Source organism: Amborella trichopoda, chromosome 1, assembly GCF_054954075.1.
Source record: "Amborella trichopoda isolate Santa Cruz 75 chromosome 1, AtrichopodaSantaCruz75HAP2 v2.0, whole genome shotgun sequence".
NCBI lineage: Eukaryota > Viridiplantae > Streptophyta > Magnoliopsida > Amborellales > Amborellaceae > Amborella > Amborella trichopoda.
The window spans coordinates 941880-1086058 of NC_142336.1; the positions used below are offsets into that span (position 1 = coordinate 941880).

Genomic DNA, 144179 nt, shown 5'->3' on the forward strand with positions numbered 1-144179 from the left:
TGACCCATCTTTTCCCAGCCTTAGACTATTGGTTGTGGCTGGGGCCTGGCTGCATCGTTCCCCCCAGTTGAAAGGAACTTGACTCTAGCAAGTTGTCTTCAATATAGAGGTAGTATGAATCTGGATCCACCTTTGAACTCTTGATCGGAAATCTAAGTGTTATCAAAGTATGGTCTCCCCTTCCACATGACTAGATATTGGCAATACAAACCTTCTCGAGTTTGAAAGCTTTAAGCCTTCAAAACTTGCTCAATTTCGTCTTCCTTTTTTTCGATAATTGCTTCATCATATCAACAACTAGTTCTTCTTGGGCTTATAGAGGGTCTTCGTGAAACTCAAATAAATCAACAATATTAAATATCAAGGAGATATTCAATGTTTTTGGTATTTCTACCTCATATGCATTAATCTCATATTTCTTCCAAATTCGTCAATGGCCACCTTCTTGGACTTGTACTTTCGCAAGTACACCATTACCAAGTTACGCTCTTTGAAAATCTTCTTTCTTTGATGCTCATTTGAAGCTTCTCGATACTTTGCATTACTTTCTTCAGTTTTCTTTTTGATTTGAGCTTGGAAGTCTCGAAAATGCTCAACAAATGCATTGGTGTCATCACTTACCTTGCCTTGCCCTGGTAATGGCACTAGGTCAAGCACATGATTAGGTGTCCTCCCCTTAATAATTTCAAATGGTGATTTTCGTGTAGACCAATTTACCGAATTGTTGTAGGCAAATTCAAGATGGGGTAAAGCTCGGTCCCACTGAGATATGTTATCACCAACAATACTCTTCACGAAGTTGCCAAGACTCTTATTCACTACTTTAGTTTGCCTATCTGTTTAACGATGATAGGTGTTAGAAAATTGATGCTTGGTTCCTGGGCGCTTCCATAAAGTGCGGCAAAAATGACTCAAGAACTTTATATCTCAATCATATGTAATGGACTAGGGGACACCATGTAGCTTCACGATGTCTTTGACGAAGATATTGGCTATGTTTGTAGCATCGATACTTTCCTACGAGGAATAAAATGTTCCATTTTGGAAAATCAATCAACAACAACAAAAATAGTGTTTGTTCGCGGGAGCTCGACTACAAAGTCTATGGACATATCAACCCATGGGGCATTTGAAATAGGGAGGGAGTACAAAAAATCGTATTTTATGTGTGGCCATTTGATACTTGGCCAATTTGACATCGGGCCACAAATTTGTGAACGTCCCTTCACATGTGCGTCCCTTCGCGTGTGTGGCTAAAATTTTTTTTCTTTGACCATAGCCATGGTTTTTTCAAAGTGTCCACCTAAGTGTCTGCCGTCAAAATTCCATAATTATCTGCAACTTTAAGGAGCACTCAAATATACATAACAATATACCTTTAAATAAATAACCATCATGCATGAGATACTCACCCATGGGGTCCCACCCATGAACATGTCTTTCTAGGACCTTGCTGAAAATTTGGTGATCCATATATTGTTTTATTATTATTTCAAACCGCAACACTTCCATGGACAAAGTTCCAAGCAAAGACACCTTCTTAAAGCATCAACTACCTTGTTTTAGGTTCTGGCCTTGTGCTTTAATAAGAAGGTATGTTATATTTTATTAGAGAGGCCATCCACTGGGAATTCAAGTACTGAAGTGCTTCGTGATTCGAGTATAGAATAAGCTCCCTATGGATCAAGTAATGTCTCCAATAACGCAAGGCTTGCACCATTCTCAAGATCATCATCATCATCATAGCCTTTTCCCATTTAATTGGGATTGGCCATACGAATCCTGGTCCGTCATTTTTCTCTATTAAAGGCCATACTCTCAGTCAGGCTATAAGTCCCCATATCTTTCCGAACTACATCCAACCACGTCCTTTTGGGCCTACCTCTTTCCCTTTTATGTCCTTCCACTTAAACTAACTCACACCTCCTAACAGGTGCTGTATTTGGTCAGTGCCACACATAGCCAACCTACCTCAGTTTAATCTCTTTCATCTTATCGCCTATTGGTGCCACAAATAAATTCTCTCAAATAGATTCATTTCGAATTCTATCCCTTCTTGTTTTGCCACTCATCCATCTCAACATCCTCATCTCTGCTACACTCATTCTATGGGTATATTGTTTTTTGTCCTCCCAACATTCAGCCCCATAGAGCAAAGCTGGTCTCACAGCTGTCCTATAGAGCTTGCCCTTCAGCTTCATTGGCATGCGGAATTGCACATCTCCATTTGGCCTATTCAGCTTTAATTCTATGTGCGACATCTTCTTCAATCGCTCCATTTTCCTGGATTATCGACCTAAGATATCGAAAGTGCAGTCTTTTTTGTACTTCCTGCTCGCCAATCTTAGCTACTGCCTCGTCTCTACTCCTATTATTAGTAAACTTGTATTCTATATACTTTGCCTTAGTCCGGCTAATTTTAAAACCCTTGGATTCTAGAGCATCCCTCCAAAGTTCTAACTTTGTGTTGATGTCGTTTCGGGTCTCATCGATCAAAACTATGTCATCTGCGAACAACATGCACCACGGTACCTCATCCTGTAGGTGGCTAGTTAAGTCGTCCATAACTAAGACAGAGGTACGGGCTCAATGTTGGCCCTTGATGTAGATCTATTGTCATTGAAAATTCACTCGTCTTTCCACTAGTTGCGCCATTCTCAAGAACATAGACCAAATATTTCTTACGTGCTTCATTCAACTTCTCACTAAAGAAAGCCATTGGTCGCCCCTCTTGACTAAGAATTGCCCCATGCCAATATTTAATGGATCGGTTTCAACTTCAAACACCTTAGAGGAATCTGGTAATGCGATTATTGGTGATTGCATCACCTTTTGTTTAATTAGAGTGAAGCTCTTCTTACCGGCAGGATTCCATGCGAACTTCCTAGCCTTCATACAATCGGTCACTGATGCTATTCGAGTGCAGAAATTTCTGATAAAGTGGCGATAAAAGGTTGCTAGGCCATGAAAATAATGCACCTCAATGAGTGACTTTGACATTGGCCACTTAGCTATAGCCTTCACTTTTTCTTGGTCCACCTTGATTCCCCTTGAATGAAACAACATATTTAAGCAAGATAACATTGTCCGTTATAAATGGAGCATATTTTTAAATTCACAAAAAGTGATTTCGTCACAAAAAACTTGTTCCAAGTAGTAAGATGATCATGTGGGCTAGCACTAAAAACCAATATATCATTAAATCAACCGCAACAAATTTACCAATAGAGGGACGAAGTACCTCAGCCATTAGGCCCATGAAGGTGCACGGTGCATTAGAAAGCCTGAATGGCATTACCAACCACTCATGTAGTCCATTCCAACTTTCGAATGCAGTCTTCCATTCATTCCCAGGACAAATTTGGATTTGATCATAACCACTCCTTAAATCGATCTTTGAGAAAACCTTGGCCTCATGAATCATATCTAATATATCATCCAACCTAGGTATGGGAAATCGTTACTTGATTGTAAATTTGTTAATTGCCCTCGATTATCTATGCATGTCCTCCATGAGCCATCCTTTTGGGAGTTAGTAATGCAAGGACGGTACATGGTGACATACTTTCTCAAATCAAATCCCTTTTAAGCAAATCAGCAATCTGTGTATGTAACTCCTCATGTTCAATGAGGCTCATTCTGTAATGGGCCAAATTTCGTATGCTAGACCTGGGCACCAAATCAATGTGATATTGACTAATTCTCATTTGCAGATGGCCATTAGGCAATTCTTCTAGCATCAAGTGTTTTTACTTCTCAAGTAGAGGTTCTAGAGACTTAGAAATTGAAGTAGGTGGAGAATTTTCTTTTGCAAGAAACATATAAATCACATCCATAGCCTTGCTAGCCCCTTTTATTTTTGCACATTAAGTAACTTTGGACTTGCCTCTTTTTGGATTTAGGTATAGGAAGTTGCCTCATAGGGTGGGGTGTAATGTTAATGCCATCCTTGACAAAGGAATAAGTGTTTGGTATGGTTTTATGCACGATATCCCGATCCTATATCCATGGCCTACCAAGTAAGATGTGGCATGCATCCATGGGTGCTGCATCACACTATGCTTCATATTTGAAATTAGTTCCAATGGAAAAAAAGAAGAAAAAAGACTAAACATCCAGGTAGAATTGATACCTCACCTCTTTTCTTGAACTATTGAAATTGATATGGCCATGTGTGCTTGTGCTCCTTCAGTTTTAGTTTATCCACCTTTCCTTGGACAATATTTTCACTTCTCCCACCATCAAATAGTATTGTGCATAACCTGATACTTAACGTGCAAGTGGTCCAAAAAATATTGTCGCAACCACTTCTCTTCATCAAATGGTCTTGGAATTGATAATATGGTTCGTTGGACGACTAATGTTTAACCCCCTTCGTCTCCATAGAAATCCTCCTTAACACTTGTGACAAGATCAACCACTTGATAGGATTGGCTTGGACCAATATCATCCGCTCTCTCATAGGCGTGTTCATCACCAACTTCTACTCCATAATTTTCTTCTACCAAAATTGACTTTGATACCAGGTTGATGTGAAGAGCAATTATATGTCTTTGGATGAGTTGTTGGTGCCTGAATTACACAATTTGAGTATCTTCGTGGGGTGTTTTAAATGCTGCTACCCCTCTCCCAACACCACCTCTCCCCCCCCGACCCCCGCTTGTTTCCCTTGTGCCCCATGGGTGGTTTTCTAAAGGTTATAGCTTGCTGCCCTGATGTCGAAGTAGAGCCTCTTGTAACTGAACCCTTCCTCCCATGGCCTAGATTAAGGGCCAATGTGTAAGCATCAGGCATCTTATAGACATCCTTGAAAGCCAATTCGTTATTGATGTCTTGATTTAGCTCATTCAAGTAGTGACTTATCTTTTGATCTTCAAACTCCTGTAAACTTGCCCTAGATGTCAAAGTATAAAGGGGAATAATTTCATGCAACGGTTATATAGTAATATAATGAAACCCTTAAAAAACCATGTTAGTGCCATTTGTTTGATCCCAATTTTTAAATGTACACCCTTTTCATTCCATTGAACAATCGTAAAAAAAAATAAAAATTGAAAATACACCCTAGAAAGTGTTACTTTAGCCCAATCAACATAAGCCGTCCATTTTGTTAAGTTGCTTAAGATTTTTCTCTTTTCAAAATTTTTAGATAACTTTGTTATCATTAGATGAACAATGTTGAAAAAGAAAAAAAGTTGGTTTTGGGTTAGCAAAGGCCTAGATCTTTAAATTCATAAAATGGATTGTCTAGATTCAATGTTGGAGGGGACTCATTTTAACCATATCTGTGGTGCAAATTGAATTTTATTTTTTTGAAAATTTACTATTGGGATGAAGAGAGGGTATGTGCAATTTTTTGGGTGATACAAATGCTACAAGCATGATTTTCTAGAAGTATGGTTGCATTATATTACTATACATCCGTTGCATGAAATCATTCCCCAAGTATAAAATTCCTTAGTATATTCACTGACCAACTTTTTCTCGTGCTCGAGATTTTTACACCTTTGATACAAGGTGCAGACATAGTTCACTGGTAAAACTTTTAGTGTTGCTTTGTCTTTATCTTCTCCTGTGAACTATTGTAAATTGCCTTGTTGAAGACAATCTTGCTATAAATCATCCCACCAAGCTAAAACATGGCCAGGAATTTTGTTACCACTAATTTCACCTTTTAGTGATCAGCTATATGTCTATATTCAAATACTTTATTGACTTTACCCTGCCAAGCAAGAAAAATCATCCGCATGAAGTCGCCCATGGAACTCTAGAATATTTATTTTAGTTTCAGGTTCTCTTTCCCTTTCCAACAATTGAAGAATTCAATCTTTGAATTCATCATTAATCGTGGCTACCTGGGGTTGTTTAGAAATGAGATACATACATCTTTCACCATTGTTGCTTTGAACTCCAATACCGGTCGCCAGATTCCTTCCATACCGAAGTTGATCGACTTCTTGCGTGAGTTTATCTACTCTCTCTGCTAGGGCTTGAATTACTTGAGTCAACAAGCTCAATTCTTCTTGACGTGCCTCTTTTGAAGCCATCGTACCGGCTCTGATACCACTTAATTCACAAAGACTCTAATAGATGACAAGCGTTCAAGGGGAAAAAAAGAGCTGAGAAGGAAGGAAAGTCATGAAACCAAAAAGGAATCCATCTCCCTAATTATATTAACTCAAATTTCTCCAAGAAATAATAACCTTCCCTTCAATAGCAAGTATTTAAGTAACTTAGAAACCCCAGAAAGCTCCTACAAAATCCTGGCCACCGGTTAGTAACTGAAAAATAAATGACTAAACTTGCCCTTAGTAAAATCGGAAATAACAATTGAAATAAAGAAAAATAAAAACCCAAATAACTTCCCCTAATTACATTACTCCCCCCTCTTGCCCTCCATGGTCCTGCAACCCGTCTTTTCCCAGCCATGAACTATTGGTTGTGGCTGGGACATGGTTGCCTCAAGTTATTTTGAGGCCTAAAGCAAATGAAAGGTATGAATAGAGAGTGGCTTCAATACCAGCGAGAGCTTTAATGGGGAAGATCAACTTCCTTTCTTTATTGCCATGATTTTTTCTGGGGGGGTAGGAGAGAGAGAGAGAGAGAGAGAGAGAGAGAGAGAGGGAGAGAAAGAGTTGTGGTTGGAGGGTTCGAGAGAGGAGGGTGGGTCTGATCTACTGAAAAGTCCCAGGTCCACGCCATTGCCCTAATCTAAACCTTGATTTGATCACCTTTTTCATCCAAAATAGTTGCAGCTAGATCGTGATTATAAAAATTCGTGGTCATATTTGTTGATCATCATGAAATTAAGTCGCTGTTTTATATCAACCAAATCAGCAACGGTTTTGACTGATTGGACCTCATTCTCTTGATGAAATTGCTGCAAATGATTTATATTATGAGTGGTCAATGGTTGTGGATCATATTGATCTTGTTTTGAGCAAAATTGATCGATTATTTGCATGAGATCATTGCCTGTATGCTCTTGTTTATTGAAAGCATTTATACTAATTTTCCTTCCTATGAAAGGTTATATCATATTTTCCTCAACCTTGTACTAGTCATATTTCCCTTCTTATTGTATAAGAAAAGGATATTTATCATATTTAACTCCTTCAGGAAAAAGAAAGTTTGTTTAAGGTGTCGTAATACAAAGAATGATGCATCTCAAGAGCAAGGCACACTTAGCTTATACTATAAAAGTAAGACACATCTCAATAGTAAGGCGCAACTAGTCTTATACCACAAAAGTAAAGTGCACTCAAGAGTAAGACACACCTCAAAATTCACTAGAAAAGATTGTTACGAAGCTGGAAGGTATAGATCTACTCAAAGCGCACCGTTTTTTGAACATTAAATTTCATAATTAGGAGTGGAAATGGATTTTCAGGTCATCATAGGAATTTTTGACACTAGATCTACATCTCCATTAGAGCGCACAAGGGTGCACCTTTTACTTTAGTATTCCAAGTAACATCCTAACTTCGCTAAATTAGCTCCACCCATTTAAATTCCAGTGTATTATCAAGGAAAATAACATGACTAAGAACATTATCTTTAGGCTCTGCTTCTGCAAACATGCAATTGTTGCTGCTGCTGTGTTATCTCTTGATCAGTATTGATACCTTTGTTTGCCATCATACTCACTCCTGATTTGTCTTCCTTACATTTTTATCCATCCACCATTACAACAGTCATGCTAAACATCTCAGAAAGATTAGTATCCATACAAAGATCCTTTTTTGGTTTATCCATGTGAAACCACCAAAAACTATGAAAATTGTGTTCAATAGAACGGAATCAGAGCCTTCCTATCCTATCATTATTTGCCTTCGTAGCTATCACAGTAGGGGCACGCGTTTCAATACTAGTGGTGTGGCTTGTTAGGTGACAGCCAGAATGGGTTTGCAGTGGCATCGTTGGATGCCACATTTTACCCTCATTTTGGTGACACCACCTGTTTGTGAGTGGAAAATTAGAAAATGCCAGTTTTCACAAAAAAGCAAAATGGTGCTTTTTGATGCAACTCAATGCGAAAATTAAAATAAACACATGCCGCTGCAAAAAAGTGGTCAATCTTTCCCTTGTATTTCATCCGAGGTTTTTGTGTCTCCATGGACCTCCTAACAATGCTTTATGATCACCAAGAAAACCCTACTGACACTTACTGAACCATGATTATCGTTTTTGTTGCCATTCAAATTAACCTTAATGCAATCAATAATCCAATTGGAAACAAATTTGATCTCTGGGTTGACTAGCAAAACAATCAAGCTATGAGACTGGTTAATAGTTAGCAAGTTGGGAAATATCAATATATTGACTCACCATAAAATTAGAGATAAATTGATTTTATTTTTAAAAATTGGGTAAAAAATACAGTTCGGGAAAAATACTTTATGTAAAAATGTCGCCAACATATCGGAGCAGGCTCAAAAAATTAGAGTGAAAAACATGGACAGGTTTAAAAATTTTAAAATTCTAAAAAAGAAAAAATAAGCCAAAGCCATCAATAAGTAGTCCATCCATAAAAACTTTACTAAACTAATATAATTAAGTTTCTCATCCCATCATTCTAAATTAAATGCAAAATTCACTAAAATGATTCAAATTAAACATAAGGCATGATAGAGTCATCAAAATTAACAGAAAAGTTAGGAGTTTGGGAAGGTGTAAGCCCCAAGTCATGTAGCCATGCATTATCATCATTAACACAATCATCATATTTGTGGAGGTGACCTCATTTTCTGTCTCTTTGAAAACCGCTTCTAACAATGACCCAAACTGTTCAATATTAGTTGCATTCCAATCACGCTTTTTATGTTTACGAGATATAGCAATCATCTTCGAGTTCACTCTTATGTAAACCAAGTCGGTTAATATAGTTGGTGTCAATTTATTCCGTTTTGTTGGTTTGTGTCGCCTCAAAAGCACTTCAATTTCTTTTGCACGCTGATGAACTAAATGGTTGACTTAAAATCCGAATGGAAACCATTCGAACCAGTGGAATGCTTTCTCCACATACTTCCCACCAAACTCCTACATAATGAGACATTTTTTGGCCACATATTTAAGATACAATTAAAAGTGAAATAAAATTTGTTATCTTAAAATAATGAAAAACTAATAATATAAGAAGACATAAAAAACTAATAATACAAGAAGATATTTACGAGTATGAGTCGAGCTGTTGATCCCACGTATGGTACTTCAACAACTCTGAAAAGGATTCATTTTTGTATTCGTTCTGGATCATTGTACCTAAAATCAAGGTAATGCCAGCCTTTAAAGACCCACCACACATTAAAGATGGATTAAGAAATGCGACAACAGTATGGATGGGGGGATTATATTTTCCTTGCGCCTCTTTTCAAAATTCTTCAACAATTCAAGATACCTAGATTCATTGCCATTACAATTCCTCTTTAGTGCTTCCTTTGCCCTTTATATTGCTTCATATAAATATCCCATGGTTGACCCCTCACTATAAACCAAACAAAGCACCTTGATAATAGGCTCTATTGTCGTGATTGTAGCTATTGCATCATTCCAAAATTTGGAGCTTTGAATTATTTTGTGATTTTTTTTCCCATTTTTTGCTCTTGCTATAACTTATAGCTCTCAGAGGATGCAACCATCATTCTCAAACCCTCTGCTATTTGCAATGTAGCTTGAACCGTCAAAAAGTTAGTGGCAAATCTAGTCTTACCATACCTTTTCAATTCCCGTCCATTTGTGTGTTTTCTCATTAAATCTAAAATAATGATATGCCGATACAAAAAATCCACTATAAACTTAGTACCTTAATACATATTTTACCCAAGTGACATCTTTATCAATATCTTCTAGAAGCAAATCTAACCCATGGGCAGCACACAGTGTTTCATGAATATGAGGGAATTTCGATTCTGTTAGATCACCAACAAGTACATAATTTGATCTATTGTCAGTAACAAGTGCAATTTTTTATGGCCCTAACTCCTCAAGGACTTTAAGAAGAATATTTTCGAGAAGTAATCTAGTTTTTCTACGCTCAGATACCTCAAATGCATTTATAAAAATTGCTCCTTTGGACAAGAAGCAACAACACTGAAGAATGATCAAATTTTTATATTCGACCAGAGATCTGCCATCAAAGTACATCTTGATTGAACCCATGACTACTTTATTGAAGCTATATATGCATTAACTTCTGTCCTAAGTTCTTGTATCAATTTAGTGCGAAGAGATAAGTAACTTGGCAATGTGTAACCAACATCAAAATTGATACATGCATTTCTCATATTAACAAATGATTGTGCATTGATAACATTAAATGCAATATTATTCATGAAAAATGCACAAGCAACTTATTTGTCAACAAAGTCTTTATCTTTTTTATTTAATAATGATGGTAAAGAACTTTGTTGCAAACGAGAATCGGTAGTAGCAATAGGTTTTGCTAGCAATTTCGTTGGTCTATTTAAGAACAATTATTTTCGCATCATTACCTATAGAGAAAAGATTGTGAAGATGGTCCCATACCTGTTTAGCGGTTGACATGAAAATTAGACTGGCTACATTGTCACATGTTCCACCAGCCAAGACATGATCAACTTCTTTTTGGTTATCTCTTCCTTTCCTTCAGGAAGAAGAAGGAGGAGGAGGGGGCTAAGGAAAGAAGGAGGGGGCCAAGGAAAGGAAGATTCGGACTTGTTTGTTTGTATCATTGACAGTTCGGGAAAGTAGCTTGCTTACCAAGCCAACCATTGGAGAAGCTAGTCGTTAGAAGGCCCCCCCCTCCACCCGCAACTCCTTGTTAGCCAAACCCTGCTTCCACCAGAACTTCCCACTACTATTAACTTTCATTCATCGACATCGGTTCTGTTGCTTTGCAGGTCTACGCTGGAAAGAATCGTTGGTCTGGCTATTTGGTCGAGTCGGCCCGTTCTCTCTTGTTGAAGTTGGGAATTTCTTCTTGTATAGGCTGCTTGCAGAAATAGTTGACCGACCACATATTGCCATTAACTAGATCAATAAAATTGTTAGCAAATTTTATTGCTACTACCATTTCTCGTTTGTAGCAAAGTTCTTTACCATAATTGTTGAACAAGAAAGATAAAGACTTTGTTTACAAAGAAGTTACCTGTACATCTATCATAAATAATATTGCATTTAATGTTATTAATGCACAATCATTTGTTAATATGATAAATGCATGTATCAGTTTTGGCGTTGGTTATACATTACCAAGTTACTCATCTCTTCACACTAAATTGGTACAAGAACTTAGGACAGAAGTTGATGCATATGTAGCTTCAATAAAGGAGTCTTGGGTTCATTCAAGATGCACTTTGATGTCAGATCTTTGCTGGAATATGGAAAATTGATCATTCTTCAATATTGCTTCTTGTCCAAAGGGATCAGTTTTTATAAATGCATTTGAGGTTATTGAAAAAACTAGATTATTTCTTAAAACGCTGCTTCTTAATAGTCATTGAGAAGTTAGGGCTACTAAATATTGCACAACTTATGGCTGACAATGGATCAAATTATGTACTCGCTGGTGATGGAAGAGAATCGTAATTCCCTCATATTTATAAAACACGGTGTGCTGCCCATGGGTTCAATTTTCTTCTAGAAGACATTGATAAGGATGTCACTTGGGTAAAAGATGTCATTAAGGATGCTAAGTTGATAGTGGATTTTTTGTATCCGCATATCATTGTTTTAGATTTAATGAGAAAACACACAAATGGAAGGGAATTGGAAATATATGGTAATACTAGATTTTCCACTAACTTTTTGATGGTTCATTCTATATTGCAAATAGAAGAGGGTTTGAGATTGGTGGTTGCATCCTCTGAGTGGAGAGCTATGAGTTATAATAAGAGTAAAGATAAGAAAAAGATCTCAAAAATAATTCAAAGCTTCAAATTTTGGAATGATGCGATAATACAATCACTACATTAGAGCCTCTTGTCAAGGTGCTTCGTTTTGTTTATAGTAAGGGATCAACCATGGGATGTTTATATGAAGCAATACAAAAGGCAAGGGAAGTACTAAAGATGAATTGTAATGGCTATGAATCTAGATATCTTGAACTGTTGAAGAATTTTGAAAAGAGGAGAAATAAAAATATAATTCATGTTGTCGCATTTCTTAATCCATCGTTAATGTGTAGTGGGTTTGTTAAACTTGATAATCTTGAAGTGAAGGCTGACATCACCTTGATTTCAAATGCAATGATCCAGAACGAATACAAAAATGTATTCTTTTCAGAGTTGTTGAAGTACCATACACTAGATCTAAATGTATGTAATGGTATTGCAATGGGATTATTGTCAATAGCTCTGCTCATCCTCGTAAGTATCTTCTTGTATTATTCGTTTTTGTATCTTCTTGTATTATTAGCTTTTTCATTAATCATTATTTTAAAAAAATAAATTTTATTTCACTTTTAATTGTATCTTAAATATGTGGGTAAAAAATGCCTCACTATGTAAGAGTTTAGTAGGAAGTATGTGGAAAAAGCATTATGTCGGTTCAAATGGTTCCTATTCGGATTTTTAGCCAACCATGTTTCTCATCAACATGCGAAAATTGGAGTTCTTTTGAGGCGACACAAACCAAAAAAATGAATAAATTGACACCGACTATGTTAAACGACTTGGTTTACATAAGTGTGAACTCGAAGATAATAACTGCATCTCGTGAATGTAATGCAATTAATCTTGTACAACTTGGTTCATTGTTAGAAGAGGGTTTCAAAGAGACAAAATGATGACACCTCCACAGATGATGTTGATAGTGATGATGAATGGCTACATGACTTGAGGCTTACACCTTTCCAAACTCCCAACTTTTCTATTAATTCTGATGACTCTACCATACCTTATGTTTAATTTTGAATCATTTTAGTGGATTTTGTATTTAATTTTGAATGATGGGATGAGAGACTTAATTATATTAGTTTAGTAAAGTTGTTATGGATGGATTATTTATTGATGGCTTTACCTTATTTTTTAGAATTTTTAAACTTATACGTTATTTTCACTCCAGTTTTTTGGTCTCATCCCATAAAATATTTTTGTCGATTCGTATTTTTATCTGATTTTTTCATCTGGCTTTTTAAAATAAAACCGATTTATCTCCGATTTTATGGTTAGTCGATATGTTGATATTCCCCAACTTGCTAACTATAGCCCCATCAAATAATGCTGCTTTTTGTTACTGGATTCATGTTTGTTGTATTATCGCAATTGGTTATGATCTTGAAGTGATTAAGAATGTTCCAAGGACATATAGTTGCAACACACCTTTTGGAAAGAAATTTGTCTCTCATTCTCCACCCTCTACTTAACGTGACTCTCATTGTCAGCGCCAAATGTGTGAAAGCCCTTCTAATACATGTTTCCATATCACATTATATGGTTCTATCCTGCCGTGTATTTTGCTCCACCAAATATTTTCTATTCCTCTCCTATTTTATGATTTCTCAATCTACCTTTGGAATTTATACATCCTTGAATTCCCAGTCTCACTTTTCTTCTTGGAGATGCCTCTATCTATATAATAGAGGGTTTTTTCCCGAAAGCATCCCTTCTGCCTGAAGGAAATACCCATTTATTCTCATGCTTAATCTAGCCAACATTTTCTAAATATTCAAACATACGAGATGTGTGAGCTTGATGCTTGCTCTGCGATGAAGTTATGCACCGTTAGAGCAACAAATCTTTCCAAATAGGATTCTATTGATGCTAGGGCTGGCAATGGACTTGGACTCGACCCCGGACTCGCCGAGTATACTTGACATGTGTCCGGGTATGGGTGAAACATTGGAACCGTGGGTAGGGTCCGGGTCCTTCTTAATGGACCCAATGATTTTCGGGTACGGGTCCGTGTACTAGTGGACCCGCCCCATACCCGACCCGAGACCCGAACTTTCCCACCTCTTTAAAAGGCTACCCTTCATTTTATAACAAACTCCCTAACATTACCGTTCTAAATCTTTGGATGTCGGACTAAGTTTTTTAAAAGAGCCTACTAGTCAAGAAACAATCAAAAGGAATCTTTTTAAGCAGGGGAAGGGGGTACGCTGGCAGGCCTGTACAAAAAGTGAGCTCCAACCAATGGCTATCGGATCCACATGCGCAGCTGTGATTAGGCTAAGGCATTGCCTACGTGCAAAAGTGACCTTTTCCAAGAAGCATAAAGAGAGAGAAGCTGTTGTCTACTAAGATTAGTCCCACATCGATGGGAATAGAAAGAAATAAGTAAGTTGAGTTCTATAAAAGCAGAGGTATTGGGGTGCTTCAAGCAAAGACGCAGCCTATTTCCAAACTTTTTTATTGGCTAATGTCGGGGATGGGTCCGGGTCTCGGTTCCAAAGGTGTACATAGGGTACAGGTACGGGTATATTAAATTTAGACCTGTTGGGTCCGGGTCCGGGTCTCGGTTCGGGTATATGTAGTCTATCTCGGGTCCGGGTTCAATTGGACCCATCCCGTTGCCACCCCTTTTTGATGCCACTATGTCCTCTCAATCTCTGACGAGGTCCTGACATAGGATTAACAAAGAACACCATATATACTGAACGCTTCCCCACATGCTTTCATCTGCACTACCCCTTCGTGAAAAGGAAACCAACACAGTAAGAGCGGCCCTCCGGTCCCCCACTTCACCTTAAAAGAGTCTGAAGACTAGAAGCACACTGCTTAAGATAGAGAGTGAGAAACAGAAAACCACCCTTGCAGTTTAGTTTCACAACTTCTCAAACAAAAAGGTTGATACTCAGCATTTCTGCATATGTTAATTAACCCTAAGATAGATCCTTCTATGCTCTAGACGGTCCTTAAACCCTTGTACTCTATGAAGAAAATCAGCACCTTTGAAGGGCGAGAGAGATCAACAATCAGTAACCTCTCCTTGAAACTCCATATTATTCAGTGTCCTATGGTTTCCCAATTTACATAAACCATTTCCTAATGCTTTACATAAAGATCATCCCTACACTCATGATCCCTTTAAACCCAGACTGCTTATCTGTATTTGTCATTTTAAGTTTAATTTCACACGAAATAATGGATGTGATACATATTTTCCAAATATTTCTCTTCAATGTTTCTTGTTTATTGAGATCTTAATACCGAATGCTGCATGAAGGTCTCTCCACCTAGAACCAGAGATTATTTGTAGCATCTATGGGGTGCTATAAATGCACCACGTGCGCTAAGCTCTCTGCACTCTCATGTTATCTTCATTCCTAGCTGATGGGGTATTGCCTGTTCCTTTAACTTTCCAACTATTGCACGCAGGTGCTAACTGAAATATAGATAACAACTGTTTCTTTCTGTCTACCAACATAGCAACATTGTATCCCATATAACCTTTACATTCTTGGCCTTAGTAGACTAGATTCAGCTGGTCTGTCAAACCTAGTCTGTCAATTGCACATTCACAAAGTGAAGCTTCTGCAGATTTACAAGAGAAACATATGCTATCCATTTATAACAACGCTCTCCCTCCATTGCATCAGGTTTGGGTTTTGAGGTGCATTTTCTGTTAAACTGTAACCAATACCCATGGTTTGAAGGAGAAAATTACTCTTCTTTTCGATGTACTCTACTTGAGTCTACATTCATGTTCAATCTCATAAAGTTACCCAGTAGAGCGTTTTGGGTTGCAACTTTAGGTATTTATGAACGTAAAGTCAATTTCATAATTTGGTGCAAGGAGATTGGATACCCATACTTGTATTTTTCAACCAAATAATTTAGATATTAAACTTTCAAGCTTCAATTCTACAATTAAATTTGAACCACACTCTAAATTAAGGAAAAATGATTAATCTATACTTCACAGGATTGTTTAATCGTTTTTCAAAGTGCTTTCTATTATGCCATGGGAATAAAAGCAGTACAAGGGTTTTGTAACCTGTTACTTGGGCATCTGCAGATGAGCCTTAAAACCATCTTTACCAGCTTCCTTTAAATAGATGGATCATATATTTGAGACCTTCTTTACATTAGCTGGATTTTCACTGATACATCATTTAAAAGCACTTCCTATTGTTATGTTTGTAAAGTTGTGATTACCAGAATTGAAAAATTGTAGCATGTATTTAAATCAATTCAACCTCTTATTAACACTTTTTCTTTGTTGGATAAGGTGTTCTTTTTTTTCTTAAATCCGTTATTAATCTCATCTTTGAACCTCTCATGCGATTGTAATGGACATCCAGGTAGTCAACCATGTCTTTTGCCACGTCCTCAGGAGCTCTCCCAACTACCACAGATTCAATAGCTGAGGCTTTAGAAGCCAAGGACCCATCGGAGTCCATCTCCATCCTTTATCGCATCATTGCGAACCCTTCTTCCTCCCCGGAAGCTCTCCGTGTTAAAGAGCAAACCATCTCTAACCTCTCTGACCTTCTTCGACAAGAGAAAAGAGCCGAAGAGCTTCGAAGCCTTCTCACTCAGCTGAGGCCCTTCTTCTCTGTAATCCCCAAAGCAAAAACTGCAAAAATAGTGAGAGGTATCTTAGATGCAGTTTCTAAAATACCCGACACCTCTGAGCTTCAAATCTCTCTTTGCAGAGAGATGGTGGAATGGACTCGAGCCGAGAAGAGGACCTTTCTTAGACAGAGAGTTGAGACAAGGCTTGCTGCACTGTTAATGGAAAGCAAGGAGTACTCAGAAGCTCTAACACTTATCTCTTCACTTGTTAAGGAGGTTAGAAGGTTAGACGATAAGCTTCTTCTGGTTGATATAGACCTCTTGGAGAGCAACCTCCATTTCTCATTGAGGAATTTGCCCAAGGCAAAGGCTGCATTGACAGCTGCCAGAACAGCGGCTAATGCCATATATGTGCCTCCGGCTCAGCAGGGCACAATAGATTTGCAGAGTGGGATTCTTCATGCTGAGGAGAAGGATTACAAGACTGCTTACAGTTACTTCTTTGAGGCTTTTGAGGCGTTCAATGCTTTGGAGGATCCAAGGGCAGTGTTCAGCCTCAAATATATGTTGCTCTGTAAGATCATGGTGAACCAGGTATGTGTATCACAGAACCGAACTTCTGAAGCTCAAACCAAAACTTTGAACCAATCGAGAACACCGTAAATGACTTGAAACCAATATTTTGATCCATTTGTTACAAGAATCCTGAAACCGTGATTGATTTTAATTATACTAACCCTCTACGGTGCTTGGGCCATTGTTTGTATTATTATGAAGGAATGACTTCCAATTAATAATGGACCAAATAAATTTATTCATTTTTTGGGTTTAGTTTTGCTCACTTCGTACAAAGTAGTGTCACTGCTGTATTGTCCACTGCCTAAGAGAGGATCAAATTTTGGCGAAATTGAAAACCATGCTCAGATCCTTATGACTGACACATGGATTGAGTTTTCTGTACACTTGGTTACCTTTAGCTAATTACGATGTAGTTATATCTATGTGTTGTTATGCTCTTTAGTTTTCCAACAGTGAGTTACATGAGAATGAAGGGTTGATGTGAACAATCCTCCACTCAATTTTTGCTTTGCGGAAAAACCCTTTATTCCAATGTTTTAAAAAACGGTCCGCCTGGCGCCTAGGTGCGCGCCTGAGCGGCCTGGACGAAAAATCCGCCTGCCTAGACCCAGGCGGCCCTACACGGGCGGATATACCTGGGCGGGCTAGGCGTTTTTCGTTTTTTTTAAATTATGGGGCGTCGGCCTAGGCGTGGGGCACCAGGCACGCCGCCTAGCGTTTTTTGAAACCTTGCTTTATTCTAGTGGCTAATGGCATGTGCCTTGCATGATGCTTATCTAGAGATTAGATGAAAATAAACTAAATAATATTTAAATAATATTTTTTATTGCATTTTAAGTCATTCAATTTTTTTGCCTGCTTAATTTTCTTTCTGGCCTTTTCAAGTTTTTGTTTTTTTGTTGAGTTTCCTTTAATTGTTATAAGCTAAATACTATCATAGAAACTTCTGTTTTGTTAGTTCCCAACTTTGGGAGGCATAATTAGCATATAGAGGCATGAAAAGCACCCACTAGATGAACTATTTAATATCTCACCCATTTCTTTTGATTTAATTTCAAGAAGCCCATGAAAAGACCCATATTCAGAGTTAAAATAGCTGATATTTTATGATAAAGGGCTAAAATGTTAGTTGATATTTTTGTTGTGGGTTAATAAATTTCTTGTCTATTTTTTTTCTCCTTATTCTTTTCCATAAAATCTTTTTCTTTTTTAAAATCAAGCTTATATAAAACATGAAAGATATTTTTTTAGGAGATGTGGGAATTATTTAATTTTATTTTTTGGCAACTTAATCGTTGGATTTATATAACACAGCAATGAGGTTTTTAAGTAAAGAGATTTTTGGGTTGATAGTTTATAGAGGGGGAGATCTTAAAAAATTGGGGGGGCAAGCGATTAGCGAGAAAATTGTCACACTCCTACCTTTTTTTTTGGATATGTTAATGGTGGGAATTTAGGGTGGGATATTATGCTGAGGCATCCACCCCCAACCACCGAGCTCCAACCCCGTTCCCGACACATTCCTACTTATTTTCCATTGCATATAGATATGCATATTTCTGTGTGCACGCATGAGAGAGAGAGGTAGTATGTCCTTGATTTGACTGATCTTTATACGCATGTGTCCCAGGCCGATGATGTTGCTGGAATAATCTCTTCCAAGGCGGGCCTTCTATATGTGGGTGTTGAACTAGATGCCATGAAAGCGGTGGCAGATGCCCACTCGAAGCGCTCTCTCAAGAATTTCGAGACTGCTCTCAGCAACTACAAAGCTCAGCTAGAGGAAGACCCAATAGTGCACAGGCATCTTTCTTCACTTTATGATACTCTCCTTGAACAAAACCTTTGCAGACTTATTGAGCCTTTTTCAAGGGTTGAGATCCACCATATAGCCCAACTCATAGGCTTACCTGTGGACCATGTGGAAAGGAAGCTTTCTCAAATGATTTTGGACAAGAAATTCGCAGGGACTTTGGACCAAGGTGTAGGGTGCCTCATAATATTCGACGATCCGAAGCCTGATGCTATATATCCAGCCACTCTGGAGACCATTTCTAATATCAGCAAGGTGGTTGATAGTCTTTACCTGAGATCTGCTCGGATTATGGCGTAAGTTGAGTAGTTTTCTGGGCCTTGTTACAGGCTAAAAACTTTCTTAAATATTGTGGTTTCTGAGATTTTGGACGGTCAAATTACTTTCAACTAATGCGTATTTTTCTCCAAGCTATAATGGTGCTGGAAATTGGTTTTTGGAGAGAGAGTAGAATGCTGCTGGAAATTGGATGTTGGAGAGAGAGAGAGACATGGATCATTTCCACTAATCTATCCTCGATTGAGGTGAGGTGGAAAGTCTTGCTACTACATGTATATGGTAAATGAATATACCTTATGAACTGAGAAAAGCTATGCACATGCATGGATGTTGCATCATTTTTGAGAAAATGAGGTGTGAGATTTTACGTCGTTGAAATGCTGGGTCTGAATCCTTATTCAAATCGCATTTCAATTTTCTGATTGTAACCGCCTAAATGCTCTAGATTTGGTTTTGGTGTTGATAAATACCAGTGATTTAAAAAATGCTAGGTCGGCATTGAATTATTCAATCCGATTCGGGAATCGGTCATCCCGTTCCAGTTTTATGTATATATAGGAAAATGGCCGAGTCTAGAAAATTCCATGTATATATGGGAAAACAGCCGAGTCTATAAGGTTTTATGTATATATAGGAAAATGGGCGAGTCTAGAAGGGAGCTGGTGGTTCCTTACAGTGGTTTTTATTGGTTCATTGTTTTTTCACGTGTTCTTTCGTGGGTTCACAGTTTTCTTTTTTTATATAGTGGAACGGCAATCCAAATCACCGATTCATCAATCCAGACCAGTTTTTGGAGTGCCTGATCTGGGTCGCCACTTTGCTTTTTAAATTGCTGATAAATGCTCAATTTGGTCATTTCCACCTTGGCAAATTGTCGGCAAGCATATAACATGAACATGCATGTTCATAATTTTTGGCATTTGGTGACACACCCCCAAGGATGCGACTCTGTTGAGAAATTTTTAAATACTTTGTTAATTTTCTTTGTTGAAATGACATTATAAACACACTTAATCTTATTAAATCTCGCCTTCACCCTGTCATGTGGATATATCATGTTAAAAATGCCAATTTTGGGTTCAGCACTTCGAAACTTATTAGTGTTAGAGGTTGGCACATGAAACCTTATCTTTGTAACGTGTCATGAATTTACACCATTAGATTACAGTAATTTAATTTCATAGAATAGTTCTTAACAATTTCATGGCCAACTGTATGCACTCTAATCTCCTTGACTATTTTAGGTCAGGGTTTTGGATTTATGCTCTAAATTTTCCTGTTAATCCCTGTGGTGTAGCTTCAATTGTAGACCTATTTCATGCCCATTGTCTCTTTCTTCGTATGATACAGTTTATGTTTTTTTTTTTTTTGAGTGTTTTTTTATAAAACAATGAAATTTTTATTTATGTGATCAAATTTATGAAAATTAGGACTAAGAATATTATTATGCTTAAACTCGTATGAAATGAACGCTGAGTTTATATGTCATGTATTTATAGGTTAGTTGCTAAGTTGAGGTTAAATTTTGAGATACTAAAAATGCTCCAAGATTAAATAGGCAATATGTTCTTGTGGGAGCAGACAATCTTTTTGGCTTCTATTATGGTCCTCTTTGGCAAGCAAAGATATTGGAAGACGCACAAAATTAGGGTAAAAAGAATAAGAAAGTACAAGTTGGAAGAAAGGGATTGTATATATTTAGACTGTGAGCTTTAGCACATAATTTTCACCCATACTTTATCAGAATGTAATATTTAGGGAGGAGTGTCACTTAGCCATATAAAGTAAAAGAATTTTTTGAACTTGAAGCCTTTAACACTCTAATTTCACATCTAACCGTTAAGAATGATTAGAGCTTTTATGTACTAGAGATAATTAGCCATATTGTTTACTTCCCCCAAAAACATATAAAAAAAAAAAAAAATGGTCGTTCTACCCGTACACTTGCTCTCTAAATATCATAAACCATGTGAAATGCCATCATTTCAATTGTTCGTGAAATTTGTATTTATTTACAAAAATACAATACATACAATATTTATTTACAAAAATATAATACATACAACTTTGTAAAATAACAAATGACTAGAAGTATTCACAATAGTTAGACCCCGTGTGGGGTACCTAACAAATCTATTCAGGAATGAATTATCTAAAAATGAAAGACAGTTTTTTTGGTATTAATAATTTTACATCATCTTCATCTGAACTTTATCTCAGCTATTTGGGATTGACAATTTTGCATGTTCTCTTAAAATTCAAGTGCAAAATCAATACCTTGAATGGCAGAGGACCAAGCAATTTTTTTTTAACTCCTAATTGGTTTGGTGGGAAATAAATAAGACCAATGGTTTTGTCCAAAAAGGCCCAAGATTTCTATCAAATTGCACTTGAGGACATGGTCTATCATATGGTCTCAAGAAATATTTTGCAAGAAGACTACCAAAGATGGCTGAGAAAAAAACCCAGTGAATCATCTCAAAACTCATTTATCAAAATAAATAAATATATGAATACCTCTTTTCTTTCGGATCTTTGATTCTGTTTTAAGTAGAATGGGAAATGTTTCAATGCTTATATAGCTTATTACTGTCAACAAATTGCTTAGAAACTAGCATTGACATGTACATATGCTGCATGGACATGGGTCAGACAACACTACATTTTAAACACCCATACATTAAATCTCACAATGAAACTCCTTAATGTTACTTAAAGTCCTAAGTTCCCTTACTTCATATATATATATATATATAGGTGTGTAAAAGCTAATTTTAAGATTGACATTTCTGACCTCATATATATGTCAAATGCTGACACATATTTGTGTCTATGTAATATAGACTTGCAATATACCCTTAATCAAAACTTTCATTGAACACCAAAGATACATATTTGTTGATCACCTAGAACTTAAAGAGATTCTTATAAACCTTTGGAACTAGTCGACAGGTTAACGACACTCGAGTACCACTTCTATGAATGCTACCCTTCTCAGTTCTTTGGTTCCCTTCCTCCAACTCTGAGCTCAAGGGCATCATTTGTTCCTTGTAGCTGAGAATGTCACCAATATTCACCACCTAATATCCAAATTTAAAAAAGGAAGAAATTATTAAAAGAAAGTAAAATAAATCCACAATATCTCTTAGGCACCTAATTAAGAAATTTTGTGAGAAAAAAAGACTAACTTTAATTTGTAAGGTGTGATGCTGCAGCATTGAACTCCCTAGATTTTGAAACTAAAAATAAACAAATTCAATGTATGAAGCTTGCAATTTTGGGGACCTCTAGGACCACTCTAGACTTCTGATGTGAAGATTTTGAAATGATATTTGATTCACCTTGTGAACAAGTAAAGTAAATAAATCCTAAAACCCTAGATTTGAATTTTGAACATCCATCAAATGGATACTCTAGATATCATGGAGTGTGAACTAATTTGGGGTATTTTTTGAGCTCCAAATCAAATATTCTTTTTTTTTTTGGGGAAAAAAATTTATAATCTAGATGCGAAGAATGAATTGAGAATTTTGGGGTGAAAGAGTGGATTGGTGATCCCACAGGAACCCTAAATCTTTTTCTGGAATGAATGAATAACTACTCCCAAATGGTTCCCTCATGGCGAGAAACAACAGAATAGAAGATTTTCAAGGGAGAAAATGGACTTGCCTCATCACTTCTCTGTATATCTGAGTCATCAATTCCATGCAAATATTCTGAAAAATTAGAGAACCAAACCGTTAAGTTACCCTACTCTATTGCTAGGAAAACGAATCCGGGGAAGTCGGAAGGCTCCCTACTCTTAAGTTGTGTCAGACAGACTAGACCGTGTCTGTCAAAAAATTAAGATAATGAGACCGGCCAAAACTCGGCCATTGGCAGTTCCCATGTGCATGTTTCTGAACTCAGCACCCGACCAAGCCCAGGTGACTCAGGCAACTACAAGTGGACTTGCGAGTCACCCGAGGGTTCAAGCACTTATCTACTGTGATAACTACACTACTATATTCAGCTAAAGAAAGGATAACTTATTTACCAGAAAGAACAAAAAGCTTTTAGCTTTAATCCCAAATAAATCATTGAATAACTTCATAAAAGTAAAGCCGTACCGGAGTATGCACTGTCCTTGAAAATTAACAAGCTGCAAGGCATCAAGGCAACAGAGAGAGTGCAGTGTTTATCTATTTGATCTGGCACATGGGTTACACACTCAGTCAACTTCAACGGAGGAGTGAAATTCATCACAGCTGGAGACCCAAGAGACAGAATCGCAACAATTGGAAAATAAGCAGGGCCATCTTGGTGTGGCTGAGAAAGAAGAAAACTTGAGTATAGAATTAATATACATGCTGACTAAAAAATCATATAATTAAGCAGTGTGCTTTTGGTTAAGTAATTGGAGAGCATAGAATAACCAATCAAGAGGAAAATGTTCATAACAAAGAGTGGAAAACTTTAGAGACCATGATTCCTTGGTTAGATAGGTACTCCTTGATAAGAACATGATTGATTGGTGAAGGAAACAATCCTGTCCAGTTGCATATTCTTCTTGTGATTTCTACAAGCCAAGGAGGCACTGCACCAGTGATAACACATCAAGACTAACACAGCTACATGACATACAAATGCACATAAATACATCTGCATCATCTTGGATTTTCATTTCAGTGTGCTTTAGGTTCGTAGAGAATATGCACACATAGATGTGCAAGCATGTGTAACAGTGTGATAGGCAAATGTAAATAATACATGTAAATAAGCATAAATATAAATGATGTAAGCATATTACGTATAATATATCTTGTAAGCTAATTTACATATTCCAATAAACAGAAAAAAGAAGAAGAAGAAGACGTGAACCTTATGTTCAAATAGATACATATAGATGCACACAAATAGAGCATACACGCCCATGTTTTCTACATGTTTATATGAAAAATATTCTTATGTACACAGGCATACTTCCAAATGTGTTTCTTATACACCCCTGACTGATTAAGCAAAAATTACATGTGGATCTTCTCTCCAAAAAGGAAAAAATATGGAACTTCATCCATATTGTCTAAGCAAACTAGACCATCTATGTTAACTCTAGCATTAATGTGGTGTCTATCAGGAATAAAAACATTGTTCTTTCCAAGTAACAATTACCTCATATACCTGATATCTATTTAATGCATCAGGCAGATGCCTAAAGGAAGAAACAAAAAATGAAAACGAGACCACAGCATATGATATGAAGCTTAAACCGAACCTGTTGAAACAAAGTTCTACTACTAACTACCGCGGGTAGGCCAACAAAGGGTTTACACACTTATAGAAGGACATAATTTTCCATAGAGATTACATCCATAGACATTAGTCTGAACACAATTTTATGGGAGCATATAAGCAAGCAAATCCCAGAGGAATAAATTTCAGGTGTTTGGCATGGGTCAAGTAAAAGAGATATTACTTGACCTTCACACTTCTCTGAACAACTTGGCTTATCAAACTAAGGTAGTGGAGAACAAGATCAGTACTTCTGAAATCAGATAAAACATAACTATGCTAGACTTGAAAAAAAAAAGGACCCGGGGAGGGGGAGGTGTTGGGGGGTTAAGGAATCATGTCAAAAGGAAATGACTCCATATTTAAGCTCAAGGGAATAAGATAAGTTCGAAAGTCGGCACTTCAAGCTATGGAATAGATTTTCATGCTACCCTAACGTCTGTCAACACGAAAATTACGTATTTCGACAAAAAGTCCACAAGGTGCTATTTGTCAGATTGTTTAAGTTTGACATGGTTACCTACACTTCCTTGGGCATTTATCAAATGGAAAATTATAGAAACCCCTTGAGCCAACTTTTAAGGCATAGACTACCCCCAACACTTTTTATACCACATTACTAACTTCAAAATTATTTATTTTAGCACACACTTCAAAGTGACAAAAAAAAAATTTTAAGATGAAAATGTCCCCTATCCTCCTCTATTGTTGGTACACCTCTCAATCGACTGGAAAAAAAAATTAAGCCAGCCTGGGACACTAGGTGTAGGATTGACTTTAATAGGGGCGAAAAGCCAATCCAATGCACTATTGCCGGACTGGCTTCATTCTTTAAAATGAAGCTGGCTTGACAAAATATGTATTAGACCGATTTCAACAGGACAATAAGTTTCGACAAGCTTCATTTTAAATTCACAAGCTGGGGTAGGTGCTAAAAACCTAGGTTTAAAGCAAAATTTTCATTTATTACTTTCCTTGAAGGGGATAGATGCAAAACTAAAAAAGAAGTATAAATGAGACCATATACCTTTGGTACAAGGTGGTCACAATTTATCTTGACCATTGGATGTAATATTGAGTGGCTGCAATTATTTTTATTGACCATGCTCAAAATTCAAATGAAAATTTTTCGAATTTTATGATACGTCCAAGCTATCAGATTTCACAGTAGATAGTTGTAAGTAATTGTAACCTTCATGTATGAAAGGTAAATGGTCCCATTGTATACAATCCCAAAATAAAAAGTGTTCAGGTTAGCGATGTGATTAAATATGCATTGGGACATGCCTAAAAATTTAGGTCTAGGACATGGTTTGAGGTATTTATATATTGGGATTGTCTACAAAGGAATTTATTGTTATACATGGATGTCATTATTGTTCCTTAAATTTAAAGAATGGGCAGGTGTATGAGTGATAATGAATAGACATAAAGTTTCAAAAGAAAAATTCTCGGACTTTGTGACTCACCTTAAGTTATCCAATTTAACATTTAATGAGTAAGAATAATTGTTAATTCTATATAAAAAAGATAAGTGGTCTTTTTGTAAATTCCCTATATGTTTTGAAAAGATTACAAAAAAACCTTAAGAGTACACTTTCTATGCAACTTACCCCAACCTTATTTTTTCTCTCACTTTTTTCCCGAAAACAAACTTTCTATATAAATACCTTTTAAGGGAAAAAGTTTGACGGAGAGGCCCTTCCCATTCACAAATCATTTTGGACAGATCTGACTTGACTTTTGGACCCCAATTGCACATTGTCGGAGCGTCGGACAGACCTTTGCAACTGTCCTTTTCAATTGCAGGACCGCACTTTACACAATGCCAGAGCCCTATTGTCGGATTGCACTTTACACAGTACCGAAGTTTTACTGTCGGACTGCATTTTACACAGTACCTGAACCTTACTGCCAAACCCCACTTAACACAGTACCTAAGCCTTACTCTCGAACAAAATTTTACACATGTCAAAGTGCTACTATCATACCGTATTTACACATTGTCGGAGCCCCCTATTTTGGTGGGATAGAAGAGAGACATGGGTAGAGTAAAAGTAAAGGAGGGCAGTTTAGGTATGTTTTTTTTTATTTGGTTTGGGGGTTTTGCATTTTGGAAAAAAAGTGAGGAAAAAAGTTAAGTTGAAGGTAAGTTGCATAGAAAACATAGTTTGGGATTTTTTTTAAACTTTTCCCATATTTTGCCATTATCAAATGACTTCGGTACTAAGTTAGTGCTATTAACTGACAAATTGTAAGTACTTTGTCAATCAAATGACTTTGATATTTTTCTTGAAAAACACTTGTGTGCCGAAAATAATGTGACCTATCCATATTCGTATGGAGATGCCCACAAATCTATCTTGATGAAACTTTTAACCACGTAGAGGGGCACTTTGGTCATCCCTTTCATGACTGAAACCTTCCCGCCACTCTTCGCTTCTTATGTACTCTCTCTCTTTATGAACTCTCTCTCTCTCTCTCTTAATTCTAGGGTTTGTTTCCTTCTCTCTCTCCCTTCTAAGTCTAGGATCTCTCTCCTACTTCCACGGTTTAATTTTATATTTTATCTTCCAATGCTAGGGTTTTATCTGGCCTCTCTCTATTGTCTCGCTTCCCACTGGAGTTTTCCTCAAATTCGATTGCAGGGTTTCTCTCTCTTTCTTGTAGGGTTTCTCTCTTACTCTTTTCCTTTGTGAATTATTTGCATCGAATTCTAGGGTTTCGTTGTGTTTTGGATTGCATTATCTGGTATCAATGGCGGCGGGGGGCTGGGAAGGAAGAGAAGGTCTTATTGAGCTGGAAGCAGGGGAAGGGGAATCACGCGGATCAAGTGATGTGATTTTTCAGAGAATTGGAGCTTCTGTTCCATTTGCTAAAGGTGATTGGAGCTTCGATCCTGAAAGTCCACCAGCTCAAGTCCTTGCTATTTCAGATCGATTTGGAGTACTTTTTGCTGCTCATTCTCAAGGTGAGAACTAATTCTTAGCCACTGGTTAACTTTATCAGTTGCTTACAAAATTTTCGACATCTTTAAAAAATTTAAAATCGGGGCGCCTAATTAGGAACTGAAATAAAAGCAAATCGGGATTGCTTGTTGTGCGTTTGCGTAGTCCCAAATTGGGGCTTTATTTTATTCTTCGCTGTCCCACCCTTCATTTTTATTCTCTTGTTAAAATCTTCCATTTGTGATTCAGAATATTAAAATGTTAGCATTTTTGTGTTGCTTTTTTTGTTTTTGCAATGTCCAAGTTGGGTTAGTTTCATTCTCTCTCTTTTGAGATGGAAAATATTTACTGCTTTATATTCACCTGCAAATGTCGTGAAATTACATGTAAGAGGCCTTTGAAAATCGTTTAGGACAATTGTTATGCTTTTGCAATATTTCAATCCATATAAGGAAAGCACTTTTTTTATAAAACCTTTTTATCAGTTCCTTTGTTTAATTGTGTGGATTCGATGATGTATAGGGTTTTGTGTTGTGAAGACAAAAGAGATCATAAAATTGGCTGAGGACCTCAAGGAAGAAAGGAGTGTTTCATCTGCTAAAGAGCTGAGCATCATGGTTGTTCCACTTGCCGGTGTTTACCTATTTGCTCTGTCTACAGATTCTCAGACTCTTGCTGCGTCTGTAGCTGGTCAAGTTTACCTGTATTCTGTAACTTCACTTCTTAACAAGGTAGCAATGCATTATTACTTTATTGGATTTTTTTTCCTTAAAATTAACTGAAGTTATTATCTTCTTTAATAAGGTAGCAATGCATTATTACTTTATTGGATTTTTTTTCCTTAAAATTAACTGAAGTTATTATCTTCTGTAATAAGGAAGCAATGCACTATTACTTTATTGGATTTTTTTTCCTTAAAATTAACTGAAGTTATTATAGTATTTATGCTTTTTTTTCCCCCTTGTTTATTCATTTGGTTTCTTTGCTTAAGTCTTAGATAATTGGATGTTAGGTGAGCCTCTAGTTTCTGTTTTAGTGATGTAGCACTGTGCTGTTACTCTTACAAGATGCCAGCTATAAGTTATCGGCTACAGTTTTTTTAGCAATATGTGTGATATTGGGAAAGGACCCTGTCTCCCCCCTGAATTACCCCAAAAAAAAAAAAAAAAAAGTGCGATAGATACCTTCCAGCTATGGTGCTTTCAGTAATTGACTGATCGTAATCAGTAATATCTTTGCAAATCTTTTGGGGACTATCCTGGAATCAAAGATTGGCATGTGGGTAAAGGAAAAAAAATTACGAGTGATTTCTCAAGCAGGTTTCCGACAACATCATTCTACAATAGATCAACTCATCATCTTGAAATATCTCATTGATCAAGCTAAAAACCAAATCAAGAAAACTTTCATATGTTTTGTGGACTTCTCTAAAGCACACGACTCTATCAATAAAAAAAATCTATGGCAAAGACTACCAAATATCGGGGTCCCAATGCCTTAAATGTCAGCAATCCAAATGCTCTTCTTAGAGGTATGTATCCGACTCAAAGATGATAATTCTCATAACAATGTGATGTTTCATAGCTCTGTTGGTGATAAGCGAGGTTGCCCTCTTCCCCCCCCCCCCCCCCCCCCCAACTATTTGGTATTTTCATAGATGAATTAGAGAGATGAATAAGACTCCTCCCAGTCATTCTATTCTATTAGGCCAATCTCCTGTTCATCTCTTGCTCTTTGTAGGTGATGTGACTGTGATTTCCAAGTCATGTCAAGGTCTGCAGCAATGCTTCACATTTTGAATGAATTTTGCCAGTATTATGGAATGAGTATTAATTTCCAAAATACTGAAATTATGATTTGTGGTACATAAATACTGACTTGGCGTTTCAGATAGGAACTGAGCAGGTTGAGATTGTTTCATCATATAAGTGTTTGGGTTTAGAATGCTCCAATAATTATAAATGGGATAAATGCATTTCACAAAGAGTCACAAGAGGTATGAAAGCCTTATTTGCATTGAGAAGCAAATGCAAAAAGGAAGCCACCTTATGTTGGGATGTTCGGAGACAATTTTTCCGCAATATTGTACAACCAACTGTCCTTTATGGTTGTGCAGTTTGGGGCCCTCGATTAGAAGACAAATATTGGAAGAAAATAGAAGAAGCTCGAAAACAATTGTTGTCGGAAGAGTTCAAGATAAAACAACAGACCCAATATGATATTATGCTCCTAGAAGCTGAGTTGATGTCCTTGGAATTTGAGGCAATTTGTCAGTTTGTTACTTTTGCCCAACACCTCACAACTTCTGCGATTGATAAAATTTCAAAAGAAGTTCTCCATGCTACTCAAAATAAGGGTTATACTAGGGAAAGCTTTGGTTAAAGAAATGGAACATTGATGAGCAAATCTTCTATTGGGACCCCTAAGCAAATTCGGAAAATTGTTTGGAAAAAAGCAACCCAAAGGATTTGGGAGGGAGTAGAAGGAAAGAAACCGTTTTATTTTAATAGTATCATAGGAGGAATTTCAGTAAAAACAACTTATTTGAGTGATCCTATCCCTCTTTGTCTACAGATTCAGATCAGTAGGGCGAGAATGGGATCTCATTACTTTCGTATTGAAACAGGAAGATGGCTTCAAATTCCTAAAGAGGAATGCACTTGTCAGCTTTGTGCCAAAGATGCTATTTAGGACAAGCATCATATTTTTCTGCAGTGTGCCACTACAACAACAACCCAGGAAAAGTGGAACATCAATGTTCATAATTTGATTGATTTGTTCCTTATACCATCTAGGACTCTTGGTCACTTTATTGGGGAAAATTTTCAAACTCCTGCCATGTACACTTCTGTCCAATTGATCCTGAGGGTCTTATATGGACGTAATAAAAGTTTAGTTTCAGTTTCAGTTTCATTATAATGTGGGTCACACGTGCATTTTTTTCATGAATGACATGCCAATTATCAACAGAAAAGTTACCTTTTTAACTTTAACACAGGAGTGCAATTGTGGAGCCTTGAATCTCTTTGACTTATTCTTTAGGCTTCTTTGGCTTGAACTAATTAAGAGAATTTTCTCTATAAAAGGTGGTTTTCTTGGGACATATCAGATATGTTATGGAATACTTATCTAATTATTTTTTTGTTTGACTTGAATTGTTAGGGGCAAAAATTTCCCACAAGGTAATCTACGAACATATGCATGCGTAGCATGATGGTTTTTCTGCCGTTTGAAGAATAGTAAATCTCATTTTGGACTGTCGAATAGAGGCATCTTGGCTGATTTGATGCTTGATTTGATTATTGACATTCACATTATTGGATAGAGAAATATTAGTTTAATTCAGTATTCCATCCTCTGGAGTGGTAAAGGTCATCATTATTTAGAGAATTTTGTGGATTATTCTGCAAACACTTCTCCGACAATTTTTGGAAGTTCATGCGGTACTTTTTCATTAGGTACTTGAAGGATATGTTTGACAAAACCGGATTTGTGTATTCAAATATTTAGAAATCTAAATAAAGGCATTGCCTTGCTTTTTGTATATTTGGCTTTTATATTATTATGATATGTCTTTTTATGTGCACGTTGGCCTTCTTAATTGTATTTCAAATTTTTTATAGATTTGAAATGTTTTGACTTTATGGCTGACAAAATTATAATTATTGATTTTTTATATTTGGCACACATTTGAGGATGGGTTTGCTTCACCGTTTGTTTTAATAACAGATTAACAGATGGAAAAGAGTGATGTTTCAATAGCTATGAGAGTAGGAAGTCTTGTGGAGCAAGCATAAGGAGACATTCGGCAGGGAAAGCCATTACCAAAGCTTCATTATCTCCCCTTGAAACTGGAGAAAAGCTTCTTCCACATTCTCTCAGAGATTCCACTGATTATTGCCATGAGTTTTTCAAATATGGCCAAAAATATGCCTTTGAATCCAAAGGAAAACAGCCCATCTCTCCTCTTCTCACCAGAAAACCAGAGTCCCCTGTCCAAGTCCAAAGCCGTATTGTCAATTCATGCTCCAATGAGTGGAAGAAAAAGAAGCTACCCATCAAGATTGAGATTACATCGTCTGGTGAAATAAACTCTATTTTCTCCATTCCCAAGCCATCTCTATCTACCAAACCCAAGCCTTCTCTATACCCTAAACCCAAGCCTTCTCTCTCCACCAAACCCAAATTCTATGTGAAATTAAACCCCATGTTGATTAAAATCCCATCATTGAAAGTTTCAAGGACTTCAGCGAATAGACTCAGTGAGAAATAAGAAAGTTAAGAGCAGTGAGACTAAGACAATTAAGAGCAAAGGCTCATCGACTGTTGAAGACAAGAAAAAACCCAAAGTAGTGACTCCCCTTTCACCTTCTACCAATGGAATCATGAGAGAGAAGCAGCAACTTAAACCAGTGACCCAACCTCACCTTCCAAGCCTGTTGGTGATGGAGTTATTTCAGTGAAGGTAAAACCGAAACCTGCAAACTCTTTATCTTCTCCTTCCTCTTGCAATCGAGTTATTTCAGAAAAGCAAAAACCCAAAACCTGTAAGCTCTTTATCTTCACGATCCTCAAGTAATGGAGTTACAGGTCTTCGTAATGGAATTATTAAGTAGAAGAAAAAACCCAAATTTGTAAACTCTTTATCTTTGCCAACCTCTTGCAGTGGAGTTCTAGGTCCTCTTAATGGAGTGATTATGGAAAAGAGAAAATCCATGCCTCTAACCTCTTTGCGTTCTTCAGCTAATGGCATTGGAGGCTTGAGAGTAACATGAAAACTTCTCCTTTGATAAAACCTCAATTGAGAAAAGCAAAACCACCGTTGCCAAAGATCCCACTACTCAAACAGTGGAAGAAGTCTCCAAAATTAGCAGGAACTGCCAAATTAGCGGTTTGCTTGACAAGAAGAAGAAGAGGCCACTGATAATCGCAGTGAAGAGCTTCGTCACAGACAACAGTGTGAGAGAGATATTAGGGTTTAGAGGGTCTCCGTCGAGGGACAGAGAGAGGGTCTCTGATTAGATAGAGAAAAAGGGTTTTAGTTGAATGATAGGAAAAGGGCTGTTGGACGGGAGAGGGAGAGTGAAAAAAGATGGTTATGAGTGGATGAGAGAGGGAGAGAGACGAAATAATTTTAACTCTAGAATTGAAACCCGCAAAATTCAATTACAACTTGAATTTTTGGGGATTTAGATATAGGGAGGTTATCTGAATATAAGAAGATATAGTTTGGTCATCTGAAACAGGGCATTTAACGTGTATAATTCTAATTATAATTGATGCTATATTATCCTGAAATATTAGGATATTCGGGTGTTGTCAAACCGAACCTGAACTATCATCTTTTGTTCTAATTGATGTTTCATAACTTATAACCAGAATGCTATATTTCTTTTGTCATTTATTTCTACTTTTTTTTTTTTTTTGGTTTTTCTTGCACATGCTTCTTTCTTGTTTGTTCTTTTGTTTGATTTGCTGATTTGGAGGAGGAAAAACCATTCTTTTCATGGTCACTGGGTGAATCTAGCCATGTGAAGGACTTCAAATGGAAAAAAAACAAAGACAGCGAATTTATTGTTCTTTCAAGCAATGGTTCGCTGTCCCTTGGAGCTGTGAATGGTCCTATCAAGGACAAGAAGGATGACGTTGATGCAGGTCTGTTTTGATACCAAACTTTGATTTCCATAATTTTGTCCATGCTAGAAACTCTATTGGTTTGGATTTTCTAGTTGTGTAAACTGCTTGGAACTTTTGTTTTTTACTTTTGGCTGTTGTGATTTTCAAAAAGTAAATATTTGATTGAAAATTTAGATTCTTAACTTGCTTATAATGTAAGTGTCCTTTTTGCACCTGGCCGACTTTATATTTCTTTGGGTTTTCCTTTCTGCACATGCGCAAATTTTTTTTTTTGCCCATTTTTATGCTATTTTCTTTGACATGTCATGGGGTAGCATCTGCAATTTTCCATCTCTTATTTCCTAATAGTTGGGTTGGTGTATTTGTTGTACAGTGGATTGGAGCGTGCATGGAAATTTCATTGTTCTAGCAAGAAAGAGTACATTATGCATTGTATCAGTGGAGTTTGAGGAGAAGTTCCATACATCACTCCCTTTTCAATCATGGAATGATGATGAAGACAGTACCATGACAGGTCCACATTTTAACAATTTTTGTCTCTCTCCCTCCCTGAATGCTTTCATTTTATCATGCCTATCTTGTGATCTACCTAAATTCTTTTATGTGAATTTACAAGGGTTTCGTTTTCTTGTATAATTGGCCATATCATTAATTATCTAATTTCTTATTTCTTTTTTTTTAAACATGCTCATTTGTTTTAAGGAGAAGACATTTCTTTGTTGTGCTAGCATTTCCGTTGTATTTCTATAATTTTTTTCTTCAGTTATGCTAGAAAGAATATTCTATTATGGAAATTCAATTTCAATATACATGGTAATTACTTGGTAAATAACGCTTGTGGCATTAGATTGGATTGGAGGTTGTTGCTTGGACTTCGGCTTGCAAGGAGTAGCTAGTCAGAGCTTCGCATTAATATATTCATGCAACTTCAGTTGTCCATGAGAATGTTCTTATGTTGCCTACCTGCTACTGAATATGACTTTGTTATGTTAAATTTGAAATGTTGGAATCATATTTGAAGTAAAAGTGATTTGAATTTACAAAGCAATCTTATTATTCTTGCGATGTTTCTTTAACTTGTGATTGACAATAGTAATCATTACATTAAGAAGAGATGCACCATTGGCTCTTGAACCTCCTGGAACCGCAACAAAAAAACCAGCCTTTCCCATGTTGATGCAATTGTAGATCTCATTGAAACCCAGGGTTCATGGCATATGGTCCTAAGGTTTCTTAACTGCCTTCTGGCTACTATTAGAGTTTCCTATAAGTTAACATTTATATAGATATACTATAGTGTATCATTGACAAGGGTGCCTTTGAAATGCTAAGCCTCCATATACCGATTAGTACATGCTATAAAAGGACCTCTCTTTTTTTTTTCCATTGAGTAACATGCATGTGTATCCATTTGATCTTCGAAGGAGAGCCTTTGTACTACTAGACAAAATTTGCTTTGGTCAAATGCCCCTTTGAGGTTAAGTCCATCGCCCAATTAAGCTATTATCACAAAAGAACCTGAGCTTAGTGAACCATTCCATGTCGGCCAAGGGTTACCTATAAAATTCTTGTTAATTTTACTTGTTGCCGAGTTCATAATTTCTCACGAGTCATAGTTTATTCCTGAACAAATCAAACTAAAAAAGTTATTATGTATGACCAAAAGGCCTCTACGAAAAGTGGAAATGTGGAATCTGTCAGTCTTTGGGGCTTTATTGTGCACATGTGTATGCACATGCGTGTGTATTACTCGCATTCTGTCTCTGTCTCTGTCACTCTCTATCCTTTGGTGAGTGAAAATTTTATTAATAAATCTGAAAAATATAAGATGGGGAAAAGAGGGTAGAGCCCATAATCAAGAAAAATTGAAAATTTACTTATGGGAGTGGGAATGCTCTCACCTCAATTTTTTGGATTCACTCCCATATATGCTAACATATTTTTTGGAATCAGATAAAAATTAACCTAATTCATGGCAACCAGTGATTTAGAAAGCGTGAGGTGCCAACTAGCTGGGCGCTTTATGATTGAGGTGCTCCAAGGACAGTGTGGTAGGTTTGATTTTCTTTTTCTTCTTTTGGGCTGTTTTTTTTTTTTGGGGGGGGTAGGGTGGGTTGGTTTGATACTTTCGTGTGCTTGAAGCTCGAATTATTAGAAATACAGATGATTGAAACTTGAATTATCAGAATCTGAATATTGATATTTGATAATTAGAAAGTTGAACTTGAAATAACATAATAAGTACTTCAGTCGTAGAACAATCCATAGGACTTATGGATTGAATATTGACATGCCTTACGGAAAAGACATGTCCCCTGAGACTTTATTTATTTTGACAAGGTTAAGTGCCTTTAAAATCTCAAGCAACAAAACAAGAAAGCTTAAGTTAGATTGCAAACTAAGAATCATTGTCAAGGTCTATAACCTCATCACGAACATCAGCACTATCTCGAATATCACTATCCTCTGCATCTGTTGCCTAGCAGTCATCATCAATCACTTCCCTCCTTGACATATTATTCTTTCTCTGCCTCCTTTGAGTTAGTCTCCTCTCTTATCCTCAAGTTCTTCCGTGAAGTTCTAGTGACCTACACAAGGCTTGATGAGAACAACCCCACAAACTTTGGCTTTGGCACAATCCCTCTTTAGAGAACACGTGATCATCTCCAACATCAAAAAGCCGCTCTCTAAAATATCCATATATCTGATAACAGTGGAGTTCATATGAAAGCATTCCTTGAACATTGAATCAAACATACACTATGTCTTCCAGTCTCTTTTGCTCCAATTTGTCTCTTGTTTGTATGGACCTCTTGAATAATGCATAATTGCATGATTTAGAAAAAAATAATGCAAGTTAGGGCTGTCCTAATATGGGATAGGAGTAGGATATAAGAAATTTCCAAGTCTAAACTACCATTTTGGTGTGGAAAATATAAATTTTTTTTTTGAAAATTCTTTAAGATTGAAAAAATGAAAAACCTTGAGAAATTATTCAAGTCTACTTTTCTTTGGATTTAATTCACAATGAAATATCAAGAGAGGTTGCAAGAGGAGATTTTTATGCGTTTTAAAGCTCGTTGTTCATCCAAAACATCGAGAATCAGTGATTGGGTAACAATGATTAGTCATCTATGGTTAAATTTACACATATTTGTATACTTCATACAAAGTTACATGCATTTTAATATTTTATAAGCATTATATGTAAGGAGTTTGACATGCATTATTTTGTCGTATACGCATATATGTAAGGTAGGGGCACCTCAAAATGAAGTGCCTTAGGTGTCCACATTGTGGCCTCCCTTGCCGTCTAGGTGCCGCTTAGCTTATTTTAAAACCATCATTGTCATCACCATCATCATTATAGCCTTTCCCAACTATTTGAGGTCGGCTACGTGAATCCTAGTCTGCCATTCTGCTTTATCAAGGGCCATACCATCAGTGAGGCCATATGTCTCTATATCCTTTCTCATTACTTCCAATCGTGTCCTTTGAATTTCCACTTGAACCAACTCATATCTCCTAACAGGTACTGTATTGGGATTGTGCAGCACATGGCCAACCCACTTAACTCTACTTTCTCTTATCTTATCGCCTAATGGAGCCACACCTAAGTTATCTTGAATACATTTATTTCGAATTCTATCCTTTCTTGTCTTGCCACTCATCCATCTCAACATCCTCATCTCCGCTACACTTATCTTATATGTATGTTGTTTCTTGTTCGCCGAACATTCTGACCTATAATGCAAAGCTGGTCTCACAGCTGTCCTATAGAACTTCCCCTTGAGTTTCATTGGTATGTGGCAATCACATAAAACTCCGATTGTACATCTCCACTTCGCCCACCTACCTCTAATTTTATATGCTAGATTTTCCTCAATCTCTCTATTTTCCTGGATTATTGACTTAAGATAATCGAAAGTGCATTGTTTTGGGTATTTCTTGGCCTTTCAATCTTAACTACTTTCTCGTCTCTACTTCTATAATTACCAAATTTACATTATATATACTCTTAGTCTAGCTAATTTAAAAACCTTTAGATTCTAAAACATCCCTCCAAAGTTTTTGTGTTGACGTTGTTTCGGATCTCATCGATCAAATCTATGTTTTTTGGGAACAACATACACCACGGTATATCATCTTGTAGGTGCCTAGTTAAGTTGTTCATAACTAAGATAAATGTATGGTAAAACCATCATTGTCTATTCCATTGATTATTTGGATCTTTGAAATAGCTAAATACTTTTACTGGTCATGCCCACAATACTTTGAGATCTTTTCCATAGCAACCTCCATTACCTTGTGAGTAGGATCCATTGGTTGTTTCGTCCATCTAACCAACACAGCACCTTAAAAAGGATCAAATGTTGGAGGGATTAAATGACCCCATTCTAAAATTGGAGTTGCAAAATATCAGAGAAGCCCTCTCCTTTTGCATGCTTGCATACTTGCTCTTTGTCCATTGTTTAGAGACAAAATTTGGCCTTGAGCTTGTCTTATGAGCCAAGATAGACTGAGAGGTCAAATATGTATTAGCAAACCTCGTTAGATGTGGCCTACCGACTCTTTTTCCACGAACTTCCTGATCATGGTTAGGACTTGTATGTGGTTGTATATGGAATGGTAACATATTTTGCTTCATTAATTACAAAGTCCACAATAATGAACTTATCACCTCAAGCATGAGGTCAATGCGATGCACCTCATAGGGCGTCTTGAAAGTATGCGGGCTCTTCTCCATTAGTAGTTTCATGTGGAAGACGACATATTGGCTGCTGTTGTATTTGTACCGCCTTGAATGACATATTGTTCCCGACCCCCTCTATCCGTAAAACGTGCTTGGCATTGTGTGTTACTTCAGTGCATTAATGGACTTCAACAATGTTGTCCTCACTAGACGCTCATTATAAAGTTGAGGTTACTTGTTCCCCTCCTATCAGTCCATGAATCGTTCATTGTTGTGCCCCATACTTCCTTATGCATTGTGAGCTCTACCTCATCTAAAGCAACAACTCCTTGAGCTCATAAGGTGTAAGTGCTTTCAATTCATGCCGAAATTGCTCATTGATTCCAAAGCAGTGTGAAAGTTCTTCAAGCTTGCGGCATTGAAAGAAATTCCTACTTGTTACATCCATCAGGCTACTGCATTTGTTTTTTTTTTCTTTTGAAAGAGTATATATATATATATATATATATATATATATAGAAGATGCTAGGGTTAGCCACTAGCTGATGGAATAGTATAAGCCCAACGACCTATATTGAATTTAGGCTGATTTGATGGTCAGGACTTTATTTCGGTAATATTATTTTAATATTTTTTTTATATAAATCCAAATAACATAAAATTTGGAGCATCAACTCTTCTAATCAATGTGCACATAATAAAAATATTAAAAAAATAAGTTGCAAAAAATAATTGACAAAAATACCCCTAGAACTTTTTTAGGGGTATTTTGGTCAATTTATTTTTAGTAGATTTCACTATTTTTGTAGAATAGAAGCTCCAAATTTCAAATGATTTGGATTTGGCCCAGATTTAATCTAAGTCGTGGGACTTACACTGTTCCATCAACCCATGTGTTGATAATAGCTTTTTCATATATATATATATATATATATATATATATGGAAGAGACTACCTATGGGCGAAAATGAATAGAGTTTTCGCTCATAGGCTTATTAGCATTCAAAAAAATCAGACGATTTGCATTTTTCGATTGCCACATACCTAGCATGTCCGTGGCGGTACCGTCACGGACATGCTGGATCTGTGACGGTAAAAAATTCATATGGAAGTCTTTTCAATGAACTGCCACGGCCATAGCAATCATGTACGTGGCGGTGGAAAAACACTGTAGCACTTCACCTATAGACGTTTTTAAGATTTTTTTTTAATATATATATATATATATATATATATATATATATATGAGATAATCTAAACTTCATAACCCTTAAAATTACAAAGGTTCAAGATAGATAGAGTTGTGACAGGTGGATTTATTAATTTTGTAGTTTATTTTTTTAAAAAAGTTACTTTTGTGGGGCAATTTTGTAAATATTACTACTAGACAAATGATACTTTTGTCATCTCCATAAAGGGTAAAGTTTAAATTTTAACTAAAGGACAAGGGCACTTTATAAATAAAGTTCCAAGACACTAACTTCCCAAATGTCATTGTACTTTTGTGAAAATTTCAAATTTGTCCTTACTTGATGGTAAAGTTACTTATTTAAATAATTTTTTAATAAAAAAATATAATTGTTTTGATAATACACCCATCACAACCCCTTCTAACTTGAACCTTTGTATTTTGAGGGGTTGCTAGCTCTAGACTAACCCTATATATATATATATATATATATATATATATATATATATATATATATATATATATATATATATATATATATATATCGAGGGCACAAAAATCTCACAAAGTGGGTGGGTTTGAGGTAGCTTGCGTGGGGAGCCCATTTACAAAAAAGAAAAGGAGAAGAAAAGGAAAAGACAGAGAAAACGGAGGGAAGCTGGTCTGGCCACCCAGAAGCCGAGAGCCTAGAACCTAAGAGATCAAAAAATGAGACATGTGGCCCACCAACATACTGGGTGCGCAACACACTCAAGCTATTCATTGACATACCTGACCCTGATCTTCCCTTTCAAACCGGTTCTTTATAGTAATGTGCCTTTTTTCTCTAACCATATCCTCCAAATTATGGGGAAGGGTGGCAATGTGTCGGGTAGTGTGGCTTGTCCTGGTTGGCCCTGCCCTAAATTGCTCAATCTTGGGCCGCTAGATTTAGCTTGAGGGACGGGCCCAAGCCTAAAATCTAGGTCTAGTTGCTGGGCTGGCTAGCCAACCTTTTTTTTTTCAAATGAATTTTAAAAAGATATTGGTTGAGTTTCTACTGGCCTGACCTGACCCATTAACGGCCAGGCAAGGCCATCTAGTTGAGGGACCAGGCTGGGCATGGACCCCTTTGGCTCGGTCGAGTTTGGGCCTGGCCCAGGCCATCCCTTGGTTGTCCCCTTGCCACCTCTGATCAAGGGTGACATAATAATTCCTAGGCCCCTTTATGCAAGGCTTCTTCTGCCAAACCCCGTTTGCTTACTAATTCTTGTTGAGCAGAGTCTGTCTTGGGCTTTCCTTCCTCAACATAGTAATATTTAACTTCTTCTCCAAAACATTCGCTGGCCTCACATTCTCCGCATATCTCGTTTTCTTTTCCTTCTTTCTTCTACATTGCTCACCTCTAATACTAGCCAAGTGTTTCTCTAATGATGTATGCTGGTATTATGAATAATTTTGCAAAATATTTGTTCCATTCTATTTCTTTTTGTTCCAAAGTCCAAATATTCAAAAAATCACTAATTGAAAACCAAATCATCTGAAAAGTCATCAAGGAACTCAAACCCATGCTAGAATAAAATTTCAAAATCAAAAGGTCTAGAATCAAAATTTGAGACTAGAAAAAAATCACAAAACCTAAACCTAAATATTTGGAAAGTCATTATGCCTAAACAGAATCTTGAGAAAAGTCATCAATAAACCGATATCTATATTAGAAAAACTTTGCAAAATCAAAGTTGAAGCCCGAAATCAAAAATTAAAAATAGAAAAAAAAAAAAAAAAAAACTTGTGACTTGGAAATCACAAATGAACAAACCCAACTTGGAACTTAGAAATCACAAAACCAAAAATCTATCTTGAAAAAAAATATCCAAAACCCAATCTTGAAAAGTATCTAGTAACAAAATCTCAAAATTGAAATAAGCTAACCTTTTTAAACCTAATCAAAGTTGGCGCTAATTGGCAAGCTGTGGCTCCTTTAACATCTTCTTGAGTTCACAAGGAATCATTTTTTAGTTTCTATCCTTTTTTTTTTGTAGGAATTGGACAGAACACAAAAGAGTTTATTCTTGAAAAAAAATTCTCTAATATTGGTTCATATGCATGTGGCAGGTTATGTGCATTTAACATTGAATCTTATGTTCTTAATTTTGAGTTAGACTACTACATAGATAACAAGGTTATAAAGAAAGTAAACTCTTGTATGTGAAACTCTTATGTCCTTCTTATCTATCACTTGTTGGTCTCGGATTTTGTTAGTTTTCCGTATCTAATCTCTTCTAGGTATTCTAACATCTGAGATGCATTCTTTTTTGTTATCCCTGTCTTTACTGTATTTCAGCTGCGTTAGTTGATTTTGATACGTGTCAGTTGATTTTCTTAATTGGTTGGGTTTGTAGGCATGTATAAATGCTAAAATATATTTGCTAATCATATCAGTGGATTCTATCAAATGGGTGCGCCATGACAGTATCGTTATTGGATGCATTCAGTTGACTAAAGATGGAAACGAGGATCGTTGTTCGGTTCATGTCATCACTAGCAATGGCTGTGAAATAACAGAAGTTAGCTTGCTATTGAAACAAAGGCTACTTCACTAGTTGTTTATTATTTTGTTTTTGTAGATTGTCCTTTCCTTACTTTCTTGCATTATTTTCAGTATGAGCTTTCTGTTTAAAAATAAGGCAAGCTTTCTATGCTTCCCCTACAGCATTAAACTTATATGCTTCCCCTTATTCATCCGTCCATTCTACATGGAGGGCTAAGATTGCGCAATCACAATATCGCGTCTCTACATTATTTTATTTTTAATTTTTTTCTATAAACTATTTTGACACCAAATTTTAGACGCCCAATCCTCTATTAAACTTGCACTAGCAAAAAATATAAAAAAAATATTTTAAATAAAATAAATGACCAAAATGCCCCTGAAAGTTTCAAGGGGTATTTTGGTCATTATATTTTATCGAAAAATTATTTTTAATTTTTTTATAGGTGCGCTCCAATGAGAAGATGGCACGTACTAAATTTCATATTCATACAATTTTTATAAAAAAAACTAAACATAAAATACTTTGAGACGTCAGATCTAAGATCAAACGGTGTGTGGCTCTCTTGATCAAAATTGGACGGCTGGTTGGTAAGGGAGGATAGAACTTCTATGCCGTAGGGGAAGCGTACAACCTTTCCCTTAAAAATATTTAATATCAGTTTTTCACTTGTTTGGATACTTTCATTTTTAGTTAACATGTATGCTATTGTTAAATTGTTGGTACATTTATCCATGTACTTCTAGAGAAGTATAGAAGATAAGATTTACATGTGGAATATTATTGGGATGATAACTTAATAACTCGAGGTTCTTTCTTGCAAATATGACATTTTCATGCTTCATTGGTCTGAAACTTTTGGGCTTCTTCCTCGATTTGGATGGCACTTGGTTAAACAAATTTGAGGTGATAGATGAGCTAGTTATCTTGGTTGTGGCATCTTATGATTCAGAACTTAGGCTGTCGCTAGTTCTTATGATTGATTCAATAGTTGGTTTTGACCATTTGCATATTGAATTTGGGGGCGAAGCTCTTCAATAACTGAAGTTCCTTATATTCTTGTACACGATTTGTGCATTGATAATTCCTATGCTCCCTTTTTTGACTATTTGTTGGCTTTTGGATTTTATGTTCAAGTATGTGCAAGCATAAGGTGGTGTTAGAAAACGTGTCCAAAGTTTTGCATATGTCTCGTTATTAAATGGTAAATGGAAATATGGCTGACTTACAGTTGTTTTGCAGGCATCTTCAAGTATTGTAGCTCTGTCCTTCAGTGATTTTTCCCTAGCTGTGAATGAGTTGATTTTACCAAATGGACATGGGCCATACTTGTTTGCGAACTATTTGGACATACGGTATGTGATTTTATTTTCTTTTGCATTTGCGTATTTGAGATTATTTTAGTTAAATGATAATGTTGATATTATGTTGTCTTCTTGCGCAATCTTCTTCTGTGGTCTATCAAGTTTTGTTAGTTGTAAGTGATAAAGGGATAGACATAGTTTTGCATGTTTGCAAAGAATACCCTTGCAAAACCTGTATAAATGTAGTTTTATTCCAAAATGTTGTAGGCGTGCTTAAAAGCATGCATCCCAGCTTGCAGCTCGTATACCTCTAATGAAGAAGCATACATATTAAGATGCGCATGATAAACATAGAAAAAATCCCATGAAATAATGACCTCATGCTTTGTGGCTTGCGACTCTCTGCAAAAAATTATCTAAATTTGTTCCTTCGGATAATAAAAGTACATCGTGATTTGATTTTTTTTTTTTATGGTTTAAGACTTCTGAACAGTTAATTCTTTGTAATACTGCTGATAAAAAAGTCTCATAGTTTCTGGGGAATTCCATTGAAATTCCAATGTGTTTCTTGAAAATATATCTTATGGTGTTTCTTGTATTGTTTTTGTTGCGGCCACAAATGTTGTATTGATGTCCTTGATTTATTCTATGTCTGGTAATGCTGGGGAGCTTTGTTGTTTGTAAGGTAGGGGGCTTGTTGTTGCTTCTAATAGGAAGATGGCAGATGAACATATTGTTCTCCTGGGATGGTTTTTTGATGGAAAGAAGAGGGAAGCAACAGCCATTGAAATCATACAAGACAAATGGAGGCCTAGGATTGAGCTGCAAGGTGCCTTTTTGATGGGGAATCCACGTTTATGTTGATAATAGTTATAGATTGCATAGCATATTTAAATGGTCCTTTTAAGGTGATTAATTGAGGTGTTGTTGCTGTCTACAAGTATATGGTTAATTGGATTCAAGTTTTCATTGTTTTGTCCATTGGTTCCTTACGTCATTGGAGCAAGTTGGGAAAAAAAAAGGGCTTTCATTTTTTGCTCAAACTTGGACCTTTCTTTCATTATGCATATGCGCAGAATAACTTCAGATATTAAATGCCCTTTAACTTTTCCTCTAGAGTTGTTTTTGGATTGGGTGTAATTCTATTGTCTGTTAGGATGAGAACACATCATTAGCTAAGGTTGACATTCTACTATCAGGAGGCATGATGGTTCTAATTCGTGTCACATCTTTACATAATTGAACATCAGTCCATTATGGGCATTTTTATCATTACCCTTCACAAATGATAAATTGACGCAAGCCAGAAATGGCCAAAAAGAAGGTGAGGGCGTTTAGTGTCCTAAATTATTTGTTGAAGGCCAAGATATTTGACCCATTTTCCTATACACTTTTGCTTCTTTTTCTCTTTTTTTTTTTTTCCTTTCCCCGGTTAAAGTCTAAGTTGTTTTGAGGATTCTTTGAATGAGATGTAACCTGAAAACAGAGTTCATGGACAAATGAGAGCTTCTGTTGTGTATAATGATCTGTGCTGAACCCTTTCTTGTGTGAGTGAGTTTGCCTTGTTGTTGGCTTCTCTAAGCCCCTTGGATTAATATACAGGGACCTCCTCCCTAACCTACCAATTCATAATATTTGCTGGTATAATAGTATTTATCGGTAAATTGCTAGTGTTAGCCCCAACCCCAATTAGTTGGGAAAAGGCTCTGACGATGATGATCTATAGGTAAATTGCCTCTCTGATTCTCCATTTGATCTTATTGAGCGAAGCTCCATCCTAATCAAATGGTTTATTCAAAACAAATACACTTTTATTGTTTGCCGGGGTTTTACCCTAAGTTGAGTGATACTCAGCACAGGATCTATGTAGTCTTCAAGAACTCTTCTAACATGAACTCTAGTTAAACCTCCCAATTCTGCTGTACCCAGGGGAATCTGCCATCAAACCTGAGCTTCAGGAAACGCTGCATTTGGGTCACCGATCGTACCCACCATACCCTAGATCTGGGTTTTAAGGTGCTGCTTCAAGAAACAATCTTCTACCTCTATTAGATCCTCTGCTTTGAAGCCCAATAACTTCTTAAGCACTGGCATATAAAATCTGAGTCCTCAATTCATTCCCTGAGCCGCTGAGGCTAAAAAACTAATACATGAACCATTTAAAATCCTATTAGTTCTCTCTTTCTTGATACCTCTGAAGATCACACTAGTACGTTACATATTGGACGCTTCTCCATGTTTGTACTGATTCCAGCATCACTCGTGGCAATGGTACCTCAAAGAGACCATAAGTTGCTCCAACCACCATAGGTACAATGACGCGGCAATGGTCTACATTCTCCTTAACTTCCCTACCTATGAAGCAAATATTAAGAATACTCCCCAATGTTTTAAAATGCGGCTGCATCATGTGGTATGCGGTGGGCATTGCATCTGCGTAGACCGCATATGCGGTTTTGAGTGCCGCATCGTTTTCTGCAAAAAAAAATTCGATTGTGCTCCTCGGGGAGGGGCAAAATGGTCTTTTTGACCATCAAAAATTGGGGGAAACAATTTGGGAGGGTATTAAACCCCCTAAACAATCATTTACAGCCACCTTCGTGGCTTTTTTGGAATCAAATCGAGCTAAAAAAAAATTTAGGAGGAACTTTTTTTTCATTTAGATCTTGGATTTGGGGATTGTTTGATACTTGGATATTGATTTTTGATACTTGGATATTGATTAGAACTTTTTGATTGTTGATTTAGGAAAGTTTAGGTGAATTTCTGACAAGAAATCGGGGGTTTAAGAGGCCATGAAGAAATTGAGCACTAAAATTGGGGATAGTGGATACAAAATCTTCGACAGCTAATAATTTTGGGGTTAAACTAAAATACCTACTTTCACATATATCACCTTCATATTTTTTTTCTATGCATTAACACTTATTTTTTTAGATTTTTTTGAATTTTTTTACATTTATTGACCGCATCGTCGCGATGCACCCGCATCGAGCCGCATCGGCCCCCCCATCGCTTTTGGTCGCATCCCACATTTTAAAACACTGATACACCCCACACTTTTATGTGTGGTTAGCGTTAGTCAATTACTGAAAAGAAAGCCTAGGATGGAGGCAGATTTTCCCAAATGTTGCGACCTAGGGTTCTTTTCTGCCACCCCATTCCCCTCGAAGATCCTAGGGAAGGTACAGAGAAAGGACTCATGCTTTCCCAATTCCACACTTGCTTACTGAAGTTTCTGCATGTGATAAATTTTTCTTCAAGATACCATAATATGTGCCCTAACTCATCCATCGTCACGTCCCTCAAAGCGTTTCTAGGACATGGTTGCCATACCACTTTGTCCCCTCTTAATCCCTCGCCTCAAGTGCCAATGCTAGTCAAGCCTAAGGTGAGATCTGGAGATTCATTGCTTCATACCTTAGATAGCTTACAGGAAGCTTGGGCAATAGATTCTTGCTTCTGTAGGCCACATATTCTTACATGTCTCTGCGACACCACTTTTGGTGCACCAGTTCAAAGTATCTACTATATTTCTCTGCTTTTCATTTTTGTTAGTTAATCCTGTATCTCTGACCCATCTCTAAGGTATTTAGCTATTATGCAGCCTTCCTTATAATTGTGCTGCACTGCTAGCTTCCATCCCCAACTTACTTGTAAAATCATTGTACAATTGGTCTGATTTGTCAGAAATTGGCTAGTTTCATAGTTGTTGATTGGAGAAGAAAAAGAAAGTGTTGCTATTATTCAGTCGATCTAGTTAACTATTTAGCGTGATTCTCTTGTTCTTAACCATCTTTAATTGGATATGGTATTCTATTGGAGCCTTGATGATTCATTAGGGCATGGATTTTGTGTTGTGTGGTTTGCTGTTGGATATACCTCTTTTTGGCTTGTCAGATATCAGTCTGTTGATCTTATTATTTCCAATACCTTCATGGATGGCATGAACTGCACTTCTATACATTGTTGAATTATGTACCACAGGCACATCAGTTTGATGCACGAATGATAAAAGTAGATTATTGTTTTAACATTGGTTATGTTGCTTTAGTTTAAGGAATGGAGTTCATCTTTTAGTCTAGTTGCACTAAGCTTTCTTTTGTCAACTGACTTTAGAAAATGGAGATGATAATTTGGTGGTGGGATTTGGTGTGGATAAGACTTCAACAGATGGCATATTTGAAATCAAACTTGCGGATGGAGAATTAAAAGAAATTTCACCATATCATATTCTGGTCGTCGTAACTATTGACGGGCATATTGATTTGTTTTGTATTGCCAGGTGGTGTTTCTCCTCTATTTTGATTGGTAAAATGTCCTGTTTTTATTTTTGAAGTTGGGGGTTTCATGTATCTCTGAGAAGATGGATTGAAATGGATTGTGTTTTAATTTTTTTTTTACGAGCGATAGAAGCCCAAGGTTGCTTTGTTTTGATTCTAGATGGTACTGTTCGACTTTTTTATTATCTCAATTTTTTTGCAGTATTTCTGCACCACCAGCTTTTCCTGAGGTGCACTCTGAGCTGCCTGACAGTGTGCAGGATGCAGGAGCATGCACTTCAACAATTTCAGATGTTGGACATGGATTATCTAAAACTGCATCCATTTCTTCTATTCTTGATACCCAGGATGATTCCATGACTTCACAGGTTGAGGGAGTACTTGGTGGAGCTGATGAATCAGTGAAGAAATATACTGCTGGAGAGTCTGAGCCAAACGAGAATTTGAGTTCCCCATTTGTGTCATATCAATCATCAAATAAAGTAACAACGATGAGCTCAATTACTTCTGACTATGCAAGTCCATTTACCTTTAACAATGTAGAATTGAAAAATCAGGGGATTTTGACATCGGAAGGCCATGATAAACAAAGGTTTAGTACTACTGCAAGTCAAAATCAAGGCACTGCTGGTAACAATGCAGATACTCTAAGTGGAGAGAAACCAATATCAGGAATGTTTGATATACAATCACCTCTAGTGCAAAGCTCTGCTCCTGGACTGAAAGATTCTGCCAATATAGGTGTACTACAAAGTCTGTTTTGGATACTACTGATATTGAAGTGAGGAATAGCTCTATGATTAGAAGCATCGCTGTTAACACAGCTGCTATTATGAAATCAAATTCTCTAGGTTTACTCAATAGAGATGACTCGGCAAAGATTTCTGTGGACAAAACTAGATCCATTGGCTTTCCAACAGTTGCATCTGAACCCCAGTCTGGTGGAAACTTCTTTGGTTTTAAAAATTTTACTGGCCCATCTCCATTGTCATCTTTGGCTTCTAAGGGAGACCACCTCTTCTCTAGTCATCAAGGAAATGAGAAAAATATTCTTTCAAGTTCACGACAGGAGGTTTCTTTGCCTAGGATGTCTGGCTATTATAATGAAGAATTCAAGATCAATGGTAGAGGTCACAAGCCTCCCGGGACTGTGGACTCTGAAGTGGACTTCATGAAGGAATTTGGCAATGTAAGATTTATTACTTGCCATATATGCTCTTGATGTTTCTGATTGCTCTTAATTGTAGCCTTATATTCTCTTTGATTACTTCCCACATCTGAATTGATTGCTTGTAGTCTACAAATTCCATATTGGATAAGCCAGACCCTCAACTTGTTTGTAGTCTTTCATCCAGGAATACGCAGGAATTGATCAACCTTGAAGCCACCTAATTGTCATTTTCTCTTCTTTCCATTCTAGACAGGGTGTTTCATTGGGGGTAGTGATTGTTGCATGTCTTCTTAGTAAATCATGTTATTTTTTTCATTGAATTATATGCCGTCCAAGTATATGTTTATCCAGTTACATGGTATCTGTAAAACTGTTGCTTATGGTTTCCAAGTCATCGCAATTGATTGTTTCCAACATCCAAGATTCAACTCATTCAACCAAAAATGTTTGTTCCACTTATTTAGGACACTCGTAGGGAATTGAATGCTTTATGTCATGTCTTGGCAATACCATACTTATTGCTGTATAATTTGGGGGCCTCTCAGCCGTGGCTCTTATGTATCATTAGTGATGGGAATTATTTTCTACCGTCTGGACTCTTTTATCTCACATTGATGAGCTTCCAAACAGCTGGTTGTCACCTTCAATCTTCCATTTTCACTCAACCTGTCAATCAGTGTATGTGGTTGCCTCTCCATAATGAAGTTTTGAAATCTTTTCCTAACTCATCCATGATGGCAACTTACTGTTGTTTCTAATATTGCTCTCTATGCATCAATCCAAAGCATAGTTGTCGGTTCTCCCAACCTAAGTCTCCATCTCGCTCTGGAATCTCACTCCTTCGCTTTTTTTTGAGAAAGGTTAACTTTATGTTAATACAGTATAAATGTACAGAAAGCACTAATTCTATGGTAAAGGGAGCCCACAAGTGGGTGCTCAGAGTACAAAAGTACGGAAAATAGAAATGAATTGCTAAAACCAAAAATAAAAAAAATCCTTAATATATGTGTGAACTGCAGAAACGGGATGCTGCTGGTGCACCTTCAAGGGTGAGGGAGAAGGCCATCTGGCAGTCATGGAAGCCCAAGTGTGAAACACAGCGAAGAAGAGATAGAGGTAGGTAGTAAAGAAGAGTTGGAGCGAAGGAGAAGGAGAGGTTAAGGGGAGAGGCAAGAAAAATAGAGTTGAGTGGGCTCAGTGGACAGCACCATATTCTAAAGCCTTGAAACTTGTGCATGTGAACCAAGTATTGGCTGCACTTCCTGCCCGTGGTATAGCGTGGAATGGGGCGAGAAGATGAGAAAAGAAAGAGAAGATATGATGAGAGTAAGAAGAGAGGTTAAAGAGAGAATAGAGGAGAGGTAGGGAACAATGAACGAAAATTCGGCCTCCCTGTAGCCTAGGCAACATTTTTAAAAAAAAACACCTAGTTGTGGACTAGGCGGCCTATCCTTGGCTGCTTTTGCTAGGCACCCTCCAAGATGGTGTAAAAGGTTGGCGCCTAGGCGCCGCTTACACCTGCACCAAAAAATAGTACTAATTTGTAATTATTAATTTATTGGTAAACCAAAAAATAATAGTAATCTAGTTTTAATTAATATATTGAAGGATTAGAATTTTTATGCCACTTGTTGTTTTGCATGTAATAGTAATTATTTATTTATCGATAAATCAAAAAATAATATTAATTCATAAGTATTAATTTATCGAAAATGCTTTTTGCATGTGATGGTAATTATTAATTTATTGGTAAACCAAAAAAATAATATTAATTTGTAATTATTAATTTATCAAAAATGCTTTTGCATATAACAATAAGTATTGATTTATAGGTAAACCAAACAATAGTATTAATTCATAATTATTAATTTATTGGTAGAGCAAAAAATAGTATTAATTCAGCGTTAATTAATATATGGAAGGATTAGACGTTTTATGCAACCTGTCGAAAATGCTTTTTGCATGTAACAATAATTATTAATTTATTGTTAAATTAAAAAAATAGTATTAATTTGTAGTTATTAATTTATTGAAAATGCCTTTTGCTTGTGATAGTAGTATTAATTTGTAATTATTAATTTATTGGTAAACCAAAAAATAGCATGAATTCGATTTTAATTTATATATGGAAGGATTAAACTTTTTATGCCACTTGTCGTTTCGCATGTAACAGTAATTATTAATTTATTGGTAAAACAAGAAATAATATTAATTCGTAATTATTAATTTATCAAAAATACTTTTTGCATGTGGTAGTAATTATTAATTTAATGGTAAGCCAAAAAATAGTATTAATTTGTAATTGTTAATTTATAGTTTCGTAATTATTAATTTCCAGTGTATACAAAAAAATGCGGGGAGGTGTGGGGGATCCAATTTTTTTAAAAAAGACAACACAAACCATCTTTGGGCCTGAGCGCTCGCCTAGGCGGCCCAGAGCCCAAATCGCCTAGGCGGTGGTCGCCAACGCCTTTTAAAACATTGGTAGGGAAAGAAAGGAGGAAGAAAAGTATGGGGGTGAGAGAAAGCAGTGACTAGAGAAGGGCGAGAGAATTAACGGTAAGCAAGAAGAGAGACTGTGGAGAAGGAGAGTGAGAAGAGAGAATGGAAAAGAGAGATAGAGACAAGAATGAAGCCTGAGTGAGGAGGGGGAAGAAGGATGAGAAAGAATGAGGAGCCGATTAGAGATTAACATTAGAAGCTAGAGGAAGGAAGACTTGACAGAAAATAGGGCAAGGCCAGTAGCTGTCATATTATTTGCTCTTCACCTTTCTAATTTTATTTTCTTCTGTTTTTTTTTTCTCTCTTTCCCTCCTTTTTTTTCTTTTTTAAAGCGGGGGAGAGGTGGAGCAAAGAGAAGAGAGAAGAATTAGAGAGAAGTGGAGCTAGAACCTGGAGCTAAGAGCGCCACGTCTTTAGCTAGCCTATCTGCTGTTGAATTAACTTCTCTGTGTATGTGTATGAAAGAAATAGAGGTAAGGATCTGATAAAAAATGGGTGCAAGGCGCCATGGAGGCTGGCTACGGTTTGAAGCCAAGAGAATAGTGTTGCAAGACTCAGCCTCTACTAAAATCCCAGCATATTGATGAGCTGTTTTAGATGCTCTCTTGAGGCCTTCGAGTAATGCCAGGGCTTCCGCTGTGATGGATTCTAAAGCTCCCAGGTGACCTGGGAAAGAAAAGAAGACTCCTTCGGAGTTGGCAAGGGTACCACCAAACCCGAGGGACCACTATTTCTAATGGAGGATCCTTCATAGTTAACTTTAACCAAGCTAAAGGGTGGAGTTCTCCAAACATCTTGGCCCAGAAAGAAATCAGGGCCATAATGGAATCAAATAGGAGGAGAAAGATGTCTAGCTGTACCCAGAAGATTCTTGAGTTCCTTTGGAACCAAATAGACCACAATAGAGCCAATATAGAGATGCGCCATAACATATGACCACTTCTTAGGGAATGGGGGAGCGAAAAGAGTGGAGAAGAGTTGCGGTAGAGAGGCAGAGGTGGCCCATTGGAGATCAAAGAGCTGGAGGAGGGAGGACCACATGGAAGAAGCGACGTCACAATGGAGTAAGAGATGAGGAATGTTTTCCTCGTCATGAAGACAGAGGCTGCAACGATTGGGCAGAGCAAGGCCACGCCTTTGAAGCTGGTCAAGGGTCTGGAATTTGCCCTACAGAAGGATCCAAGTGAATGTTGGACCTTAAGAGGGACAGAGATGGACCAAACTTTATTGAGGAGGGGAGAGAGATCCAAAGTGGCCACAAGGGCATCTTAGTTTGTGGCTAGGAGGAAGAGAGAAGGGAAGACTAGAGGTTGGTCTCCTATCCAAAGATCCTTCCAAAATCTAATTTTAGATCCATCCCCTATCTTAAATCTAATGAAGGTTCTGAAGGCAGATTTGAAAGGCGATATCTACTTCCATGCATTTGAAGCACGGGTAAAGGAGAACAAGGTAGCCAACCATCCTCTCCCATACCATATTATTACTTGTTTCTATAGAAGAGTGTGTGGGGACGTGAATCTCGACCATCATTTACCTAATAAGGCAGAATTCATCAGGGTTATGTTCTTAATGCCTAGGCCACCACACTTTTTGGGGTTACAAATCTTATTCCAAGCAACAAGGTGAAATTTTTTACCATTGGATTCCCCATTCCAAAGGATATGCTGCATGAGTTTCTCTAGGCGATTGTCTACAGAGGAAGGAATCTGGAAGAGAAACATCTGGTAAATGGGAATATTAGCCAACGTCACTTTGATGAGGGTTATCCTTCCTCCATGGGACAAGAATCTGCCTTTCAAGTTTGCAAGCTTCCAAGAGAACTTTTCTATGACATTGTCCCAAAGTTGTTTCTTAGGTTTCCTAGACAGAGGGTTAGGCCCAAATAGAATGAGGGTAGGCGCTCGATGGAACAAACTAAATGATCTTCTAAGGATTGAATTTTAGGTTATAGGACCTGCACTCTCAACATTTTAGTTACGGACCTATTGACCTTCATCCCTATTGTAAGCTCGAAGCATCTGAGGAAGAGCTAAAGATTATCTAGCTATGAGGGTTCAGCCCCATAGAAAATTAAGGTGTCATCAGCATACAAAAAATGGGAGATGACGGGGCCAACTCTAGAGATTTGGAACCCCTTTGGGAGGTCCTGATCAAACAACCTGGAGATGGACTTAAAGAAGAGTTCCCTTATGAAGGCGAACAAGAAAGGCGAGAGGGGGTCTCTCTATCTAAGACCCCTATAGGAGGGGAATAATCCCACTGGAGAACCGTTAATAGTGATGGAAAAGAAAGGATTGGAGATACAAGCTTTAATCCAAGATCTCCACTTGGGGCCAAATCCCATGCAATTAAGTAGCTCCCAATCTATTCGATCATAGGCCTTTTTCCAATCTAACTTGATGGTGAGGCTTTGGATCTCGAGATAAACCTAGAGTGAATAGCTTTATGTGCTACGAAGGTACCATCAAGGATTTGGCTATTAGCAACAAAAACTGATTGCACAGGAGATCTGAATTTGTGCTACACCTTTTGGAGTTTAAGAGGCCTGAACCTTGAAAAGAATTTTGTAGGAGTTAAGTAGGTTAATGGGGCGGAAGTCCCTCACTTTTTCAGCCCCTTCTACCTTAGAAATCAAAGAAAGTACAGTTCAACACTGATTTAAGACAACTTCTATGTTAAAATTCATTAAAAAAAGTTAACATGTCAAGGGCAAGGGCATCCCAGAATTATTGGAAAATAACAACAGGGAAACCATTTGGACCAGGGGCTTTATTGTTGGCAAGCTGAAGGACCGCATGATGAATCTCTTCTAACGAAAAAGGTCTTTCGAGCCAAGAAACATCCTCAAGGGGGAGGGTGAGATAGGTTAAATCACCTAGCAACAGTTTAGGAGTAAAAGGGGAGGAAAAGAGGTTTTTGAAGAACCTTATAAAAGTCCTATTTATGTGGTCAGGCTTAGAGGAGGAGCGATCTCCTATTGAGATGTGAGAAATAGCATTCCCACTTCTCCTAGAGCTAGTAGTTTTATGGAAGAAGGTTGTATTCCTATCCCCATCCTTAACCACTTAATCTTGGATCTTTGGCACCTTCAGGTTTTTTCCTATTTGAGGAAATGAAGGAGATTCTGTTTGGGAATCAATCTATCTAAGGTTTCTTTAGTAGAAAGGGGTCTTGATTCTTCAAGGACATCTAAGCTCGGGATCTGTGCCAAATAAGCTTGAATATGCTGTCAGAATTTCCTAGGATGTTGCAGCTCCATTGTTTGATGGAGCCTTAAGAAGTTGAAGTTTTTTAGAAAGTTTGTACCCCGCCCATCTTGTTACAAAATAGGAGGGCCGGCAGCTTCTCACAAGTTGGGGAGAACAAGGGTTCTCCAACCAAAGAGTTCGAACCTAAAAAGTTTGAAGGCACACTGAATAAGGCTGGTGTCTAGAAGGATGGGTTTATGGTCAGCGGTGATCTTGGGGAGGGTAGATGAATGGGTTCTAGGAAACCTTGCTTCCCACTCATTGGAGATGAGGAGTCTATCGATCTTAGTCATGACATGCACTGAGGTATGGTTGGAGTAAGTGAAAGAAGCTTTGGAGAGGGGAACGTTTAAGAGGGGGACACTATTAATGACGTCAGAGAATGCTCTCATGGAGGTAGTGATGTTGCCTTCGTAGCTTCTCTCATGGGTTCATCTGACAACATTAAAGCACCAAGGATCCAAGGAACATTTGCAGCCGGAGCTTCAAATAGTAGCTTAGGTCATAACTCTTGCCTTGTAGTGGGACAACCTCCCTAATCAAAGAAAGATTTGTGGTCGGGAGCTTAGTTTCGAAAAGAGCAAGGAAATCAGTATTATGGCCCGATACGAGGGAGTGAACAACACTACACTTGGAATGACTACCAAGTCCCCTAATATTCCAGCAGAGGCTCTTCATTTGGGAGAATTTGGAGGTTCTCCTTCTAGACCTTCTCTTCTTAGGGCTGTGAGACATAGAGGCTAGAAAAGGAACGTAAACAAAAGCGTGCGAGGGGGTATTGTAATTGATACTTGAATGCAGCTTGGCAAGCTCTCTAAAGCCTTTAGGGAGTTCAGGAGAGGGAGTTACCTGAGAAGCACCAGCGTCTGCTCTAAGAGTGTCAGCAAGGTCGGAGATGTTACCATCATACACATCCCGTTCAAGTCATGGTTTCCATGCGAGGCAGTCCTCTATCGATTCTCGCTAGCTCCCTGAAGTCAACTGATGTCAAAGATTGGATATCAAAGTTGAACTCCTCCCTTGAACAGGAGATGGGTTGCAAGGTTGAGAAGGTTCAATGGGGGAAGGAATGGAGGGAGGCAAATCTGGAGTGGGAGGTTGTGCTTCTTAGGGAAGAACCTGTAGAGGAGTACATGAAAGAAATAGAAGTTCAGCTTGTGTAAGAGTTTGCCATTTGGAGTGACAAAGAATTGAAGTGGGGGAATAAAGAGAGGAATCCTACCTGCTGATGAGTCGTGGGTGTTGATAGCTAGTCTCATCTCCAACGGGAGGGGGACTAGTTGGGCTAAGTCCAACTGCTGCCTTCTTGAATCCTGGGGTTAGGGAACCTTCTTGAATTCTAGGGTTAGGGAAGGGAGTAGCATATGAGTTTGATTGAACATGGGTGGATGGGGATGGTTTAGAGAATAAGTAAAGGGGAATGGGCGTTGCTGTAAGGATGCGGGGGAGGGGAAACTGGGGAAATGGATGTAACTAGGAGTTTGCATGAACGACATTAGGGGGTGGGGTAGCACAGGAATGATGGGAGGGGGTGGGGTGGGAGTAGAGGGAAGGCAAGAGGGGCGGACGTGATTGCAGTTTGCTTCTAATGTTCATCTCTGAGAAGGAAGATGGATGGAGCAAGGTTTGTGAGGAAGGAGTAAGGGCCAAGAATAGGGGTAAAGAAGAGGGAAAGGGGGAGGAGGAAAGGGAAGTGGGAGGAGAAGGGGGGGAGGAGGTATGGAGGTTGGCATTGTAAAGAACGATTATAAGAACTGGTGGCTTGCAGGGGCTCATTAAGAGGAGGGGTGGAGTGAGAGGGATGGGAGGAGTATAGGGAAGAGGAAGGAGAGGAGGTTGGGGAAGATGAAGAGATGTAACAGAGGGGTGAGATTGACGGTCTTGAGATGGGTGAAGTATAGGGAAGAGGTGCACTAGGTGTAATTAAGGGGGGGGGGGGGGGCAGGTGGGCTAGTAAGCAAGAATGGGAGGAGATGAGGTGTACTAGGTAGGGAGATGAGAAGGAGGGAGGGGGATTAGTGTGCCGCCAGATTAGCCACCTGGATGGTTGAGGGCGAATGCTAGGATAAAGGGGAATGGGTGTGCACTTGGGGTTAGATGCATAAATTAAATACATGCTGAGGCAGCTGGTTAGAGGGCGGCACATGTTGAGTGATGGAAGCGCTAGCAATAAATGAGGGAAGGGAGGAGTGCTGTGGAGTGTCCAATTGGGATGGGGGTGAAATAATACTCCTTAGGAAAGTGTAGGATTTGGCGGTGGAGTGGGGGAGGAGTTAATGCAAGTATTGTAGAGAGAGAACAAGTGGCAGGAGGCGAAGGAAAAGAGGAAAATGACTTGCCAAAATCATCATTACTAACGGGATGGGGTGTTCGAGGAGCGTCGGGTGAATCCCAAAAAATGGAGATCGTTTGAGGACGTGACACGTTAGAAGGATTGTGACACTGTGGACTACTGAGATTTGGGGTGAAGTGGGGAGTAGGAGCACCAAGAGTAGAAATATTGTGGTCCGTAGCAGTGTTTCTATGTTTTTTGTGGACTACGATGGTCTAGCCTTCGTGGTCAGGGATAGAGGATTCATGGACGATGGGAACCGATGGACCCTATATGGAAATCCTAACCTAAAAGGGAAGTCCATTGAAATGCAATCGTAGAGTGGAGGGTATGGAGTATGGAAGGGAGGATTCCATTAGAAGAAGCCCAAGAGATTTTTAGGGAGCCCTCTAGACCCAGCATGTTCTCATTCCTTCGCTTTGGAAAAGGGATCTTCTGACGATCTCGATTTTTACATTTTGTGATCTCTATCCCAACCTCAAAGACCAAGATAACAATCACAGTCATGATTTTCTTTATTAATAGCCCACTAGCAATGCAACTATATTTTTAGTATTGGTTTCATTGCTTGGTGGCACATAATAATGAGATGCCTACCTAAATGAGTATATATAATCTCAAAACCTGTTGAGAAGTTGCAGAGTTTGCAAGGTAATGATGTCCTATAGCCATTCATGATACCCACGGCGATCTTTGACACATCAGTTAGTGTTGACGACTCTTTATAAATCAGATTAGGCTTAATTGTAAAGAAATAACTAAATAGTTGAGTGGAAATGAAGTTTTTTGGCTTGCGAGAGTTTGTATCAATGATATTTGTTGTCCTCCTGTAGTGCACAATTGAGAAAAGGCATGAAGAAATGCAATCTCTTTGGGATAAAACTCTGCAAGGTAATTTCCATTGCTCCAAATTAGTGGTTTTGCTTGGGATAATTCCCTGTTACACTCCTTGAAGTCAACTTGCTGATACGATTCTTGTTAGTATTGTGCAACATACTTTTTGTATAAAAGATAATGAATGTGCCCATTTAAATTTGCTTTCTCGTCTTAGTGGTGGTCATTGTCTTATTAATTTCCCATGCAGACCATTCCAGATCTTTTGATTGATGTTGCAACGCTCACTTCACATAATTAGGAATTTCCTTGAATACATGCCAATGTCTTGGTTAAGGTTCTATACATGTTTGGTGCTGATGGTGATTTCCCTTAAGTCTCTTCTACATAGCCTCATCTCATATCCTCTAAGAATCATTTAGAAGCTCATAATTCTTTCTTTTCGCGAATATATCTCCATGTTATCATGGCAACCCTGACTTTCACATCACATAAAGTAAGTGCTATGAAAGCACTCTGACCTGCTAGTTGGATTGTAATTTTAAGCCAAAAAGTGAAATCAGCCCGGATGAACTAAAAAATAATCATCAAGAAATTACCCAAAAAGAAAGTTGTAATGAGGGCATTACTAGAGGTTACAACAACTTGTTACTAATCTACCAGATTTGGTTAATTAAAAGTAAAAAAAAAGTAGTAGTTGATGAATTTCGGTTTTTCATGTATTGTAGTGCATTCTACTTGTCACAACAAATTGTTACTAATCTACCAGATTTGGTTAATTAAAAGAAAAAAAAGTAGTAGTTGATCAATTCTGGTTTTTCATATATTGTATTGCATTCTACGCTTTGTGAGGCCAATTTGAGCTTGAAAGGTTGACTTGAATGGTTATAGGGCCTCCTTTGGTCATACTGAGCCAAATTTAATTGTCTCTAGGTTTGTAACATTGGGTCTCTAAGCTTCAGTTATAAAAATTGAATCATAAATCCTACAGAATGCGAATGTGTTAATATAGAACACAGTTACTGCAAAAATGCAACCAATGAGCTGGGTTTCCAATTTTTATATTATTAATTTGCTTGCACTTTTACCTGCTTCTCATTTGCCTGAACCTGAAAATTCCTTTCAGTTGTTGCTTGGAGACTGCATACGGAAAGCATTGTTAAGCAAGCTGCTGATGACCAGTATTGGAAGTCGTGGAACTGCCAGAATTTGAGCCCCGAATTTGAGCTGAAGAGAGAAAATAATGAAAGCGAGTCAGGTATTTTTGTTTTTTTGCATAGACAAACTTATTTCTGTTGTATATGCATGCCTGAGATTGTTTTTATGAGACCTTTCCAGAATTTGAGGTGTCAGCTTATAGAACTGGAAAAACATTTCAATGCTCTTGAGCTTGATAAATTTGGTGAAACTGGTGGTGCTCTCAAGGCACAAACAGCATTTCAAAGGAGTGTGCAACCGTCAAGGACTGCCCAAAACTGAAATCCTTTTCTTGATGAAGTGTTTCTGTAATGCTCATGTTTCACATTGACGTCATGTTTCTGTAATGCTCATGCTCATGCTCATATTTTCCCTAGATCTTTATGGTTTTGGAGAATTTGGGAAATCTGAAAAGTGTAATGTTTGTAGCTGTACCAAATGTCATTGTACTAACTGTAGTTAATTAACATAAATGACAATATGGTATATTTGTCCCGTGACTAATCATTTGCATTTGACATTATTTGTTTACTATGAATGTCGTTGCTGACTCCCATAAAATATCCACATTATAACCTTCTGAATTTTCAGAGTTAAGAATAGTGCTTGGCATGGCAGTCAAGAAACTGTTCTTTATTGGTGGAGCTGGGCAAATTAATTTAAAAACTTTAGGGTGGTTTTCTTTTTTTCTTTGAGGGGGAGAGGGGGGTGGGGGAATGGATTTAAGAAGTTTCAACTTATGCCAATCTGTTTATAGACATGTTATTTTTGTACATTAGGGGTGCATATGGACAGGTATAACTAATCATTTGTAACTATATAGAAAAAAAAAAACTATATGACTCAGTAATCTACAAGTTCTGAATTTTCCCATTAGTACCGAACCTTTACTAATGTCTGTTGATATGATCACTTTTCCTTTCGTGCAGACAAATCCAATCCTTGCATAGTTTATACAACACAATGAATTCGCAATTAACTGTAGCTGAGCGGCTTGCAGATATCCTCTCGGACCAAATGTCTGCATTAAATATTGAGGCTCCATCTGTAAAGAGACGGAATGCAGCAAAGGAGTTGTTTGAATCCATTGGTCTCACTGGTGGTAGTGACCTTTTTAAATCCCCAGAAGTAAAAGAGTCTGAACATTCTTCTTATGCAAGCAAGAAATTTTCTTCATCCTCATTCAGCTCAACAAAAGAGAGCCCTCCAAGAAAGTTGTCAAGTGCTCAACTATTTGAGCCACAGACTGCAAGAAGGAGGAGAAACTCAATGGAGAAGGTAATATTTTTTTCCCTTTATCCCTTTTTCTATCCATGTTTAGGTGAACCTTTTACTTTCTTTGATGGTTGTAGGCTCTGCATCCAAATCTGCTTTTATAATCTTGTACAAATACACACTAGATTATGCATGCCATTGTGCTTTCTTCATTGTTGGCTTTTAATCTTAAACAGGACCTAAAACCAGAATTATTGATAATGAATTGATTAATTGTTGACTTGTAATATTATTTTGGTGAAACTGAATGCTTGATTCTGTTGTTACAATGTTTTAAATATGTGTAACACTTTGATTTCAAGTCATGAAATATAGATTTTTCTGTTATCAGCCCGATCTTAATTTAATGGTTGAGTTGGGGATTGGCAGAATGCGTAGCAGTGATTTAATTGTCCAGTAGTAAGAAGCAGCTAGAAATTATTGCATAAAGATCAAAATATTATGTGCTTCCCAAACTCAGTTGTGACAATATTTGCTTCGTTGGCTCTTCGACTTTTTTTTGACCGGCCTGGTAAAAGTTAAATATATTTCTGTGGTGGATTATGAGCCTTGCCTACCTTTCCCTTCCACATGAAATGTGATGGGGATTCCTTGCACTGTCTCATTATCTTTTCTTAAAACACTATTAGATTTGGCACATAATTCCGCCTTTTCCATTTATTGCTTCTTTTAGCGCCTTTAGTTAGTTAATGTAGCAAATGCAGATAGTCAATGGCTTGGCTTAGAATGGAAAGACTGTCCAATGCTAATGCGACTGCTTGCGCTTGATTTTGCAGAGTTGGATCAATGTGGAGCCTCCCAAAACCACAATAAAAAGGACTCCACGAGAGGAACCTTCTTCAGATAAATTATCACTTGAAAAGCTTCCAAATTTGCGAAACAGAGTTGGCTTCTCACCTTCTCGCCAGAAGGAGTTTACACCACCTGCTCGCCCATTATTTGCTTCATCTCCTGACAAAGGTTAATATGACACTAAGTTCCAGGTTATGCTGTAGTTAATGTTATCCAAAAATCATTGATTTGCTAAAAGTTCTCATTTTCTATTTTTCTTTGGTTGGCTGCAGGGATTCAGGAGATGTCACCTGTCCATGCGATTGGCTCGGAGACACCTGGATCCTCGACCTCATTTTTCAAATGGTCAAACTTCTGAACCATTACAAATAGCACAATTGATATCTCCAAAAACCCAAGGTTTGCCAGAAACCATTCCTCAAGCATCGACACCATCATCAAGCTCTACTGGGGCCCAAGCTGTATCACCACCAGGTTTCTCTGATGGAAAAAACATTTCTATCACGCGCAAGGAGCATACGGGTTTTTCCAGTAGCCAAGCTATAATGGCTACCAAGACACAGTCCATTACCCAACCCAAAGGTGCCAGTCCCATCAAGCAACTGTTTCCATTTAACACTGCCCTATCTTCCACAAGTGAGCCGATGAGAAACACAATGCATGCAAAGGATCAAGCAGATGGGTTTTTAGCCCCTATGAGTATTGAAACAACTGTTACTCCAAAGTTAATGCCAGCAAGTGCAAAGCATGAAGCAGCTGAACCTGAGAAAATACCTACTGTGCCCATGAAAAACACGTTCGAGCAAAAGGATCAAACGCTAGCAGACAGCGCCAAGCATAAACCTGTAAAACTTGAGGATTTCCATGTTTTACCAGAAAAGAGTTGGACTTCACTACTCTCTCCACCAAGAAATGCTTCTTTTGCTGATGATCCATCTAAAAAGCCATTTCAGTTGGACATTCATTTAACAAGGCCGTGTCTGTGGGAAAACCAATTTCACCACCTGTATCGGTATCATCTGATTCTGCACTTTCTCCACCTGTCTTAGCATTAATTCCGCCTTTCTCGGTTTCTCCTGGTTCTTCGCTTGCGCCACTATCGTCGCCTCTCTTTTTTAAGCATCTTCAAACAACAGATAATCCACTAATCACTTCTGGCTTGACTGGAGCTAGTACTTCTCAACCTTCTCTAGATCTAAATAGGCCCCTTTTTTCTGAAGCATCAATATCTATGACAAAACCCGGTGCAGAGACTTCTACCCAAACCGCTTCAACCTCATCACTTTTTGGGGCTTCTTCCACATCCTCTTTTATTCAGATACCACGGTCACAGGACTGTCCTTCGACTGTCCTTCGAGTACTGTCCCCCCAAATCTAGGTTTTGTTGCTAGCTCAGGGCCCGGACTCATATCATCACCCTCATCAACAAATGGGTTTTCAAACACAATTACAAGTACATTAGTAAATCTATCAAGTCCAGCACCGATTGTCCCTGCAGTTTCCGCAACCCCCAAAATAGCCCAACCAATACCCACCAATGCAATTCAACCATTAGCTGACATGAAGAATGAGACTTTGGATGCTACCATCCTTGAGGAGGATGGGATGGAGGAGGAGGCTCCAGACCCAACAAATGACATGAGCTTGGGATCATTTGGTGATTTTGCGCTTGGCTCATCTTCCCCGACTGCCTCAAAACGCAACAGCCCTTTTGGCACCCCATTTGCCCCTTCAACTCAAACAAGCGCTTCATTTTCTCTCTCTATTCCTTCCGGGCAGCTATTCAGGCCTGCGTCTTTTACCCCACCCTCAATTTAACCCCCCAACCTGACTTTTCTTCTCCATCAGAAAGTGGGGCACCTCCAACTATGAGCGCCTTTGGCCGACCTTCACAGATAGGTTTGGGTGTGAGTGCCTTTGGGCAGCCTGCACAGATAGGTTCAGGTGCAAGTCCATTTGGCCAACCATCACTGGTAGGGGGCGGTACGAGTGGCTTTGGCCAGCCAGCACAAATACGGGCAGGACCACAAGCTCTTGGAGCTTTTTGACAGTTGAGGCAGCTTGGTAGTGGCTTACCAGGAGCAGGATTTTCTTCTTCTTCTTCTTCTGGGTCAGCGAGTAGTGTTGGTGGATTTGCGGCCATGGCGACGGCTGGTGATGGGTTTGGAGCCATGGCCTCGGGTGGTGGGGGTTTTGCAGCTGCTGCAGCGAATACTGGAGGTTATCTTCTTCTCTTTTGTGAATGTGTTGATGTTGCAATGGTTTCATCTTCTTCATTTGGAATGCTTGTTGACAACCTTTGTTTTAGGAATCTTTCGTTGAGATGTTTATTGGGCAATAGGAAGATCTCAGAAAAGGTTATACACAAAGAATCTGTAGGAAAAAGTAGGAAAACTGAAAAGTAAAGAAGAACCAAAGGGGGAAGAAGTTTGACTTTTTTTTCTTATACTTTTAAAATTTAGTTCTCTATAAACTTGTATTTTTGTATTTTCCTTTTAGTTTAGAAAATGGAGATTATTGCATGCATATATTTTCATTAGGTCCAAACTAGCAAGGAGGACAGGGGGGGTAGAGAGTGGGGTCATAGAGAGTGAGAGAGAGAGAGTTGGGGCATGGAGAGAGTGGGAGAGTTTTGATAATAATTTTCAATTCTTCCTACGTAATGTTTTCAAACATTTTCTGGATTCTCATAATCACACTGTGTAGTGGTGGGCGAGCAGGTGGGCAAGGGAGGGAGGGAGATGGGGATGAATTTATTCCAATAAGACATTTATTCCAATGCCTAAATACAGTTGGGTAGGGCATTTTTGGAAAACAAATTATAATGAAAAAGGGAATTTGGAAACTGAAGTAAAGTTTGAGGGCAGTTTCATCCTCAAATCCCATACATGACTGATCCCTGAACCCATTTTTATGATATATATTATGAAATTATTGCAGGGAGAAAAGTTAATGAAGAAGAGTCAAGCATTGCTTTGATACTTTACTTTAACAAAACCTCAATCATTTTTTTGATAATAGGATCGTGCTTACATTTGTGCCTGATTTCAGAATTAGATGAATGGAAAAACAAATGAATTTAAGGTTTGTGCCGGTGGGTTTCAAGCTTTTAGCAACAAGCAAGGAGGAAGCATGGGTGGTTTCTCTAGCTTTGCAACCAGCAATGCTAGCCATAGCACTGGGAATGCACCAACCAATATTTTACCCAGATTAGGAAATAGTCTTGCCATAAATTATACCTCTTAGTGCCGTGGTAATTCATTCCAAGTAACCTTTTTTTCTCTCTTTATTACTTCTCATTCTTTTTTTTTTAGCCATTTTGCATTTTGTCAGCAATTGGTGTATTCACATAACAACGAGAATATAATGTAAGACCTTATTTTTATTATTACATGTTTGTTTGTAACTATGTGTGAGTCTCTACTTTGTGTTCATGGTTGCATGTAGATAAATGTATTTATGTGTGTGTGTGTGTGTTCTATGTTTGGACAATGAATTGTTAGATGATAGTCACATAGACTGTTGCATTGCGTTTAAGACCTGGATTTTGCCAGGTGAACCGGCCATTTGAAAACCGGTTCGGATTGACAAATCAGACCATTTCTCCAGTGTTAGTAGGGGTCCAAAAAGATTTTTAAAAAATTGAGACAATAAAAAAATGAAAAAAATAAATGAAATATGTTGGAATCAGGCGATCCAGCTAGTGCAGATCGCCCGGTTCCCTGACAAAACTGGGCAATTCCAAGCGTATTGATTCTTTGTTATGATAGGAACCAGGTTAGTATACATCGATTCCCGATCCAGATCTGCCTGATCTATTCCATGGTATGTATGTGTACATGCATGTAGTGTTCGTGCATGTATGTGCCCGTGTGTGCTAACGCACAAGTATATGTATGAGATTTGGATATGAATTGCTAGATTACAGTCTCATGCATTATTTTAAGGGCCTCCTTCATAACTTGTTTCTGTACTGGCTTGTGGTGTGTGCACGTGAGAGCACAAGTCCATGCGTTTTTGTTATATTTGTAGAATGAATTATTAACTGGCTGTTTCATGGATTAATTAAAGAGCCTCTTCCATAGCATGTGTGCATGCATGTAGTGTGCATGAGTGTACGAGCATGCACGTATGTGTTATATTTTGGTAATGAATAGTTAGATGGCAAGTCTCATGGATTATTGTAAGGTCCTCTATAGAATGTATGTGTGCATGCATGTAGAGTGTGTGTGCATGCATGCGTGTGTGTTTGTGTATGTTATATTTGGATAACAAGTTGTTAGATGGAAGTTTTATGTGTGTGTGTGTGTGTGTGTGTGTGCACATGCTTATCGCAAAAGCCTCCTCCATTGCATTTATTTGTGCACACATGTAGTGTGTGCGTGTGCATACGCACTGCATGAAGAACTGTTAGATGACAGTCTCATAAATTATTGTAAGAGCCTCGTCCAAAGCATTTATTTGTCCATGCATGTGTTAGTCTTTGGGTTTGTATGTGCATGCGCTTGCATGTGTTTAATATTTGGATAGTAAATTTTAGATGGCTGTCTCATGGATTTTTATTAGAGCCTCTTCAATAGCATGTGTGTGCATGTATGGTGTGTGTATGCTTGCACGCCTATGTAAGTGTGTGCTATATTTGGATAGTGCATTGTTAGATTGCAGGCTCATTGATTATAGTGAGCCTCTTTCACAAATGAATATGTATGTGCATGTAGTGTGTGCTTGCATGCATGGGCATGTTTGTGTGTGCATGATATTTTGATTATGAATTGTTGGATGGCAGTCTCATGCATATTGTATACGCCTCCTCCATAACATGTATATATACATGCTGAAAATCTATCAATTTGTGTGCATGCGCATATGTGTTTGTGTTATATTTGGATAATTAATTGCTAGATGGCAGTTTCATGGATTATTGTAGGAGTCTTTTCCTTTGCATGAATTCGTTCATGTATTTAGCAAGTTTGCATGTGTTTATGGGTCCATGTGCGCATTTGTGTGCTATATTTGGTAAATGAATTTATTTTGTGGTAGTTTCATGGATTATTGTTTGTGCTTCATCCATAGCATGTTTGTGTAGATGTTTGTGGTGCATGTCGTAAGCATGCCCACGCTTGTTTTTGTGTTATATTTTGGTAATGAACTTTTAAATCACAGCCTCAACTATTATTGTGAGTGTGACCGCGTGTACGTTTAAATTCATGTAGTGTGTTATGTGTTTTTGGGTCAGTGCATGCAAACCCCTGTTTTTGTTTGTATTTGGATAATTAATTTGTTATATGGCAGTCTCATGGATTATTGTAAGGCTTCTCCATTGTGGGTTTACTTGGAATGTACTGTGTGTGTGTGTGTGTGTGTGTGTGTGTGTGTGTGTTATATTTGGATGGTGCAATTTCATGGATTATTAGAAGAGCTTCCTTGTAGCATGTATTCACAGATGCATATAGTCCGTCTTTTGTGTGTCTGCACATTTGTATTTGAGATATATTTGGATTATGAATTATTAGATGGCATTCTCATGGATTATGTGAGAGACTCTCCGGTAGCATGTACTTGTAAATGCATGCAATGTGTGTGTGTGCGCTTGCCCGCATGTGTATGTGCACACACATGTTTTTCTGTTTGTTATATTTGGATAACGAATTGTTATTTGGATGGCCATGGATTTTGTGAAAGCTTCCTCGCAATAGTGTATGTGGGTGTACGTATTGTATGTGTGTGTGTATGCCCACTCGCATTAGTGTATGTGGAACGTAGTTAAACAATTAATTGTTTGACAGTCACTCTCATGGTTTATTATATCAGCCTAATCCTTAGCATTTATGTATAGATGAATATAGTGTTTGTATGTGAGTGCATGTTCGTGTACATTTAGTTATATTTGGATAGTGAATTGTTAGAGGGCAGTCTCATGGATTATTTAATAGCCTACTCTACTTCATGTATGTGTAAATGCATGTGGTATGTATGTTCCATAGTTACCGGAAGCCGGAGCGGGAACGGCTCCGGGGTCGGGAACGGGGGTGTCGGATCGATGGCTGTTCAAAGCTCCAGCTCTCGGGGAGCGAGTTTCGATGAGGGTAAAAGTAGCAAGAGGAGATCCCATTTGAAGGTGGAGCACATTTCCAACACTACAGGATCTAGGTCCTTATGGGGACACAGTCCATATACAATGGGATCGTGTTCCCATATGCAACAGGATTGTGCTCCCATCCGGAATAGGAATGAGATCTCATTTTAAGTTGAATCGCGTTAATATTTTGATAGGATCGAACTCCATTCAAGGACAAATCACGTTCTCTGCATGATTGGTTCACGCTTCCATCAGAGAACTCCACTTGTCTCAAGAACCCAACCCCATTGCACATGGATTCATGTTTCCACTACGTACTGCAGCCCGTTCCCACATTAACGGGATCTCGTTCTGGTTTATTCTAGAACTCATTGGTCACCGCTTGATAAGGATGGAGGTCCGTGTACACAGGGATCGCGCTACCAAATTTCGAGGTTCGATGACCTTATTTATTCAGGAACGGGATCTACAATCTTCACGAACGTGCACCGTGGTATGTGGGGGTTGAGATCCTTTTGTTCATTGGAGCGAGTACCCTATAGAATGGGACCGAGATTCTTAAATAAAAAAATTGCGTTTCGAGTGAGATCCCAGTAATGGAATGCGGGAGCTAGATTTCGGAGCCGGAGTGCCACCCTGTTGGGGTGCTCCTGGTAACTATGGTATGTGCACAAGCCTATGTGCATCTCTGTGTTACTTGGACAATAGATTGTTTGGTGGCTGTGTCATGGTTTATTGCAAGAGCCTCCTCCATAGCCTGTATCTGTACATGCATATAGTGTGGGTGTGTGCATGCACTTGCGTGCTTGTTTTCGTCTTATTTTTAGATAATGGATTGGTTTTTTTTTGGATAATGAGTTGTTAGATGGCAGTTTCATGAATTATTGTTAGAGTATCCTCCATAGCATGCTTCTCTACAGGCATGGTTTGTGTGTGTGAATCCACGTGCTTCGGTGTGTTTTTGCTATATTTGGATTATGAATTGTCCAAGGGCAGTCTCATGAATTATTCTGAAGAACTCTTCTATAGCATGTATGTCTACATGCATTCATTTTTTTGGATAAAGTTTACAGTGTCATTAACGAAAAGAAAAGTACAAGAGATTTGGGGGTAGCTAACCTTTACACAAAAGAGGTGCTACCCTGCTCCCACAGGCGGGGAGTTATCTATACAGAGAAAACCCAAAAAAAACAATCCGAAAATAAAGAAACAGCAACAAGAGAGAGAAAGCTCGTGACAACTGCGAGTTGGCTAAGCAAAAGGAAAGGGTTTATAAGAACACCTTTTTTACATAACTAGGGAGAAGCTAGAGTAGGGAGAGGCAAAAACAGCAGCAAGCTTAAGGGGGTCCCTGGTTGTCCAAAAGATCTGCTCCATCATTGGCCAAGAGATCTGCGAGAGCGTTGCGCGTCCTGAATATATGCGTCCAGGAGACGCTGATATCCCTGCATAAGCATTGTATTTCATCAAAAATGGGCAGTAGGTACCAAGGTGGTGCAGACTTTCTGGAAGCCCAAGCAATAACGTTGTAAGAGTCCCCTTCAACAATCAGGTGAGAACCCCATGACGAGTCGAAAAACTTGATCCCAATCAGGAGTGCCTTGGCTTTGGCATGTTGGGAATCAATTAAGCCCAGTGGTTCAGCAAACGTGAAGAGGATATTCCTTTCAAAATCTCTGAAAACACCCCCGCCCCAGAGGGCCCAGGGTTGCCCCTAGAGCACCCATCGAAGTTCAGTTTGATAGCTCCTCTTAGGGGTGGTTGCCAATTGCAGGGTTTGACTGGTTTCTTGGGCTTATGGTAAAGGATATTTTCCCAATGGCTAAGAAAGGAGTTCGAGGGTAAACCAGCGAACTCTTTGTGGTTGGTTCCACAAAGTCTTGATTTTGTGGAAAAGAGCAGACAACGGTTGGTGAAGACCTTGGAAATTCTTGTCGTTTCTTTCATTCCAAATTACCCATATGCAAGCAGCGCTAGCGGCCTTCCAAAGGATTTTACTTGCTTTAGGCCAAGGGCGAAATCAGTGGACAGTAGCGAGGGCACCGAAGGCGGAGTAGCCCATTGAAAGCCAAAAAGGCATAGAAGTCTTTGCCATAGTTGTCTCGCCTGCTCGCAATGAAGGAAAAGATGGGCATTGGTCTCTTCCTCACTAAGACACAAAATACACCTGTTAGGGGTTGAGATACCCCTCTTTTGCAGTTGGTCCACAGTTAATGCCCTCTGAGAGCAAGTGATCCAGTTAAAGGTCTGAACCCTTGGGGGTGCTATGGAGGACCAAACTTTGGCAACTAGCGATGGATGGTTTAAAGGCAAAGTAGGAGATTGGATGAGTCTTTTGTAGAATGAGGCGACTGTGAAGCAACCCAAGGGGGATAAAGTCCACAACAAAGAGTCACTACCATAGAGAGGAATGTATGTTCATGGAGAGCTGCTTAGAGTTGGTTAAAAGAGGCAATTTTGTCGTCAGAGAGATTCCTCCTAAAAGGAGTCCTCACACTTTGGCCTCCAATTAGGACCATATCATCCGCTATTGTTGAGTGAGGGTGTGAAGCTAGGGAGAAGAGGGAGGGGTATAAATCTTTGAGGGGAGAAATACCCAACCAAAGATCAGTCCAAAAGTTAACTTTGGACCCTTCTCTGGCATAAAGTCTGATGACGTTCTTAAAGAGGGCTAAGGATTGAGAAATGGAAATCCATACTCTTGAAGCACTTCTTCTATGTCTCTTTAGCGGCACCCAGGAGGAGTCACTGATTTTGTATTTGTGTCGAATGAGTTGAGCCCAGAGGGGTCTGGTTGTGTGGCCAGACGCCACCACCACTTGCCAAGCAGTGCTAGGTTATGTTTTCTCAGGATTTTAATACCCAGTTTTCCTTGTATTTTCGGACGGCATACTCTCTCCCAGGAGATAAGGTGGATCTTCTTCTGTTCTGGTTGGCCAGACCATAGGAAGTTCCTGGATAATTGTTCTAGATGATTGGCAATAGACGTCGGCATGTGAAAAAAGGACATAAAGTAGACTGGGATATTCGCTAAGGTGGCGTTAATAAGGGCTTTGCAACCTGCCAGAGATAGGAAGCTTCCTTTCCAGCCGGATAGACGCTTGTCTACCTTATCAATCACCTTGGTCCAAAGATTCTTATTTGGTTTGCCTAATCCCAAAGGAAGGCCAAGGTAAGAAGAGGGTAGCTGTTCAACCTGGCAAGGCCAATTTGGGATAAGGGATTTGATTTGATCAGGTGTAATGGCTACGCCCATCATTTTAGATTTATCCATATTTATCTTAAATCCTGTGGCTTCCTGGAAACGTCTAAGGAAAATCCTCATATTATCAATTTCACGAGTTTTTGCATCTAGGAAGACCAGAGTATCGTCTGCGTATTGCAGATGAGATACTACAGGTCCCTGTGAAGAGCTCTTAAATCCTGAAAGCCAACCTCCCTGATAAAGGCGAGAGAGAGACCGACTGAAAAGAAACGGAGAGAGGGGGTCCCCTTGACGAAGTCCCCTAGAGGACGGGAAGTATCCTTTGGGAGAGTCATTGATAATGATAGAGAAGTGTGGATTGGAATAACAACCATTCATCCATTTTCTCCACTTGTGGCCAAAACCCATCCTAGCCATGGTTTGGTCGACGAGGGACCAATCCAAATAGTCGTAGGCTTTTTCCCAGTCTATTTTGAAAATAAGCTCAGGTTTCGTGGAAACATGTCTGGAATGGATGCATTCATAGGCAACCAAAGCGCCATCGAGTATTTGCCTGTCTTTAATGAAGGCTGTTTGGGTGGGTGAAATAATGAAAGGGAGGACCTTTTGAAGTCTGGTTGCAAGCAGTTTGGAGAGAATTTTGTATGAAGAGTTGATAAGGGTAATGGGTCGAAAATGTTTCAATTCCTCTGCACCTTCTACTTTCAAGACAAGGGCTATAAAAGTTGCGTTGATAGCTTTGTGGATGATTCCCTTGGAGTGGAACTCTTCAAAGGAGATGAAATCTTGGCGAAAGGTATCCCAGGAGAATTTAGAAGGCGAAATGGGGAAACCGTCCGGCCCAGGGGCCTTATCTTTTGCAAGATTGTTAATAGCAGCAAGACTTTCAGTGTTTGTGAAGTTACTTTCTAGCCAGGAATTCCACTAGGCAGGAATAGTGAGAAAGTCTAGAGAGGTCGGCCTGCTGCTGTGGGGGCCGTATAGAGGTTTTTAAAATATCCTAGTATGGCTTCCTCGATGTCCCCTGGGTGAGACAAAAGTATGTTATCCTTTTTAAGGAAGGTGATGGTGTTTTCCCTTCTACGATAGTTGGCAATTCGATGAAAATAGCGTATGTTTATGTCCCCTGCTTACAACCATTTCACCCTAGAGCGTTGAAACCAGTAGAGGTCTTCTTTCTTAAGGTTTGAAAAGTAATCCAGACGAGCAGAAGATTGGCGAGAAAACTCTGGTTCTGTAAGTGGTCTGGATTCCTCTAAGGAATCAAGGGACTGGATAACCTGGAGAAAAGAGTTTTTCAAAAGGGAGTAGTTCCCAGGCCGGGATGAGCTCCAGTTCTTCAGAGCTACTTTAAGTAACTGAATTTTGGTCTGTAGCTTGTACCCCGCCCTTCCTTAAACAAGAGTGGACATCGAATTCCACCAGCAGGGAATTAATTCAAGACCTCTCTGAACTGTGGCAGCATCGAAGAGGATAGGGCAGCGGTCGAAGGTAGATTTTGGTAGCGTAAACGCGTGAGAGCCAGGGAAAGCTTGCTCCGATTCGACTGAGAACAGGAACCTGTCAAGCTTAGAGCGAATGGGTATCTGAGCATGGTTGGACCAGGTAAACCTATTCCCTTGAACAGGAATGTCAAAGAGATTATTTCGGGAAATGAAGTGTGAAAAGGCGGTCATTCCCCTGGAATAAGAGTGGAAAGTGTTTCTCTTATAGGACCATCTAGTGATGTTGAAATCCCCTCCTAAGCACCAGCAGGGGTGAGGTAGTCGAAACCCATAACTTTGTGTGTGTATCTGTGCATGTGCACTATGTTTGGATAGGCATGTAGATGTACTGACATCTATAGTTGTGTGCGTCCATACACGCATGTATATGTGTTTTATATTTGAGTGATGAATTGTTTGTTGGTTGACCCATTGATTATTACATGAGCCTCCTCGGCATACGTTTGTATGTGCAAGTTGTGTGCGTGGACATTTGTGTCATTTTGTTATATTTGATTGATGAATTTTTAGATGGCAATCTCATGGATTATTGTCAGAACCTCCTATACAGCATGGATGTCTACATGCTTCTAGTGTGTGAGTTTGCACACCCGTGTGTTTTTTGTATTTTCGTAACGAGTTGTTGAATTCAGTCTCGTGTATTGTTGTAAGTGCCTCCCCTATATCATGTATTTGTACATTGCATGTGATGTATGTGGCACAAGTGTGTGTTTCTGTTATATTTGGATACTGAATTGTTGAGGTTATACTCATCGATTATTTTTAGAGCCTGCTATATAGTTTGTATGCGTACATGGATGTTGTGTGTGCTATGCACAGGTGTTTTTGTGTGTCATGTTTGGATTATGAATTGGTTGTTGGCAGTGCCAGGAGTTGAATTGTTAAATGGAATCTCATGGATTTTGTAAGAACCTATTCAGTTGCGCAAATGTATTCCTGCATGTAGTTGTATGAGTACACGGGTGTGTTATATTTGTATGATGGATTGTTTGATGGCAGTCTCATGGAATATTATAAGAGCATCTTCCTGTGTACATGCATGCTTGTGTATGTGTTATATTTGGAAGTGAATTGTTGGATGAAAGTCTCATAGATTTTATGTGAATTTTTAAGAGCATTCTCCATAGCTTTATCATCATCATCAGAGCCTTTTCCCAATTATTTGGGTTGGGCTACACGAATCCTAGTCCGCCATTCTGCTCTATCAAGGGCCATACCCTCAATGGGGCTATAAGTCGTTGTAACTTTTCTCACTACTTTCAATCATGTCTTTTTGGACCTACCCTTGTCCGTTTTGAGCCTTCCAATTGAACTAACTCACTCCTCCTAACATGTGTTGTACTGGGTCTGCACTGTACATGATTAGCCTATGTTAGTCTACTTTCTCTCATCTCCTCATGTATTGGAGCCACACCTAAGTTCTCAATGTATTTATTTCGAATTCTATCCTTTTTTTTGTCTTCTCCATAGCTTGTATATGTAAATGCATGTTGTGTGTGAGTGCACGTGCATGTGCTTGTGTTTGTACTATATTTGGATATTGCATTGTTAGATGGCAGTGTCATGGATTATTGCAAGTCTTGGTGTATATGCATGTGGTGTACAGCTGCTTGTGTGTGTGTGTGTGCATGTGTTAGATTTAAAAATCAATGACTTGATTATTATAAGGGTCTCCTTATCCTATTTGCCTACATGCGCACGTGTGCACTCATGCATGTGTTTGTGTTGTAATTGGATAGCGAGTTTTTTATGCAGTCTCATGAATTGTTGTGTGAGCCTCTTCCATTGCATGCAAGTGTAAATGCATGTACTGTGTCATATTTGGATAATAAATTGTTTAATGGAAGTATTATGGATTATTGTAAGGAAAATTGATTCATGCGGGCTAGACCGCATTTCTACAATATGCGGTCCAGAGGTATAAAGCATCCATCTTAAAAATGGATGCAAATAGGTGGTCCATCTAAAATATATATTTATTGCCAAGCCCGCATTTCTACAATATGCGGGCTGGCTGCATAGAAACTGTCCTTACTGTAAATTTTTGTAAAAGCCTCACCCTTAGCATGTATCTGTACAAGCAGGTATTCTGTGTGAGCATGCATGTGTATTTTATAGTTGGATAATGAATTGTTGGATTGCAGTCTCACAGATTGTTCTAGGAACCTGCTCAATAGTGTTAGTGTGTGTACGCACACGCGATGCTCGCATGTGCATGTGTTGTCTTTTGACATTTTTAATATTGAATTGGTTGATGGCATTATTGGTTATTGTAAGAGGCTCCATTATATGTGTGCATGAATAGTGTGTTTGTGGACATGCACGTAGGAGAACATATGTATACATCCTTCAATTCGGAGTCAATAGTGTGTTTGTGGACATGCACGTAGGAGAACATATGTATACATCCTTCAATTCGGAGTCAAATGTGAATTATCCATGTAAACGGAATTGTGGGGTGAAAATATGATGGAAAAATGATTTCCTTTTCTTCTAAAAGTTGTGTATACTCTCATGGCATAAACTGTCACCATGTATTTTTCCGATTCGAAAGAAAAAACAAAACATGTTTGTCTGGAAGTTTGAGTACTGATATTTTTTAATATTGAAAAGGAATAATGATAGTAAGATCGAGAATATCTATAAACATTAAAAAATATTGAAAAGGAAACGAAAATATGACTATTTATTCTTAATATAAGGAGGTTTTAGCCATTGAATATGAAATCCAATCAATGAAAATGTGCACAATATTTGAAAAATTTTGTTTTGGATCTTGTGCTTAAACAATGATACATCCTCAATCACCAGATTTCAAGTATAATGGTTAATGATGATTGTGATCTCCATATATCAAAAGTAAATAGTCTCATTGTATAGATTTCTTATAGTTTAACCACAAATTATTTATTATTTAAAATTAAGTTCTTAGAAGTGACCTAAAACTTGGGTGAGACATGGCCGGTTTCTTATATTATACGGTCAACTCGAAGTCGGGGACGATGCGGAGTCTTGAGCCCAAGCCTTGTGTTTGAACATCGCATGAATACGAAGCATGTATGTCCAAGCTGCTGATGCTCTGGCCAAAGGAAGAGTTCACTTTTCTTCTTTGATGGTCACTTCTTTTTAGTGACTTTTTTGTTCTTTATTATTGTATACCTTGGATTTTTCTATGAGTAATGGAAGCTTATGCTATCGTTCAAAAAAAAAAAAAAACACCAAGCATGCATATCCAATGCGTAGAATGAGAGACATTTGATAAATGAAAAATGATTCGTCACATTTAAAAGCAAATTGAAATCATAGAGAAGAGAAAAATCGACTTTTTTTTTTTTTTTTTGAGAGAGACCAAGGTATATGCAGAAGATAGAAGTATTTTTGGAGAGAGATTGGCTATTTCTAGGTAAAAGGGCTGGGGTCGTTGTGGTAGTATCTCAAAACCTTAGTCACCTTTCATAGCTACAGTTACCGTGTTGTAGTTACCATTCCTATTGATAATACCCGACATGCATTATCCATTTTTTTCGCAAAATTGACGAGAAAACTAAGGTGTCTACTTCCCCATTTCCTCTGTGATTTTTGTGCTATAGTCTGCACCATCCAAATACTATGGACTGTGAAGATGCTGCAACCCTACTTATTGCAGTAGAGGTGCAGCCCTATGTGAATATTTTCCGTAATAGTTTGATTTACTTTGTAATTTTCCTACTCAATACACTCGGGAAATGAATGCAAAATATTCTTAATTGTTGTCGTTAACCCAACCAATGAGGTTAATATAAGATGGCCACCTTATACTATACAAGCAAGGCACACTAAATTTTGTTATGATGGCTTGAAAGTCTATGTTCAGATCTAAGTTTGAATTTGAAATTATAAAAATAGAGCTTATTAAGTAAATCTATAAACACCTTATTTTGAAAATAGATGGTCGAGATAACTTGTTATAAAATGCTCAACTTTTAGGACTTGATATTCTTTGTTAGTTTTATGTGTATAATCTTGAGGTTGAGATGATCGATTGGAAGGCTTTCTAACTTCATAATACTCTTTTGCATTGGAATTTTGAGGTGCATCACCCTTTTAATTGGGGGTGTGGTTTGTATAGGGGTGCAACCTTAAATAATCAGAGTAAGGTGCACCTCTAAGTTTTATTATAAGAGGCAATTCTACATAAAAAAATCTTAGGATGACCTGAGAATATATTTCCATCTCTAATTATAAATTTTAAGTTTCATAGACGGTTCAGATAATTGCAAGATGCACTATTTTTTGGACTCGAAATCTATTTTTTATATACCATATATCTCAATGTTGTGATGATTAATTAGAGGGTTTCCCAACATCAATAACAACCTTTTCGAAGAATTTTTGAGGCATTACGGGAAAGTTTTCTATGCCTCCTCTACAACATAAAACTTTTATATTCCCCTATGCAATCGTCCATTCTAAATGGACGGCTTAGATGGCCCCAATCACAATGTCACCCTCTATACTATTTTATTTTGGTATTTTCTAGGGCATCCCATCCTCTCTTGATATCACACTTATAAAAAAAATATAAAAAATATTCCCAATAAAATAAATTAACTAAAATGCCTCTGAAAGTTTCAGGGGTATTTTGGTCATTATATTTTATCATTTTTTTTTTTTTTAATATTTTACTTAGGTGTGCCCCATTGAGGTGATACGATGTACAAAATTTCATGTTTATATAGTTAGTAGAAAAAAAATTAAAAATAAAACACTCAGGGTCAGATCTAGATTAAATAGTTATTGGCTCACTAGATCTAAATTGGACGACTGGATGATGGGGAAAGTATATATCTTTTATATTGCAAGGGAAGCATAGAAACCTTTCCCGCATTGTTGCAACTTTATATAAATTTTTTCAGGCAAGCCTTCTATGCTTCTCCTACAATATAAAACTTATATACTTCCCCTTATCCAACTGTCCATTCTGAATGGAGATTGCCCCGTTGCAACTTTATATAAATTTTTTCGAGCAAGCCTTCTATGCTTCTCTTACAACATAAAACTTATATACTTCCCCTTATCCAACTGTCCATTCTGAATGGGGATTGCCCCGATCACAATGTCATGTTTCTAAATTATTTTGTTTTTAATTTTTTCTATAAAATATTTTGATGCCAAATTTTGTGCATCTAATCCTCTATTAAAGTCCCACTAGTAGAAAATATAAAACAATTTATTTCGAATGAAATAAATGATCAAAATACCCCTGAAAGTTTTAAGGGGTATTTTTACTATTATATTTTATCAAAAAATTATTTTTAATATCTTTTGTAGGTGCGTGCCAATGAGAAGATGGCACGAAATTTTATATTCATACAATTTTATTAAAAAAATTTAAAAATAAAATACTTTAAGGCATTGGATCTAAGATCAAACAGTGAATGACTCACTTGATCAAAATTGAACGGCTGGATGGTAGGGGAAGCATATATCTTCTACGTTGTAAGGGAAGTATAGAAACTCTCCCCAATTTTTCTTTGGAAAAAAATTATATAAGGTTGCAACCTTCAAATGTAAAGATGCACCTCAAAAATCCATCTGAAAAGATTGTTTCAATGATGAAAAACCCTCTAATTGATCACATCTCGATGTATGAATATGCGAAAATAAAGATTTTGAGTCTCAAAAATAGTACATCTTGCAACATATTATCTAGACTATCCATTTTCAATATTTCATAGGTTTATAGATCTACTTGATTTTAACAATTTTTGTATTTAAAAATTAATAATTAGATATGAAAATAGATTTTGAGATAATCCTTAAAATATTTTATATCAAAATTATATGTTATGATAAAATTTAGAGGTGCACCTTAATTGGTTTGTTTAAAGTCGCAACCTTATAAAAACCACACCCCCTTTCGTTTGATTTGAACTTTGAGCAACCATCTAATACAATGGTTGTATCATAGCATAATGCAACTACATTTTTAGAAAACCATGTTTGAGTTATTTGTATGACCCCAAATTTTGCAGACACACTTTCTTCATTTCAATAATTAATCCCAAAAAAAAAAAAAAAGATGTTCGATTTGAACCCTAGATATGGTAAAAATGAGTCCCCTCCAAAAACAAATCTAGACCATTCATTTTGTGAATTTCAAGATGTTAGCATTTATAAACTTAAAATCATTTTTTTATAGTTTAACATTGTTTATCTAATGATAACAAAACCATCTAAAAAAATCAAAAATAAAAATTTTTCTCTAAATATTAAGGTTAAGCTTATTATCAAAATGAACTACCTATGTTAATTGGGATAAAAAAAGTACTTTCTAAATTGTGTTTTCAAATTTTTATTTTTATTTATAATTATTCATTATAATAAAAAAAAAGTGTAAAGTTTATGCAAGGTTTTTTTTATGTCCCGTAGGGCCGTTTGGATGCTTGATCCGGGCTCTCTGCTACTCTTGCTGGCCAAGGTACCCCCCTCTCTTCTCTCTCTACAAACCCTCACACCAGGGAACCTCTCTCTCTCTTTCCCCCCCCCCTCCCCCCAAAACCCCACACCAGATACCAAGTCTCTCTCTCTCTAAATCTCTATCTCCACTCTCCCTCTAATACCCCTTTTCGTCTGTTCCGGTGGTGTCTCTTACCCGCTCTCTGATATCAAGTTTTTGAATTTGTGTTTTGTTGGATTTGCTTTAATGTTTTGAGTGATCTGATTGCTATCTATGTTATTTCTGTAAAAATTTTATGGTTTATTAACTATTGTTTTGTGCAAATTTTGGTCATTACTCCTGTCTTCATCTTCTATGTTATCATTTCTAGATCTTGCTTAACTTGCTTTTATAGTTTATGAGTTTTGTATCTTGATAGCTGGATCAGGAAATTTCGTTTCCTAATTACCCCACAAAAAAGAAGCAGATAAATTGGATTTTCTCTTGCACTTTAATGTGCTCTGTAATGCAATATGAAACAAACTCTCTCTTTCTATCTCTAATGGTTGCTATGTCTAATGGGTGGCCTGGACTGGTATCTAGAGACATTTCCAATGAGTTATCTGGTTGTGGTTTAGATTCCAGCGAGTTTTCTTGTTGTGGGATTCTGGTGAGGCATCCTGTTGTTCGTTGCATGGGAAGAGGTGGGCAGTCCTCTATGTTTTCTTAAAGATCATGGACATGGTGAGAGGTTATAGTTGAAATTAGGGTTGATTATTCACAAATCAGAACCTTAATTCGCAGAGACTCTAATAGATGACAAGAACGAAGGAAAAATCATAAAACCAAAGAGGAATCTGCCTCCCAAATTATATTCACTCAAAGTTCTCTAGAAAATAATAACTCTTCCTTCTCAACCCGTCAATAACAAGTATTGAAGTAACTATTTATCCAAAAAAGATAGTATTTAAGTAATTTAGACACCCTAGAAAGCTCCTACAAAATCCTGACCATCTACTCTATTTGATCATAGCCACCCATTATTATCTTAAAAATAAATGACTATACTTGCCTCTAATAAAATCAGAAATAAAAAAACTAAACACCCAAAAAACTTCCCCTAACTACATTACTACCCTTTTTTGTCTCCCATGGTTCTATGACCCATCTTTTCCCAGCGATAGACTATTGGTTGTGGCTGGGACATGGCTGCATCATTCCCCCCAGTTGAAAGGAACTTGACTTTGGCAAGTTATCTTCAAAATAGAGGTAGTATGAATCTGGATCCACCCCTTTGAACTCTTGATCGAAAATCTAAGTGTTATCAAAGTATGGTCTCCCCTTCCACTTGACTAGATATTGGCAATATGAACCTTCTCGAGTCTGAAAGCTTTCAACCTTCAAAACTTGCTCAATTTCGTCTTCCTTTTTTTTGATAATTGCTTCATAATATCAACAACTAGTTCTTCTTGGGCTTATAGAGGGTCTTCATGAAACTCAAATAAATCAACAACATTAAATATCAGGGAGATATTCAATGTTTTTGGTATTTCTACCTCGTATGCATTAATCTCATATTTCTTCCAAATTCGTCAGTGGCCACCTTCTTGGACTTGTACTTTCGCAAGTACACCATTACCAAGTTACGCTCTTTGAAAATCTTCTCTCTTTGATGCTCATTTGAAGCTTCTCGATACTTTGCATTACTTTCTTCAGTTTTCTTTTTGATTTGAGCTTGGAAGTCTCGAATATGCTCAACAAAAGCATTGGTGTCTTCACTTACCTTGCCTTGCACTGGTAATGGCTCTAGGTCAAGCACATGATTAGGTGTCCTCCCCTTAATAATTTCAAATGGTGATTTTCTCGTAGACCAATTCACCGAATTGTTGTAGGTAAATTCAACATGGGGTAAAGCTCGGTCCCACTGAGATATGTTATCACCAACAATACTCTTCAAGAAGGTGCCAAGGCTCTTATTCACTACTTTAGTTTGCCTATTTGTTTAACGCTGATAAGTGTTAGAAAATTTTAGCTTGGTTCCTGGGCGCTTTCATAAAGTGCGCCAAAAATGACTCAAGAACTTTATATCTCGATCATATGTAATGGACTTGGGGACACCATGTAGCTTCACGATGTCTTTGACGAAGATATTGGCTGTGTGTAGCATCAATACTTTTCCTACGAGGAATAAAATGTTCCATTTTGGAAAGTCAATCAACAACAAAAATAGTGTTTGTTCGCAGGCTCGACTACAAAGTCCATGGACATATCAACCCATGGGGCATTTGAAATAGGGAGGGAGTATAAAAAATCGTATTTTATGTGTGACCATTTGATACTTGGCCAATTTGGCATCGGGCCACAAATTTGTGAACGTCCCTTCACATGTGAGGCCAAAAATATTTCTTTGACCATAGCCATGGTTTTTCCCTATCAAAGTGTTCGCCTTAGTGTCTTATGTCTGACCATTTGATACTTGGCGAATTTGACATTGGGCCACAAATTTGTCAACGTCCCTTCGCGTGTGTGGCTAAAAATATTTTTCTTTGACCATAGCCATGGTTTTACCCTATCAAAGTGTCCACCTAAGTGTCTGCCGTCAAAATTCCATAATTATCTGCTACTTTAAGGAGCACTCAAATATACATAACGATATACCTTTAAATAAATAGCCATCATGCATGAGATACTCACCAATGGGGTCCCACCCATGAACATGTCTTTCTAGGACCTTGCTGAAAATTTGGTGATCCATATATTGTTTTTTTATTATTTCAAACCGCAACACTTCCATGGACAAAGTTCCAAGCAAAGACACCTTCTTAAAGCATCAACTACCTTGTTTTAGGTTCTGGCCTTGTGCTTTAATAGGAAGGTATGTTATATTTTATAAGAGAGGCCATCCACTGGGAATTCAAGTGCTGAAGTGCTTAGTGATTCGAGTATAGAATAAGCTCCCTATGGATCAAGTAATGTCTCCAATAACGCAAGGCTTGCACCATTCTCAAGATCATCATCATCATCATAGCCTTTTCCCAATTAATTGGGATCAGCTTACGAATCCTGGTCCGTCATTTTTCTCTATTAAAGGCCATACCCTCAGTCAGGCTATAAGTCCCCATATCTTTCTGAACTACATCCAACCACGTCCTTTTGGGTCTACCTCTTGCCCTTTTATGTCCTTCCACTTAAACTAACTCACACCTCCTAACAGGTGCTGTACTTGGTCAGTGCCACGCATGGCCAGCCTACCTCAGTTTTAATCTCTCTCATGTTATCGCCTATTGGTGCCACAAATAAATTCTCCCAAATAGATTCATTTCGAATTCTATCCCTTCTTGTTTTGCCACTCATCCATCTCAACATCCTCATCTCTGCTACACTCATTCTATGGGTATATTGTTTTTTGTCCTCCCAACATTCAACCCCATAGAGCAAAGCTGGTCTCACAACTGTCCTATAGAGCTTGCCCTTCAGCTTCATTGGCATGCGGAATTGCACATCTCCATTTTGCCTATCCAGCTTTAATTCCATGTGTGACATCTTCCTCAATCTCTCCATTTTCCTAGATTATCGACCTAAGATATCGAAAGTGCAGTTTTTTTTGTACTTCCTGGTCACCAATCTTAGCTACTTCCTCATCTCTTCTCCTATTATTAGTAAACTTGTATTCTATATACTTTGCCTTAATCCGGCAAATTTTCAAACCTTTGGATTCTAGAGCATCCCTCCAAAGTTCTAACTTTGTGTTGACATCGTTTCAGGTCTCATCGATCAAAACTATGTCATCTGCGAACAACATGCACCACGGTACCTTATCCTATAGGTGGCTAGTTCAGTCGTCCATAACTAAGACAGAGGTATGGGCTGAATGTTGATCCTTGATGTAGATCTATTGTCATTGAAAATTCACTTGTCTCTCCACTAGTTGCGCCATTCTCAAGATCATAGACCAAATATTTCTTACGTGCTTCATTCAACTTCTCACTAAAGAAAGCCATTGGTCGCCCCTCTTGACTAAGACCTGCCCCATGCCAATATTTGATGGATTGGTTTCAACTTCAAACACCTTAGAAGAATCTGGTAATGCGATTACTGGTGCTTGCATCACCTTTTGTTTAATTAGAGTGAAGCTCTTCTTAGCGGCAGGATTCCATGCAAACTTCCTAGTCCTCATACAATCGATCGCTGATGCTATTCGAGTGCAGAAATTTCTGATAAAGTGGCGATAAAAGGTCGCTAGGCCATGAAAATAATGCACCTCAATGAGTGACTTTGGCACTGGCCACTTAGCTATAGCCTTCACTTTTTCTTGGTCCACCTTGATTCCCCTTGAATGAAACAACATTTCTAAGAAAGATAACATTGTCCGTTATAAATGGAGCATATTTTTAAATTCACAAAAAGTGATTTCGTCACAAAAAACTTGTTCCACGTAGTAAGATGATCATGTGGGCTAGCACTAAAAACCAATATATCATTAAATAAACCGCAACAAATTTACCAATAGAGGGACGAAGTAGCTCAGCCATTAGGCCCATGAAGGTGCACGGTGCATTAGAAAGCCTTAATGGCATTACCAACCACTTATGTAGTCCATTCCAACTTTTGAATGCGGTGTTCCATTCATTCCCAGGACAAATTTGGATTTGATCATAACCACTCCTTAAATCGATCTTTGAGAAAACCTTGCCTCATGAATCATATCTAATATATCATCCAACCTAGGTATGGGAAATCGTTACTTGATTGTAAATTTGTTAATTGCCCTCGATTATCTATGCATGTCCTCCATGAGCCATCCTTTTTGGGAGTTAAGAATGTAGGGACGCTACATGGTGACATACTTTCTCAAATCAAATCCCTTTTAAACAAATCAACAATCTGTGTATGTAACTCCTCATGTTCAATGAGGCTTATTCCGTAATGGGCCAAATTTCGTATGCTAGAACTGGGCACCAAATCAATGTGATAGTAAATAATTCTCATTTGCAGATGGCCATTAGGCAATTCTTCTAGCATCAAGTGTTTATACTTCTCAAGTAGAGGTTCTATAGACTTAGAAATTGAAGTAGGTGGAGAATTTTCTTTTGCAAGCAACATATAAATCACATCCATATCCTTGCTATCCCCTTTTATTTTTGCACATTAAGTAACTTTGGACTTGCCTCTTTAGTGGATTTAGGTATAGCAAGTTGCTTCATAGGGTGGGGTGTAATGTTAATGCCATCCTTGACAAAGGAATAAGTGTTTGGTATGGTTTTATGCACCATATCCCGATCTTATATCCATGGCCTACCAAGTAAGATGTGGCATGCATCCATGGGTGCTGCATCACACTATGCTTCATATTTGAAATTAGCTCCAATGGAAAAAAGAAGAAAAAAGACTAAACATCCAGTTAGAATTGATACCTCACCTCTTTTCTTGAACCATTGAATTTGTTATGGGCGTGTGTGCTTGTTCTCCTTCAGTTTAAGTTTATCCACCTTTCCTTAGACAATATTTTCACTTCTCCCACCATCAAATAGTATTGTGCAAAACCTGCCACATAACGTGCAAGTGGTCCAAAAAATATTGTCGCAACCTCTTCTCTTCATCAAATGGTCTTGGAGTTGATAATACGGTTCGTTGGACGATTAATGTTTAACCCCCTTCGTCTCCTTATAAATCCTCCTTAACACTTGTGACAGGATCAACCACTTGATAAGACTGGCTTGGACCAATATCACCCTCTCTCTCAGAGGCATGTTCATCACCAACTTCTACTCCATAATTTTCTTCTACCAAAATTGACTTTGATACCAGGTTGATGTAAAGGGCAATTATATATCTTTGGATGAGTTGTTGGCACCTGAATTACACAATTTGAGTATCTTCGTGGGGTGTTTTAAATGCTGCTACCCCTCTCCCAACACTACCTCTCCCCCCCCCCAAGTTAGGTTTTGGCTTAGTTGGGAAACGCTAAGTGGCTTGTTTCCCTTGTGCCCCTTGGGTGGTTTTCTAAAGGTTATAGCTTACTGCCCTGATGTCGAAGTAGAGCCCCTTGTAACTGAGCCCTTCCTCCCATGGTCTAGATTAACAATTTCCTTTGCCTTGAAGGCCAATGTGTAAGCATCAGGCATCTTATAGACATCCTTGAAAGCCAATTCGTTATTGATGTCTTGATTTAGCTCATTCAAGTAGTGACTTATCGTTTGATCTTCAAACTCCTGTAAACTTGCCCTAGATGTCAAAGTATAAAGGGGAATGATTTCATGCAACGGTTGTATAGTAATATAATGAAACACCCTTAAAAATCCATGTTAGTGCCATTTGTTTGATCCCAATTTTTAAATGTACACCTTAGAAAGTGTTATTTTAGCCCAATCAACATAAGCCGTCCATTTTGTTAAGCTGCTTAAGATTTTTATCTTTTCAAAAATTTTAGATGACTTTGTTATCATTAGATGAACAATGTTGAAAAAGAAAAAAAAATGGTTTTGAGTTAGCAAACGCCTAGATCTTGAAATTCATAAAATGGATTGTCTAGATTCAATGTTGGAAGGGACTCATTTTAACCATATCTGTGATGCAAATTGAATTTTATTTTTTTTGAAAATTGACTATTGGGATGAAGAGAGGGTATGTGCAATTTTTGGGTGATACAAATGCTATAAGCATGGTTTTCTAGAAGTATGGTTGCATTATATTACTATACATCCGTTGCATGAAATCATTCCCCAAGTATAAAATTCCTTAGTATATTCACTGACCAACTTTTTCTCTTGCTTGAGATTTTTACACCATAGTTCACTGGTAAAAACTTTTAGTGTTGCTTTGTCTTTATCTTCTCCCATGAACTAATGTAAATTGCCTTGTTGAAGACAATCTTGCTATAAATCATCCCACCAAGCTAAAACATGACTGGGAATTTTGTTACCACTAATTTCAACTTTTAGTGATCAGCTATATCTCTATATTCAAATACTTTATTGACTTTACTGAGCCAAGCAAGAAAAATCATCCACATGAAGTCGCCCATGGAACTCTAGAATATTTATTTTAGTTTCAGGTTCTCTTTCCCTTTCCAACAATTGAAGAATTCAATCTTTGAATTCATCATTAATAGTGGCCACCTTGGGTTGTTCAGAAATGAGATATATACATCTTTCACCATTATTGCCTTGAACTCCAATGCCGGTCTCCAGATTCCTTCCATGCCGAACCTGATCGACTTCTTGCGTGAGTTTATCAACTCTCTCTGCTAGGGCTTGAACTACTTGAGTCAACAAGCTCCATGCTTCATGACGTGCCTCTTTTGAAGCCATCGTACCGGCTCTGATACCACTTAATTCACGAAGACTGTAATAGATGACAAGCGTTCAAGGGGAAAAAAAGAGCAGAGAAGGAAGGAAAAGTCATGAAACCAAAAAGGAATCCATCTCCCTAATTTTATTAACTCAAATTTCTCCAAGAAATAATAACTTTCCCCTCGATAGCAAGTATTTAAGTAACTTAGAAACCCCAGAAAGCTCCTACAAAATCCACCAGTTAGTAACTTAAAAATAAATTACTAAACTTGCCCCTAGTAAAATCAGAAATAACAATTGAAATAAAGAAAAATAAAACCCAAATAACTTCCCCTACTTACATTACTGCTCCCTCTTGCCCTCCATGGTCCTGCGACCCTTCTTTTCTCAGCCATGAACTATTGGTTGTGGCTGGGACATGGTTGCCTCAAGTTATTTTGAGGCCTAGAGCAAATGAAAGGTAAGAATAGAGAGTGGCTTCAATACCAGCGAGAGCTTTATTGGGGAAGATCAACTTCCTTTCTTTATTGCCATGATCCTTTCTTGGGGGGTAGGAGAGAGAGAGAGAGAGAGAGAGAGAGAGAGAGTTGTGGTTGGAGGGTTCGAGAGAGGAGGGTGGGTCTGATCTACTGAAAGTCCCAAGTCCACGCCATTTGCCCTAATCTAAACCTTGATTGATCACCTTTTTCATTCAAAATAGTTGCAGCTAGATCGTGATTACTTTTTCCCAAAAATTCGTGGTTATATTTGTTGATCATCATGAACTTAAGTCGCTGTTTTATATCAACCAAATCAGCAACAGTTTTGACCGATTGGACCTCCTTCTCTTGATGAAATTGCTGCAAATGATTTATATTATGAGTGGTCAATGGTTGTGGATCATATTGATCTTGTTTTGAGCAAAATTGATCGATTATTTGCATGAGATCATTGCCTGTATGCTCTTGTTTATTGAAAGCATTTATATAAATTTTCCTTCCTATGAAAGGTTATATCATATTTTCCTCAACCTTGTACTAGTCATATTTCCCTTCTTATTGTATAAGAAAAGGATATTTATCATATTTAACTCCTTCAGGAAAAAGAAAGTTTGTTTAAGGTGTCGTAATACAAAGAATGATGCATCTCAAGAGCAAGGCGCACTTACCTTATGCTATAAAAGTACGAGAAATCTCAATAGTAAGGCGCAACTAGTCTTATACCACAAAAGTAAAGTGCACTCGAGAGTAAGAAACACCTCGAAATTCACCAGAAAAGATTGTTACGAAGCTGGAAGGTATAGATCTACTCAAAGCGCACCATTTTTTGAACATTAAATTTCATAATTAGGAGTGGAAATGGATTTTCAGGTCATCATAGGAATTTTTGACACTAGATCTACATCTCCATTAGAGGGCACAAGGGTGCACCTTTTACTTTAGTTTCCCAAGTAACATCCTAACTTCGCTAAATTAGCTCCACCCATTTAAATTCCAGTGTATTATCAAGGAAAATAACATGACTATGAACATTATCCTTAGGCTCTGCTTCTGCAAACATGCAATTGTTGCTGCTGCTGTGTTATTAATTGATCAGTATTGATACCTTTGTTTGCCATCATACTCGCTCCTGATTTGTCTTCCTTATATTTTTATCCATCCACCATTACAACAATCATGCTAAACATCTCAGAAAGATTAGTATCCATACAAAGATCCTTTTTTGGTTTATCCATGTGAAACCACCAAAAACTATGAAAATTGTGTTCAATAGAACGGAAACAGAGCCTTCCTATCCTATCATTATTTGCCTCCGTAGCTATCACAGTAGGGGCATGTGTTTCAATACTAGTGGAGTGCTTGTTTGGTGACAGCCGAATGGGTTTGCAGTGGCATCGTTGGATGCCACATTTTACCCTCATTTTGGTGCCACCACCTGTTTGTGAGTGAAAAATTAGAAAATACCAGTTTTCACAAAAAAGCAAAATGGTGCTTTTTGATGCAACTCAATGCGAAAATTAAAATAAACACATGCTGCTGCAAAAAAGTGGTTAATCTTTCCCTTGTATTTCATCTTAGGTTTTTGTGTCCCCATGGACCTCCTAACCATGCTTTATGCTATCACCAAGAAAACCACTTACTGAACCATGATTATCGTTTATGTTACCATTCAAATTAAGCTTAATACAATCAATAATCCAATTGGAAACAAAATATTTGATCTCTGGGTTGACTAGCAAAACAATCAAGCTATGAGACTGGTTAATAGTTAGCAAGTTGGGAAATATCAATATATTGACTCACCATAAAATTAGAGATAAATTGAGTTTATTTTAAAAAATTGGGTAAAAAATCAAGATCGGGAAAAATACTTTATGTAAAAATGTCGCCAATATATCGGATCAGGCTCAAAAAATTAGAGTGAAGAACATGGACAGGTTTAAAAATTTTAAAATTCTAAAAAATAAAAATTAAGCCGAAGCCATCAATAAGTAGTCCATCCATAAAAACTTTACTAAACTAATATAATTAAGTTTCTCATCCCATCATTCAAAATTAAATACAAAATTCACTAAAATGATTCAAATTAAACATAAGGCATGATAGAGTCATTAAAATTAATAGAAAAGTTAGGAGTTTGGGAAGGTGTAAGCCCCAAGTCATGTAGCCATGCATTATCATCATTATCACGATCATCATATTTGTGGAGGTGTCCTCATTTTCTGTCTCTTTGAAAACCTCTTCTAACAATGACCCAAACTGTTCAATATTAATTGCATTCCAATCACACTTTTGATTTTTACGAGATGTAACAATCATCTTCGAGTTCACTCTTATGTAAACCAAGTCGGTTAATATAGTTGGTGCCAATTTATACCGTTTTGTTGGTTTGTGTCGCCTCAAAAGCACTCCAATTTCTTTCGCACGTTGATGAACTAAATGGTTGACTTAAAATCCGAATAGAAACCATTCGAACCAGTGGAATGCTTTCTCCATATACTTCCCACCAAACTCCTACATAATGAGATATTTTTTGGCCACATATTTAAGATACAATTAAAAGTGAAATAAAATTTATTATCTTAAAATAATGAAAAACTAATAATATAAGAAGACATAAAAAACTAATAATACAAGAAGATATTTACGAGGATGAGCCAAGCTGTTGATCCCACGTATGGTACTTCAACAACTCTAAAAAGGATACATTTTTTTGTTCTTTCTGGATTATTGTACCTAAAATCAAGGTAATACCAGCCTTTACTTCAGGATTAGCAAGTTTAACAAACTCACCACACATTAAAGATGGATTAAGAAATGCGACGGCAGTATGAATGGGGGGATTATATTTTCCTTACACCTCTTTTCAAAATTCTTCAACAATTCAAGATACCTAGATTCATTGCCATTACAATTCCTCTTTAGTGCTTCCCTTGCCCTTTATATTGCTTCATATAAATATCCCATGGTTGACCCCTCACTATAAACCAAACAAAGCACCTTGATAATAGGCTCTATTGTCGTGATTGTATCTATTGCATCATTCCAAAATTTGGAGCTTTGAATTATTTTTGTGATTTTTTTTCCCATTTTTTGCTCTTGCTATAAGTCGTAGCTCTCAAAGGTTGCAACCATCAATCTCAAACCCTATTCTACTTGCAATATAGCTTGAACCATCAAAAAGTTAGTGGCAAATCTAGTCTTACCATACCGTTTCAAATCCCGTCCATTTGTGTGTTTTCTCATTAAATCTAAAATAATGATAGGCCGATACAAAAAATCCACTATAAACTTAGTACCTTAATGACATATTTTACCCAAGTGACATCTTTATCAATATCTTCTAGAAGCAAATCTAATCCATGGTCAGCACACCGTGTTTCATGAATATGAGGGAATTTCGATTCTGTTAGATCACCAACAAGTACATAATTTGATCTATTGTCAGTCACAAGTGCAATTTTTTATGGCCCTAACTCCTCAAGGACTTTAAGAAGGATATTTTTGAGAAATAATCTAGTTTTCCTACGCTCAGATACCTCAAATGCATTTATAAAAACTGCTCCTTTGGACAAGAAGCAACAACCATGAAGAATGATCAAATTTTCATATTCGACCAGAGATCTACCATCAAAGTGCATCTTGATTTAACCCATGACTATTTTATTGAAGCTATATATGCATTAACTTCTGTCCTAAGTTCTTGTACCAATTTAGTGCGAAGAGATGAGTAACTTGGCAATGTGTAACCAACACCAAAATTGATACATGCATTTATCATATTAACAAATAATTGTGCATTGATAACATTAAATGCAATATTATTCATGATAAATGCACAGGCAACTGATTTGTCAACAAAGACTTTATCTTTCTTATTTAATAATGATGGTAAAGAACTTTGTTGCAAACGAGAACCGGTAGTAGCAATAGGTTTTGCTAGCAATTTCACTGGTCTTTTTAATAACAATTATTTTCGCATCATTACCTCTAGAGAAAAGATTGTGAAGATGGTCCCATACATGTTTAGCGATTGACATGAAAATTAGACTGGCTACATGTCACATGTTCCACCAGCCATGACATGATCAACTTCTTTTTGGTTATCCCTTCCTTTCCCCCAGGAAGAAGAAGGAGGAGGAGGGGGCTAAGGAAAGAAGGAGGGGGCCAAGGAAAGGAAGATTTGAACCTGTTTGTTTGTATCATTGACAGTTCGGGAAGGTAGCTTGCTTACCAAGCCAACCATTGGAGAAGCTAATCGCCAGAAGTAGGAAACCCCCCTCCCCACCCGCAACTCCTTGTTAACCAAAACTTGCTTCCACCAGAACTTCCCACTACTAAACTAACTTTCATTCATCGATATCGGTACTGTTGCTTCGCAGGTCTACGCTGGAAAGAATCGTTGGTCTGGCTATTTGGTCGAGTCGGCCCGTTCTACTCCTGTTGAAGTTGGGAATTTCTTCTTGTATAGGCTGCTTGCAGAAATAGTTGACCGACCACATATTGCTATTAACTAGATCAATAAAATTGTTAGCAAATTTTATTGTTACTACCATTTCTCGTTTGCAGTAAAGTTCTTTACCATCATTGTTGAACAAGAAAAATAAAGACTTTGTTGACAAAGAAGTTGCTTGTACATCTATCATAAATAATATTGTATTTAATGTTATTAATGCACAATCATTTGTTAATATGATAAATGCATGTATCAGTTTTGGTGTTGGTTATAATTGCCAAGTTACTTATCATTTCACACTAAATTGGTACGAGAACTTAGGACAGAAGTTGATGCATATGTAGCTTCAATAAAGGAGTCTTGGGTTCATTCAAGATGCACTTTGATGTCAGATCTTTGGTCGAATATGAAAAATTAATCATTCTTCAATATTGCTTCTTGTCCAAAGGGATCAGTTTTTATAAATGCATTTGAGGTTATTGAAAACACTGGATTATTTCTTAAAACGATGCTTCTTAATAGTCATTGAGGAGTTAGGCCCATTAAATATTGCACAACTTATGACTGACAATGGATCAAATTATGTACTCGCTGGTGATCGAAGAGAATCAAAATTCCCTCATATTTATAAAACACGGTGTGCTGCCCATGGGTTCGATTTTCTTCTATAAGACATTGATAAGGATGTCACTTGGGTAAAAGATGTTATTAAGGATGCTAAGTTGATAGTGGATTTTTTGTATCCGCATATCATTGTTTTAGATTTAATGAGAAAACACACAAATGGAAGGGAATTGGAAATATATCATAATACTAGATTTTCCACTAACTTTTTGATGGTTCAATCTATATTGCAAGAAGAGGGTTTGAGATTGATGGTTGCATCCTTTGAGTGGAGAGCTATGAGTTATAATAAGAGTAAAGATAAGAAAAAGATCTCAGAAATAATTCAAAGTTCCAAATTTTGGAATGATGCGATAATACAATCACCACATGAAAGCTTCTTGTCAAGGTGCTTCGTTTGGTTTATAGTGAGGGATCAACCATGAGATGTTTATATGAAGCAATACAAAAGGCAAGGGAAGTACTAAAGATGAAATGTAATGGCAATGAATCTAGATATCTTGAATTGTTGAAGAATTTTGAAAAGAGGAGAAAGGAAAATATAATTCATGTTGTCGCATTTCTTAATTCATCTTTAATGTGTAGTGGGTTTGTTAAACTTGATAATTCTGAAATGAAGGCTGACATTACCTTGATTTCAAATACAATGATCCAGAACAAATACAAAAATGTATTCTTTTCAGAGTTGTTGAAGTACCATACGCTGGATCTAAATGTATTTGATGGTGTTGCAATGGGATTATTGTCAATAGCTCTGCTCATCCTCGTAAGTATCTTCTTGTATTATTAGTTTTTTCATTAATCATTATTTTAAAAAAATAAATTTTATTTCACTTTTAATTGTATCTTAAATATGTGGGTAAAAAATGTCTCACTATGTAAGAGTTTAGTAGGAAGTATGTGGAAAAAGCATTATGTTGGTTCAAATGGTTCCTATTCGGATTTTGAGCCAACAATGTTTCTCATCAACATGCAAAAAAATTGGAGTTCTTTTGAGGCGACACAAACCAAAAAAATTAATAAATTGACACCGACTATGTTAAACGACTTGGTTTACGTAAGTGTGAACTCGAAGATGATAACTGCATCTCGTAAATGTAATGCAATTAATCTTGTACAACTTGGTTCATTGCTAGAAGAGGTTTTCAAAGAGACAGAAAATGAGGACACATCCACAGATGATGTTGACAGTGATGATGACGATGATGAATGGCTACATGACTTGAGGCTTACACCTTCCCAAACTCCCTACTTTTCTATTAATTCTGATGACTCTACCATACCTTGTGTTTAATTTTGAATCATTTTAGTGGATTTTGTATTAAATTTTGAATGATGGGATGGGAGACTTAATTATATTAGTTTAGTAAAGTTGTTATGGATGGATTATTTATTGATGGCTTTACCTTATTTTTTAGAATTTTTAAACTTATACGTTATTTTCACTCCAATTTTTTGGTCAAATCCCATAAAATATTTTTGCCGATTCGTATTTTTATCTGATTTTTTCATCCTGCTTTTTAAAATAAAACCGATTTATCTCTGATTTTATGGTTAGCCGATATGTTGATATTCCCCAACTTGCTAACTATAGCCCCATCAAATAATGCTGCTTTTTTGTACTGGATTCATGTTTGTTGTATTATCGCAATTGGTTATGATCTTGAAGTGATTAAGAATGTTCCAAGGACATATAGTTGCAACACACCTTCTGGAAACAAATTCATCTCTTATTCTCCGCCCCTCTACTTAACGTGACTCTCATTGTCAGCACCAAATGTGTGAAAGCCCTCCTAATACATGTTTCCAAATCACATTATATGGTTCTATCCTGCCGTGTATTTTGCTCCACCAAATATTTTCTATTCCTCTCCTATTTTACCATTTCTCAATCTACCTTTAGAATTTATACATCCTTGAATTCCCAGTCTCACTTTTCTTCTTGGAGATGCCTCTATCTATATAACAGAGGGTTTTTTTCCAGAAAGCATCCCTTCTTCCTGAAGGAAATACCCATTTATTCTCATGCTTAATCTAGCCAACATTTTCTAAATATTCAAACATACGAGATATGCGAGCTTGATGCTAGCTCTGCGATGAAGTTATATTCCCTGCACCTTTGTTAGAGCAACAAATCTTACCAAATAGGATTCTATTGATGCTAGGGCTGGCAATGGACTTGGACTCGACCTCGGACTCTCCGAGTATTCCTGACATGTGTCCGGGTATGGGTCAAACATTGGACCCGTGGGTAGGGTCCGGGTCCTTCTTAATGGACCCAATGATTTTCGGGTATGGGTCCGTGTACTAGTGGATCCGCCCCATACCCGACCTGAGACCTGAACTTTTCCACCTCTTTAAAAAGCTACCCTTCATTTTATAACAAACTCCCTCACATTACCTTTCTAAATCTTTGTATGTCTGACTAAGTTTTGTTGAAAGAGCCTACTAGTCAAGAAACAATCAAAAGGAATCTTTTTAAGCAAGGGAAGGGGGTAGGCTGGCAAGCCTGACCTAAAAGTGAGCTCCAACCATTGGCTATCGGATCCACGTGTGCAGCTGCGATTAGGCTAAGGCATTGCCTACGTGCAAAAGTGACCCTTTTCCAAGAAGCATAAAGAGAGGGAGGCTGTTGTCTACTAAGATTAGTCCCACACCGATGGGAATAGAAAGAAATAAGTAAGTTGAGTTCTATAAAAGCAGACGTATTGGGGTGCTTCAAGCAAAGACGCAGCCTATTTCCAAACTTTTTTATTGGCTAATGTCGGGGATGGGTCCGGGTCTCGGTTCCAAAAGTGCCCATAGGGTACAGGTACGGGTATATTAAATTTAGACCTGTTGGGTCCTGGTCCAGGTCTCGGTCCGGGTATATGTAGTCTATCTCGGGTCCGGGTCAGGGTCCGGGTCCGGGTTCAGCTGGACCCGACCCGTTGCCACCCCTTATTGATGCCACTATGTCCTCTCAATCTCTGACGAGGTCCTGACTTAGGATTAACAAAGAACACCATATATACTGAACGCTTCCCCCACATGCTTTCATCTGCACTACCCCTTCGTGAAAGGAAACCAACACAGTAAGAGCGGCCCTCCGGTCCCCCACTTCACCTTAAAAGAGTCTGAAGACTAGAAGCACACTGCTTAAGATAGAGAGTGAGAAACAGAAAACCACCCTTGCAGTTTAGTTTCACAACTTCTCAAACAAAAAGGTTGATACTCAGCATTTCTGCATATGTTAATTAACCCTAAGATAGATCCTTCTATGCTCTAGACGGTCCTTAAACCCTTGTACTCTATGAAGAAAATCAGCACCTTTGAAGGGCGAGAGAGATCAACTATCAGTAACCTCTCCTTGAAACTCCATATTATTCAGTGTCCTATGGTTTCCCAATTTACATAAACCATTTCCTAATGCTTTACATAAAGATCATCCCTACACTCATGATCCCTTTAACCCCAGACTGCTTATCTGTATTTGTCATTTTAAGTTTAATTTCACACGAAATAATGGATGTGATACATATTTTCCAAATATTTCTCTTCAATGTTTCTTGTTTATTGAGATCTTAATACCGAATGCTGCATGAAGGTCTCTCCACCTAGAACCAGAGATTATTTGTAGCATCTATGGGGTGCTATAAATGCACCACGTGCGCTAAGCTCTCTGCACTCTCATGTTATCTTCATTCCTAGCTGATGGGGTATTGCCTGTTCCTTTAACTTTCCAACTATTGCACGCAGGTGCTAACTGAAATATAGATAACAACTGTTTCTTTCTGTCTACCAACATAGCAACATTGTATCCCATATAACCTTTACATTCTTGGCCTTAGTAGACTAGATTCAGCTGGTCTGTCAAACCTAGTCTGTCAATTGCACATTCACAAAGTGAAGCTTCTGCACATTTACAAGAGAAACATATGCTATCCATTTATAACAACGCTCTCCCTCCATTGCATCAGGTTTGGGTTTTGAGGTGCATTTTCTGTTAAACTGTAACCAATACCCATGGTTTGAAGGAGAAAATTACTCTTCTTTTCGATGTACTCTACTTGAGTCTACATTCATGTTCAATCTCATAAAGTTACCCAGTAGAGCGTTTTGGGTTGCAACTTAGGTATTTATGAACATAAAGTCAATTTCATAATTTGGTGCAAGGAGATTGGATACCCATACTTGTATTTTTCAACCAAATAATTTAGATATTAAACTTTCAAGCTTCAATTCTACAATTAAATTTGAACCACACTCTAAATTAAGGAAAAATGATTAATCTATACTTCACAGGATTGTTTAATCGTTTTTCAAAGTGCTTTCTATTATGCCATGGGAATAAAAGCAGTACGAGGGTTTTGTAACCTGTTACTTGGGCATCTGCAGATGAGCCTTAAAACCATCTTTACCAGCTTCCTTTAAATAAATGGATCATATATTTGAGACCTTCTTTACATTAGCTAGATTTTCACTGATACATGATTTAAAAGCATTTCCTTTTGTTATGTTTGTAAAGTTGTGATTACCAGAATTGAAAAATTGTGGCATGTATTTAAATCATTTCAACCTCTTATTAACACTTTTTCTTTCTTGGATAAGGTGTTCTTTTTCTTCTTAAATCCGTTATTAATCTTATCTTGGAACCTCTCATGCGATTGTAATGGACATCCAGGTAGTCAACCATGTCTTTTGCCACGTCCTCAGGAGCTCTCCCAGCTACCACAGATTCAATAGCTGAGGCTTTAGAAGCCAAGGACCCATCGGAGTCCATCTCCATCCTTTATCGCATCATTGCGAACCCTTCTTCCTCCCCGGAAGCTCTCCGTGTTAAAGAGCAAACCATCTCTAACCTCTCTGACCTTCTTCGACAAGAGAAAAGAGCCGAAGAGCTTCGAAGCCTTCTCACTCAGCTGAGGCCCTTCTTCTCTGTAATCCCCAAAGCAAAAACTGCAAAAATAGTGAGAGGTATCCTAGATGCAGTTTCTAAAATACCCGACACCTCTGAGCTTCAAATCTCTCTTTGCAGAGAGATGGTGGAATGGACTCGAGCCGAGAAAAGGACCTTTCTTAGACAGAGAGTTGAGGCAAGGCTTGCTGCACTGTTAATGGAAAGCAAGGAGTACTCAGAAGCTCTAACACTTATCTCTTCACTTGTTAAGGAGGTTAGAAGGTTAGATGATAAGCTTCTTCTGGTTGATATAGACCTCTTGGAGAGCAAGCTCCATTTCTCATTGAGGAATTTGCCCAAGGCAAAGGCTGCATTGACAGCTGCCAGAACAGCGGCTAATGCCATATATGTGCCTCCGGCTCAGCAGGGCACAATAGATTTGCAGAGTGGGATTCTTCATGCTGAGGAGAAGGATTACAAGACTGCTTACAGTTACTTCTTTGAGGCTTTTGAGGCGTTCAATGCTTTGGAGGATCCAAGGGCAGTGTTCAGCCTCAAATATATGTTGCTCTGTAAGATCATGGTGAACCAGGTATGTGTATCACAGAACAGAACTTCTGAAGCTCAAAAATTTGAACCAATCGAGAACGCCGTAAATGACTTGAAACCAATATTTTGATCCATTTGTTACAAAAATCCTGAAACCGTGATTGATTTTAATTAAACTAACCCTCTACGGTGCTTGGGCCTATGTTTGTATTATCATGAAGGAATGACTTCCAATTAATGATGGACCAATTAAATTTATTCATTTTCTGCTCACTTCATACAAAGGAGTGTCACTGCTGTATTGTCCACTGCCTAAGAGAGGATCAAATTTTGGTGAAATTGAAAACCATGCTTAGATCCTTATGGCTGACACATGGATTGAGTTTCCTGTACACTTGGTTACCTCTAGCTAATTACAATGCAGTTATATCTATGTATTGTTATGCTCTTTAGTTTTCCAACAGTGAGTTACATGAGAATGAAGGGTTGATATGAACAATCCTCCACTCAATTTCTGCTTCGTGGAAAAACACCAGTATCGACCATCTATTGACAGTTAATGTAGTTTGCTGTTTGTAAGCTACATGCATTGCTATATAGAATCCCAACTTTATTCCAATGTTTTAAAAAACGGTCCGCCTGACGCCTGGGCGCCCTGAACCAAAAATCCGCCCGCCTAGACCCAGGCGACCCTACACGGGCGGATGTACCTGGGCGGGCTAGGCGTTTTTCATTTTTTTTAAATTATGGGGCGTCGGCCTAGGCGCTGGGCACCAGGCACGCCGCCTAGCGTTTTTTAAACCTTGCTTTACTCTAGTGGCTAATGGCATGTGCCTTGCATGATGCTCATCAAGAGATTAGATGAAAATAAACTAAATAATATTTTTTATTTCTTTTTAAGTCATTCAGTTTTTTGTGCCTGCTTAATTTTCTTTCTGTCCTTTTGAAGTTTTTTTTTTTTTGTGGAGTTTCCTTTAATTGTTATAAGCTAAATACTATCATAGAAACTTCTGTTTTGTTAGTTCCCAATTTTGATAGGCATAATTAGCATATAGAGGCATCAAAAAGCACCCAATAGATGAACTATTTAACATCTCACCCATTTCTTTTGATTTAATTTCAAGAAGCCCATGGAAAGACCCATATTCAGAGTTAAAATAGCTTATATTTTATGATAAAGGGCTAAAATGTTAGTCAGTTGATATTTTTGTTGTGGGTTAATAAATCTCTCGTCTTTTTTTTTTCTCCTTTTTCTTTTCCATAAAATCTTTTTCTTTTTTAAAATCAAGATTAGATAAAACATGAAAGATATTTTTTTAGGAGATGTGGGGATTATTTTAATTTTATTTTTTGGCAACTTTATCATTGGATTTATATAACACAGCAAAGAGGTTTTTAAGTAAAGAGATTTTTGGGTTGATAGTTTATAGAGGGGGAGATCTTAAAAAATTGGGGGGGCAAGCGATTAGCGAGAAAATTGTCACACTCCTACCTTTTTTTTTGGATATGTTAATGGTGGGAATTTAGGGTGGGGTATTATGATGAGGCATCCACCCCAAACCACCGAGCCCCAACCCCGTTCCTGACACATTCCTACTTATTTTCCATTGCATATAGATATGCATATGTCTGTGTGCACGCATGCGAGAGAGAGGTAATATGTCCTTGATTTGACTGATCTTTATACGCATGTCCCAGGCCGATGATGTTGCTGGAATAATCTCTTCCAAGGCGGGCCTTCTATATGTGGGTGTCGAACTAGATGCCATGAAAGCGGTGGCAGATGCCCACTCGAAGCGCTCTCTCAAGAATTTCGAGACTGCTCTTAGCAACTACAAAGCTCAGCTAGAGGAAGACCCAATAGTGCACAGGCATCTTTCTTCACTTTATGATACTCTCCTTGAACAAAACCTTTGCAGACTTATTGAGCCTTTTTCAAGGGTTGAGATCCACCATATAGCCCAACTCATAGGCTTACCTGTGGACCATGTGGAGAGGAAGCTTTCTCAAATGATTTTGGACAAGAAATTCGCAGGGACTTTGGACCAAGGTGTAGGGTGCCTCATAATATTCGACGATCCGAAGCCTGATGCTATATATCCAGCCACTCTGGAGACCATTTCTAATATCAGCAAGGTGGTTGATAGTCTTTACCTGAGATCTGCTCGGATTATGGCGTAAGTTGAGTAGTTTTCTGGGCCTTGTTACAGGCTAAAAATTTTCTTAAATATTGTGTGGTTTCTGAGATTTTGTACAGTCAACTTACTTTCAACTAATGCGTATTTTCCTCCAAGCTATAATGGTGCTGGAAATTGGTTTTTGGAGAGAGAGTAGAATGCTGCTGGAAATTGGTTGTTGGAGAGAGAGAGAGAGAGACATGGATCATTTCCACTAATCTATCCTCGATTGAGGTGAGGTGGAATGGGTTGTACATGTATTACTCATTGTGCCCAATGTTTTAGATTGAGTGAGGCCTATGGCCTATATCTTCAGATGGGCCCTTCCCTCTCCAAAACAAAGCTGTAAATCCATCAGATTATATTAGGGTATTTATGGGATTGTAGACTGATCTATGGTAGCATCGTTCAAGTAGTATTCATCCATTAGTCTGGAAGATATTTGTATGTTACATTCATCAATATCAGTGATTAAATACTTATTGGGCTAACTTGTGCATCCCTAAAGTCCGCCTGGACTGCAACCCGGGAATTCGGAGGAGAGGCCCAAAAATCATTTTCTCTCTGGATCCTTGGGTAGCCTTTGATATTATTTTTTGACAGCTGAGTCAGGCCTAAGAGTGGGAACCTTGTTTGGCCCATTCTGTGATGGACTCGAGCTCCTGACACTAGCCAGTCGGAGCCTGAGTCGGCTGATCTATAAGAACCATGGATCAGGCAGAAGGGATTCCACCTTATATCGGCTAGAACTGGGTCAACCTCATCTCACTTCTCATTTCTCATGTTGGAAAGTCTTGCTACTACATGTATATGGTAAATGAATATACCTTCTGAACTGAGAAAAGCTATGCATATGCATGGATGTTACATCATTTTTGAGAAAATGAGGCGTGAGATTTTACATCGTTGAAATGCTGGGTCTGAATCCTTAATCAAATCGCATTTCAATATTCTGATTGTAACCGCCTAAATGCTCTAGATTTGGTTTTGGTGTTGATAAATACCAATGATTTAAAAAATGCTAGGTCGGTACTGAATTATTCAGTTCGACTCGGGAATCGGTCAATCTTTTTCAGTTTTATGTATATATAGAAAAATGGCCGAGTCTAGACGGTTTTATTTAGATATGGGAAAACAATCGAGTTTAGAAGGTTTTCTGTATATATAGGAAAATGGGTGAGTCTAGAAGGGAGCTGGCGGTTTTGCACATGGTGGTTTTTATTGGTTCATTGTTTTATCGTGGGTTTACAATTTTCTTTTTTTACATAGTGAAACGGCAATTCAGATTACCGATTCACCAATCCAGACCAGTTTTTGGAGTGCCTGATCCGGGTCACCACTGTGCTTTTTAAATTGCTGATAAATGCCCAATTTGGTCATTTCCACCTTGGCAAATGTGATTGGGAAAAATGAATTTCAAGCCTTCAAAAGTTCAAAGTAATGTCACTTCGCCATTGATTACCCTTTAGTCATGCTATTTTTAATGTAGACTTTTTGCCCGACGTAACGTACTAATATGTTCCAGATGAGAGTTTGCCATACGCGCTTTTTTAACATGATAGAACTTTTTTTTTTTTTCCTTCCCTTTTTTCATCTTGTTGGCAAAGCATATAACATGAACATGCATGTTCATAATTTTTGGCATTTGGTGACACACCACCGAGGATGCGACTCTGTTGAGAAATTTTTAAATACTTTACTGATTTTCTTTGTTGAAATAACATTATAAACACACATAATCTTATTAAATCTCACCTTCACCCTGTCATGTGGATATATCATGTTAAAAATGCCAATTTTGGGTTCAGCACTTCGAAACTTATTAGTGTTAGAGGTTGGCACATGAAACTTTATCTTTGTAACGTGCCATGAAGTTACACCTTTAGATTACAGTAATTTAATTTCATCGAATAGTTCTTAACAATTTCATGGCCAACTGTATGCCCTCTAATCTCCTAGACTATTTTAGGTCAGGGTTTTGGATTTATGCTCTAAATTTTCCTGTTAATCCCTGTGGTGTAGCTTCAATTGTGGACCTATTTCATGCCATTGTCTCTTTCTTCGTATGATACAGTTTGCGTTTTTTTTTTTTTTTTTTTGAGTGTTTTTTTATAAAACAATGAAATTTTTATTTATGTGATCAAATTTATGAAAATTAGGACTAAGAATATTCTTATGCTTAAACTCGTATGAAATGAACGCTGAGTTTATATGTCATGTATTTATAGGTTAGTTGCTAAGTTGAGGTTAAATTTTGAGGTACTAAAAATGCTCCAAGATTAAATAGGCAATATGTTCTTGTGGGAGCAGACAATCTTTTTGGCTTCTATTATGGTCCTCTTTGGCAAGCAAAGATATTGGAAGACGCACAAAATTAGGGTAAAAAGAATAAGAAAGTACAAGTTGGAAGAAAGGGATTGTATATATTTAGACTGTGAGCTTTAGCACATAATTTTCACCCATACTTTATCAGAATGTAATATTTAGGGAGGAGTGTCACTTAGCCATATAAAGTAAAAGAATTTTTTGAACTTGAAGCCTTTAACACTCTAATTTCATATCTAACCGCTAAGGATGATTAGAGCTTTTATGTACCAGAGATAATTAGCCATATTGTTTACTTCTCCCAAAAACATATAAAAAACAAAAAAAAATGATCGTTCTACCCGTACACTTGCTCTCTAAATATCATAAACCATGTGAAATGCCATCATTTCAATTGTTCATGAAATTTGTATTTATTTACAAAAATATTATACATACAATATTTATTTACAAAAATATAATACATACAACTTTGTAAAACAACAAATGACTAGAAGTATTCACAATAGTTGGACCCCGTGTGGGGTACCTAACAAATCTATTCAGGAATGAATTATCTAAGAATGAAAGACAGTTTTTTTGGTATTAATAATTTTATATCATCATCATCTGAACCTTATCTCAACTATTTGGGATTGACAATTTTGCATGTTCTCTTAAAATTCAAGTGCAAAATCAATACCTTGAATGGCAAAGGACCAAGCAATTTTTTTTTAACTCCTAATTGGTTTGGTGGGAAATAAATAAGACCAATGGTTTTGTCCAAAAAGGCCCAAGATTTCTATCAAATTACACTTGAGAAATGGTCTATCATATGGTCTCAAGAAATATTTTGCAAGACTACCAAAGATGGCTGAGAAAAGAACCCAGTGAATCATCTCAAAACTCATTTATCAAAATAAATAAATATATGAATACCTCTTTTCTTTCAGATCTTTGATTCTGTTTTAATTAGAATGGGAAATGTTTCAATGCTTATATAGCTTATTACTCTCAACAAATTGCTTAGAAACTAGCATTGACATGTATATATGCTGCATGGACATGGGTCAGACAACACTACATTTTAAACACCCATACATTAAATCTTACAATGAAACTCCTTAATGTTATTTAAAGTACTAAGTTCCCTTACTTCATATACATATGTAGATAGGTGTGTAAATGTTAATTTTAAGATTGACATTTCTGACCTCATATATATGTCAAATGCTGACACATATTTGTGTCTATGCAATATAGACTTGCAATATCCCCTCAATCAAAACTTTCATTGAACACCAAAGATACATATTTGTCGATCACCTAGAACTTAAGGAGATTCTTATGAACCTTTGGAACTAGTCGACAGGTTAACGACACTCGAGTACCACTTCTATGAATGCTACCCTTCTCAGTTCTTTGGTCCCCTTCCTCCAACTCTGAGCTCAAGGGCATCATTTGTTCCTTGTAGCTGAGAATGTCACCAATATTCACCACCTAATATCCAAATTTAAAAAATGGAAGAAATTATTAAAAGAAAGTAAAATAAATCCACAATATCTCTTAGGCACCTAATTAAGAAATTTTGTGAGAAAAAAAGACTAACTTTAATTTGTAAGGTGTGATGCTACAGCATTGAACTCCCGAGATTTTGAAACTAAAAATAAACAAATTCAATGTATGAAGCTTGCAATTATGGGGACCTCTAGGACCACTCTAGACTTCTGAAGTGAAGATTTTCAAATGATATTTGATTCACCTTGTGAACAAGTAAAGTAAATAAATCCTAAAACCCTAGATTTGAATTTTGAACATCCATCAAATGGATACTCTAGATATCATGGAGTGTGAACTAATTTGGGGTATTTTTTGAGCTCCAAATCAAATATTCTTTTTTTTGGGGGAAAAAAATTTATAATCTAGATGCGAAGAATGAATTGAGAATTTTGGGGTGAAAGAGTGGATTGGTGGTCCCACAGGAACCCTAAATCTTTTTCTGGAATGAATGAATAACTACTCCCAAATGGTTCCCTCATGACGAGAAACACCAGAAAAGAAGATTTTTAAGGGAGAAAATGGACTTGCCTCATCAATTCTCTGTATATCTGAGTCATCAATTCCATGCAAATATTCTGAAAAATTAGAAAACCAAACCGTTAAGTTACCCTACTCTATTGCTAGGAAAACGAATCCGGGGAAGTCGGAAGGCTCCCGACTCTTAAGTTGTGTCAGACAGACTAGACCGTGTCTGTCAAAAAATTAAGATAATGAGACCGGCCAAAACTCGGCCATTGGCAGTTCCCATGTGCATGTTTCTGAACTCAGCACCCGACCAAGCCCAGGTGACTCAGGCAACTGCAAGTGGACTTGCGAGTCACCCGAGGGTTCAAGCACCTATCTACTGTGATAACTACACTACTATATTCAGCTAAAGAAAGGATAACTTATTTACCAGAAAGAACAAAAAGGTTTTAGCTTCAATCCCAAATAAATCATTGAATAACTTCATAAAAGTAAAGCCGTACCGGAGTATGCACTGTCCTTGAAAATTAACAAGCTGCAAGGAATCAAGGCAACAGAGAGAGTGCAGTGTTTATCTATTTGATCTGGCACATGGGTTACACACTCAGTCAACTTCAAATGAGGAGTGAAATTCATCACAGCTGGAGACCCAAGAGACAGAATCGCAACAATTGGAAAATAAGCAGGGCCATCTTGGTGTGGCTGAGAAAGAAGAAAAATTGAGTATAGAATTAATATACATGCTGACTAAAAAATCATATAATTAAGCATTGTGCTTTTGGTTAAGTAATTGGAGAGCATAGAATAACCGATCAAGAGGAAAATGTTCATAACAAAGAGTGGAAAACTTTAGAGACCATGATTCCTTGGTTAGATAGGTACTCATTGATAAGAACATGATTGATTGGTGAAGGAAACAATCCTGTCCAGTTGCATATTCTTCTTGTGATTTCTACAAGCCAAGGAGGCACTGCACCAGTGATAACACATCAAGACTAACACAGCTACATGACATACAAATGCACATAAATACATCTGCATCATCTTGAATTTTCATTTCAGTGTACTTTAGGTTCATAGAGAATGTGCACACATAGATGTGCATGCATGTGTAACAGTGTGATAGGCAAATGTAAATAATACACGTAAATAAGCATAAATATAAATGATGTAAGCATATTACATATAATATATCTTATAAGCTAATTTACATATACCAATAAACAGAAAAAAAAAAAAGAAGAAGACGTGAACCTTATGTTCAAATAGATACATATAGATGCACACAAATAGAGCATACACGCCCATGTTTTCTACATGTTTATATGAAAAATATTCTTATGTACACAGGCATACTTCCAAATGTGTTTCTTATACACCCCTGACTGATTAAGCAAAAATTACATGTGGATCTTCTTTCCAAAAAGGAAAACATAAGGAACTTCATCCATATTGTCTAAGCAAACTAGACCATCTATGTTAACTCTAGCATTAATGTGGTGTCTATCAGGAATAAAAACTTTGTTCTTTCCAAGTAACAATTACCTCATATACCTGATATCTATTTAATGCATCAGGCAGATGCCTAAAGGAAGAAACAAAAAATGAAAACGAGACCACAGCATATGATATGAAGCTTAACCCGAACCTGTTGAAACAAAGTTCTACTACTAACTACCGCGGGTAGGCCAACAAAGGGTTTATACACTTATAGAAGGACATAATTTTCCACAGAGATTACATCCATAGACATTAGTCTGAACACAATTTTATGGGAGCATATAAGCAAGCAAATCCCAGAGGAATAAATTTCAGGTGTCTGGCATGGGTCAAGTAAAAGGGATATTACTTAACCCTCACACTTCTCTGAAAAACTTGGCTTATCAAACAAAGGTAGTGGAGAACAAGATCACTACTTCTGAAATCAGATAAAACATAACTATGCTAGACTTGAAAAAAAAAGGGACCCGGGGAGGGGGAGGGGGAGGGGGAGGTGTTGGGGGTTGAGGAATCATGTCAAAAGGAAATGACTCCATATTAAAGCTCAAGGGAATAAGATAAGTTTGAAAGTCGGCACTTCAAGCTATGGAACACTAGCTCAATGATTATATCAGAACAACACTCTGCCAGAAAAAATGATCCTAAAAGAAAGATCCGCTGAGTGTGGTACTCTCCTAATTGTTAGCATGGTATTAGTATCCTAGGCCCCTTCATCATACAATAAGCATAGCAACAGATTATAACTTTTAGAGGCGTATCTCAAAAGCATATTTCAATTAATGAATTTCAAATACCAAACCATCAACAAATAATTAAATATATAATGAAATATAAGGTTGACACCTTATGTTGTAGAATTAAGGTGCACCTAAAAATCCAATGGAAAAGTCTGTTTTCATGTTAGAAAACCATCTAATTGATCATCTTGACATCAAGATGTATGGACATGGGCGGGGGGAATCTCAGGTCTCAAAAATGGTAACATCTTGCCACACATTATCTGGACCGTCCACTTTTAAGATCTTCATGCATTTATAGATTTGCTTGATTTAAACCATTGTTGAGCATAAAATTTTATAATTAGAGATAAAAATAGGTTCTCGGCCATCCTAAGAAGTTTCAACACCGATATTACATCTTGTGACAGAGTTAGGAGGTGTGCCTTACTTTGATTGCTTAAGGTTGCAACCTTAAACAAACCACACACATATATAATGGTCTATGCACTCTGACCTGATTGGAAAAATTGTGAATTTGAGAACTATTATAACTTTTAGAGGCGTATCTCAAAAGCATATTTCAATTAATGAATTTCAAATACCAAACCATCAACAAATAATTAAATATATAATGAAATATAAGGTTGACACCTTATGTTGTAGAATTAAGGTGCACCTAAAAATCCAATGGAAAAGTCTGTTTTCATGTTAGAAAACCATCTAATTGATCATCTTGACATCAAGATGTATGGACATGGGCGGGGGGAATCTCAGGTCTCAAAAATGGTAACATCTTGCCACACATTATCTGGACCGTCCACTTTTAAGATCTTCATGCATTTATAGATTTGCTTGATTTAAACCATTGTTGAGCATAAAATTTTATAATTAGAGATAAAAATAGGTTCTTGGCCATCCTAAGAAGTTTCAACACCGATATTACATCTTGTGACAGAGTTAGGAGGTGTGCCTTACTTTGATTGCTTAAGGTTGCAACCTTAAACAAACCACACACATATATAATGGTCTATGCCCTCTGACCTGATTGGAAAAATTGTGAATTTGAGAACTATTTTAAAAATCTCATCAACTCATTGAACTATAAATAATGGAAAGAATGAGTTATGATGCCCAAGAGCATAAAAAGATATCAAATATTTAATTTCATAGTTTCAAAAAGCGGACCGCCCAGCGCCTGGGTGGTTGCCTAGGCGGATATCCCTGGGCGCCCGCATGAACCAGCTTAGGCGACCGCCCAGGGCCTGCGTCCCACCCAAGGGTAGAAATGCAGCTCCTTGAGGGTATTTTTGGGTTATTTTTTTAATACTAAAAGGGTAAAATTGTGGGTTTTAGGTTCATTTGAACCTAAAACCCATTAGAAGCTATTTCAGAGAGAGAAAACCCAAAAAAAAAAAACAAAATTCTACTGGGCCGCCCAGGTTCTGGGCACCCCTGACCGCCTAGGTGCTGCCGAGCGCTTTTTGAAACACTGTTTAATTTATTGCCGACGTAATTTCTCCCAAGCTAAAAGTTATTGTTTTCCCTCTTAAACACTTGGGGGTGATTAATAAAAAGACAAAATTTACAAATTTAAAAAACTTAAAGAATACAAACACATAAAAGGCCATTTTTACAAACTTATATACTTCTATAGTTGATTTTTTTTGATAAATGATAACGTTTTTTCTTTAAACATATTGCAACATTTAAGCAGACAGTTATTTCTATAAAAATAAGTCACATTTTAATGAAAAAATGATGAAAAATGTTTGCAAGATTTTCTTTTTCCTTGCTAATAAGTCAAGATATGGATGACTAATCTCAAAGTCAAACTGATGTAAGCCTTCTATCATAAAAAAGAAAGCAATATGGGTGTGGGAAATTTACACTTCAACTCTAATTAACAAAAGCAAGACATGGGAGTATCCAATAGCAACTTACAGTTTTGAGGGAGGAGACCCTTCTCATGAACCACACCTCCTGTGAAAATCAAAATTCCTTTTCTAAGTTAAAAAACTTCACAAAGTCATCAAAAAGGTTACAAACCCACCAAAAAGGTTACAAACCCATGAAATTTCACAATATTAAAAACCCAGCAGAAATCTACAACAGTGAAAGTAGTGTTCCAAAAACCACCAGGCAGCACCTAGATGGTCATGGGGATCCTAACCGCCTAGCGCCCAGGTGGATGCCTAGGTTTTTGGGCGGCCTAGGACCTAGATTGAAGAAGAGGAGAAGGGGGCATGGGAATATGAATATACATCATAAAATATTAATAATCCCATAATCCAAAATTACAAGCCATTGTAAATTTGTAATATTTAGACTACTAGCCCAACCAAAAATAAAATATAATAGTACTTAGTAAATTAGTAATACATGCACAATCTATAATCCATACTCCATGCTCCATAGTTCATACCATTCCATAATCCATAGTTCCATACAATGATACAACCATCCAGGCATACGCATATGTAGGGACAAAAAAAGGACAAAAATGCCCCTCCCTGCCCCTCTTAGGTTATTGTGTTAGCCGGTAAAGACCATACAACCATACAATGGGAAAAAATACCTCCACGAGGGGCAGTTCGCCCCTGGGCAGGTGCCCAGATGGGCCGCCTAGGCCTGAGCTATGCGCTAAGCAGCCCCTGGCCCACCTAGGTTCTAGGTGGGCTGCCTTTTGAAACACTGCACTCCACAGCATTGAAACTATCCTCAAAAGTTTACCAAAAAAACCCTCTCCACCATTACTAATAAAACAATAAACACTAACGCGCCAAATATGGAAAATGCATAGAGAAGCAATAAATTCAAGGACTTTTTCACAAGAAATAAGGTCTAACTGATATACCCCAGTTCTGAAGCCTTCTGTTCTTCAAAGATTTCCACTTCGAAGCTGGAACTCCATATATCTGCAATGAAAAGAGAGAAAAAAAAAACCATATAAAAAAAAAATCCGCAAAAGAAGAACAAAAAGTACTATAAGTACACTATTGATTTAACTGTCTATAATTCGGTGCAGTAAAACACCAATACAGATTGGGAATCGCCCAAAAACGTGCCAGATCTTGGGCTGAATCAGCAATTCAGTTATGTGTAATACACAATTAGTTATCAATCAAACCACAAAACTCAAGTGGTTATTTTGGCTAGAGTGCTCCAACCTTATGGCTGAGGTTGGAGGAGCAAACCATCCCAGGTGCGCTCTTTCTTATAACATCTTTCTTATAACCTTTTTAAATACATATACTACATTATGTAGAACTTTTTTTTTTCTAAACCTTAAAAAACACGGAGAAGGGAGGGTTCGAACCCCCAATAACTTCAACTTAACAACTAGAAGGACTAACCAATTAAACTTTTCGACTTATCTATAACGGTTTATGTTATTATATGTTATATATAATAATTTTGTTGTTCTTTCTTCTTCCTTTTCTTTTTTTATTTTGCTGTATCGCTTATTCAGGCGATATGGATCGAAATTAGTGGATGAGCGATCCACCCATCGATACGCTTCTTGAAACGCTTGATTTTCTTCCGTGCTTTCTCTCTCTCTTCCTCTCTCTCTCTCCATGCTAAAGTTTGGATTTTATTCAATTTGAAAACATGCGGATGCAATGCAAACCCAATTTGACTGTTTTTAACGAAACTGGGATCGCAATGGAAACACAGGGATGTCATTACTTTTACATTTTACAACATCTTTGTTTTGGCTCCTTAAAAACTTTTTAGGCAAAATGAAAAATCATTGCCTACATGTGATTCCAAGCATGGGTTATCTGTGTACAACGAAAATGTCATGAATAAGAAATGGATAACCTGCCGTATTTTAAGATAGACCAAAATACTTTGGTCAATAAAGTCAATAAACAAAGTGATGCATGTTCACAACAAAGTAACATAGTATCAAAAAAGAGTACAGTTCCTAAATCCAAGAAGAACTGAAGAAACTGTGAAAATAGAAGAAGAATCCAATAACGGATCATATTTCTTTCAATTAATCCAACATGAAGCGGTCCAGATTATTAAAGCAAGAGAACCACAACATGCTATCTTCCTGAACCTCAAAACCATTATGGAAAGGGGATACAGCTTAGTAGAAGTGTAAAACATGAAATAACCAAGGCAGTAAGAAGAAAACCTCAGCACGTTTATCTTGCCAAATCATGATCCAACCATGTATCTTTTCTCCCAATAAAAAAATACGAATTAGAATTTGATCTAGCATAGGATAATAGGGATTTCAAAATTTGCAATTGCAACAAGATTATAAAATCGAATATCCTACCAATTTAAGTTCCAGACCAAGCCAGAAAAATATTCTTGAATAATACATTGCCTTGTCAGATGCACTTTCTGGACCCATCCACAAGACCTTCCCATCAAGCACCATGTGCCCTCTCAGATGCATTCTCTGGACCCCTCTTTTTCAATAGTTGTGCTAGAATTGTTGTGAGAGGCATGGAAGCCTCATGTGCCTGAACCCCAACACATGATAATTTTATAGACAGTAAACAATTTGAAGCTTCCTATTTCTGTAGAAACCCAATTAGCCACTCTATCAGTATGATCCAAATAACCAAACATAACATGAAGGCCATACCTAAGCTTGCTCTTTTACTTTTCTCATAAGAACAATGCATAAGCTTCCATTATGAATCCAGCCCCATTTTCAAAATTGTGTCATCAAGTTCAAGCTAATTCTAAACATTTCAACAACCCTTTTAAGCAAGACAATCAACAAAACCATAAGCCACCATACTGATCCACTTTACTCCTGATAATCCAAAAATTTGTGCAGATGATATAGATGCTTCTTACACAATTCCCTGACTGTGGAGATTTGTGAAATCAAAAAAACATATATGGTTCCTTTTTCCTTCTTTTTTCAGGTAATCTAGTGGACACCATTTCTATCAGTGGTAAACTCCAAATCACCGTACCTATCTTGCAGGTGATAATGAAGCCTCCTATATGTGACACCATCGACGAAATCCTTGTCTTGCAACTCCTTCAACAACCCCTTAGCCTCTGAGACCTTATCTTGCCTACATATTTCATCTATAACAGTTTGATAAGTGACAAAATCAGGTAATATTCTTTTCAAATTCATCTCCAGCAACAGATTCACCGACTCTTTAGTCTCCCCAGCCAAGGCCAAACAATTCACAAGGGAATTATAGGCCTTGCTAGAAGGAACAAAATCCAAGTCCAACATTTCCCTATAAAGCTGAAAAGCATTATTTGACCGGCCTTGTGCACACAATCCGTGAATTAGGTAGTCAAAAGAATGTGCATTAGGCTTGCGATTATACACCTCAGGCATCTGATGAAAGATCCTCAATGCGTCATTCATGTGAAGGGACAAAGAATACCCTTTAATCATAGAATTCAAGCTCAAAACATCAGGTTGAATCCCATCATTGACCATTTGCTTAAACAAACATCTTATGGTTTCCATGTACATATGACTTATGTAAGTGTTACACCCTCTACTCAATAAAGAAGTGAATAGGAGATTGTAGGTTCTCAAGGAGGGCTTACAATTCTTGCTATTCCTCATGTGTTTATAAACTCTTATGGCCTTCATGAGCTTTCTACCCTCGGTGTAGAGATAGATGATGGTGTTGAAAAAGGGCTCAGAAGCAAGAGATGGGTTTGCTAGGACTTGGTCCACAAGGGTATCCATTTTATCATAAAGCTTTGAAGACCCAAGCTTTTTGATGGTGATGCTATATGTTGTTTCATCATGCTTGAACCTTGGTTGTCGAGAAGCCCAATCAAAGATATGGAGACAAGCAAGTGGGTCTTTTTGTGAGGAGAGAATATGGAGAAGGTCTTCCGGGGTGAACCTTGGGGGAAGTTGGGATAAGGCTTGCTGAACATAGGCTAAATCTAGAGGTCGGTTTGGCATTTTTCTTCTGTATTTGGGGCGGAATTTAGAGGAGGTTTTCGGGGGTGGGTTGTTGGGTTCTGGAGTTCTTCTAGAACTTTGGGGGCCCGATGAGATAAATCTAGAGTGGAATTGGGTTAAATTCAGAGGTGAATTTAGCTGGAACTTGGATTTGGGTTGGGCTTTAGAGGAGGCTATGGGCATTAGGTATGATTCAGTTGAGGTTTTTGGAGGTGAATAATGCAAATCAAAATATCTCCTAGGTCTCTGAATTTTCCCTAAGGTGATTCTAGTGCCAAATGGGGATGGTGGGTAGTGGAAACCTGCTAAATTTGGAAATGAAATTGAACAGGACTTGTGGGCATAAACTAGGGATAGTGAGTAGGGGGTTCGTGCTAAAATTGGAGATGATATTGATGGGGACTTAAGGATTGATACAGGGAGGAATTCAGACACAAAATTAACACTTGGAAAGATGTTACCACAGATTTTGGAAGATAGGTTGTAAAAAGGCAAGGTTTTTCTATGGTTTTGGATATCCCGAGCATGCTGTTGGTGAAACAGGGTTAAATTCAGAGGCGCCCTCTGCAAGATGTTTGTATTGGGCAGGATTTTATTGAGAAGTTTTGGACTATCACATATATTAGAGGAGATTATTAGAGATTGGCAGTGGAGTTCTTTGGTTTCTCTAGGATTTGGGATGTTTTTTATGATTTTGGATGCAGAGATTCCAGTTACATATGGAGGTAAATTTGGTGGAGCTTTAGAGATAATTCGATCAAATCTAGGACCTGAACTATTGTTAGACTCCAGGGATTTTCTAGTGATTTGGAAACAAATCAAATGGAACAATGAGAAAGTCTTACATTTTAGGAAGGGCAAGCCTCCTCTTCCTAAGAGGTAGTTGTTTAGGGTTTCCAAAGCCATAGTTACTAAACCCTAATTACGAGAAAGCTAATGGATTAATCCAAGATTTTTTGCGATTAATCAAAGGACAGTTGTAGCAGAAAGAAAAATGATAAACCGCTACAATTTGCAATTATTATTTAAAGATGGAATTTCATTATGTGCTATGACAAGAGAGAGAAAGAAAAAAACCCTAGTAAAACAAGTCCGCAAACGAAGAAGACAGAGTAGTATAAACACACACTATTGAATTGAGAATGTATAATTGGGATGAATCATGGAGAAGAGAGAGAAAGGATGCAGACATATTGGAGGAGATGGGTCTCTTCGGACTTTGATACGAAATTGGGTATGTAAAAGACGGTGGGCAGAGATCCCAGTCTGAACTGCTTCAGATGTTCTTCAAGGTTTTCTTCCATTCTCTCTCTCCGCTGTTCAACCAAAAGAAAAGCTCCAACCCAAATTCATACTTATAATAATGTAGAACTACGGATGCACCTCCAAAATCCATGGGAAAAAGTAATTTTAATGTTGAAAAACCGAGCGTCTCGACGTCGAGATGTATGATCAGAAAAAATAAAAAGGTTTTTAAGTTTTAGAATTAGTACATTTTACAACATATTATCTATTATATGTAGAATTTATTTTCAAGATTTTTCTATGCTTGTAGATCAATTTGATTTTAATTATTTTTGAATTTTAAAATTTTATAATTAGCTATAAAAATTGATTTTCAGATAATCTTAAGAATGTTTTACATCAAAATTATATACCATGATAAAATTTGAAGGTGCACCTTACTTCTATAGCTACGGATGCATGTACGCCAACTGCCCCCTTAAAATAGAACTAAATTTTAAGCGTGCAAATTCCATACGGATGCGTCCCTAGGTGTAGAGGTGAAGTATACCTTCAAATTTTATCATGGTATATAATTTTGATATAAAATATTTTTAAAATTATCTCAAAATCTATTTTATATCTAATTATAAATTTCAAAAATACTTAAAATCAAGTAGATCTATAAGCATATGAAAATCTTAAAAATGGACGGTGCAGATAATATGTTGTAAAATGCACTATTTTTTAGACTTAAAATCTTTTTATTTTTTATAGTCATACATCTCGATATCAAGATGATCAATCAAACGGTTTTTCAATATTAAAACTACCTTTTCCGATGGATTTTTGAGAAGCATCCGTAGTTCTACATTATAAGGTAGCATCCTTATATAAACTTTTTCCAACAAAGAATGTCCAAATAAAATTGAAAATCTCTAAAAAAAATTCAAGGGTATTTTTAAAAATTTTAAAAAAGATGAAAAAATATAAAAATAAACTTTTATAGCCAAAATACTATCCAATCCTCTTCAAGATGATAGAAAATTCAAAAATATATTTCAAGCAAATCCCTTTTCTTTTGGGATTTTATATATCTGTTTTTAAAAAAAAATTAAAAAATGCTCGGGCGGACTACCAAAATTGGCCAAATACCTTAATTTTTTTATTTTTTTGCTTGATACCTTGTGATTTAGATCATCAATCCCCACTTTGGAGAGGATGAAGGGTAAAGATGGCGTGTAGCATGAACAAATGAGACACCGGCTTGACCGAAGCATAAGAGGTGTAGCTAATCGTGAACCTTGGCTAGGATAATATTTTTTTTTGGGTGTAAGTGGGGGAGAGGGCACTTTATCTTGAGCCTAAGATACTTGATCATGAGCTTAAGATGTAACGTTGCAAATCGTCAAACACTAACCAACTAAACCTGGGCTCTTTTCCTGGCTAGGATGATGAATTGACATGCAAGAGTCACTGAAAATTGTTTAACCACCTCAAATACGGTCCATATAACAATGATAGGTCATGTGAGGCATGTAATGTGCACGGGCACAAACAGCCCTATGATAATCATGCATGTTTGAATTGATATAATGTGTAATGTGCATGTATAGGCACAAATAGTCTTATGATAATCATACATGTTTGAATTGACATAATATGGACAATAACCATGTATGTTTGAATTGATATAATATGAGCAATAACCAGATCAAAAGTTTAAACCCCATTAATCAACTATGATGAACAACGATTGAAAGTAGGTATGGGTTTATAATCGCCACAACAGATGAAGACATTCAGGTGAGTGTATAAATGCAATCAAGGTTTAGAAAAATGATGAAAACCCGAAGGTTTGGATCAGAAACCAACTAGCCATCCTGGTTCCCACAAAATATTAGGAACCAACGTGTTCTTTGTTCGCTTTACGAGTCGGCCGGTTCCATTATAAAACCACATCCACTTTAATTTTAATTTTTTTTCAATTTTTTAAATTTTTTATTGGCACATCCACTTCAATTTTAATTTTTTTTTCAAATTTTTAAATTTTTTATTGGCTGGTTCACTTGGCCATATCGTCGATCCAAACCACCTATCAGCCAAACCAAGCCAATTTTCCAGATGAGCAACCCGGGTTGCCCAGCCATTTTTTTAAACCTTCGATGCGACCTATAAATTCCCTGCCTAGCTTGCACGAGGTGAGTGTATAGATGCAACCTATAAACTCCCTGCCTAAAGCTGCTTACGAGCATGTTTATAGAACTAATAAGAGTGGGTCGAGGCTCATTCGGAAAGGGCTTTGACGATAACGATGATGAGCCTTTCTTATAAAACTAATAAGAGTAGATCGAGGCTCATTCGGAAAGGGCTTTGACGATGACGATGATGAGCCTTTCCTGTATGTTATGTGCTTGTGGAGAGAGAGCTTTGCCTTTGACTAAGAACATTTGTAGGACCCCAAAATTTTGGGACGCACACATCTTAAACGTAGCAACTAACATAAAACTAGTTCAAAATAGCACTCAACATGTACCTGACAAAAGGCCCAAGATTGAATAGTCCAAGCATTTTTTAATAAAAATAATCATCATGCCTTTTTAAAAAGAAAGGCACTCAACAGAGCCTTGAGATCTAAGCATCGAGAAATTCAAAATCCAATATTTATTTTTTAAGAAAAATAATCATCAAGTATTCTTAGATGGATTCCAAAACTTAAGATCGAAAAAAAAAATCCTCCCAAATAGCTCTCACCGGATGGATTGATCGTATAGTATATGGTCACGCAGGCCACATTATACATGCTTTTATTTCATTAGGATTACAAAGCTGGTGAAATAGTGAAACAATTCATCTATCCTTACAGTGACAAACATTGCCCACCCAAAACGTTGCATTTAGACGGTTCTTGCAGAGGCGAAAAGTGGGCTCTGAGAACCAAAAGGACCTTTGTGTCGAGGAAATGGCTTTTCATTGGGAAAGATCAAACGGGAATGCCGAAGTCCGAGATTTTGAGTAACTTTTTGTCTAGAGCACTCCTCTCTTTTTTCACTTGGCAAGCCATAGAAGCAACCTGCACAAGCAATGGTCATAAAAAACAAAAGCATGATCTCTCCCTCTCTCTCTCTCTCTCTCTCTCTCATTCATCAGGGGAGCATATCTCATGGTTTATCACATTCCAATCAACACAAAATAATAAAATCTCTCTATCTCATGGTATATGATATTGCAATCATCATCATCATTGAAGCCTTTTCCCAACTACACGAAGTATATCACATGGCAATCAATACATAATAAAAATAAAACCATGATCTCTCTCTCTCATGAAAGCCTCAAGCACAAAATAATTATAGATATTATAGAGCACTCACCTCTGCTCGTAGTTTCAAGGCCTCCCTCCCAGGAATTACCCGTAGAGCATCCATCAAATCTGTATGTACAACAAACATACAACAAACTTGAATCTTCTAATCTCAAGTAAACTACACAACGGAGGATGCACTGCGACGACATTTGAGATATTAAAAAGAACCGAGGGGGGAGGAAGAGAGAGATATGGACCTGCAGCCTGAGGCTCCATCTTGTAAACGGAATTGACAAGCCTCTGGATCTCATTTCCAGCATTCCTGAAAATGGATTAATCCTTGATTTAACACGCACCACCAGATTCATTAACCAAACAAACAACAGAACTCATTCATCAGTAAATTATCAAAAAAACAAAAAATCAAGTGCTATGGTCTTACTTGAATAAGTCTTAGATAGCATAAAAAACTTAAATAAAATTAAAAATCAACATATAGAAGCCATGCCTACTTAAGCTTTGCATGCCCACGCCTCATTTCATCTTCAGCAAAGGTAGCCCTTTGCAGAAGCTTCTTGCTCTCCTTCTTCATCAAATCAAGAGATAGACCCAATTCAGTTAAACGCTTTTCAGTTCTCACATATTGTGCCTGCACAGGGATTTCAGCTCTTAACAATGAAATTCAACAAATAGAAGAACCACTTAGACAATCATGGACTTGCATTGATACATGGAAAGTCTATGCAGTCCACTGAACTAGCATGTGGTACTCCTAGACTACATCCTTCATCAATTCCCACTAGTAGATGGATGGAGATTGATTGGGGAGGGCCCAAATGAAATATCACTCAGACTCACCCACGTATAGCGCGTGCATGCATCAGTAAGGTCTCCGGGTGGATGAAGGCTGCAGGACCATATACCATATGGTCCAGTTGAACAAACCATATACCATAAGGTCTATGGTATTACTTTCCTTTTGAACAAACACTACATAACTTTAATGACGGAAAGGTTACCTCTTCACTTTGAAGGCGGCCAAATGTATGGCGAAATAAAAACCTCCTTGGACCTGAGAAATTCCAAATTTCCAATTCAAGTTAAAGAAACTGCCAATTACATACGCAAACAATGACACTAGAGTTGATGTTGCCAGTGAGAGGAAGCGGTCTTATGCTGTGCAAGAACCCATATCAGGAAGGAAGTTTTGTATGGTGAATGATCCTCAAAAAAACTTCAAATTTGCAAGTTGAAAAATTAGAATGAAAATGAAGATAAGGCCATACCTCGCAAAAGCAGAAGACCTGTTGCAACTGCTATCCCAATTGTTTCAATGGGATGCTCCCGTGAAACCATCAACTCCTCTACAGAAACAGCAAACACCATACTACTCAATGGAAAAGTGAATCTTACCTCATCTAGTGCATCTAAAAAGATGTGCTCTATTCAAAAGAAAGTATACTATGACCCAATGGAATATAGTAAGCTCAGTCAATTACAGTCGCCATTGATGTCCATCATTCAAATGGAGGATTGGATTGGGTTGACTGCCATAGACTGGATTTACATAGACTGTTGAATTATATCCAACACTTATACGTTGTCCATTGGATCAAAGCATACCTTCCCCATCTATTTGAAAATAACAAATATAAAAGGTAACTACATGGGCAATAAATGCTTACATAGTCTGAACAAGACAAGATGAAAACAATTACCTTTAGCTTTTTTAAAGAAAGCATCTTCATAAACATGGTATTTTGATTTTAGTTGAGGTATAAAGTCCTGCAGCAGGCAGAAGATATAGCCTCAATGCAACAATGATTTCAAGATTTCATGTCATTAAAGGAAACCTCTTGCAAAAGTATATTTCCATGAGTAACAAACCACTATGAAATTAGAGTGTACAGCTTCCGCATTATAAAAAAGATTACCTACAAATTTCTTGTTCAGATAAGTTTGAAACGATACGCATCATGTCATAGTAAAATAATATCACAATCAGCAATTATCAAGGTCATTCGCTCTTTCAAGGTGCCACATTCAAACACCCACAAATGCAATATGTTTCGACAAAAGCACGGGGACGAGATCCATTCTCTCAGTGCCTTGATGCCTATGGGCAAGACATAATGTTCTAAACAAGCCAATCAATCTATACCCACTTTCCCTGTCCACAAAAAATTCCAGGACAAGTATTCTACCTCTTGAATGTATTACACTTGGAGAAAGGAGGACTCAACCTCACAAACAATCCCTTTGGTCCCATTACAAAGAGTTGAGAGATCTGGACAATCAGTCAAAGACCAAATAAAAAAAACAATGTGACTTAGTTTCTTTAACAAGTTCAGATGAGCCAACTAGATACACAGCTGTATTCATTTTTTACCTTAATCAATTATCGGGATCACTGTAAGAGTTGCAGACAGACGCACAATTACAAGCACAGACTCCCAGAAGCACAACACGCCATGTTATTAAGACCTGACCAACAGAACCAGTTGGACAGGGAAATGGTGCCCAACCTAGTCCAAGCTCGAGGTCTGAATTGGTCATAACCTCAAAACTGAATCGGATAATCCCCAATATGACCAGCGGGTTCAACTGGTCCAAATTGAAGCGGATGCCTGACCCATGGCACAGAAATCAGCCAGTCACCCTTCTTCCTCTATTTCCAGTCATTCTGGCCTTTTATTTGGTCAGTCTTCTCATATTTTTTTTGTTTAGAGACGTTTGACCCATAATGGCAATGGATGAAATTCATGACCCCAACCCCATGTTTAGGCCAAAGAGAGAGAGAGAGAGAGAGAGAGAGAGAGAGTGAGTGAGAGAGAGAGAGAGGGAGATTTTCTACATTGCCAATCTCTCTACCTAAATCCTAAAAGCCTACTGCCCATTATCTAGCTAACCTGATGGTGAATCTGCTCAAACTCATATAAGTGTGGCTAATCATCAAAGTCAGCTGTTAATTTGGTTGTTCATGCTGGTGAAAATATATATATATATATATATATATATATATATTAACAGGTTCTGGCGAATAGGTAAGGTTTGTCATTTTTATCTTGGTGGACATGTTATAAGATACTCTGATTATTTTATTCATATTATAACGAGTTTGTGTTGATAAAAGTATGTGATTTTGGATAGAAAGGATGGATGCGTTTTTTCTATTGGATACTTTGTACGTGTTAATGACTTTAATCACATCGCCTTAGTGGCCTTGTTAACATTACAAGAAAGAAAGAAAAATAAAAAAATAGTGGCCTACAATAGTCAATGAATTAATGACTAAGAATTACTTGATTCCAAAATTTTCATCATGTTTTTCTAATTGTGTTATTGTTCATGCCAGTTTTCTGATTTTCTTTTAGAATTTTTAACAATTCCTATAACTTCTCCATTTTTTGCAATATTGTGTATTAGAAAATAATAATAAATGACTGGTGCCTACAGCTGATGCGCCCATTTGACCCTTCAGACTAGACCAGTGCCCTAGTTCGGTCTTAATGAAATTTCAAATAAACATAATGAAAAAAAAACAAATTCACAATGGTTTGAGTCCAATCAAAATACGTGGGGTTAGACTAGCTACAAGTCGGCGACCACACACCACATATTGAACCTAAAATCAATCCCTTGAGGTCATTATATATAAATTGTAGGCATACACGATACAACAAATGTATGCACGCATGGGCTTGTACAGGTGTGGACAATAAACATGAAGAAAGAACAAACAATGTTTACAATGATTTAGTGTATAAATCTAATTGGTGGGTTCAGATTAAATGTAGGAAGACATCACATTGGGTAGAAGGACAGTAAAAAAGACATCTTCAATTCTTGAAAAAGTAGAATGACAAAGAAAGTGGCGGCCATGATGAATTGGAATTTCATAACCTATATTAAACCAAGCATGTTAGATACTGGGTTTAAAATTCTAACAGATTTATCCAACCCAAATGATCTGAGTCCTTAGGAGAGGTTCTAGGTAGAATTATCAGTGGTCCGCAGGAATTCAAATTGCTGATGTTTCGAGGAGACCTTCACGTGATTAGATTCTCCTTTGAGAACGATAGGGTTAAAAAATAGATATACAGGGGAGAAATATTGATAAAGTTCAAGAATATATTTTATTTAGATAGCAGGGAAGAAAACATTGTTCTCTCTGAGAATGACACAGCTTATACATTGCTCTTACTAGACCATAATTTCCTTGATATCTAGAAGCCTAGAACTATACAACCATCCCCCAATGTAGAGGATCCTAAAACACAACCAGAACAAAGACAATATAAAAATGTACATTCGAAAGGCATTCAAAGATGACACTCCATAAGCCCTAAATCTCAATACAATTATATAAACCCAACAAAACTATGCAAACCCAAAGGAGGAGGACATTCCTTATTCATGGTTCTCATCACACTTTCAAGTTTCCATCAAACTTCAACTCCCCTCCTCCCCAATGAAGTCCTATGTTCAAGGACACATACAATGGCAAGACATAGCTCGACAACAAAATTCATTACAATAATATCAGGAATCAGATGTAATTGTCCAAATACACATGAAAAATCCAGCATTACAACGAAAAGTAGAGCAGAAAGGAAGTGGAGAATCAAACAAACATTATTTTCCAAGAAAATATTACAAATTTGCATCAACAATTTCAAATCAACGTGACATCAAATCAGCATTCTCTTACCAATTTTGGTTTCATCATTTCATCTCTCTCTTTCTCTCTCTCTCTCTCTCTCTCTCCGACCACAAAATTCTCAGCCAATACAGGGAAAAAAACTGAAATCTATAAAAAAAGAAAAATCGCATTTCTGAGTGGCCCAGAATACCTGCAATGTACTGAAATGCAGGGGGAAATACTGTTGCAGAGAGGGGGCAGATTGAAAGGACTCAACCACCGATCTTCTCAAACCCTCAGCCTGCTCGGTTGTATACACATGCCATGGCTTATTCAGCGGCTTAAGCTCATGAGTCAATGCCCCGGTCTCCGTAGAACTTGAGAGCGCCTCACTCGAGGTGGTTTCCGCCATCGACGAACTAGAAGAACCAGCCTTTGAAGAATTTGAGAGGTCCTTGCCTGAGGACTCAGCCATTGATGAACTGGAAGACTCAAGCTTTGACGAATTTGAGAGAGCCTCGACGCTAGATGCCTCCGCCATTGTTGAACCAGAAGAAGCAAAAACCACTGAAGAAACCCTAACCCAAATTTGCAGAAAAGGTAATTCAGAGCGCAATATTTTCGAGCATTTCTAGGTTTTCCATTTCGAGCATTTGTAGCTTGCTATTACTGGCTAAAAGTTGGTACGAGCCGGGCCGTTTTCTTGCGTTCCATAGCCTTTTGACTTTGCCAATTATGCAAAACAAAGCCCATTAGGTCTATCTAAAATCTTAGCCATTTATTTCACCTCATAATCTCACAGGATCTCTCAGATGCAAATTCCAGTCATAAATTCATGGGGTCCGACTAGGGGTGGCAATGGGCCCGGACCCGACTCAATGTTTGGACCCGACTATTGTTCGGATCCAAATATTGGACGTGAACACTAATCGGGACTAAATATTGGACCTAAACAGCATTCTAGCCAGGTCCGGGTCCATGGTTCGAATTGTGTTATCATACAAATAATATTTTAAAAATATTTAAATAAATATAATTATATATTTTTAGTTATAATATTTAAATAATATGTATATATATTGAAAATAACATTACATAACATTTAAATACAATTTTTAAATTTTTGGATTGGGTCCCGGTCCCATAATTTTTTTTGGAGTTGGGTCGAGAGTTGATAATTTTTTTCGGATCCCGTTGCCACCCCTAGCCCCGATTAATGGGGATCTCTCCCTATTGAACAATGAGAGAATTTCCTTAGCATAAACATCCTTATTTTCTAGGTATATTTTCAAAAGGTATTGATCTCAAGGATGTATCATCGTATAATGCAATAATCTTCAAAAACTATGTTAAAACCATTTGTTTGATCTAAATTTTAACATATGCAATTTTGTCTTTCTAACGAATAATCACAAAAAAGGAAATCTTGAAAATACAATCTAGAAAATATTTTTTAGCCCCATTAATATAGGCTGTCCATTTTGATAAGATGCTTAGATCTAAGCTTTAGAAATTTTTTTTCTTTTTCAACTTTTTTATATGGCTTTACTGATATTAGATGAACAGTATTAAAGAAGAAAATAATTTTGAGTTTGTAAAGGCTAAGATACTGAAATTCACAAAATGAATGGTCTAGATTTGTTGTTGGAGGGTGACTCATTTTAACTATATCTAGGGTTCAAATCGAAATTTTTTTTGGGGATTCATTACTGGGATGAAGAGAATGTGTGTGCAAAACTTGGATCTTACAAATAACGCAAACATGGTTTTTAAGAAGAGTAGTTGCATTATACTATGATACAATCGTTGCATGAAATCGTTGCCCATTTTCAAGATCGATAAATTTTGAAGATTTATGTAAAGAAGAAGTATATATACAATGAGACAAATTACCTTTGTTACAAGGTGGTGACCATTAATCCTGACCCTTGGATGTAAAATTGGGTGGCTGCATTTACTTCATAAAAAAAGTTTATATGGAGCCAAGGCTCTAAACAATCATATTAGAGCCTACCTTAAATTTTTTACTAAAAGATGTTGTTTTGATGCCCAAATATCCCCAAATTGATCATCTCGACATCCAGATGCATGGACATGAGAAAAAAAAATGGATTTCAAGTTTTGAAAATAGTGCATCTTGTAATTCATTTTTTGACCGTCAATTTTCAAGATTTTTAAGTTTTCATAGATCAGCTCGATGTACACTATTTTTGAAGCTTTAAATTATATAAATAAAAACCAAAATATGTTTTAAGGCCATCACAAAAGATTCCAATATTGAAACCACATTTCTCGACACTATTTGAAGGTGGGCTTCACATTGATTGTTTAAAGCATCAACTCTATACAAACCGTAACTATATTTCATTGATCAAGCTCAAAGTTCAAAATAAATTTTCTAAAATTTTGTAACACGTCCAAGTTATTAAATTTCACATCGATGGTCATAAGTAATTTGTGACATCCTTGTACTAATGGTAAATGATCTCATTATATATAATCTCGGACATAAATATCTTTTTTTTAAGTTTATTTTTTCCAATGTGCTTATAAATTCGGCACTGAATTTGGGTGGAAGCTGATTAACTACCAAAAAAAAAAAACAATGTGTGGTTATTGAGAGGACCAAATGTTTTCTTTAGTTCAATAATAAAAATACCAAACAAGTTTATCCTTTTAATGCATTGTTCGGTACTCTTGGTGTTGAACAATACAATTATTTATTTAATTAAAAGCAAGTTCGGTCTCATCAGTATTGAATTTATTATGTTCGGTATCCTTAGTACTTAACTCTATAAAAGCCAAAATCAAAGTTTGACACTCCTGAACATCATTGTTCTCAATTGTCAAAGATTCAACCTAGTTGCAGGCATTTTGGGGAAAAAAAAACTTCAAAAAAAGGGACAACTAAATAGATTTCAAAATTTTATGGACATTTCTTAATATCTCTTAAAAAAAATAGATAATTACATTAATTTCTCACCTCATTATTATGTATCAAAATGTGCGAAAGTATTATGTACAAAAACAAATCAGCATCAGGAAGGCAAGGGTCACTATATCCTTTCAAAAGTGCAATTTGGGCTTCTCTAACAAAATCGTTTTCTAATTTTAAACTCTTTTGAGTGCTTGATTATGTCCGTTATTATCCTTTTGATCATAAGAAACTGCCCAAATTGCTATCCAAAGTAAAACTGCACAAAATGGTTGTCTTGTACCTACCTCAGCCAAATCAGTGTTAGCAAAATTGAACAGTAAAGGTTAACTCGGCCGAAAGCAGTTTATCCGGTCTAATCGGTAAACCGGCTTAATCGGTAAACCGGCTTATTCAACCGTTCAAACTGGGTAAGTCCTGAAAAATAAAAAATTGTTAAAAAATTAAAAAATATACAAAAAAAAAAAAAGCTATTAAAATATGAAAAACATATAAAGATTTATTAAAACAAAACACATTCAAGTAAAGTTAAAATTAATAAAAAAAAATGGATTTTAAAGAAAGGTACGGTTTGTATAGAGCCTAGGTTCTAAACAATCAAATTAGAGCCTACTTTCAAATAGTATCGAGAAATGTGGTTTCAATGTTGAAAATCTTTGTGATAGCCTTAAAATATATTTTCATATTTATTTATAAATTTTAAAGCTTAAAAAATAGTGTAGATTGACAAATCTATAAAAACTTGAAAATCTTGAAAATTGACGGTCCAAAAATGCATTACAAAATATATTATTTTCAAAACTTGAAATCCATTTTTTTCTCATGTCAATACATCTTGATGTCGAGATGATCAATTTGAAGATATTTGGGCATCAAAACAACCTCTTCTAATGATATTTTTGAAGTAGACTCAAATTTGATTGTTTAGAGCCTCGGCTCCATATAAACTTTTCACTTTAAAGAAACGACTTGTACCTAGAGCTATTTTAAAAAATTTCTGAACAAGGTGGAAAAATGTAAAAGTGAATATTAATGATCAAAGCATTTTTTTAATATTTACTATAATATAAAAAATATTAAAAAATATATATATTACATACCAAATTTCTTATTTTTGAGATTTTATATACATATTTTTTTATTTTTTATTTTTTTAAATACCGACCGATCACCAAAACCACCCCAAACCAAAACCAACCCCTAACCGAGCGGTTGCTGATTAGATCGCTCAATTTTTCTAATATTGAACCAAAATATCTGCTTCTACAATAATTCAAATAAAAAATTCAAAAAGGATAAAAAGTGGATAAAAAAAAAACATGATTGAAAATAGTGATAAAAGATATGGGATTTATAATTTTACCGAACGTATGGCCCTAATAAAATAGAGTGACAAAACAGAATTCACGTAACCGACCTCAATTAATTGAAAAAAAACGATACACGATACAATAACCCATTAACCTTTCTATAGCAACATAGATTACTCTTACCCATAATATCAACAATGGAAGTTAGCCTTTATGATGTGTTAGATAAATTTGTGCACCATCTGATAACATTCTCCAAATCTCCCTCCATAGACTCCAAATTTCTCCTTCCATGGACTCCAAATCTCTTTGAAAATATAAGTGTGGTGGAATATAAGGATGAACAGAAATTGCCCCACAAGTGCCCTTAAATACACACTGCAGAGGATTTCTCTCCATTGGTTTAAAAAACCCTCCATCTCCCTTCACAATCTCTCTTCCATTGGTTTTAAAAACTCTCCATCTCCCTTCATGGCATCTCTCTCTCCATCTCAAACACCAATTCTATATTAGTTTTAAAAAGTTATGACACTAACCACTTAGATTGATTTTTTATTTTTTATTTTTAAATCCGATCCAATTGATTCAACTTGAGTTTAATATGCACGAACTAAATTCACTTTGCATGAACTATGCTGGACATAGGACTGGGCTCTTAAACAATCAAAGCTAGGCACATGAAATAGTATCCATGTTGTTTTACTCCTAAAAATTTTTGTGAATGACTAGAAAATTTACTTTCATATGTAACTATAAAATTTAAAGCTTAAACAAGAGTCTAGATAATGTATTATTTTCAAAACTTGAAATCTTGAAAATAAATCCATAAATACTTGAAAATATTGAAAATTGACGACTTAAAAAATACATTACATGATATATTACTTACAAGACTTGAAATCCATTTTCTCTTATGCCCATACATCTTTATATTGAAATCACCGATTTGAGAATTTCTGAGAACAGAAAAAACTCTTTGTAAATTTTGAGATTCACTTTAATTTGATTGTTTAGGGCCTCATCCTTTCCTTGGCTTGTAATCCCGTGGGGTACCACACCCTCTTCTTTCTCAAAGCAACTCTATACCTTAACTAAAAAAGTTTGAAGAGAAAAAAAAAAAAAAAAGAAAAAAAAAAAAAGGGATACTTCTTAATAGGTTAGGCCAGGTCTGGGAGGGGTTTTAATTTTGGTACACTTTTCGAGCCATGCCTTACCAGGCCGGGCCGGGCCAAAATATGTTAAAGCTTTGCTGAGCCTCGAGCCAGTCCGGCCAATGGCAGCCTTACTTACACCTCTGACCCAATTATTTTGAAAGAAATTGAAATCTTACATATATAGGTATGATTCTAATTTCTTAGATTTTAGACACTTACGAAAATAAATTTCAACCGTTCAAAGATTTTCTTACTCTTGTGACAAACCAAATGTGAAAATTAGTTATTTTTTAATTAAATAAATTCTAAGAATTCATTTTCATTCGAACCAAACGTGCTAACAGTGGCAACTGGTCAGATCCGATTCCCTGAGCTAAGGTTGGAAGTCTACACGTAACCTTAAAATATATTTTTATATTTATTTATAAAATTTAATGCTTCAAAAATAATGTAGATCGACATATCTATAAACACATAATAATCTTGATAAATGTACCATTTCCAAAAACTTGTAATCCATTTTTTTTCTCATGATCCGGCATCTCGATGTCAAGACGATCGATTTGAAAATATTTGGGCATCAAAACAACCTATCAAATTTTGATTGTTTAGATCATCGGCTCAATATAAACTTTTCCCTTAAAAAATAATCCATGATATTTGTATAAGTATTTGTAAGAACCCAAAAAATTTCAAACTCAAAAGAGAGTAAGCGTTCATTTTTTTCTCATTAATATACAAAAAAAAAACAACATTATTTTCAACAACACTTCTCAATAAGAGAATTCCAATACAAATTATTCTCGACAACAAAACAAATATCAATAAGAGTGGTAAATAGAATTCTAATACAAATTATTCTCAACAACAAAACAAATATCAATAAGAGTAGTAAATAATTCTAGTGTGATGTATAATACAAAAAGAAAGTTCTTGAAGATAATATGTTCTCCATGTTCCAAGAATTGATCTGCAAAAAAACACACTCATTATAATCAAACAAATAAAACTCTGCAAAATTTCAAAATTTGTCCAAAAAAGCAAAGGAAATTTTTTCTTTAAAAATGGTTTTGTTATTTTTCAGGCATTGTGAGTCCTAATAAATGACCCAAAACTTAGAAATCAAATTCGCATCAGACAATACATAGTAAAATTTTCAGTAAAAAAAAAATTCAAGTTCAAAGAAGGCTTAATACTCTTTATTTAAGATAATCAAGATAAATTAATAAATCACTCGAAAAATTGAAAAAAAGTGAAATAAGATGACACAAAAATAAATAAAAATTACAGCACGCTAAAATTTTCCTAAAAGCCAATTTAAGGGATAGTTAATAAAACCACTAAAAAAATCAGTTCAAGAGAGTAAATAAAACCATTTTTTTAAGAGAGAGCAAAAACAACATATTTCTTTGAAAAGGAGAGAGAGAGAGATTCTAGGGTTTGGGGGGTTTAGCCCGAGCAAGTATCATCGCCATGACGGCTCAAACCTCGGGCCGTCTTCACAGCAGCGGGATCCCCTGCCCAGACCTTCTCTCGGGCAGCCATGGCGGACGCCACCAACCTCATCAATGAATCTAAGCCGTTCATTTCTGGAAGGGCAGCATCTCAGGCAGCTCTGACAGAGAGACCGGGCAAGCGTAGCTGCTCAGATAAGATCAAGTAGTGAGCAAGGGATTAGGGTTTGCTTCTCCTTTTAAATGAACGCCGATGGCTTGGATTAATTAACTTTTCTCTTGATAGTGTATCCAGGCCGTTCTTTTGAAAATAACAAAAGAGGTGAGGAAACGGTTCATATTGTTGGAGAAAGACTGACGAATCTCCACCGTCCATTGTTTGAGAAGAAAGGCAGATGCCCCATGATAAATTCGGAACTGGCTATTCTGTCTGATAATTCCTCGTGGGATTGAATACAATCAATTAGCCCCCATAACAAGATGGAACTGTTTTGATAGGGGCTACAAAGCCCAATCAAAGTAAGCAAAGTTTCATCTCAAAACTAATTGAAAATTACAATTTAAGCATTAAAAAATCTTAAAGTCCATAATCTGGGCTTGAACATAATGGTTGTGAAAAACAAATTAAAATTTTAAAATCTAAAAATAGTGTATATAAAACAAATTTTATAAACGGCCTGTTTTGCCCTAAAAATAAGTGTTCAAAGACGATCTGTAGGATCTTAACTATTTTTTAAGTTTCAAAATTTATTTTCGGTGTTTGAAATTTATTTTAGAATCATCATGGAGTTTTACATTGAAAAAAGTGATGGGCTAGCTTTCTTTGCTTCCACATAAAACTTATATACTTTCCCTTATGCAACCGTCTTTTTGAATGGAGGGTTATGATTGCCTTAATCACAATGTCACTTCTCTATACTATTTTAGTTTTATTTTTTTTTTTCTATAGACTATTCTGACACCAAATTTTGGACGTCCAATCTTCTATTAAACTCGCACTAGCGAAAAATATAAAACAAATATTTTCAATAAAATAAAACGATCAAATACCTTTGAAAGTTTCAAAAGGTATTTTGGTCATTATATTTTATCAAAAATTAATTTTAATATTTTTTATAGGTGTGCCCCAATGAGAATATGACACGTACCAAATTTTATATTCATACAATTTGTATGAAGAAAAACTAAAAACAAAAAAATACTTTGAGAGTTGGATCTAAGATCAAACGGTGAGTGTCTCTCTTAATCAAAATTGGACTGCTAGACGGTAGCATAAGAATAAATCTTCTATGTTGTAGGGGAAGTATAGAAACCTTTCCGCAAAAAAGATTTCCACATGAACATTTGAGGTGATGCTTTATTTTGTTTTCATAAAACCTAGGCCTTATAAAAACTTAATCCGAACAATATAAAGGACACGATAATTGGACTGGGCCTAAAATCTAGGCCTAATATCAAGGGCGGGCCCAGAAAAACAATAGAACACTAAAATTGGAACAATGGCTAGTCTAGGACTTGAATTTGGAAAATAAATAAATAATATCTATTGAAGACATGCCCATCCTGACCCATTGATAGGCCCAGGTGGGGCAACCTACCCCAAGGGTGGGGCCTTGGATACTGACCCTTTGGCCCTTTTGGGCTGGCTGGCCCTTATAGGTCAAAGGGTGGGCTCGAGCCAGCCCTGTTGCTATCATTAATGAGACGGTTAACTTTTTTCAGACAAAAAATTCACAAGCACCCCAAGTTGGCCACTGGAGAACAGGATGGTTGGGGTGCGATCTATATACCCAAAGTCTTGAGGAAATTTTTTTCAGATTTCAAATGCAGTTCGTGGTGCACCTCCAACCACCGGATTTCATATCTAAAGGTTAGGGATGATCACAGTCCTTTACTACCAAAGGCAGAGAGTCTTATTATATACATTCATTTTGCATGAACAAATACAATGAGACTACGGGGAAGGGGCCGGGTCACCCGCCACCGCACTAACACCTTCAAAAAAATAAAAAACAACTCCTAAACTATTTGAAAAAACGGATATCCTAAACTATTTGAAAAAACGGATAGGAGCTGTATTCCTCATTGAATTACCTCAAAAAAATAAAAAAAACAATGAGACTATTACCTCACATAAAAAGGTCACAAACACACATGCGCCCAATGTAAAATCTGGCAGTTGTGGATCATTTATCTGAGGAAAATTAGAGGATAATTTTGTCAAATTTCTAGGACGTATACCGTTACACCTCCAATTACATTGTTGTTAAGAGCGATTGGATTTTTAAATACTGAAGGTAAATAATCATAATGTGATTGTTAATTTTGTAGACAAAAGTCACAAACACCCCAAGCCGTCTGATATAAAAATTGAACAGCTGAAGCGTGTCATTCTCAGCACAAATTTTTTAAATACATTCTCTAAGATCTAAAGCATTATTGTTAGGGCTTGCAACATGGATATAGGATCTATGGAGCAATTACTTAGAAGTACTTTTTGTGTTAAGGACCTTCCTATCTTACTGAACAGAATCCCCTGACTTTGAACAAATCTTACCTGGGATCGCAAATCCCAAGTTTGTCTATGACGATCTGATCTAATTGTGTAAAAAGGCAAGGTGAAGGTTGGCCTTGACCTTGGCCTAGAGGTCTAATCCTTAATTTTACTTTTTCCCATATTAGATAAGTGAGTAACACTAGATAAAAAGCAAATATCAAATAAGATCCTCACCTTAAATGATTGTTTATCATTTTAGATAATGGACAAGATCTGGCCTATTGCTGCTCATCTTGTAAAGGTGAATAACATGAGATAAAAAGCAAATATCAAATAAGATCCTAACCTTAAAAGATTGTTTATCATTTTAGAGAATGAATAAGCTCTAGCCAGCCCATTACTACGCTTATCAGTTCTGATTGTACCCTCAACATCCTCTTTTTTTTCGTTTTCTTTTTAAATAAAGGTTAACTATCCCTTTTTTGAAAAATAAAGGTTAATTTTCTCCAACCACCTATTTCACATTGAAAGCCAACATGAGAAGTTTAATTATACCAACAATAAATGATTCGATGTGAAATTTGATGGCATGGATGTATTACAAAGTTCGAGAAAAATTATTGGAAAAATTACAAAAAAGCCTCCAAAATGTACTATTTACGCAATTTACCCCCCAACCAACCGTTCCTCTCCCTTTTTTCCCACAACTTTTCTTCGTAAAAAACCCCCAAGGTAAAAAGTTGTTATTTTTTAGACAAAAAAGCCCTTCTCATACAAAAAAATTCAACTGGCTGTCCCAAGTTGTATATTGCCAGAGCGTAGAATAACACTGCCGAAGCACTTAGTAATGATTGCCAGATCAGACTAGGTACTGCCAGAGCGATGTGGCTCCGAAAGGTGTACCGTCGGAGCACTGAAAACCCTGCCGAAGCGCCTTAATGCACTGCCGGAGCGCATTCATAGAGTGCCGGGGCAAAATGTCTCCAAAAGGTGTACTGTTGGAGCGAGATCATGTAATGTTAGAGCAAATTCGTCTACTGTCGGAGCAAATTCGTCTACTGCCGAAGCAAACTACCACACTGTCGAAGCGCTGTGGCTCCATAAGATGTACTGCCGAAGCGAATGTCGGTATTGTCAGAACCCTTTTTTGTACCACCAAAGCGATGTAATCAACCGCCGGAGTGCCCTGGCTCCAAAAGGTCTACTGCCAGGGCGAATTTTCGTATCGCCAAAGCGCGTTGTCTTCGTTGCCGAAAAGAGAGAGAAAGAAAAGGCGTGTGAAAAAGGGTATTTTAAACTTGATTAGTTTTTATTGGGTTGGGGGGGGGTTTTTGCGAAGATAAGTTGTTAATGGGAAAAAGGTGAGAGAATAAGGTTGGATGGGGGTAAATTGAATAAATAGTGTATATTGAGGGGTTTTTGTAACTTTCCCAAAATCTTTAGGACTTTTAGCTTGATGAATATTATAAATACAACCCCCAATTTCACCTCTGATGGACAAGATTAATTGTGACTACCTTTTATCAAAGATAAATAATCTTATTGTATACTTTCCTAAATTTTCCCTTTTCTTATTTAAGCACCCACTGGAAGGACCAAAGAAGATACAACAATAAAACTCATCCTAAACTTAGACGTAAAAACACTCTCCCGCAAGAAGCATTCACTGAAGAGACCATGACTTCTTTCCCCCTCTCAAAATCATATACAAAAGTAGGCTTTCCTTGAAGTAGTGTCAAAAAATTTGACCTCATACTTGATTCACCATAAACCCAAACCAGATTCAGTTAGAGAGTTGGTCAAGCCTAAGACTGCCCTATATTTGGATGACTCCCTCTAGAATCACCAAGGTCCCAATTCCGATTTGATTTGAGCGATTCTAGATCAACTAAGTGACGTTCCGATTGCTGCTTAAGAATAAAAGATGCTTTCACATTCTGGCAGTGGTATGCAGGTTAAATAACAATGCCAACATCCACCACAATTGATCTGTTATTGTCATTAATCAAAACTTTCAATAACTTGTAATCTAATTCAGACCTACTAATACACAAGCCCAAATATGGGACTGACATTCAACCTCTTGGATAAGTGTGATTAGAGTAGAAAAGCTCCAACACTAACAAGATCTCGGTTTTTGAATCCATCTTACCCACCCAAAAAGTTAAAAAATGAAGAAAGATAGATGGGTCTAAGAAATTTTATGCTGTGATAACCACAGTACCTATAACCAATCAATCAAAACAAAGAGAATATCAAAGAAGGATGAAACAAAACTTGTACTCTTTGGTGATTCTTCCTATCCGAAAGTCTCGAGCATTTAAGAAGAAACAGAAAAGTATTGCCTCTAGTGTTGAAAGTGGGAAATCAATACATGGGATGAGATGAGTGAGAAAAATGAAATCATGGGATAAAAGGCTGCAATCACTGTTAATGGCAACACAGCACTTCGCAAAATATTTGTGCTGTGAATATGAAGAATTGATAACTGTACAAGTTCCACCTCTCTACACTGCAAGGGTAGAGAAAGGTCCGAAATGCAGAAAGATGGAGTGGACTCCAAATGAATATAACCAGCTTGCATCAAAAGCTTGGCAGCTTCCTTACAGCTCTCTTGTCCTGCATTTGAGAAAGTACAACCAAAGTTAGAAATGACTTAAGATAGATGTGTGTGTGTGTGTGAGAGAGAGAGAATGAGAGAGAGCTCATAGATAGTCCTAATAAAAGGCATAAATAATGAATTTAAGAAAAAGAGCATGTGCTGGACTACTGGTGACTAACATGAGCATGGGGAAAAGAACTGCTAAGACAAGATTTAAGTTGGAAAACATCGGGAGAAGATGTAGATCCACCATTGCCGTCATTATCTTGTTGCTTGCTACCCTGCAAAAAAGGAAAACATGAACTTAAATTCTCCAAACTCCACGTCAACATCCTTAGTATGTACCATTATATTGCAAAGAACTGAATAAATTTTTTCTAAAGAATGTTCCAATAAAATCAATAAAAAATCATATAAAGAAAGATAAACTTTGAAATGGTCCACTGAGAATAGTTCAAACTAGTCAATTTTTTGTTCAAACCGATATCAAATCCTAGAAAGAAGAGATAGATGACTGGCCAATCGGTAGATTCTATTCGATCCATTGAGATGTCAGGAGTGTTACATTTAAATATTAGAGCACTTTGCTCTTAGGATTCTTGTATCACAATATCAACTTTCTCCAATAAGGTGAATAACCTTCTCTCTAGGGAATACCATTATTCTCAATGTAATCCATCCTTCAATCCTCATTCGGGACAAATACACCAGCTGTTATAGTAGCTTTATTGCGTGAAAGAAAGGAATATTCCGAATAGCTTAATGTCTCCAGAATCTCCTATGAGACATCTACAATCCTCCACACATTAATAGCAACCCTTTGAATCCATCTAACCACATTAAGAGAATATCCTATTATCATCATCATCATCCAAGCTATATCCTAATTAATTGGGGTCGGCTACATGAATCATGTTCATCTATTTTTCTCTATTAAGGATCATACCTTCAATAAGACCAAAAGTTACATCTTGTCTCACTACTTCTTTCCATGTCCTTTTGGGCCTTCCCCTTTCCCTTTTAGAGCCTTTCACTTGAACCAAATCACGCCATCTAACCAATGTTGTATTAGGTCTACGCTGCACATGGCTTAGCCCACCTAAGTCTATTGTCCCTCATCGTATAGCCTATTGCAGCCACACCTAAGTTCCCTCGTATGTATTCATTCTGAATTTCATCCTTTCTTGTCTTGCCACTCATCCATTTCAACATCCTCAGCTTAGCTACGCTCATATTATGGATATGTTGTTTTTTGACGGCCCAACATTCTTTCCCATAAAGTATGGCTAGTCCTACAATCATACTTTATGGTATGTGGCCATCACATAAAACTCTAGATGCATATCTCCCTTTTGCCCACCCGGCTCTAATTCTATGTGCAACATCTTCCTCAATCTCTCCATTCTCCTAAATTATCGACCCCAAATATTGGAAACAATTTATTTTAGGTATTTCTTGATCATCAGTCTTAACTACTTCCTCATTCTACTCCTGTTATTTCTAAACTTGCATTCCATATATTATGTCTTAGTCCGGCTATAAAACAATATCCTATTATGAGGCTGCCAAAGCGCGATGACATAAAATCCTCAGTCCACTCTGAAGTGCTTTCTTCAGCTCCCAAGGGTTCCGACACTCCCAGCGAAAACTCAAAGTTTCTTGACTATGACATGCCCATGCTGGATTAGACCCCCAAAGCAAGCAAGGACAACATTTCTAAAAAGAATCACAATAAAACTTTAGCTTGAAAACCCATTCTGAAGGGAACATTTTAGACCTAAAAAATCTCAATGGAGTGCTCGACTGCCCAATGTTGTCCTTATTCTCTTATGTCCCATACCCACCAACTTAAGCTCCTTCAATACCCAAGAGATAATGCTCGTCTTAGTGAGCTCTTCCTCCACAAGACTGGCCCTTCGCTGACATTCCAATGTTCAAACCTAGAAGATCACTAATGGGCAACATCTCTAACAAGTGAGCAGGGTTTTTTTTTCAAACATCAATACAAGCAACTCTCAAGTCCTATTATGAGTTGCAAGCATCTAATAGAGGAAATGTAAGCCCTGTATGAGATGAGATGGTGTGTGGGCAGGAACTTTAACACATAGTGGTTGTATGGTTGCTCCAAGGATGATAGTGGAACGCCAGCCGACAAAAAAAAAAAAAAAAGAAGAAGAAGAAGAAGAAGAAGTGGGAAACAAAGGTAACTTCTTGTTTTTGGCAATTAAAACGGGTTATCATGATCAAATATATTTCCAAGAAAGCCAGGCTTACATCCTATGTTGCATGGACTCGGATACATGTGTTAGTGGGTATGGGGTGTACGATTCCACACGCCACGAAGAATAGGATTCGGCAACACGGCTATATATGAAGAGACAACCAAATCCAACAATTTTTCATTAATATTCGTTTTCATGATGAGTAGCACGAAATAATCAATTGTACGTCAACTGAATCCACGGAAGTTTTTGAAGTCCAGTTGGCATTTTCAAACTTCACCGTAACAAAAAAAGATCAAGTCTCTAAAAATGAAATCTATTTTTTAAAAAAAGTCTCTAAAAATGTAATCAATGGTAAAAAAAGGGGAAGAATACAGAAGAATCAGAGCAGGTATGTATATCCATATGTGCCTGACACTAGTAAAACACCCAAACAGAAGAATCTACCTACACAATTTATGTCTGGTTCTGTGAAGTAGGACATTTGGGAACTCTCCCAACCATCATGAGCAAGGAAGCAAGTAAACCTTTCACGAGAACCACCTTTTGCATCGCTTTGTTCTGAATGTTCGCTATCAATTAGAAACCATTCACATTGCAGATAGATCAAAGGGTCATGCAATGCGCAAAGACTTCCTGATGTCTATTAAAGCTAAGGGAATTTATCAAAATACACCTAACTTTTCGACAATTCAACATTTTACCCTTTTCCAACTATTCCAACTCATGTTTATGTGTATTTAGATGGTATTTGAAATTAAAGTAAAAGATATGGGCAAAATGTTAAATAAATAAATAGTGATGGACCTGCAACCTCTTCCTATGACTGCATTGAGAAACCCCTCTTATGAAGCTCTTTATCAAGATTTCAAGCATTTTAGTCTAGGTGATAGTGACCATATTCCTGCTCTAGAACAACTCGAGCCTCTTGATAGAAAAATTTCTCTCTCATGAATGTTACGTCCATGGCGGCCCCAACCGTTCCGGCATCGCCCCTCTCCTTCGCACGGCTTTTCTCCAGCCACTCCCCCACCCTTTCTCCTCCGCCCGGCACCCCCTCCCCCTCCTTCTGCTCAATTTCCCTGTGGCTTCCCCTCTTGCTGCCTCTCTTAGGGTCCTTGGCCATTCGAGTCCAGGACTCACCCCTTCCCTCTCATTCGACCTTGCTTAACTCCCTCGTTCGCCACTCTCCCCCCCCAATTTCAGACCTTCATGCCATTGAAAAGTGGGCCCAACAGTCGTGGAATGATCCCAACATAGGCCGTTGCTCCTTTCAGTGCGAAGGCATCCTCTTCTCTTTCCCTTCCCGGGAGGCGGTCCTTGCAGACCCTATGCTCACCCCCTCTGCCTTCAAAGGTGCCACCCTCTCCATCTCTCGTTGGAACCATAACTTGGGAGCCTTTCTCCCTCGCCATATTTGGCATCGGGCTTTCAACATTCCCCTTCACGTCTACAATCCAAAAACTTATAAGTCCATTGGCGATGCAGTTGGGGGGTTCATCTGCGTTCATTGGAAATCTTCGGAGTCTATCTTGTTGCTCGTCAATTCACTTTCCCCGGAGCTTATTCTTGAGGCGACTAGGCTTGCGATTAACGGCCAACATTTCAGGGTCAGCTTGGCCTGGATTCCGGCTTTGCCGCCTTCTAGACTCCATTTTCAGGCAACTGAACCTTTGCTTCAATCCCCGGAATAAGTTGCTACCTTCCCCAGACGGTTGGACCCTAGTTCGTGGCTGGAAGTGGTACCGGAGAGGTCGCCTTGGCAGAAAGGGTCGTCAGTGTTTCCCTATCTGACGAAACTCTGGTAAGATCGCGGCTGTTGTTGCCCTTGACCCTCTCCGTTGCCGTTCACCCCTCCCTGCTGCTTTGGCACCTGCTGATCTGCCGCTGTTGTCGTCAACCTCTACCCTGGACCCTCCCCCATTAATTGAGAGGGTTTCCTCTTCCGTCTTGAGCCCCCCTATGCCCCTGCAGGTTGGTTCATTTTATGCAAGTTACCTGTTGTGTCCTCTACATCCCGCTACACCTCAATTATCGAGGCCTCCTATGGGCCTTCCTTCGCCGACTGTTTCCTCTTTTGCCCCCATCTGTTCTTTTCTGCCTTCCCTTACTCCCACCCTTGTCTTCTTTTCTGTTCCCCCTGCCCCCCTCTCTATTTGTCCACCCCCTCTCGACACGTGCCCCTTCCCAACTCTCTCTTCGTGGTAGCCTCCCCTGGTGACACGCTATCTCCATTGGTGATGCCACTGGCATCGCCACATGTTTTGTTTCGTGCTCTCCTCTGCTGCTACCACCTGTCGTTGATCTCTCCATCCCTATTTTTTCCTAGCCACTTGGCGCTACTCCCTCTACCGTTACTTGCTTTCCTCTGTTACCGCCACCTGGCGTCGTTCCCTCCATCCCTTTGGTCTCCCATCTGGTGCCCTCTCTCACCCGCATTCCCTCTTCCCGTCCCTTTGTCTTTGCGGCTTCCTTCACCCTCAGCTTCTCTGGGTTCCCTCCCCTCCTCATCGCGTGGCTCTTACCCTTGTCGCCTCTCGCCCTCAGCCTTTCTCTTGCAACCACCCGTCCCTCTGATCGCCCAATCTTTTTGTGTGGCCTCCCTTCCCTTGCCACCCTGCGCTCGTTTGCGGCCCCTCCTTGATCGTGGCAAGGCTCTTGCTGCCTTTTTGCCAAGTCGTCGGTCCCCTCGTCTCTCTCAACCTCCCCTCTTTTGTTTCTGCCTCCCCCCACACACCCCCCCCCCCCCCCCCCCCCCCCGGTGCCTCCCCCTGGCCTCGGTTTCCATTTTGCTCCCTTGGTTCAGCCTGGCCTCCCTCCTCTCTCGCCTCTCCCCTCACCTCTCTTGCCTCCTGCCGATGGGGGCACCTCGGTCCCCCTTTCTCCCTTGTGGTCTCCCCTTCCTCTTGCCTTTGGTAATCACTCTGCTTGCCCTTCTGTTGGGGAGTCCATTAGTACCCAAGACCAACTCTCGGTTGATTATGTCTTCGTCGATACTTTTGACGCTGCTAAGGGCGATACCCTCAAGGTTCTCAAGGTGATGGGTATGGGTTTCCCCGGCCATTGGGAAGCACTGAACTTCATCAAAAGCGGCCCATATTTCTGAGCAAATTAAGAACCAAAGGCCACAGGGAATTGAGCAATCTCATTTGCCACATAACCTACAAACGTGGTGGGCGTACCTCTACCCTCACGAATGCCGATTTGCCTTCTTCGAGTGGTCGCCCTATCACTCGTTTTTTAGGAAGACATTATGCCTGCTCTCTCTCCCTTCCATGAATATCTTAATCTGGAATATCAAGGGCCTCAGCGACCCCTTGAAATGTCGGCATATCCTCAACTTCTGTCGGCAACACTCTCCAGCGATCCTGGCTTTGCTTGAGACCAAACTCCCTATGCCCTTGCTCCAAAATGTGTATCCAACCTGGGGACAACGTCCCTGCCAATGGCTGGGCCCTACCTTTCAATGGTGCATCCGGGGGAACATGGGACCCTTCTCTTCATTCCTTCTCTTCCTCTCGTATTGGGGAGTTATCAGTCTCCATCTCCCTCCTCAGGTCATCGGATGGGATACCATGGAAATTTTTAGCCATGTACAACCCCAACTTCCAAGCTCGGAGTTTTTGGTAAGAACTCCAATCCTTTGCCTCAACCTCCCCCTCGATCTGGTGTATTGGGGGGGATTTCAACAAAACCCAATGGTCCTTTGAACGAAACTCCAATTCAAGGATCTCCCTCGTGATGTTTGTGTTCTCTGATTTCATTACCAGAAATCAACTGCTGGACGTGCCCCTCCAAGGGGCTCGCTTTATTTGGTCGAACCACTCGCAAGACCTCTCTGTCCAAACATGACTGGTACCTCCTCTCACTCGAGTGGGACTCTTCTTTCCCCAACTCACACTCTGTGGCCCTCCCCAAGCCTATATCCGATCACAGTCCCATACTTCTCAACACGACTGCCCTGGGCTGAGGTCCCAAACCCTTCCGTTTAGACCTTTCTTGTTTGGAGGAGCCCCATTTCCCTTCCCTCATTGCCTTGTTGTGGCATTCTTTCGCCCCTATTGTTCAAGGATGGCCTGGTTTCCGCCTCCAATGTAAGCTACATCTTTTAAAACTCACCCTCAAGGACTGGAGCAGAAATCTCCCGAGGAATTTCCTCGCCCAAAAGCAACCCCTTCTTGCCATTATTCTACGCCTTGATACCCTTGAGGAATCTGCAACCTTCTCCCTTGCCAACCAAAATGTGCATCATGAAGCCAAGTTAGCACTCCACTCTATCCTTCATAAGGAGGAAATCTTTTGGGGGCAGCGGTCTCGGGTCAAGTGGTTAAAACTGGGAGATCATAATACCACGCGACAATACCATTTCCCTCATCAAAGTTGGCAATCAGCATTTCGATGACCCACAACTCATTGAGCAAGCCTTCATCGACTTCTTCCAAAACCTTTAGAAGGCGCACGATGGCCCAAGGCCCTTGATGTCCTCCCTCAGCTTCAGTGTTGTCCCACCTGACAGAGCAGTTTGGCTAGAAGCCTAGAATGACCCTTCGACGCATCAAAAATCTTTGACGCAGTTAAGTCCTTAGGCCATGATAGAGCCCTTGGCCCTGACGGTTTGCCCATTGCTCTCTGTCACCAATTCTGGGACACTCTTAAGGCTGATGTGGTTGCCTTTTTTGCTGATTTCCACTCTAGTAGTGTGGTCAACAAGACCATGAACGGTACCTTGTTGGCATTAATCCCTAAAATTGAAGGAGTGGTGGAATTAAAATACTTTAGGCCCATTAACCTACTCAATAGCTCCAGATAAGATCCTTTCCAAGGACTTAACTTCCAGAATCCGAGAGGTACTGGGTTGGGTGATCACCCCCAGTCAAGGGGCTTTTGTCAAAGATTGCCAAATCCTCGACGGTGCTCTTATTGCGCACGAATGTCTTCATACCCATCATTTGGCCAAAACACCGGGCTTGGTCATTAAGTTGGATTGCGATAAGGCATACGACCACGTCAATTGGGATATTCTCGATGAGACGCTACACCGCATGGGTTTTGGCACTCGATGGCATAGGTGGATGAGAGGGTGCATTTCCTCACCTACTTTCTCGGTCATCATTAACGGCACACCCAAGGGCTTGTTCCAAGCTTCAAGGGCCTGAGGCAAGGTGATCCCCTTTTACCTTTCCTTTTCTCTATTGCTGCTGAAGTCTTCAGGGCTTCCCTCTTGATTTTGTATCATGTTGGCTTAGTCAGGGGCTTCCAAGCAAGTCTCGAGGGACCTTCGGCCTCCCATCTTTTTTGTGATGCCATCCCAAAACAAGTTCACTATCTTCGCATCTTTCTCAGAAGCTTCCAATGGGCAACAGGCTTCAAAGTTAACCTCGCCAAGACCGGTATAATGGGGGTGGCCATGAGCTTGGAGTCGGTGTCCAGTTTTACTAGTCTTTGGGGTTGTAAAGCTCAACCTTTGCTTGCCTCTTATTTAGGTTTGCCCCTGTGTATCGGGAAGCCTAAAGTTAGCCAGTGGTCCCACATTATCGATAAGTTTAACAAGAGATTCACATGATGGAAAGGCAGATTCCTCTCCGCTGCGGGCAGACTCAACCTAATCAACGCGACTCTCTCTAGCACCCCAATTTACCAAATGCCCCTTTTCCCGATCCTGGTTTCTGTGGCTAATCGGCTGGAACAACTCATGAGAAATTTCCTCTGGTTAGGTACTGAAGGAAGGAAATTTCATCTTATTGCATGGGAGACTGTGTGCAATCCGAAATCCCTTGGAGGCCTGAGCATCCGCAAAATTAGGAAGACCAATGTTGCCCTCATTGGTAAGTGGTGGTGGAGGTTCGCATCCCATAGGGATCACCTCTAACAAGAGGTGGCTCGTCTCAAAGACCAGTGCCCCCGAGGCTTGGTTCCCTAACTCCAAGGTCCCCTACAATGCCTCAAGTATTTGGAAGGGCCTCCATTCTTGACCTCACCGCTTCCTCTCTCACATTCACTTGCGTCCTAGAGAGGGCAGCCGTATTGCTTTTTGGTCGGACATTTGGCTAGGCCATAGCCCTCTTAGGGACTCTTTCCCCGCCCTTTACTGGTTGGCAAGCAACCCGTCATCCACCATAGCTGAGAATTTCGAACCCTCTCCCCGAGGAAGGGTCTGGTCCCCTATGTTCAGAAGGCCCCTTAAGGATTCCAACTTGCCAAGATTTATCGAATTGCAAACCCTGCTCCACAACTTCTTTCTCCCTTCTTCGAGTCTTGTTGAGGTGGTCTGGAGCCTCTCCCCTTCAGGAGTGTTCTCTGTTGCTTCTTTTTATAAGGCACTCCTCCTGACAACCCAATCCCCCCCCTCCCCCTCTACTTCCCATGTTGCAGCTAAGGCCTGGGATTCTCCGGGCCCCCCAAAAATTCTCTTCTTTATTTGGGTGGCCACACATGAAAGAGCCTTAACTGTGGACCATCTCCAAAGAAGGGGCATAGAACTCCCCAACAGGTGCATCATGTGTCAAAATGAAGCCGAAACCAATGCTCACCTCTTTCTGCATTGTGAGATCGCGTCATTTCTCTGGAACTCAATTCTCCTACTATTCGACTGATTCTGGGCCACCCCTTAATCTATATCACAGCTTTTCTCATCCTACCTCTCAACCCCGTGAGCTAGATCCGGCATCCTTCTTTGGAAAGCTTCTATTGCAGCCATACTCCAGACTTTGCGGTTGGAAAGGAATCAAAGAATCTTTAGGGAAGAGTACTCTAATCTCATCACGTTGCTGGAAAAGGTGAGATCCTCGGCCATCTTTTGGGCAACCAACTCTAAATCTTTCAAGCATGTCTCTGTGGCAGACTTCCACCAAAATTGAAAAGCTTTGCTTCACTTAAGGCCTTATCAAATTCCTAGAGTAGCCTCTTGGTCCCTTCCCTCTCCATGGTGCACTAAGCTTAATTTCGATGGCTGTTCCCTAGGCAATCCTAAACCCTCTAGTGTAGGTGGTATCTATCGCGATCACGCTGGTAGCACCCTCCTCTCATTCGCGCATCCCACTGGTAGCTCAGAGTCCACCAAGGCCGAGGCAATGGCCCTCCTTCATGGCCTTCGACACTTCAATAGGGCATGGGTGAACTCTTTGGTGATCGAAGGAGATTCCGCCAATGTTATTGCATGGGCTTCTAGTTCAGCCCAGTGCCCTTATAGGTCGATCCCGTTTTTGACAAGATCCACCACAGGTGCTCCCCCACAGATTTCTTGGAGGCATACTTGGAGAGAGGCCAACTCCATCGCTAACTCCTTAGCCAAAACTGGGGCCCTGGTCTCAATATTGTGGATATTCCATCCTAGATCCTCTAGATTCCTCTTGCTCTTTTAGTAGTATTGTTCTTTTGTAGCCGTATAATGGGTATAAATTCTGTACCCCTGTAAAGGGTGTTACTCTCCTTCACCCACTTTGTGGGTGGGCAAACTTTGTACTATTCTCTTTAGCTTTCTATACAAGAAGTAAACATTCTCAAAAAAAAGAAAAAAAAGTGAATCTCTCATGCGTTTTTTGATAAATTTCACATTAAAGTTATTTGATATATCTATAGAGAGGGTTGGCTACTGGTTCAATGTATTTTGGAATCAGTCTTAGATCAGCGGGAAAAGAAAAGGAAAAAGAAATAAACATTGGTAATGTTATTTCATGGGTTATCTCAGAAGGCCCCTCACCCATGGCGAATAACTTGAGGTCTAAACTTGTTTGACGTATCTACAAAGAGGATTGGCTCCTACTTCAGCACATTTTGGAGTCGATAGATTCTCACTCCCAGATCAGCAGGAGAACAAAAGAAATAAGAGGACATTGGTGAAATAATTTCATGGGTGTCCCAAAAGGCACCTCACCCAAGGCGAATGGCACCCATCTTGGAAGAGATTTTCAGCCAGTTTTCACAGCTCAATATTTCTTTCAACCACATATGGCACAAGTCCAATGAATTGGACAACTCTTTAGCTTGAGACAGGGTCTCTAAAACTTCTCTCTTTATCATTGACAAACCAGACAACCAAATCACCTTCCCCTTCCCCCTCCCTCCCGCCACTCACAGTTCTTTGAATTTTATATTTCCTGAGTTCATATTTTTGAGAATTACGTTCTTATACTTGTAAGTTTTCACACATATATGAGCTTTAGACATCGTTAACCATAAATAAAAAGCAGAGGGAGAGAGATATATATCAATTAAGCCAACTAGAAAGCTTGCCAGAGAGGGTCCAAATTCCAAAACACAGAGAGAGTTCCCAATAAACCATACAAGCAACAACCTGAATATATGCAGCAATAGTTTTGATGGCTGTCTGACTAAGAGAAAAAGCATATAAGCATTATATGTAACTACTTGATAAAACGTTTCCCGTATTCCATAAATTTACAAGCTGAATATGTGTACCAATGCTTTAACTTCTAATATTGGTAAAGCTTCCAATATACCACAGATCAGGTGACACTGAGCTTCTAATATACAAAATTACCAGCTGAATATATACAGTAATATACTTAACTAATTGGTAAAGCTTTGGATATTGGTAAAGCCTCCAATATATCATAGAGTGTCAGCAGAGCTTCAAATAGACCATAGGTGTAAAAGCTGAATATATACAGAAATCCATTTAATTACTTGGTAAAGCTTCCAATAGACCATAAATGTATAAGCTGAATATATGCAGCAACGCATTTAACTAGTTAAAAAGTTTTTAACGAAAAAATGAACTAACCATTATCCCATATGGATGTCCCTTGTATGTTGCATCTTCAAAGAGAGAAGAATAGTAAACTGGATCATATATAGATCCTCCTAATATATGCTCGTCGTCAGAGTCCTGTCTAACTGCTGTATGTATTGGTGGGTTCAAAAAGCTATTCCTTACATCGTAATCTGCCTCTCGATAAACTGAATTGTCTCCATTTGAAACTCCCATTCTGTACATTTGGATCCATAATAACGAGGACATCAACCTCATTGAAAATCCCACAATTTGCATCCAGAAGGATACTCTCACTGAAAAGATAAAACAATGTCCATACTTTTCAGCAGAGATGTTCCTGTATTGAAATATAAGGATTAAATGGTTAGCAATGCACTCATTTCTACCTCAGATACATAATTATTAGTCAATTGTATGGCAAGAACACATAAAATGGCAATGTTCACAGATTTCGTCCGTTAGTACCTTCCTAGTTTCACCAAGTCAAATAGATTGACAAACCATGCAAATGCAAACATGATAACCTTAATGAAGCATAGAAACCTATTTAGGGTTTGCGGGAACCTATAGAATAAAATTAGGGCTAGGCTTGAGGGTTTATTTCTCTCTTGGTTGGTTGTACCACCTTTCTTCTACAAAATACAGCAAACCCCTAATCACACACCACCTTTTCTTTTTCTCCCATGGCTAACGTCACAAGTTGAGAAGCAAGAAGGGAGGGTGGCGTGCCAAAAAAATAAGAGAGAGAAAATTAGGTGGAGGAGAGAGAGAGAGATTTTTGCCATCGATTTGAGAGAGGTTCCAGTAGCTTTATATAGAAAAAAATGTTTCTCCCACTTCGAATAGGATTCCTTCTAAGTATGACTTATCTAATTTACCCAGCTTGACAAATAGGATATTAGGAAATCTATGGGGTGAGAGAGATTAAATATGTGTCATCCATCCCACAAATCAGCCATCATAATTTTGGGTAGAAATTAGAAACCTTTTTTTTTTTTGTATGTTTAGAAATTAGGAGCCTTATCCCTTATAATTTGACCCAAGTCCAATTTCTATTTAAATTATAATTATAACCAAATCCAAAACTTCCTAATATCTTTCCAAAATCTGTAGGAAGTCAAAATAATTAGAGTTGTGGTCAAACTAAACTCTTAATTAAAATTTAATATTTAAAAGATTCCCCTAAAATAGTCTCTAAAAAAAAGATCATATAAATGAAACAATGGGGGAGTGAACCAAGCAGACTAAAAGGTCCCCACAATGGTCCACGTCCCACCCATGGGTGGCACACATGTGGGGCAGGATCTTGGGCCCCACATCTGCATTTCCAAATTTCAAAATTTTCAAAAAAAGCCCTTTTAAAGGATTTTATAGCAGAAATAAATTTTTAAAGTTCTGAAAAATTGGAAAGATCACAAAAACATTTCTAACATCAAAAATAAAATAAGTAGAAGTGATTGATACCAATGGATCAAAATTAACAACAACAATGGCACCCCACTTGACCCAATAACCATGATCCACTATTGGTTTTTTATCCAATCCAACAAAGACCCATGACCCACAGTCGCAATGCAAGGGTTCATGATTGGCTCATCAAAGTTGGTCAATAATCAGTGGAAACATGATCCTAGAAAGTAAATTTCAGTCCCTCTT

The 144179-nt window shown here is 37.8% G+C and overlaps 9 protein-coding genes and 1 long non-coding RNA gene across 48 annotated transcripts in view; 4 read left to right on the forward strand and 6 right to left on the reverse strand.

The window, feature by feature from the left end:
• The first annotated feature begins 16222 nt into the window (after positions 1-16222).
• Positions 16223-19417, forward strand: LOC148783467 (26S proteasome non-ATPase regulatory subunit 11 homolog). Its single transcript, XM_088865861.1, has 2 exons — positions 16223-17030; positions 18646-19417. The coding sequence occupies exons 1-2, from the start codon at positions 16233-16235 to the stop codon at positions 19126-19128; spliced, it is 1281 nt and encodes a 426-aa protein (XP_088721987.1). The 5' UTR covers positions 16223-16232; the 3' UTR covers positions 19129-19417.
• Positions 19418-21770: 2353 nt separating this feature from the next.
• LOC18426747 (alkylated DNA repair protein ALKBH6 homolog) lies at positions 21771-23702 on the reverse strand (the record flags this gene model as incomplete). The annotated part of the gene is made up of 5 exons (XM_088855283.1): positions 21771-22187; positions 22393-22483; positions 22709-22823; positions 23217-23415; positions 23571-23702. Coding segments are annotated over 5 exons (711 nt in total), but the record flags the coding sequence as incomplete, so codon positions are not given.
• Positions 23703-26683: 2981 nt separating this feature from the next.
• On the forward strand, positions 26684-48116 carry LOC148783468 (nuclear pore complex protein NUP214-like). Of its 11 annotated transcripts, none has more exons than XR_016055069.1 (7): positions 26684-27349; positions 27849-28057; positions 32813-32981; positions 33337-33477; positions 42619-42731; positions 46800-46965; positions 47224-47399. XR_016055069.1 is itself a non-coding variant. In XM_088866005.1 (5 exons), exons 1-5 carry the CDS (start codon positions 27136-27138, stop codon positions 41425-41427), a joined length of 894 nt encoding a protein of 297 aa, XP_088722131.1. In that variant the 5' UTR covers positions 26684-27135; the 3' UTR covers positions 41428-41492. The 11 variants fall into 11 exon arrangements, 7 of the variants coding, with proteins under 7 accessions (XP_088722131.1, XP_088722037.1, XP_088722317.1 ...); XR_016055065.1 differs by lacking the exon at positions 47224-47399 and adding an exon at positions 43370-43509 and having other exon boundaries at positions 46800-46962; XR_016055078.1 differs by lacking the exon at positions 46800-46965 and having other exon boundaries at positions 47166-47399.
• Positions 48117-56835: 8719 nt separating this feature from the next.
• On the forward strand, positions 56836-63721 carry LOC110006989 (nuclear pore complex protein NUP214). Its single transcript, XM_088866278.1, has 7 exons — positions 56836-56867; positions 57050-57107; positions 58177-58308; positions 59248-59525; positions 60299-60482; positions 60587-62534; positions 63366-63721. The coding sequence occupies exons 2-6, from the start codon at positions 57077-57079 to the stop codon at positions 60670-60672; spliced, it is 711 nt and encodes a 236-aa protein (XP_088722404.1). The 5' UTR covers positions 56836-56867; positions 57050-57076; the 3' UTR covers positions 60673-62534; positions 63366-63721.
• Positions 63722-77487: 13766 nt separating this feature from the next.
• Positions 77488-98465, forward strand: LOC18430594 (26S proteasome non-ATPase regulatory subunit 11 homolog). 4 transcript variants are annotated; one of them, XM_088866506.1, is made up of 4 exons: positions 77488-77723; positions 85892-86089; positions 95036-95843; positions 97499-98465. In XM_088866506.1, the coding sequence occupies exons 3-4, from the start codon at positions 95046-95048 to the stop codon at positions 97979-97981; spliced, it is 1281 nt and encodes a 426-aa protein (XP_088722632.1). In that variant the 5' UTR covers positions 77488-77723; positions 85892-86089; positions 95036-95045; the 3' UTR covers positions 97982-98465. The 4 variants fall into 4 exon arrangements, with proteins under 4 accessions (XP_088722632.1, XP_088722603.1, XP_088722674.1 ...); XM_088866477.1 differs by having other exon boundaries at positions 77488-77563; XM_088866548.1 differs by lacking the exon at positions 85892-86089.
• A 2901-nt stretch (positions 98466-101366) lies between these two features.
• Positions 101367-111936, reverse strand: LOC18425188 (oxidoreductase). 23 transcript variants are annotated; one of them, XM_088867731.1, is made up of 8 exons: positions 111633-111933; positions 107380-107440; positions 107101-107216; positions 106467-106505; positions 103164-103276; positions 102810-103008; positions 102370-102416; positions 101367-101781 (listed from the first exon to the last, which is right to left on the reverse strand). In XM_088867731.1, exons 5-8 carry the CDS (start codon positions 103164-103166, stop codon positions 101608-101610), a joined length of 423 nt encoding a protein of 140 aa, XP_088723857.1. In that variant the 5' UTR covers positions 103167-103276; positions 106467-106505; positions 107101-107216; positions 107380-107440; positions 111633-111933; the 3' UTR covers positions 101367-101607. The 23 variants fall into 23 exon arrangements, with proteins under 23 accessions (XP_088723857.1, XP_088722760.1, XP_088722721.1 ...); XM_088866634.1 differs by lacking the exons at positions 107101-107216; positions 111633-111933 and adding exons at positions 108670-108711; positions 108817-108940; XM_088866595.1 differs by lacking the exons at positions 103164-103276; positions 111633-111933 and adding exons at positions 108670-108711; positions 108817-108940.
• Positions 108770-111768, reverse strand: LOC110006452 (uncharacterized). The gene is made up of 2 exons (XM_020661922.2): positions 109472-111768; positions 108770-109006 (listed from the first exon to the last, which is right to left on the reverse strand). Exons 1-2 carry the CDS (start codon positions 111346-111348, stop codon positions 108970-108972), a joined length of 1914 nt encoding a protein of 637 aa, XP_020517581.1. The 5' UTR covers positions 111349-111768; the 3' UTR covers positions 108770-108969.
• A 2373-nt stretch (positions 111937-114309) lies between the features above and the next one.
• Positions 114310-120416, reverse strand: LOC18425190 (chromosome-associated kinesin). Of its 3 annotated transcripts, none has more exons than XR_002279434.2 (8): positions 119827-120415; positions 116692-116758; positions 116260-116337; positions 115993-116045; positions 115486-115622; positions 115231-115312; positions 115041-115099; positions 114310-114739 (listed from the first exon to the last, which is right to left on the reverse strand). XR_002279434.2 is itself a non-coding variant. In XM_006829756.4 (8 exons), exons 1-8 carry the CDS (start codon positions 120154-120156, stop codon positions 114650-114652), a joined length of 879 nt encoding a protein of 292 aa, XP_006829819.1. In that variant the 5' UTR covers positions 120157-120416; the 3' UTR covers positions 114310-114649. The 3 variants fall into 3 exon arrangements, 1 of the variants encoding a protein (XP_006829819.1); XR_016056221.1 differs by having other exon boundaries at positions 115231-115295; positions 115482-115622; XM_006829756.4 differs by having other exon boundaries at positions 115231-115295; positions 119827-120416.
• Positions 120417-125718: 5302 nt separating this feature from the next.
• On the reverse strand, positions 125719-126683 carry LOC110006454 (uncharacterized). The gene is made up of 2 exons (XR_002279435.2): positions 126502-126683; positions 125719-125984 (listed from the first exon to the last, which is right to left on the reverse strand). It is a non-coding gene; the product is annotated as an uncharacterized LOC110006454 (long non-coding RNA).
• Positions 126684-131231: 4548 nt separating this feature from the next.
• The window catches only part of LOC18425191 (uncharacterized), a 27736-nt gene continuing 14788 nt past the window's right edge, over positions 131232-144179 (reverse strand). The window contains exons 3-5 of one of the 2 annotated variants that reach the window (XM_011630958.3): positions 142533-142860; positions 131747-131848; positions 131232-131584 (exon numbers count right to left, since the gene is read on the reverse strand). In XM_011630958.3, coding sequence (XP_011629260.1) covers positions 131549-131584; positions 131747-131848; positions 142533-142860 — 466 coding nt within the window. In that variant the 3' untranslated portion in view covers positions 131232-131548. The remainder of the gene's footprint in view (positions 131585-131746; positions 131849-142532; positions 142861-144179) is intronic. The other variant, XM_011630959.3, reaches the window with a different exon arrangement.

What these genes read in the sequence shown, in the direction of transcription:
- LOC148783467 (XM_088865861.1), top strand. Translation starts at nt 16,233, where the DNA reads ATGTCTTTTGCCACGTCCTCAGGAGCTCTCCCAACTACCACAGATTCA. An exon ending in GTAAGATCATGGTGAACCAG is followed by an intron (nt 17,031 to 18,645) that starts GTATGTGTATCA and finishes CATGTGTCCCAG; the next exon opens with GCCGATGATGTTGCTGGAAT.
- LOC148783468 (XM_088865911.1), top strand. Translation starts at nt 27,136, where the DNA reads ATGGCGGCGGGGGGCTGGGAAGGAAGAGAAGGTCTTATTGAGCTGGAA. An exon ending in TAACTTCACTTCTTAACAAG is followed by an intron (nt 28,058 to 43,365) that starts GTAGCAATGCAT and finishes GTTGTTTGTAAG; the next exon opens with GTAGGGGGCTTGTTGTTGCT. An exon ending in GCCTAGGATTGAGCTGCAAG is followed by an intron (nt 43,510 to 47,223) that starts GTGCCTTTTTGA and finishes GACAGTGTGCAG; the next exon opens with GATGCAGGAGCATGCACTTC.
- LOC110006989 (XM_088866278.1), top strand. Translation starts at nt 57,077, where the DNA reads ATGCAATCTCTTTGGGATAAAACTCTGCAAG. An exon ending in TTGGGATAAAACTCTGCAAG is followed by an intron (nt 57,108 to 58,176) that starts GTAATTTCCATT and finishes AATTCCTTTCAG; the next exon opens with TTGTTGCTTGGAGACTGCAT. An exon ending in AAATAATGAAAGCGAGTCAG is followed by an intron (nt 58,309 to 59,247) that starts GTATTTTTGTTT and finishes AGCGGCTTGCAG; the next exon opens with ATATCCTCTCGGACCAAATG.
- LOC18430594 (XM_088866506.1), top strand. Translation starts at nt 95,046, where the DNA reads ATGTCTTTTGCCACGTCCTCAGGAGCTCTCCCAGCTACCACAGATTCA. An exon ending in GTAAGATCATGGTGAACCAG is followed by an intron (nt 95,844 to 97,498) that starts GTATGTGTATCA and finishes CGCATGTCCCAG; the next exon opens with GCCGATGATGTTGCTGGAAT.
- LOC18425188 (XM_088866595.1), bottom strand. Translation starts at nt 108,939, where the DNA reads ATGCATCTGAGAGGGCACATGGTGCTTGATGGGAAGGTCTTGTGGATG. An exon ending in GGCAAGATAAACGTGCTGAG is followed by an intron (nt 107,441 to 108,669) that starts GTTTTCTTCTTA and finishes TTTTCATTGCAG; the next exon opens with ATATATGGAGTTCCAGCTTC. An exon ending in ATATACAGAGAATTGATGAG is followed by an intron (nt 101,782 to 102,369) that starts GCAAGTCCATTT and finishes TTTGGATATTAG; the next exon opens with GTGGTGAATATTGGTGACAT.
- LOC110006452 (XM_020661922.2), bottom strand. Translation starts at nt 111,348, where the DNA reads ATGGCTTTGGAAACCCTAAACAACTACCTCTTAGGAAGAGGAGGCTTG. An exon ending in CATTATCACCTGCAAGATAG is followed by an intron (nt 109,007 to 109,471) that starts GTACGGTGATTT and finishes GTTGGGGTTCAG; the next exon opens with GCACATGAGGCTTCCATGCC.
- LOC18425190 (XM_006829756.4), bottom strand. Translation starts at nt 120,156, where the DNA reads ATGGCGGAGGCATCTAGCGTCGAGGCTCTCTCAAATTCGTCAAAGCTT. An exon ending in CGTGGGCATGCAAAGCTTAA is followed by an intron (nt 115,296 to 115,485) that starts GTAGGCATGGCT and finishes ATCCATTTTCAG; the next exon opens with GAATGCTGGAAATGAGATCC. An exon ending in CCTTGAAACTACGAGCAGAG is followed by an intron (nt 114,740 to 115,040) that starts GTGAGTGCTCTA and finishes TTGCTTGTGCAG; the next exon opens with GTTGCTTCTATGGCTTGCCA.